General features: G+C 42.9%; 2 protein-coding genes across 7 annotated transcripts; one reads left to right on the forward strand and one right to left on the reverse strand.

The window, feature by feature from the left end:
• Positions 1-10403: 10403 nt before the first annotated feature.
• LOC125443180 (solute carrier family 4 member 1 adaptor protein) lies at positions 10404-35989 on the reverse strand. 3 transcript variants are annotated; one of them, XM_048515334.1, is made up of 14 exons: positions 35353-35989; positions 33601-33793; positions 31433-31555; positions 29463-29523; positions 28300-28439; positions 27577-27737; positions 26486-26555; positions 21374-21563; positions 20792-20903; positions 20162-20381; positions 17654-17742; positions 15323-15388; positions 11585-11654; positions 10404-10728 (listed from the first exon to the last, which is right to left on the reverse strand). In XM_048515334.1, exons 1-14 carry the CDS (start codon positions 35905-35907, stop codon positions 10679-10681), a joined length of 2100 nt encoding a protein of 699 aa, XP_048371291.1. In that variant the 5' UTR covers positions 35908-35989; the 3' UTR covers positions 10404-10678. The 3 variants fall into 3 exon arrangements, with proteins under 3 accessions (XP_048371291.1, XP_048371125.1, XP_048371212.1); XM_048515168.1 differs by having other exon boundaries at positions 15323-15378; positions 17653-17742; positions 35353-35938; XM_048515255.1 differs by lacking the exons at positions 10404-10728; positions 11585-11654 and adding an exon at positions 12789-13421 and having other exon boundaries at positions 15323-15378; positions 17653-17742; positions 35353-35939.
• On the forward strand, positions 35888-52295 carry SUPT7L (SPT7 like, STAGA complex subunit gamma). Of its 4 annotated transcripts, none has more exons than XM_048515541.1 (6): positions 35888-36021; positions 37300-37444; positions 40096-40604; positions 46789-47113; positions 48332-48569; positions 51142-52295. In XM_048515541.1, exons 3-6 carry the CDS (start codon positions 40192-40194, stop codon positions 51405-51407), a joined length of 1242 nt encoding a protein of 413 aa, XP_048371498.1. In that variant the 5' UTR covers positions 35888-36021; positions 37300-37444; positions 40096-40191; the 3' UTR covers positions 51408-52295. The 4 variants fall into 4 exon arrangements, with proteins under 4 accessions (XP_048371498.1, XP_048371664.1, XP_048371410.1 ...); XM_048515453.1 differs by having other exon boundaries at positions 35996-36210; XM_048515620.1 differs by lacking the exon at positions 35888-36021 and adding an exon at positions 36216-36354.
• The last annotated feature ends 91884 nt before the right edge of the window (positions 52296-144179 follow it).

The raw sequence follows: 144179 nt of genomic DNA on the forward strand, positions 1-144179 counted from the left end.
GCTATTTATCTTCTCATGTCTTGAGAAGTCTGAGCTGTCCATTTCCATGAAGTCTCTGTTAAAATGGACAGGAAATTTTTCTCCATGCGTGTTGGCAGTCCTAGTGGTAAACCCTTGTTTAAGCTATATTCCTTCCAATTGCAGACACACATCACTTGTTTGAATTGTTCTTCGTACAAAAAGTGGAGGGGACTGTTTCCCTTCACATGGAAAACTACATGCCAGGGAAAGGCCTTTACCTTTAAATTTAGTTTTATTTTGTAGGGATGGAACATTGTTGCTTGGAGGAGCCCTTCTCACAGACTGAAGTAACTCAGTCTGGACATACATTTACCAACTCAGTGAGAACCAGACCCCTGACAGACTTCCTGGGGATAAAAGCTGCTCTGTCATCATGTGCTGTTAGATGGGGCTAACCATTGTTTCGAAGAATCTGTTTCACATGGACCAGATGTTAAAGTAATCTTCCGCGCTTGCTCCCTCACCCCAGTTTTTAATTGATCTCACCAATTGCTTGAGCTCCCCATGAAAAGACTGGAGAGCTTTCCTCTTATTAATGAATCCCAGAGCAGTCCTCTCATTCTTACAGCTGGAGATCATTACCAAATACTATGGTTTCTTAATCATCAAAACTCCCTCGTCCCATCTCCCTCACATCTCATGGGGGACACACAGTGTTTCAGCTTTGCCTTTGTCTCTTTGCCTTTTTGTGACCCCACACAAACTTTTGTGTTTTTTTCTCTGCCTGACCTGAGACTGAACAGCACTCCTATTCCACATCTGTGCTTGTATCAGCTTACCTTAAATATGAAAAGAAGGAAAACAAGTTATCAGACCAAATACTTGGAGAAGTGGGCTGGTGTGCTCTTGTAATTAGGTTCATACATTCTAATTTCTTCTTTTTAATTTTTGGTTTGTTTTTTTCTAACTGCAGTTTGTTTACATATTCACGGAGCCATTACATAGCCCAAGCTGTTAAACTGGATGAAATTCATTCTAGTAAAAAAAAAAAAAAGAAAATTTGGCTGGTCCTATGAACTGCCCATGTAAAGAATTTATAGAAGAAAAACGAATTCTTAGGATTAGGGGATCCTCATGGTCACTGTACCACATGGTATGCATGGGGGAGAAAGTTGCGGTAAGGACTGCATGACATTGCCTCTTCCTTTTTGTGCAGGGATAGCATTACCAAATACTATGGTTTCTTAATCATCAGAACTCCCTTGTCCCATCTCCCTCACATCTCATGGGGGACACACACACATTTAACTTACATGGAAATTTCTTGGTCCGTCACTGCCTTATAAGGCTACTTGTGGCCAAGAATAAGAGAGCCACAGCAACTCTGCCCAAGCCTCTGGGGCCACTTGGCTCAGAACCCCCATTAGCAATGGCAGTTGGTGTCAGTTCACCCATTGTTTCTGACTTTGCTTCCAGTTTGGGAGAAAATGCAATTCATGAACAAATCCCCATTGTTGGTCCTACTTAATGCTGGCTTGTAGCACCACGGGAGCTATTCAACTTGACTCGCTTTGGGACTGTTTTCACTTCCCAGGCTGCTCTTGGTTTTGTGCAAGCAGAGGTCTTGCTCTGCTGGGCCTCTTCTATTAGCACAAGAGGGAGGGGGGAATTTGTCCCAATTACCTCTATTTACTGCAGCACCTTTTGTCTCTGACAGTTGTCTGATCTGCACCTTTTCAGTGGTCCCATAGAGTTGCTGAATGAAGGTGGGGAAGACCTGTCTCTGCAGACTCACTTTTGTAATATCTAGCCCCATTGGAGGACACCTTTACAATATTGCTCCTTTTATGCTAATGTCTGAGTATGGTTTTATTGTTTTTTACTGTATGTATTTTAGACTTTTATGGTTTTTACTCTTTTGTTCACCGCCCTGAGCCCTTTGGGGGAGGGCGGTTTATAGGTTAAATAAAATAACAACAACAACTTGACAATTTGCAGTTTTCCACAATGTCACTAATAAAAGAATTCACTTTTTTTGTTCCGTCATGTTTTGGGTCCCACAAGGTTATAATATGCTGCTTTATTTTGTATGGTCTTGGATGAGTTTTCTGCAAATGTTGATCAATTAGTTGTTTGCCATAGAAAATCCTGGGGCTCAATGAAAAACCCAGCTAGCTGCTCTGAGCAGCAGGCAGGACACCTGCTTAGTCTGTGCATGTGTCACTGTTCTGGTCTTCCCTCCACTAGAAGTGGGTTAAATTGCTTTCAGGCGCCCAAATGATACTAGCCTTTGATACTAGGGGAAAAGAGCAGAGGTGGGATCCAGCAGGTTCTCACAGGTTCCCGGGAGTAGGTTACTAATTATTTGTGTGTGCCGAGAGGGGGTTACTAATTGGTGATTTTGCCACGTGATTTTTGCCTTAGTTACGCCCCTCCTCTCAGCAGTAGCCCGCAGAATTTGAAGCAGTCTAGCAGGAGGTGCACCAGCATGCGTGGCAGCCTGCACCTGCGTGCATTCATTTCTCGCCCAAGGACCTGCGCAGCGACTGCATCCTTGCCACAGCCCCGCTCAGGAATGCCCCGCCCCCGGAATGTCTGGCCACGCCCCCGTCGTGCCCAGCCCAGCCCCATTGGCGCTACGCCACAGTTTGAATCCCACCACCATGGGAACCTGTTACTAAAAATTTTGGATCCCACCACTGGAAAAGAGCTATCTTGTAGTGAATCGATCATTAATTTGTGAAGATCAGTATTCTCTGCTCAGACTATCAGCAGTCCTCTCTAGGTTCTGAAAAGAAGTCTTTTAGATCACCTGTTACTTGATCCTTTTAAATGGAGATGTTGCAAATTGAGCCTGGGATCTTCTGCATGCAAACAGATTCTCTAGCACCGAGCCACAGAACAGTAGGAGATCTTTAAAGGAACTGTCTGTGGGCTAGATATTTTTTCTTCTCCCCTTCCTTCTCTTGGCTACCCAATATCAGCAGTTAACTGATAAAAGTCTGCTGCCCTCTCTTGGACTGCTGTCTCTTGCCCTGCCCTCCTCTCTATCTCGCCTTCCAGCTTTTAAATGAATCAAAGTTATTTAACTGAACTTTATTTTTAAGAGTTCAGATTAAAGAATGTGCAATTAACACTGAACAGAAACGGTGCTATAAAGTTTCAAACTTTGGGCATCCCATCACAGAGAAAGAGCAGAATTATGTATCTCAGAAAAGGCAAACCCAGAACTGCGACTCATGCAGAAACAGGTTGGATTCCCCTGACAGTAGATCAATCCTGGTTTTACACATTTTGAAAGTGACCCTCTGAGGTGTAAGAGTAGGCATACATACATTTTAGTTCATACAAAATTGTGCCTTGGCTATAATTTTTGTAAAAAATATTTTATTTATGTTATTTATTGTCTGTCTTTCTTATTGAGACTCAAGGTGAATTACACAGTATAAGTCAAAGCAATATGATAAGCAAAGTAGCAAAATTAGAATTTCAGAAATCTAGATAAAGCATAACTATTAGACATGGTGTGTTAATGATGTCAAAAATGGAATTACATATTAGAGGTTGGGCTAGTCAGGAATGGATGATATTTCAGTCTGGATCAGACTGGGTTTGCAGAATGTTTGATGGAGGATGTGACCTGGATTTTCCAGAGAGTTGGTGGAAGATTGGAGCTGTGCTGTGTGGAGCAGGTGGAGTAGTTGACAGACATTTTTCTGAAGGCAAATGTAACATTTGCAGAATAACAAAGAAGAAAAATGCTTAAAACCTTATCAACAGTTGGAATCAGAGGATACACTTCGCACATGTTTAAGGAGCATTATCGGACATGGCTCTTTGGTCCAGCAAACTGCCTAGAAACTTATTTTAAATTAAATATTTTTAAAATTAGACTAGATAGTTCCCATCATAATAAAATCTATCAGGAAAGTGTTAACAGAGTTTGCAAAGCGCAGATACTTTGGGTGCAGGTGTTAAGATGTATGTAGAATTTCCACAAAAGCCCAAGGCTGTATAAAGGATGCTGTTGACTCTTTTTTTCTGGTCTCTATACAATCCCCAGGAATCTCTTCCTTGCTCTGCTTCTTCAGGGTATTTTCTGCCAGTAAGACTTAACAGGCATGGACCAAGAAGATTCATCACCATGAAAGGCAAACATCCCAAAGTATCACTTGGTTGTAAAAGTCAGTGAAACAGAGTATTCCAAGGCTAAGCCCATATGTGGAATTTAGTACTGGAAGTCTCGAAGTCTTACTTAGCATTCAATCACTGCTCATTGGGAACTGGACCAGATTTCTAACTCTTATGGCCTGAATATGTATGAACAATATGTGATAAAATCTTGGAAGCCAGAACAGGTGTTTAGGACTTCCAATAGTCAGGATGGGAGGTAAAAGTGGGGAGCTGCTTGTTCCTGGAGGGGGTGGCAGGGTGGCCGGGAGATTCACACACACAGATACAAAAGTACATGTCTTAGAATTTTTCTCTTTCCCCCCTCAAATTCATATCTCTGAATCCTTGGAAAAGTCCTTGTTGAGTCATTGATGTGTTTATTTCATTAGTAGCAGCATTCAAATATACAGCAAATGATCCAAATGTAGAAGGGACTTTTTCTTTGACTATATAGAATAGAATCATAGAACTGGAAGGGGCCATACAGATCATCCAGTCCAACCCCATGCTCAGTGCATGATCACATGTTTGTCCAGCAGCTGCTTGAAGACATATGTAAAATGGCAATTGCCCTTGTAGCCATACAATGCACAATGCACAGTCTTTGCTCCTATCTGGTTACTACCATTCAGCTGCTCAGCTGACAGTTGGGTTGCCTGATTTTAACTGCTCTTAACAATAATAGTTTAGTCTAGACTATAGCAATTTAAGTAACGTAATTTGCAGAACGTAGCAAACTGCAGCACAGATGTATTGCTCTACTGCAGCACAGATGTATTGGTGTCTCAGAATAAAGAAGCTCAAATGCTTCAACATAAGAACCAGGCAAAAGTTTGCATGATGGCTATTTTGGACACTGGTGGTTTTATTCAGTAAATAGAAGAACAACCTTTAAATCCCTATATGGCTTGGGACCAACATACCTGGCAGGACCACCTAAACTTTTATGAATGTACCTGACCATTGTGGTCATGTTCTGAGGCCCTGCTTTGGGTGTCCTAGTCTTCTAGATTAGGCAGCTGACAAGCTGGGACAGGGTCTTCTTGGTCATGGCACCAGAATTCTATCCCAGGAAGAGTGGTCTGTGGTAGCAGGCATAGTTGCTAAGGGAAGCATGTACTCCTTGATCACATTCTCTCTCAAAGTACACGTTCAACTGGTCTCACTCAGCACAAGTATACATCATGAGACTGGAAGAAATATCTGGTACGTTTTAATCCCATTCTTCCTGCTAAGAATACAGGCCAGCATGTGGTTCTCTCTCCTGCAGAGTGGGGAATTGAATCTGGTTTTTGAAGATCCTCATCTAATGTGAACAACTGCTTAAGTATCTCAGAAAACCAGGTACACTGAACATGGACTTTGGAAGAAAATGTGATCAAAAAGTACATGCTTCCTTTCGGAACTATGTACTAACACAGAGAATATGCATCATATTTTGAATACCCTGAATTTAGCAGAATTTGCATCAAACTGTACACTAACCCAACGATACCAATCTGAAGCTCAGATCCCAGTCTGATAAAAGATTTGATCAGTATACAATGACATTCTAACTCTTCCAGTGTTGTTGCACAAACTTTGCTCTCTGCATCTTGAACTGGTTTCTGTAATTCATACTGCTTGGTTGCCCACTTGAAATGTCCAAACCCAGTTTTACAAAAACAGCAATTTCAAAATTAATTTCCTTCTGGGTTAGGGGGGATGCGTTTTCAGTGAAAGATGAATTCTTCATAGTTTGCAGATAGGTCAAAGTAATAAAACCAAATTGTTTTTAAGAAAAACATATTTTATTAACAGAGGGAGATGAAAATTTATGAGAGTAAAATTTGCACTGGTTATTTAAAAGATTTTTAAATAACAGCTTCCCACCCACTCACATGGGAGAGAAAAAGCAGCTTTGAAAGAAGAGATACATTTTGGAGCTTCAGAAGATTTTAAAGTTTGTGTGCAAAAGGACAAGTGAGGATCATGTAATCAGAGTTTAACAGACCTTGGTTTAGTGCCAATATCAGACCAATATTTTAAAGATGGGAATCATTATGCCAAAAAGATGATTAAATGATGATGACATATTCAGGCACCTCCAAATCATAAATTAGCTTGCCCTTTTCTGTTGTCTCAAGCTGTTTTGCATTGCTTTTTGCTATCTGGCTTTAATATTTCAATCTTTCCAGTTCTTAACAAGTAATCTGTGTGTGTGCAGATGCACAAATAATATAAACAAGAACCCTTCCCAAAGCTCTTGCTAATCTATCATTTTCTTACTAGACAATACTTTATAAACATTTATGTCATTAAAATCTGGAGTGGATGATCATGGAGTACACTTAGGCCCTATGATTTTTATAACTTCAACTCTCTAAGCATTTTCAAGCTAGGCCTTTTACCATGCTCACTTTCAATCACTGTTACATACTCAACTATTTTTTGCTACTCAGTTTTATTTACTTCAGGGATCCAGCTGGTTCTTATTTCTTTTCTGATGTGTCAGAGGCTGCTGAGTAAAATTAGGATGGACTCATTTTCATTTAACCCTGGGAATGTTTTCTCATATATTATTTAACCCCAATAGGAATAAAGCGGGCTAGTTGAAAGACAATTCATGAAATTAAGTTAGTGGCCCTTCCTGTGACTTGGAAGATATATAAATATATCATAGGTGGAGCTCAAGCTCTTTTGGGCAAGGAAACCCAAAGGTTTCAGGGTTCTACTATACCGTTTTTGCTATGGTCTAGAATTATAAGCCTATTGATATGGAAACAATGGGCTGAATAAGGAATCACTGTTTTGAAATTAGGAAAGTGAAGCAGGAGAGAATACAATGGGCGACTAGCTTTACAAAATCCAAGGCTGAAGACTCCAGATTCCTGGACCTTACAGTTTAGCTTTCTTATTTACTGTTACAATTCCGAAGATTAGTGGAAGGTGTCCTGTTAATACTACACACCTATTAATTTTTTAATTTCATTTTAGACTTCTAGGCCGCCCATCTCAAAAGGGCTCAGGATAGGCGGTACTTGTAAATACCAAATAGAAAAATAAGCAGAGAAAGGGGGCAAGATTAGAGGATGGATAGGGAACTTATGGATGAAATGATGGATAGGGAACTTATGGATGAAAATAATGAATTTTGAAAACCTCTTCCAGTCCTCAAAAGAAGCTGGGAAAGAAGTCCATCCACATGTGTTGCACTCAAGCTCATGCTGAAATACTGTAGTAGCGATGAGCATCCAGGCAGAAGCTTGCAACCAGTTGGACCTGGACATATACGCACATTAAACCATTTATAATTCCTAATAAATCATATATATCTTTCAGCACAATTATCATTTTAATAGGACAGGCAGCAGTACATGGATTGCCTATTAAGAAAGCTGACTGATCAGATGGTAAACAAGATTGGTACACTAACATTTGGTATACTAAACATGCCTCTCACCCCATTCACCTTAACGCAGTGGTTCTCAACCTGGGGGTCGGGACCCCTTTGGGGGGTCGAACGACCCTTTCGCAGGGGTTGCCTAAGACTCTCTGCATCAGTGTTCTCCATCTGTAAAATGGATAAATGTTAGGGTTGGGGGTCACCTCAACATGAGGAACTGTATTAAAGGGTCGCGGCATTAGGAAGGTTGAGAACCACTGCCTTAATGGATCCCATTTGTTTCTTCCTGCTTTGACTCGATTGAAAATTTGCCATTCATAATTATGGGGCAATTCTGACTTAAAGAGTGTAGCGATATAGTGGTTAAGAGCAGGTGGACTCTAATCTGGAAAACCAGGTTTGATTCCCCACTCCTACACATGAACAGTGAACTCTTACTTGGTGAACCAGATTTGTTTTCCCCCTCCTACATTCCTGCTGGGTGACCTTGGGCTAGTCACAATTCTTTGGAACTCTCTTAGCCCCACTTAACCTTATAAGGTGTCTGTTGTGGAGAAAGGAAGGGAAAAGAGTTTGTAAGCCACTTTGAATCTTTAAAAGGGGGAGTATAAATCCAAACTCTTCTTCATAGAAGAACTCTTCTTCAATATAAAAAATGCAACAAAAGACTGGTCAAATTAACTTTCCATAACCAATACCTGTATATGTATCTTCTAATTATTATTTTAAGAAATGCCAAAATTTTACATCTAGTCATTGGCTTTTAGTGAAAAATTGTATTTTAATTTTAAACAGCTGTAAAGTATTTAAGCACATGAAAGAAATAAAAAGTTCCTCAGACTAAGTTAGACCACTGAGACATTCCAGATCATCACTGTCTATTCCCAACAGCCAGCAGTCTTCAGGCAGATGTCTTGCTAAGACCTGCTATCAGAGATTCTTTTACGGAACGGGATGGGGGTGGGGTAGACACCTAAGTACAAAGTATGTGTTCCACAACTGAGTTAGAGGCCCTCCCTTACACAGTCAAAATTGTTAGCCTTCAATTTCTTTGCACCAAAAAGCGCAGTTTCCTGGTTCTAGACAGTAAAGTAACTCCTAATGAAGAGGATAAAACTAAAATTACACAGCTGAGCTTGATTAGCTCCATCTAGGGGTTACTGTCTGTAGTTCATGAGTCTGATGAAACGGGTTATGGCTCACAAATGCCTATTACACCTTAAGGTATTGCAATAGTAATTTTGCCTGCAATAATATTTTTGAAGGAATCAGACACAGTGAGCAATATGGTAAAAGTCTCTTTAGACCGTTCCTTGTGAGACCAAGACCATATGATCTGCGTATAGCAAGGTTGAAATTTTCTATTTTCCTAAAGAGGGAGTAACAAATTCAGAGCCAGAAAGTCTAGGAATTATATTGTTGATATACAGGTTGAATAATGTGGGGGCAAGTAAACAGGGCAAGTAAACAGCTCTGCCGAGCTAAGAAAACACAGAAGGAAATAGTAGGATTGAAATTTGTATTAGTCATGTCTGATTTTAAGCCCTGTTGTATTAGAAGGGAAAATGGTGAAGGTCTAAGGGTTTATAAGATTTTATATGGTAAAACTTTTATTGTATGTTATGTCAACTTCATGTTTTAAAATTGTAATGGCCTATGGCTCTACAGTAAAGCTCTTCTACTACTATTATGGTAGAAGAAACAGAATGAAGAGTTCCTGTAATCTATATATATAAAAAGCTAACAGTGTTTTTGTTAGTGGTAGTATAACTCAGTAACTGCTGGGCCAATTCCTCTAAAAATTCCCAGCCACTGTAGTCAGCCAGTTGAGAGTGTTTTTAGATGTTCACATACCTGAAATTTCACACCTGGTCCAGGTAAAATGCCTTTTTCCTGGCGCTCCATGGTGAAGGACATGCAGCTGCCTGTGTGTAACTGTCACCTTTAGAATGTTCATGCAGCTTTGAATGTTTGCTCAGATGGCCAGATATGAGCAGTGAAAACAGTACATAGGCCATACCTCGAGTGGAAGTGAAACACATACACACACATACACACGAGGGAGAGGGAAGGGAGGGGTGGCATGCAAGGGAAGAGGGGGGGAGAGGAAAGGGATGGAGGGGGAGGCATGCAAGGGAAGATAAGTGAGAGGGGAGAGAGTGAGGGGTGGTATGCAAGGGAGAGGAGGCAGGGGGCCTAGCATCTTGATATGACCCACCCACCCTAGCGGAGGAAAAGGGAAGGGAAGAGAGTGAGGGGCGACATGCAAGGGACGGGAGGGAGGGGCCAGGCACCCTACATTCCCTGAATACTGTGGTTACAGTTAAGAAAACCAGGCACGCATGACTCAGGAGTAAGCTCGGTACAGCAACTGTGACATACTTTGAATGGCTGCATCGCGCCCCTCAGAGGGTTTCCTCAGAAGCGACACCCATTGCCACCAACCAAATGTACTCCCAGATAAAGGATCATGACCAGTCAGCCTAGATGTGTGTGTGTGTGTGTGGGGGGGGGGTGCCTTTCCATCCTCCCCCAAGGAATGTGGGCACACACATCAATGACATTGCACAGTATCAGGCTGCGTGTTTGCATGAGCACGTATTGCTGGCCTCTGCAATTGATTTGCTGCTACCATTACTTTTCTATTTCACCACAATAAGCCACAGCAACGTGTGGCTGGGCCCCGCTAGTGTTATGTAAAAGTACCAAACATACATATGTCTGTAAAATTGTCCCAGAGGACAAATGTCTGTAAAATTGTCCCAGAGGACAAATGACTCGTTTCACATGAGATGCCCTCCATCATTTGCCATGAAACCAACAATGTGCGTGCGGAACACCGCATAGGTTCTCTTTTTAAAATATCTTTGATGAAAAACACATCCAACTTCTTGGTATTTTATTGTAGAAATCCACCCCGCTGTACATATTAGTCAAAACATTGCTTCCACATCTACATACAAAGCAAACACAAGTTTTATATACTTTCACACACACACTATATGAACTCAATAAACGAAGAGTACGTAGGCAACTTTAAGGAATCACAAAAAAGTTTTAAAATAATGAGCAAGGTCTTGTTGGTTGGTTTTTCACAATACAGTTGTCCACTGAATGTTGTGCCACAGTCCTTTCTGTCCCAAAGCTACCATCTGATGATCAATATCCATATTTTGCATTCAGATGAGTTCTACCATCACCACTCTGACCTGTTTAAAAAAAGTGGGGGAAAGTAATTTTGTATTTCTGTTCACACTGAAGAATGAAAACTTTATGAGCAGAATTCAGCCTCTGCGTTGCTACGAGATGCAACTGTACCTATAAAAGGGTGACTTAGTCTCAATGAGGAGAATGGGGTTAAAGGGGAGTTAGGCATAAATGGGCCTCTGTGAATATAACAGCCATGGTTAATACAGAGAGTGGAGCCCAGTGCTAGGAGGAAACAGCAGGGAAGGCTTTGAGCTCTGTGCCTTGCTTGCTGGCCCTCCAGAAAACTGCACCATGAAAGAGGATGGACTAGATGGACCACTGGACTGATCCAGCAGGACTCCTTTTACGTTGTTACACTGTGGGCACTTTAACACACTGCATGGGTTTGTCTGAATACAATTAAACATTTACCAGTTTAGAATGCAACTGCTTGCTTCTTGGAGGGGATGAGTGCATACAATCCATGCTGAAAGAATCACACTGGTTCTTCCCAAGGTTGTTAAGAGGGGAAGAAATGGGATAACCTCACCTAAGTATGCTACTTGGATAAATAGGATATACATAAGAGGAATTATTAAACCTGTTGAGAACCTTACTTCAGTCTCTTTATCAGAAGAATGAAGCATAGATGAGCATGGATTTTTTTTTAAAACTGCTCTCTTATTTGGATGTTCTGCTCTCAGGAAGGTCCTCAAATCTGTCCTAACTTTTGAAGAAACAGGGAAACAACTGTTTCGTAAGTAAGGCTGTCACTTTAATGGCTGACTGCTATTATCTGTTGTTGCGGCACTATAGAATATTCAGACCACAGGAACATCAGTTAACTTTTGATAAAGAAAGAAGACTACACATTACCTTCAGGTGGCATCCACACGCAGTAGTCTGGGTCATTTTCTGGATATTGTGAGAGCATTGTGTGTTGAACCTGCAGGAAAGAATGTGAATTGTTTAATGACTGTTAACACTGTTTCTAAGGTACACTGAGTGGTAATACATAACTTTAAGGCTGCAGTACAGGTAGAAGAGAATGGATCTCACAGAAGGAACAGAGGTGGAAGAATTCTGAGGTCAAATCTACCAAATATACAACAAAGTAATAATCTACAAGATGCCCAAAACTTATTAATGTTATGAGCAACTTTAGCTAGTATATGAACAAGAGAGCTCCAAGAAATATCAGGATAATCTGAAGGCAGGTAACGGCAGACCACATCTGAACATCTCTTACCTTGAAAACCCTATAGGGTCAGCAATGACTTGATGTCTCTTTCTGTCTCACTAAAATAAATTACCCATCTTGGATTTTGACTTGAGGGATTTTACTAACAGAAATGGGTTAGGGTAGATCTCTTAGGATAATAAGCTCAGTTTGTTTAAAAAACTTTACTGAGTTACGGTATGACATTGTGGTGGAATTCTGAACAGGAATAAAAGACAAAACAATCAAGCTCCCCCCCCCCCCGCCCATTTTGTTTATGGCCACGTGTCATGATGGTGCCGTGGGGGGGGGGGGATTTGCTTTCGCTTTAGCAGGTGCTGTGTTATCACTTCTAGCTGTGGCCTTGGAGTTCTGTGGCTGGGAAAAGACTCCAGGCCAGACGATGCAAACTGTTTGCTTCTCAGATGGGCGTGGAGACCTCACACTCATATTCTCAAGAGTTTGGCGTGGTTTTTTCCCAGAACTCTCTTTCTAGGTTCTGACATGTCTACAATAAAAGCCTTGAACCAATCAAGTAATTTATTGTCTGAACAGGGAATCTGACATTAAGAGAATTCTGCTTTGTGCATGTTGCCAACTTTATGCTTTGATCACTGGCTGAAGTTGCAAACATCTTATCGGTGATTATGTTCTATGGATGAGGGGAACCGCATCTTCACTTTGTGGGGGATGGGGCAAACTTGTCTCTTGCAGAAGTAGTAACACGTTTTATGCAGCAGCCCCATGATGTGGTAGAGGTTGCGATGGGACTCTGACGTTTGCGCATCGGCAGCATTCAGGGTCTAGCTGACAACTGGATTTATCAAGGATTTGAGCTGGGGTTCACCTCCAAGTCTGATCCACCACTAGTGAAGTTAGGCGGAGCATGGAGGTGACCCAGATCTGTGGATTCTCTTCGGGACTAACTTCTGAGGAACTGTATTACCCTGAGAAGGAGCCTTTGGAACCACGCTCTGAGCACGGGAAAAGCGTGGCGTGGAGGAAAAGAAAAAAATTGGAACTGGCTGATGATTACTACTCAGACTCTGACCCCTCGAGAGCCACGGGTATCTCGAGGCAGGAGGCTGACCAGTGGAACCAGGAGAAGAAGGAATACCAGGCTGTGATTCGTCAGCTCCATCAAGAAGTGGAGTCGCTGCAGGCCCGGGCTGGAGCAGCTGAATAGGTTAGAAGTCGGGCTGCAGAGAGCAACCCCATTGGTCCCGCTCAGTTCCAGCTTGGGACTGAGACCTGAAGGTTCAATCTGATGGCACCCCTGATTGTTTGCCCTATTTCCTGGTCCAAGTTGATGCTTATAAGCAGGACCATGGGGGTAACTACGCTAGTGAGGCAGAGAGGGTTCATGAAGTGAGTGCTCTATTAGATGGGCCGGCGGCCGACTGGTATTTAGGATTTTTCCACTGGCATGCTCCCGAACTTCGATCACTCCCTCACTTTCTGATGGCTTTGCGGGGACATTTTGAAAACTTGTTTCTGAGGGAGAAAGCAAAAAAGGACATTTTGCAAATGCACCAAGGCAATGCATCCTTGATAGAGTTTTCAGAGGAGTTTCGAGTGGTGGCAAGTAAAATTCCTGATTGGTCAGAACAGATATTCGTCCATGCAAAGGTACACTCAACTCACAATTACGCCAGTGGGCTTTGATGTCTGGCAACCCAGAAACCCTAATGGAGTGGATTATTCTAGCTGGAGAAGATGAAATTTGGATGATGGAAGTCCATAACTTTGAGAACAAGATGCACTACGACCACCGTCAGGGGCAAGCGGCTCTGACAGGACCCCGTAAACCAATTGGGAAAATGACTCGTGCACCTGAGGAGACCCCTTATGCTTGCTAGAGCTGCTGGGGTCTCTGTCTTTACTGTGGAGAGAGTGAACACATGGCTGCCTCCTGCTCCACAAAACCCCCAGCCAAAGGGCCAACTCCATCATGAGTAAACAAGTCTAGTGCCACCAAACCTAGGAAAGGATAATCAAAAGCAGTTTTGGGACCAATTCCATCCTCCTCTGAGTCTGATGGAGAAGCACAGGGATCTGGGTGTCTTGGTGTGGTTCATGATCCAGACCCACCGGCAAAAGCTTCAGAATGGGCGAGTGAAGATAAAAGACGCATAGTTCTACCCATGATTATGTCCAACTCCCCCAAAGGGACCCGAATGATGGTTCAAGCGTTAGTGGATTCCAGGTGTTCCCACTGCTTAATGCATCCTAGTGTAGTGGAAGGGTTGGGTTTAACTTCAAAACCCCTCCACAGACCCATTCAATTTACCCAGATCAGGGGTAGGGAACCTGCGGCTCTCCAGATGTCAGGAACTACAATTCCCATCAGCCTCTGTCAGCATGGCCAATTGGCCATGCTGGTAGGGGCTGATGGGAATTGTAGTTCCTGAACATCTGGAGAGCCGCAGGTTCCCTACCCCTGACCCAGATGGATGGCCACCCCAATCTGACATCACGCTTGTAAATGCTCATATTTTTAATTCTGTATGCAGTAAATTATCTCAGACTCTTTCACTAATTCTCTTTGCGACAGCTGCAAAACTGTTTACTTAATGAAATATTTAATGCTAAGAAGGTTAGGGCAAGGCTCCAATCCATTTCCTCTGATTTTGGAAAAAAGGAAAGAGGCAAATGCCAAATAAAATGTACTGCTGCCTTGAAATAGTGGCAAATAAGCCTATTTGCCTCTTCAGTTGTCCCTCACAGATGGGACAGTTGAACAACATTTCTTTATCATCAGTAAAATCTTAGCTGAAAAACTTAAAAACAGGCTATTGTTGCAGGTTCCTTCACAACCAATCTGTCTGGTTTAGAACTAAACGTCTAAGCTTCTTGCAGCTTTTTATGAGCAGTTCTTAAATATAAGCAAATGGCTCCTTTTAAGTGAACTGAACTCTCATTTCATGGTAGCGCCTGTGTTTAGTTGTTTGTATCTTAATATACAAATCATAGTCTGCAACTGGCCAGCAAATGAGACTCACAATTTGCAATGGGTTTCCAAACTATGATTAGTAATAATTACTGCTTAGCATGGAGCTATAGTTATAGCACTTGTTTGGGAACACTGAAAGACTGGAGTTTATGAGAGAACCTGAAAGCACGCACGTCAACCTGATGCAGTTTGCTTGTATAATTTAAAAGTTCAAACCTTAACCTGGATTCTCACCTATTGTTAGCACAAACTGCGATTTGTTATTGTGAAGTCTGCATTGATTCCACAGGATCAGCTTGATGAAACAAAGTTACTCAGAAATGGCAATACACAGTATTCTTGTTTGGTTTTTGGTAATATCCACATTACACAACAGCCTAAAATGCAGGCTCTTGGGATGACTTCAACCTGTTTATAAGTTTTAGTTGTTCCAATGACTTACCCTACTGGCGGCATCAGCTTTCTTATTCTTGGGCTTTTCTGCAAGCTTCTCAGATCCTAGGGGAACAAATGAAAATAAAAAGTGGGTTACCACTATTCCTAACACTTAATTGCTTAAGAAAACTGGACAAATTTGAATGTTTTTTTGAAAAGCAAAAAAAGAAAATATTCAACTATATACCAGATAGATAACATATTAACTTATTTTTCAGCATCTGGGAATTATTTTTAGAAATTCATGTTTAGATTTATGACAGTTTCCCTTAAGAAGAAGAGGAGGAGTTTGGGTTTATATCCCCCCTTTCTCTCCTGTAGGAGACTCAAAGGGGCTTACAATCTCCTTGCCCTTCCCCCCTCACAACAAACACCCTGTGAGGTGGGTGGGGCTGAGAGAGCTCCGAAAAGCTGTGAGTAGCCCAAGGTCACCCAGCTGGTGTGTGTGGGAGTGCACAGGCTAATCTGAATTACCCAGATTTAAGTTTATTATTGTATCACCATTAATTCTCTAGGATTGTTCAACATTATTTCTGTTATCAAGTATCATATAGTGATTTTAATGAGTGTGTGACTTACACTGAGAGCTGAACTAGAGAAAGAGGATGAGAGGGGGATGAAAGTGCGGTATTATTGGCCGATTCGAGCGTGTGCATGTGAGAGGGCTGGACTGGTAGAAGGTGACAAGGTTTCAGTGTGAAAAGACTTAAGAATGTCAAAATGCTAGTCAGAGAAAGTTAAAGCTCTGAGTGAGCATGGCAGAATGTGTTAGGGTTTCTGAGTGACAATCATAGAGCATCAAAGTTTTGCGAGAGCTAGAAAGTCAGAGGGTATACAGAGAAAGTCAGAGCCTCAATAAACTGTTAGACAAAATAAAGACAGAGTCTGAGAGAACTGAGAGAGAAGCTGTCAGAAAGTATCAGAGTGAATTTATGTTGAGTAAAGTCCTCAAAGTATTTGTTGCCTCAGTTTGATTTTACTTTGCAAATATATTGCTTGAAACCTTGAAGTTACCTATCAGTTATAAATAAAATCTTACTTTGAAGAAACACTGGAATCCCACCCTATTTTCCTTAAGACCACACAAGTCATCCGCTTTGCCTCATAAGCTTGTACACACTACCAAAAGGAGATAAAGGGTTGTGTTTTTTTTTAATTCCTGATGGCAGTTACCATATAGGGAAGAATCAAGGGAACAAATATTAGTTGGCACTTATATATTTATTTAAAAAAGAAAAAAGAGTGGACGCATTTGGTGACTGCGGGTGGAAGGGTCACCACAAATATATTATCATAGAGCGTCAAAACTTTGTGAGAGCTAGAAAGTCAATTACCATATAGTATATCATGGAATGGGTATGCTTGGGGTGGGGGTGGGAGAGGGGAAGGGCTTTGCCAGACCCATGAAGCAGTGAGCACCAAGGCGCCTCTGCTTCACCAGGCCCTTTTGAATGTGACCACGCATCCTCAGGGCTGTGCAGGGACTCTCCTGTGCATCCATTGGCTGAGGGTTTGTCATCGAAACATTAAGCAATTATATAGAATAAGATATATAGCATGACTTACTATATTTTCTCTTATTCTTTTCCCTTCCTTTGAAAAAATGGACTAGGTTTTTCGTTTCTATTTTGTACCTTCCCTTTTTAAAATCAAATTAAAAAAATATTTGTCCAGTGAATTCTAAATAAAATATACTCCCTGCAAAAATAATATAGCCCAGAAAAGTATTAATAGGAGCACAGTGCGTCTCCTGTTGCCAGCTATATGAAATGTTCCTGCCAAGGTGAACTCATGCCAAAAATTTAACTTGAATCAGAAACAGAAGTGCCACACTACCATCTGCCAATTTTTTTTTCACGAGACAACTGTGAATTAGGCAAAAAAATGACAGGGCAACTGTGAACTAGGCACCTATTTTTTTCCCTTCTGAAAAAATCAGAATTTCTAAGGAAGTACTCACCAATTACAAGGACGCTATTAAAGGATTAAATTACGTACTGCATCTAATCCCCTGCTTTTACCATCATTTGTCTTTAAGAGAAAATATTTACAATGTAAATAGGATTTAAACAACATCTTATTTAAAAACTTTCTACCCTAGCAATCTAAGTATATACACCATTTTAAAGTGTTGCTTCCAAACTTGTAATGTTTTGAAAGCTAAAGCTTATTTATTCTTTTTAAATTATGCAGACAGCAGAAAAGGATTTCAGCTTTCAATGTTCCTCGTTTTGGTCTAGCACTCTCTCATCTCCTCCCACCTTCCCCCATGCTGACCTATACAATGTCCTGGGACAAGGCTGCTTGGAAGATAAGCAGTGGCATTCTACTACTTACTTTGTGACTTCTTTTGCAATTCATCATTTGGAGAGTTGTTCTCTGATACTTTTCCATCTTCACTCACAAGCTCAGACAGAGGACTTACTCCTGTAAAACAGAACCCCAGAGATTTAGCTAACCCAGTCACTTAATAAGCATGGGACTAATTCTTTATTCTGATCAAGCCAAGAAAAAAAAGCCTTGCCTTTGTATAAAGCAAAATAATTTTATAAATCAAGGTGGTTTTAAAATCAATGAAATCAGCTTTTAAAACAGTAGTTTAACAGCAGCTTTTTCACACAGTACACCTGTAATGCTAAACATGTCATAGGAGATCAGAAAGCTAGAACTTCACTTTTGTGTGAGTCAGAAAGGAGAGAACACAGGCTTAGTAAACTTCAGTGTACTGAAGACACAGCCCCTACAAAAAGGGGACAGATGAAGAACCCTTAAATGGCCAGTCTTCTGCATGCTAGAACTGTGCTCAGAGACTTCGATCAAATCCAGTGTAACTATTTTCTAGGAAGCTTTACTTTGAAGTCAATTAGTTTCTTTGCTTAAACCAAAGATGCTGCAATATATATGTATAAAGATTACGGCCTGGGGCCCTCATACCTGCGAGACCGCCTTACCCCTTATGTCCCGAGTCGCTCTCTCCGTTCGGCAGAGGCGAATTTACTGGTGGTCTCTTGTCCCTCTATGATGTGGCTAGCCTCCACCCGGGCCAGGGCTTTTACAGCCCTGGCCCCTGCCTGGTGGAACGCTCTTCCTCCAGCTGTTAGGGCCTTGCGGGATCTTCGGGAGTTCCGCAGGGCCTGTAAAACCAAGCTGTTCCACCAGGCTTTTGGGGAGGCTGGCCGCTGAGCTGGCCCTCTCTGTTGCCCTATGTGTCATTGGCTTATCTGAAAATCCGCCAGTCCCCTCCCAGGGTATTACCGGACGTCATCCACCTAATTTATTAATTATGGAAAGGTTATTGCTGCTACTGCTTTTATTGTATTTATTGTTTTAAGTGGGATTATTCGATTGTTTTAGTTGCAATGTATTGTGTTTGGTTGCCTGTAAACCGCCCTGAGCCCTTCGGGGGTAGGGCGGTCTAATAAATCGAATAAATACGAATAATAATTTGGGTGCTGTGTGGTTTCCGGGCTGTATGGCCGTGTTCTAGCAGCATTTTCTCCTGACGTTTCGCCTGCATCTGTGGCTGGCATCTTCAGAGGATCTGATGTTGGGAAAGCAAGTGGAGTATATATATCTGTTGGAGTGTCCAGGGTGGGTGAAGAAACATTGTCTGTGAGTAACAAAGAAGGCAACCAGGTCAATAGTTGAGGGCATCTGAATAGAAGTATGAGTAACAATGAAGTATGAGTAACAATGGACACTCCAACAGATATATATACTCCACTTGCTTTCCCAACATCAGATCCTCTGAAGATGCCAGCCACAGTGCAGGCGAAACGTCAGGAGAGAATGCTGCTAGAACACGGCCATACAGCCCGGAAACCACACAGCACCCAAGTGATTCCGGCCGTGAAAGCCTTCGACAATACTAATAATAATGTCCAGAACTGCCCCCCCCAACCTCGCCCCCAACTTGGAGACTTAAAGCTTTCTCTGACCTCTTGCAGGAAAAATAGGGTAAGGGTCAAATAAACTAAAAAAGACTTTACATGAAATATTCCTGTTCACAATGAATACAATTACCCTCCCCTCTCAGTGTTTCATAGTTTATAAACCAACAGAGTTATTTGGGGAGCCAAAAACAGCAAGGATTAGTACAGATTTCCTAAGCATTCTGAAATTATACAGGGTTAGTCAGCACCTCAAAGCATTTCACAGCTAGTTCACATAATGAACTCTCTCACGAGTTGAGATTAGTATATTTATGCTGTGTATTGCCCACAAAGAAGAAACAGATGGTTCTTAGGCTGAAAGAAGAGAAATATAGGAGAATCTCCCTCTCTTCCAAGAACAACTCAGCAGTTTTCGAGATCATGTGCCTCTCTAAACAAAGGTTTGAAGTGCTGTTAAAACATAAATTTTGGCTAGGATGAAAAAATTAGTAGCACTAAACCCAAAAATATACTGAGAGAACAAGCCCCGCTCAATGTTCTCCTACTGCCTGAGATGGGGTTGCTGCTTACAAGTGATAGGATCTTTAACAGTGCTGGGATAATAAAACTAGGGAATATTGCCTTACTTCAACTTTAGATGCCTGTACAAGACTGTTGCCATTCTGAGGACGTTTGCTATTTGAGAAGTACCTCTACCTGTGGGTTTCCCCCCCCCCCTTTTCCTTACTGCTCAATTTACAGTGTACTCGTAGGCAGTTACTCCAGTCTAAGCTCATTGAAATCAATGGGCTTACACTGGGGTAACTTCTCTTAGGACTGTACTGTTTTGTACTGTTAGCCACCTTGGCGAGTGTGTTTCTAACAAAAACACACAAAGCAAGGAAAAAAGATCTTATTAGCCCATTTAACTTCATTAAAATTATGGGAAAATGGAACATGTAAGAACAATTCACCCTCAGGAATTAACTGTGCATCTTTGCTGCTGTGTGAGTAAGAACCAGGTGGGAGACTTTCTGGCTGAAGCGTTGGTTGTACTGCAGTCCGTGATTTTTGTGCGACTTGTTTTGATGCCTTTATTTCTGCTTCTTCTTCTTCTTCCTCCTCCTCCTCTGGCCCCTCATCCTTCATATTTAATAGGTTTACAGGAATATCTGGACGCTTCACAGGTAGCTTCTGTGAGGCAAACAGAAATAAAAATGAACCTGATTTTTTTATAGGAGCTATCTGTCATACATAAATCAGGAACAGAATATTCCACACTGTGACACTTCAATGGTGGAACATGGATAAATTCTTGTTGGACCAATACATCAACAACATAAATAGGCTCTCTATACAAAAGAAAAATTACGTGTCTAGTCAAAGAAGGACTGTTCCCTAGTCAAAGAGGGACTGTTCCTTAAGGAAATATACTTATTTATTTGATTAAATTTATGTCCCACCCTATCCCCCTATGATTGACAGGAATAATGTAATGAAGCAAACTCTGAATTCCCAGATCCATGGAACTAAATATAGCTAAGTGTTTCAAGAGTGATTCTGCAATGCTGAAAGTCTTACAAATCATTCAACTTTCAACTTACCCCAACAGTCCCAGTTTTCAGTCTGAATTTGCTTCCCCCTTTCATTGCGCCAAATAGGGGTAAAGTTAGCTTTCTGGGCTTGTTTTCAGTTACCAAATCTTGACTCCCAGTTCTACAGAAGATGGGGAAAGGTGAAAGAAAAGCACACAAAAAGCTTCAGTATCAAGCCTTGGGAGGCAGCAGTAGTTCATGACTGGATCATCCTTCAGGAAACTCAAATTCTTGTTCAACTTTGAAATTCATGGGAAAGACACACTTTCATGAGGCTGGTGCAAATGTCTTGGGGCCACACAACTATGTACTCCCTCCCTAAACCATGAATCCCTCCAATTTCATCTTAATCCTGGTTAGGTAATGCACTACCATTACACAAAGGCATCCAGGGTTCTTTCTTAACTAGGATTTCAAACTCATCCATTGGAAGTAGCTACATTCTAACATCATGAGATTATAGCAAATATCTGTTGTCATTCTCATGTTCTGTTCCATGTTTTTTTCGTACTGAAAATGTCAAAGAGGGCTACAGTTAAAGAAAACAATACATAGATAACCTTATTATAGTACGGTAAAATCAAGACTCACTGAGATTTCAGCTCAGGCAACGATGCAGGAGTAACAATCTTAATTAAACCTTTCAAACGCTGCTGTTCTTTCTTCAGCTCGAAGGTCCGCAAGTGAAGTTTTTTACGTGCCACACTGTCTAGGGCACCTCCTGATTTTATTTCAGTCATAAATTCATCCAAAGAATCCTGAGCTGCTGACTGGGATTGCACTATAAGAAATATATGTGTATATTTATATATATATATATATAAGTGCATGAGTGGCCCACATTTTAGTAACCAACAATGAACAGTGAGTGAATGCCCAAGGCAAAAATTCTGCACTACAATATCTTTTTTAAAATGTTAATGTTTGTCTCAATTTCATAGTGATCACAGGTTTCTGAAACTTAAACCATCCTTACATAAATTATCCCGCAGCTTCTTCAATGTACTTTTTCTTCCTTTAAAAACTGGAAATATACTAGGATTCCTTTAGACTCCCATTTGATTTAATAATGGGAATTTGTAATATTGTAAGGCTCTGTTACTCCAGTTGATAATTGAGACTCTAGAAAGGGTTTAAGAGCTTTAATGAGTTGATGCAGAAAGCCAGAGCTGGGGAGCCTGGCTTTTGCAGTTAAGTTTATCTCTGGTTTTCCCACTTTTCCAAACTCCCCCCTCCCTTCGTTCCCATAACAAACGAAGGCTAGAAGAACAAGGTGAAGAACAAGGTGAAGTCAGCATTGTTATGTGCCTCAGCTTCTCAAGGACAGCGATAGACTCATCCCGGCCACGGGGGGCCGAGGGAGGCCAACTTCACTAAGTTACCATGCACAGCAATTTAGGAAAGAAAGGCCCATTAACATACACAGATAACAGCAAGTACAGGTGACGCCACCCCACTGATGCCAGGCAAGGCGGGAGCCAGGCCTGACAAATATGTAGGTTCAAGTTTTGGGGGGAAGACTTAACAGAAAAAGGTCTAATCTTGTTGATCCTTTACGCACATTATGAGTGCTGCTCTCCATTCACAGAGAGACTGCCAACAGGCCCCATGCAGAAGTGGGAAAGAAAGATAAGATGGGCAACTGGATCATGTCAAAATGTGTGTTATCAGATGGGTAAGTTTATGTATGTTTACACGAAATGTATGTTTTACCCACTAAACATAATATGGACAATCATTATTTTTAAAAACAGAAATGAACCTGAAGGAGTTTTGTTCAGAGGAAGAAATAATGCCTTTTAATATTGCAGTGTATTTATTCTAAGAGATCACCAAAGGTACAAAAATATTGTGTCCCTAGCATTTTACTTAGCCTTCTTTCTACCAGAAACGTTAACTTTGCATAATTCTGGACACTTCCTGCCCCCCTCCCTGCCACAGGACCCAGACCATACAGTAGCTACATTTAATAGCCAGACAGAACAGAAACTCATGGCTGAAACTGGATCTATTGGCACCTCTGTTAGATAAGCTTTAGCTACAGCACTGTTAAGACTGCCAAACTGGGCTGTGTCTACAATTCTTTCAATCGTGTTCCAGTAGTATTTTCTCCTGACATTTCGCCTGCATCTGTGGCTGGCAATTTCAGAGGATCCAGAAAACCTACAACATCCTAGTGATTCTGGCTGTGAAAGCATTCAACAACACATGATTCCTTTGTTTGGACAAGTATTTATTTAAGGTCTTGGAATGCATAACTTGATCATTCAGAATAAAGTGTAGCTGTAAATTAAAGCTAACAAAATGCTGTATTACAAATACCTACTGTAAGTAGGTAGATTAAGTGCATTTAATCATTTACATGCTCCAAGCATAGGCAACTCGCTCTACAAATGCAATGTAAAAAAAAAATGACTTTTTCTTGCTCTCTATATAAAGTGGATCTACATTTGCACTGATCCAGTGAATAAGTCATGTGCAACTTGGTATTTTTCTAGAGACGAAGGTGCGCAAAGGTATGCTCAGTGGACAGCTGTGTGTGTTTCCCTTATGCATGTGCACAAGCATATCTTTAGGGGCAGCAGAAGGGAGAACTATTTGGGCCCTTATAAAGTAGCACGCTGCAGTAAAGATGTGTATGGAATGGGAGCCACAAATGATGGCCATTTTCCACATAAGCCCCACTTTGGGCACAAGAAGTTCTCAGTTGTGGTCAAATACTCTTTTCCTGCCTCATTAAGAGACCATAGCTATCCTGAACTGGTATCGCTATTGCAGTAATACAGCAAATTCAGTGCAAGATAAAGATTATCAATAGGGGGTAATCTGCTTCTTCAGAATACATAGGCAATGTCAAGTTGGCCCGCACAAGCTTGACTGTCAAACAAAACATAAAAAAGACATTTTTATACAACTGCAGAAAAGTGGAAGGCTTTATACAGCTGTTCCATCAGTAATCTGTTTAGAAGGATTTAAGAAGCTGTCTGCAAACTGTCTCAACTCCAACATCTACTTAGTATCTAGGGATAAATGGTGAAAAACAGTTTTTCAGCCTGTCACTCCTTCAGCTTTCCTGACCCACAACTGTTCTTTAGAGTTGAGAAGTTAAGCAGTCAGCGAAAGGCAGGGCTTGAAAACCATTACAGAAGCTTTCAGGCAACAGAAGTGAAAAGACTGTCAAATGCTATAACAGCAGCAGTTTATCACTGGCATTTGTGTCACAGTGATCTCTTACCTGCCAGAATGATGAACATGATACACCAATTTAAGAAAAGTTAAAAACTCGGTCCCGAGGGTTGGCCTAACTCTAAGAGGACTACATTTCTATGTTTTACTACTGGAAAGCTGAAAGTTTGAATTACCCTAAGTTCTCCTTTAAACCATTAATCAATTACTTCAAATTTTTATCCTGAAGTACAGGGATGCTCATTTTAGGACACAACATAAAGGTGGGGAAGGAAGAAACAGAGAGCATGAATATCACAGTAACTGCAGCAGCTGTAATAAATGAGGTTCGTTAGATTCCAGAGGAAAGGTTAGGGTCACTAAACCAGAATCCTTACAAGACCCTGAAGCTTTTTTAACGACATTCTCTTACCCAGCAGCTGGAGATCTAAGTAGTATCTAATGCACCTTTTTTCTTTAAATTGTCTCCCCTCCCTCTTCTTTGTAGAATGGAACAAGGCCAGCCTCAAACAGAAATAGCACTGGATCGACAACAGATGAGATTTATTTCATTTATACTAATGACCAACTCGCTCGATATGCTCCAAACTACTTCAAATTCTGTCAGAGAACTTATTAAATGGGCATTTCTATCCATCAGAGAATCACTTATACTCCTCTCTTCTAACCATTCAATGCTGAACCCTGTGGACAACGGCTGGGAGGAGATTGTCAGGCATTTGATACCAGCAAAGTATCTCAGACCCACACTGGAGGAACTACTGACATTGTGAGGCTGTAAAATGTGCAACTTTAGTGCATGCGGCCAAGAAGGCTGCAAGTGTAAACATAACTATAAAAATATTATGTATCAAATTGCTTTGTGTACGACAATTGTACATTTTGATTAAGATTAAGAGTTTAACCAGTAAGTAATCATTATTTTATTTATTTATTTTATCCAACTTACAGGCTGCCCTTCCTCATATGGGTTCAGGACACCTTCCAACATCAATTAATAAACAATAAAATCAATAAAACACTCTCGTCTACATCCCAGCACCATTAATCTCCACTGAATATCAAAATGGCAAACAAGCAATTTAATATTTCATTTACTATTTTTAAGGCAGCAGAATAAATAATTTTCTATACTTTTAGGATTTGTCACTAACAATTTTCCTGCTACATTTTATCCCAATATTACAAACTTTCTTTTAAAAGTTGCTCTAGATTTATCACCCCTCCCCCAAATACTACAAACCTTAAAAATAACATTTTACTTTGTTTTTTTTACAAGAAAAGAAACAGTATACCAGCTTTACTGCCCCCACAAACAAGTGTGAAGATGGTTCGCTATCTTGCAAAACGGGGCTACAGGAATAATGGCTTTCTCTAGAACTGACATAATATTGTATTTGGCTTTGCTGATCTCAGAAATATGTATTTTGACACCAAGGTGAACATCATACATGAATTTTGAATACTGAAATAACCATATCTACCATTTTGGAAAGATCCAGGACTAAAAGCATCATGAAGAGCTCTGAGGCCATTACAACCAGGCCAACTGGTGAAACAGTAGAGCATCTGAAGACAGTTATCTTTCTTACACCATCAGCATCAACTAGCTGTTTGGATACCCTTGCCTTAATTAAAGTAATAATCTTTTGGAGGTCCAGCATCCATTGACTGAACATACAAAGCTGCTATACGAAGTCAGACCACTGGTCTATCAAGATCTTTCAACTGATTCTTTTAACTAGAAATTATGAGTATTGAACCTTGGGCCTTCTGCATGCAAAGCAGATGCTCTACCACTGAACAACAGTCCCTCCCTAAGGCAACTAATGTACTGCCTCTTTCCTGAGGAAGACCATCAGGGCTGCCTCATTTTATTGTTATTCATTCCAGGTATTCAAAGACAACAGCAGCTTTGAACAGGAGGTGAGAGGACTAGAATTGTGGAAGCTTGGCTGCTATCCCAGGTCTCAAAAAGAGCCCCTTGGGGATTGGGCGGTCTATAAATTTAAATAATAAATAAAATAAAATAAATAAATAAAAAGAGGCTGGAGCTCCCCTTCCCCCATATTGTGTAAAAAACCCAAGGAACTGACCAATTGACCTGAATTTAAAAATATCCAGAAGGTTGGCCAAACAAGCTAGGGCAACAGCACCTCAAGACAGACAAAAACAAACATACATACAAGAGAAAGCAGTAAACATGCCTCCCCTCCTGACACTTGAGCCTCACACTGTGGTGGAATTTAATTGTAAGAGGAATATTTTAAAAATTGTAATGGTTAGACATTCTAATTATTAAGTCCAAAATGTTTAGTCCATGTCTAAGCCTTGCCTCTAAGTATAGATAAGACATGTAGATACATTATGGGTAGAATTCAGACAGCCTCCTGTATGGACACAAAATGAAGAGGATCCCTGCCAATGCCCAGTTGTTCTACTTGCAATTCTTTTGACCCCATTTTGTGCTTTTCCCCTTGCTATTCTCCTCAAGTTCTTTTTAAAAATTGGCCTTACCTGTCCTTGCTGATTTCAGCTTTTCTGCTATCTCAGAGAGCTCTCTCTCAGTTGCACTTAATTTTGAAACCTACATGAAGAGACAGGAAGTGGGAAGAATAAGCACATTTATTATGGTTTTAAAAATCTTTAAGATGAAGCAATCCTTTTTGTCCCAAAATTCAACATTAAAGTGAAAGGAAGAACATGTGACATTCTTATTAATATGTGAGTTTTCTTGGCCTTTTGACTCAACAAAACTTCTCCCTTTTACTCAACCATTTCAGTACAACACTTTGTCCTATACATTAAGAGGGTTTTAGCTCATAAAAGGACATTTGTTCATCTTACATTTGGCCCAATAGAGGAGGCGGGGCAGAGAGACTTGGGGAATCAGTGCAGGCACGATCTGACCTGGGTACCCACCTAGCTGTCACAAGTGGCAAATGCGTAGGCTGGGGGGCAGAGAGTGTGTCAGGAGGCACCACACACAGCTTGGCAGTGCCCAACCTGGAAGCAGGCTGAGGCCTCAGAGCTCTGCCAGCCTAAAGCTGGCCATCAACATAGCTAGGGGTAGGCTCGACTGGTGTTGGCTTCCACAGGGTGTAGCCCTCGGATTTATGCCACCCAAAAGGCTGGTTTAAGTCCATTTGGACTATGGGGGCTTTTGAAGCTGCTGGGATTTTCAAGATACTCACTGTCTTGCTGTGCCACCTGGAAGCCCTTAGAGGGTGGTGTAGCGGCACCATCCCCCATTGCCCTAATCCTGTGGATTGGGCTGTAAGTCTTTTACATATGACAAAGTTTTGTTTGTGGTACAATAAAATAAAAACAGCAACTCCTCAGAAACATATCACTGAACAGATGACTTGTCGTGGAAAGGAAATTTCCCTGACAGCTGATTGCTTATTTTAGTATGCAAGAAAATGCATACCCTGTTTTTGACTTTACAAGTAAAAGCAAGTAAAAAAATTTAAAACTCAAACCATTAATACACACGAAAACCTACAATAAAAGCAGAAGTAGTTCTAGAACAGATCCAGAATACAAAAGAGTTAAGTAGCTCATCCTTAATTCCAAATTCACTTTGGGATAGCTGAAGTTACACTTACCAAAGAATCATATGTTTCTGGTTTCTCATCTATCTTCCCTGCTTTCTTCATTCGGTTTAGTCTTTTCTGCTCAATAACTCCTGTCCGATCAAGGAATGTGTCATCATCGCTATCATAGAAGTCTTCTTCTTCCCAATTCTTTGCTTTTCTTTTCCGTGACACTATGGAGAGTCAGACGACAAAAAAGGGTATGGCAGCAAAAAAAGTGGAATAATATCCTGAAGCCGACAATCTTTCTGTATTCCTGGTTAATTAAGTGACTGTCTTAACTTGCTTATGACTATTCCTAAAACAGCTGAACACGCGCCCAATGCACAAGGATGATGTTACCACAGGGGATGTTGACAGAATAAAACATGACAGTCCCTGTACTAACTGTTACTATGAGATTCTTGGAGAAAGGATGATGTACACATGTGACAAAGATCTGTGGGCAGTTGTGAATTTGCTGACATTCCCTTATTGTATGACACATAGTCCCTTCAGGTAAAAACCTTTGCTTTAGTTTCACTTTTCACCTGAATTGTTGATTGTTGGCTCTGGGTTATGACCTAGCAGGATTCAGACCAGGCCTTGCTTATGTTTTAATAAAGTTCTGTTTTGGTTTTGGGTGCTGTGGATTTATTAGGACAAACATTTAGATTTATCCTGCAATGTCAAAGGTTAAGACTCCAAAATCTCCTGAGGCCTAGAAGACCAAAATATTTGTCCAATTCAACCTACCTGCCTCTTGCCGCAGCACACCCCTAGCATCTAGTATCCTGCAAGCTTCCAATGAACACTGGATCATTGCTTCTTTTTTCTTTCCAGAATGAATAGCCTCTGCCACAAGTTGCTTCCCTGAAACATCATCTATGGGTAGCCTGTTCAATTTATAAGGTTACAGTATAAAAACAAAGTCAATAATGGCCTGAAATTTCTGCTTACTTTATGCATACTGAGAACTACTCTTCCAAACTGTCTCACGCTCATTAGTTACAAAGCATTTCAGTATTCGTTTGTATAAGATTGGTAAAGAAAATATTTATTTATTTATATTTATGCCCTGCCCTTTCCATTAGGGCTCAGGGCGGCGAACAGCAATAAAAGATTACAAAATTAGTACAACAATAAAACACCAATCAAGCATTAAAACAATTGACAGATGGTGCTAAAAAACCCACCCCACAACTACACCCATGGGTGGTCAGTGATGATAATGGTCAGGCCGGCTGGCTAGATGGAAATGCCTGGCAAAAAAGCTCCGTCTTACAGTCCCTGCAGGGCTCATTCAAGTCCCACAGGGCCCTGATCTCACTGGGGAGCTTATTCCACCAAGTAGGGGCCAGGGCTGAAAATGTACAAATGAGGTTAAATAAATAAATTAAATAAACCCATTCTAACCATTACACCATGCCAGCAGGAAAGGTATGTTTTGTGAATGGCTTCTGTTGATAGTTCACAAGATCCAACCCATACTTTTTTAAAAATGGCCTAAACCCCCCCCCCAACTTCAGTAGAAATGTCTGCATTTGAAGTTGTTTTGCAAGTTGAAAACAAAACTCCCCAAAATTTAAGATATATATATCTTTGTTACAAATACTGTTCATTTTATTGTTACAAATGCTGTTTATTTTGAAGACATTTTACCTTTACTTATATTGTTTGTAGGAGCATCTTAAATGTGTAACTCCAGAACCACCTCGAATTTTGACATTACAAGTTCTGCTCTAGTAAACTGTTCTTAAACTAATCTAGAATTCATTTTAAGCACTGCACCTGATGTACAAGTACAACGTACAAGTACTGATCACAGCCTCATAGCACTTTCTCCAGCCTCGTTAACTAACAGACAAACGTGTAACTGTACAACACTGTTTCACAGAAAAGTATAGACACATACATACTTTACCCTACACAGCCAGGTGCCAGTTCCTTGGGCATCAAATTCATATTCAAGTTCTTCACCTAGGCAGAAAATGGGATGAGAGAGTAATGTTAGAATACTGGCACACACTGGACTGAATCTCATAAAGCATGAAAGCAACCCAATTCATGCACTGCATTTCTCCCTCTTCCCTTGCAGCCACCAAAACCCACTTCTTAAGGTAATTTGGGAGATGGAAGAAACTGCAGAAGGGAGGAAGGAAAATTCATTATGTAAACTTATTTTATTTATGGATGGTTACTACACTTACTTGAAAGAAAGACAACCCTAAATGTAAGACAACGCCCTTAAAATGTTATACAGGGAAAAAACTGAGTATAACTTCAACCTGCATGCAAATGTAAACTGGATCCTTCTTTTTTGATAGCATACTTAGGAAAAAACCTAGCCTCATATTTGAATTCTCTAATATAATGGACAATTAGTTTACTAATTTAATAAGCACTGCCCAGAGCCCTTTGGGGGAGGGGCGGTATATAAAATTGATAATAAAATAAATAAACTATAGCTTGAATTTCCTATTAAATCTTTCTGAAACGTGAGGATTCAACATAATGAGGATTCAGTGAGGATTCAACATAGTTAGCTACTGACTGACGTCATTCCTAAACAACTCATTACTACTATTATATGTTAATCCGTCAGTAACAATGATCACCATAGACACCAGAAACGTTTCTAGATGTTATCCTGAAATAATTTGGACAGTTTCCCTTGGGACCCACTTGAACAAATCCAAGCTAATACATAAATGCAGGATCAAACCTTTACAGATATCTCAGTTACTTCTAAGGACCTAGTGAAGTGAAACTTGATTTCCATAATCAAGTTTAACTAAACTACTGATTTAAGCTGACTTTTTCAGCACATTTTTAATGCTGAAAAAACCTCCCTCGGCGTATATTCGAGTATATACAGTAATTCCAAGATGGCGGCCAGAGCTGGGGTTGCTGTGGGGATCCGGTAAGCATGTTGCTGCTTTTTTTCTAACTCACCAGAGAGCCATAAAAACAAGCTGTAAGGACAGCCTGCATAGCATTACAACTAGGTTGTTTGTGTGTGTGTTAAAAGAAACCGAGGCATTTCTCTCCAAAGGGTTATTGGTGTGTTGCATTCTAGATGAATACAATTCTTCATACAGTAGTTTACTGCCAAATACTGATGTTGCTGAACACAAAGACTTTCTTTGGAGCAAAGTTTAGGCTGGCATGGCTATGAATCCCAGAATTATTCTACATTTGGAGGAAAACAGTGGTTCATTTGTGTTCCTAGAGTGCTGGAAAGCTGCTCATCCCTAATGCAAACTCTGTTAAGCAACTCTATCTCACCTTGCTCCCAAGTCTTCTGTTTTAGCTGTTACTGAAGGCTTATACTCGAGTCAATAAGTTTCCCAGTTTTTTGTGGTAAAATTAGGTGCCTCGGCTTATATTCAGGTCGGCTTATACTCAAGTATATACGGTACTGAAGTTATTAAACACAATATATATGCACCACTGACAAGATGACAGATATTTGTTATTTATTTCTATGTATTTTTATCTCACCCCATACCCTGATGTCTCAGGGCAGTTTACAACATAAAAATCATAAAATGCAATTCAAGGAAAAACAACCTATTAATTAATAAAATGTTTTAAAAATTCATGAAATTATCAAAAGGGAAAGTAGGTGTGTCTTTACCAATTTTCTAAATGCATATAAAGAAGATGCTTGATGTGCCTCAGCAGAGAGATTGTTCCACAATGTTGGTGTCATTACTGAAAAAGCCCTATCTTGGGTCTCCACCTTTTTTACCAATGAAGGTGGTGGAACCACCAGAAGGACATCATCTGCTGATCTTATGGCATGGGTAGGATGATATGGGAGAAGGCCTTACTTTAGATATTTGGGGCCCAAGCCATTTAGGGCTTTATAAGTCAAAGTACATACCTTCTCTGTCAAAAAAACCTTGCAATGCCTTCTTAGGGTCTTTCAAATAAAAGGCTTCTTGGTCTTCCTGAAACTCAACTGCAATTGGATTTTCTTCACCCTCTTCTTCCTCTGCATCTTCCCCTGGAGGATATGTTTAGGTAAAATTAGGAATAAGAACTGGAATAGGAAGCAGTCTGATGCAACCTCTTTTTAAAGAAAAACGTATTTTAATAATATCATTTTAATTTGAAACTACACAGACATTCATCAGTAATATTTCAGTTGCACATTCAATGCATGATCAATCCACAAAGGCCTGAAGAAGAGAGGGCGACTGCTGAAAATATATACAGGTGGCACATACCATTAAAAGCAATGGCTGGCATGCTGTGATATGCATAAGCTTGGAAGGAACTGGGCACTACATAGGGGCAGATCTGGGCCTACATATCATGCCGTTATTATTTCACCAAAGTAAACAATTATAAGTACGTAAAGCACATGGCCTTAGGAAGATATGAAGGAAATTTAGGACAGTTTTACAATAGTTCCGATTCTTCTTTGTCTACCACCTATTCAAGATTCAGTTAGACAGGCGGTTCGGCACTACTGGTGTTATTAGATCTCATCGTAGCATTCAACATGGTAGATCATGACCTTTTGGTCCACTGCTTCACCGACATCGGGGTACGGGGGACAGCCTTGTGCTGGATGAACTTGTTTCTCCTAGATTGGGGACAGCGGGTGATGTTGGGGGAGGAGAGTTCCAGGTGGTATCCCATTGAATGTGGAGGCCAAGGGCATGCTGGGTTCATGGACAATGGACTCCACCCAGACACAGGGTTTGCATTTACTAGGACTGTTGTTGCTGTAGGCAATGCAAATGTGAATCACTCCCTGGACTGAAAAACCCACCCACATTACAGTACAGTCAACCACACCTTTGCATAGCAAGTTCCACCCAAACACTTACTGACTGGTTCCCCAAACTGGGACATGGACAATATATACCCCACTAAACTTCCCCTTCTCACTGGACCCAGTGTATAACAGACTTCTCTCCGTGATACACCTCTGAAGATGCCAGTCACAGATGCAGGAAAAACGTTAGGAACAAGATCTACCAGACACGGCCACACAGCCCGGAAAACTCACAACAACCAACAGAATTCATTGCTCATTCCACTGTAGTTAAAAAAAAAATTGTCCGGGAGCGGGGTCCACCCCCTCCCCGGACTTGCCGGCAGCGTCCTGCCCTCATGACGGTTGCACCCATGGGCCCCACCCCAGCCATCCAGCTGGCAGCTGGAAGACGCTGGGGCAAGGCGTGGAGGCACGGTTGGAGGCCCTGTCGATGCCTCAACTCCCAACCCCCCTCCCCTTTGCCAGCAGAGAACTCCAGCAGAGACCGGCGGGGGTGGGGCATGCCGGCGGGGAGATCCGGCGGAGACTGGCGGCAGCAGAGCAGGATGCAGACGCTCGCACTTGCGCATGGACCGGAAGGAGGGCGAAAGCGTGGCAGAGAGGCGGGATCTTTGAAGGCGTGGGGAACAGAGGAGGGCATAAAAGATAGGAACAGGGAAGAGGGAAGGGGGCAGATGGAAGGCAGGCAGGGGGTGTGTACAGTGGAGGAGGAAGGGTGGTGAGAGAGAGGGGGGAAGAAGCAGAGAGAGAGGATGGAAAGAAGAGACAGGATAGTGAGGGTGGAAAGAAGAGACAGTTGAGTGTAGAGAGAAGAGAGAACACTTGAAGTTAAAAAGCAAAGAGAGAGAAACCGAAGAGTGGAAGGTTGAAGGGACTGAGGGAAGGACAGAGAAAGCAAACAGTGGTCCAGAGACTGACAGAGAAGTCCCTGGTGGATTTTTCCCAGTCTTCTTACAGTCTCTCGTGAATTATTGGACGTCTTAGGCAACTTGTGGCTGCAAAGGCTGTCCCCCTTAGTCCACTCCCTGGAGAACGGGAGTGAGGCTGGGGTTTCCAACACCCGGTCAGGGAAAGGAGGGCTGGTAACAGGGTCCACATCAGGGACCCTACCAGGGGGGCGGGACAGAAATGAATGCAGAACAAGCCCAGTTAACTTCTACCACAAAAGTTTCAGTGGCAGAGGCTACAGTATAGATCAATCCCCCGAAATACCTGAAGAGTTTAACAATTTCTCCAAGCCCTCTGAAATATACTCTCCTTACCCATTCCCCAGGAGCAACTCAAATCATTACTCCAACTGTTTTCACTTCTCTTTTCATCCTTCTCTTTTTTATCTTCTTCATCAGAATCATCACCCAGCATCGTTTTCTCTAGTGTTGCCTGTTGCTGCTTGCGAAGTTCTTTTATCTGGGTTACAGTAAGTTCTGATTCAGGCTCTTGATCCTCCTCTGGGCCCTGCAGATAAAAAACAGAAATTATTTGCCTAGGAATCGTAAACATGTTTACTCAGAAGTACGGTAAATCCTATCTATTCTATAGATGTATTTAGGATTACACTTGGTGTTCCTTAAAACTGTAGATACTATATGTGCTATGTACATAGACCAGATGTTAGATATAAACTAATTCCACTTCCTTCAGTTTAATTTGGTTGCAGTACAATAGAAAGCACTCTTTAATGCTTAACTAAAAAAAAATTAAGTTATATCTAATGCTACATTCCTCTATCTGCATTTTAAAAACATAAACAAGGAAGCTGCCAGATAATTGTAGTAGGTATATGATATAATTATGATACAATGAAACTGAAATGTGAAATACAACTCGAGACCTGTGCAGGATTACAAGGCTCACTAATGCCTGATATTTCTGATACTAAAGACCTATACATTTTGTTTTCTGTCTACTTCCTTTTATCATTATAATGGTGTGAATAGGTTGAGAATAGAAGAGGTCCTTGTTGTGCACATAAGTTACATCTAAAAGATTAATTACTCTTTTTTCTTCCCTTCTACTTGTATGTATGATCCAGTTCTCTTAAATGTCAAGACAACAACCACAGATTGCATTGTTATGGGGAAATATACAGTCATACTCAACCTTCTTGGACCACCACAATTGCTTTAATTAGCAGTCAAAATATAAAAGCAGTCAAACACCTTTTTCAAGACATCTGCCTCTTGTAGTGTACTTGAGCCATCTCGGACTTGTGTGGGGATAACAACTGTTAATTTTTAAACTTAAACTATAACCCACCTTTTTCACTGACACTCAAAACAACAGAAAGCTATTCAGTCAACACAACATATTCAGTAAAAGAAATAAAATTAGGACTACAAAAATTAAGAAACACAGATCAAACACTGTCTAAGAGGCATAACAAGCCTTAGTGCTGAAACTGCACTAAAAAGGACAGAGCAGTAAAACCAAAATTACAAAAGTCTACCACTGCATTCTCTTATAACAGAATCCTCTAAGATTGTGCCATTAAACCGCAATCCTGATGCCTTTACTTGCTTTGCACATTCCACAGAATGAGAGAGGTCCTGGATCCTTCCTTTCCTTCTCAGTAAGTTGTTTCATGTGCCTGGAGCCAACACAGAGAATGCACAAGCACAGGCAGCTGCCTACCTTACTTATTTGCAGGGTAGAATGTTCAGAAGGCTTTGCTCAGCTGAGCGAAACTATCATGGCTGAGTGCAGCAGAAGAGGTGCTGCTGCAGGTATGTGTAACCAAAACCATTAAGGGTTTTGTCAAAGTCATTACATACATACAGGTGACAGCTAATACCTTGATACTGGGCCATGCCTGGTAACTGATCTGTAAACACTGGAGTGACTGCAGCATGAGTATGATACGAGTGCTCCCATAAACTGCTATGAATCTGTCACATCGTGCTATCTTCCTACAGACAATCCCAAGTCAAAGTAAACCTCCCACGTCGACGCTGCCATAGCCGATCGAAATACGTTGGCGCGACGGTAAAAGCCCAGCACATGAGTCGTAACCTGACCTGCAACACGAAGAGGCGGCTGCTTCCCCCAAACCGCAGGACGTGGCCCACCCGGACGCGGCAGTAGGTCCTGGGCGGGATGCGGGCCTTGTTTAGGAAGGTCCCGTGAGCGCTGTCCAAGTCGTAGGCGTAGAGCCCGGGCTCGGGGCCTTCTGGTGGTGGTTCCTCCCCGTGGGTGGGAGGCGGCGGCGGGCGGCGCTGGAGTACAGCATGGTGCCGCGACACCGACGGATGCGCCAGGGACAGGTCGCAGCTGGGAACCCGGCCTACCAACAGCCAGCTTCGGCCGCCCAGTCCCAGGCTGCCCAGCACCGCGCCGTCCTTCACCGTCTCCAGACTGTAGACCGAAGAGTCCTCTTCTGCCGGGTAACCTCCCCAGGGAGGCTCCTGGTACCGAAGGGGCAGCGGAGGCGGAGAGGGGCCCGAGGTAGGCCCTTGTGGGGGCCGAAGCGCTGCCTCCGTCGCCTCCTTCTCTCGAGCAGGGAAAAGACGGGGGAGAGTCGGCTTCTTGAAATCTTCACACCCGCTCCCCTGCTTCTCCGGTGCGTCCGCCATTTTTAAGCTTCCGTTCTTCAAATTGACCCCCGGGAAGCCACTTCCGTGGTAGCGCAGTTCCGGGAAGGGTGCAACGCCGTGAAGGGCTCGGTGTCGTTCTTGGCCCGTGCAGAGGTAAAGGAGTCGGGTGCTGTAGTGGTCCCAGGTGGGACGGTCTTTGCAGAATGTGCCCCCCGAGAAAGGCAGGGAGAAGACGAGATGCCGCTGGAAAAGGGCTACTTCTATAACGAGGTTAAGGGCCCGCTATGCATATCCAGGGAGCCTTCCTTGTTGCCTCGTTGAAGCAAAGCCTTTTGTTCTAGGGTGGGTACAGCCGCTACCAAATATTTTTTCTTTCAAACCGGTTGTTCTTGAGTAGTTCCTACCGTTGCAGAAACTTTGCTTGTAGTGGTTTCGTACCGCCTCTTCAACCCTAAATTTAAAATTTTTTTTTTAAAAAAACTGGAGGTAAGTTCCATTGAGTTCACTTGGAAGTTCACCTCCCAAGTAAGAGTGCAACAGACCCTGGAGTGATTAACGGAGCAGTGATCTGGGAGTAAATCCCGTTGAGTGAATCTGAATAGATTACTCTGTCGATCCACTTTTCAGCGTGTGTTTGTTTTGGATATGCTTTTCAGTGTGGGAGAGCACTTAAATGGTGCAGGAGAACCCCAAAAAGGTCACCTGCTGTTGAATTTGGGTATCATGCAGCGGTCCTATTTACAGCTATTCTGTTACTTGAATTATAGCACAATCCTAAAGAGAGTTACTCCTTGATATCAATGGATTTTCCCTGGTCCTACTCAAATCTGTACTTTGTGAAGTTGAGGCAGAGACAGGAATTTTTTCTACAGTAGTGGTGGCTTGTTTCTAAAATGCGCTTCCCCTTGAGATTTGCTTTTTGTCAAAATATTTCTCTTCATCTTTTAATTGAAATATCTTACCTTATAAAATCTGGCTTTATGGCTTGCTTTGAGCTTGATGGCTGTTCTATGAACACTACTTAGTGTTCCCTGATAAACTTACATTTTTGATGCCGCAGGTGGGTATTTTATACCATTGCTTTCCTAGTTTTCTTACTGGTATTGATTATCAACTTCTTAAGATTACTGTTGGGTTAACTTGTCATAACTACCTTTATATTAGCAGCCAAGAGCAAGATTCAAGTCTGGTAGCACTTTAAAGACCAACAAGATTTCCAGGGTACCCTCTTTTGGGAGACTTTAAAACTTATATCCTGGGAATCTTGTGGGTCTTTAAGGTGCTATTGGCCTTGAATCTTGCTCTTTTACTGCAGACCCATATGGCTCTCCACCTTAAACTATGGGCGCCTTTAGCTAAGAAATAAGTGCCTGAACTGGTATACTTTGATGTTCTGTTGCCTATTCATAGTTTAACTATCTTTCAATTCAGAGCTGAGGATCCGATGAGCTGTGGGCGAATACATAGAGAGGGAAGAATGGACGAAATCTCTCAACCATGCTAATTATACTTCTGCGGAAATGGAATGGCAAGACTGACAATTGTTTATTATGGTATTCCTAGATCTTTTGTGAAGGTAATCTTGGAAACTCCCCCCCCCCCCCCATACTGTCTGTGTATCGCCTCATGGAATAGAGAGTTGGACTTGAATTTAATATGCTGCATTCAGGTCCTGTCTTTGCCATTGATTAATTGTGTGATTTGGGGCACTACTTAGTAGGCTCAGCATCTCTTCTGTAAAACTGAAAATAATTGTGACTTACTTCAAATGGTTGTTGTGAAGGCAAGCGCGATAAAGATTGTAAAACATAGTATAAATTAGAAGTTATACGGACATATGATATCAACAGGGTGGGTCAAGATCCAGCAGAATTACTTGCCCACAACAGAATAGTTTGCTATAGATGGAAAATGCAGCTGCAATTTCCAGGTCCCCCCTCCCCCATAGTTTTCCTTGAGGCAGTGACAATGTATTTGACTCACAAAGATGTTAGTTAGTTAATTTTACATTACTCGGTAAGGCCTGAGGTGTGAACTGTTCTTCCTATCTACCAAGCAAGTTCAAGAGAGAGTTAAGTTGGGACTGCTGCTGGTGTACTGCTCACCTCTCTATCCAGCTGCATCCCTGCCTGAGCTGGCGGAGGCAGTCTCAGAGGGGGTGGTAGAGGCTCCCAGTACAGTGATTCTGGGGGATTTCAGTCTCCATGTCGAGGATACCTCTAAGGAACCAGCTCAGAACCTCATGGCTGCCATAGCAAACATGGGATTGTCTCAGTTTGTTTCTGACTTGGCACACTTAGGTGGGTGTGCTCTTGACCTGGTCTTTGCAGCAGGGGCAGGTTGAAGATGATATGTTAGTTGGGGGACTTAAAATCTGTCCCTTGTCATGGATGGATCATTACCTGATGAAGTTTGGTCTTCAGATGTCATTTCTCCAATACAGGGGTGGGAGGCCAATTAAGATGGTCTGCCCCTGGCAGATGTTGGAATCCCAAAGATTCATGAGAGCTCTGGGGGATTTTCCAGGCAACACAGCCAGCATTCCTGTTGAAACTTTGGTCTCACTTTGGAATAGTGAGATCAGGAGGGCCATCGACATCATAGCTGCTGAGTATCCTCCCCCCACTGCAGTGCGCTTTAAGCCTCATGGTATACTGGAAATCTGAGGGCAATGAAGCAGGAGGAATGACAGCTTGAGAGCAGATGGTAGAAATCGCATTGCAGGTCTGCCCATTATCAGGTCTACAAGTGGCATTGGCAGCAAAGAATGTGTATTTCTTTGCCCTCATTGCATTTTCAAGTAGCCAACCAACAGAGTTGTTCAGGATGGTTAACGGCTTGCTGTCCTTCACTGGAAGGACTGTGACTAGGGTTCCCCATGGTATCTGCAGTGATGATGTTACTGCACAAATTTGGGATAAAGTTGCTCAGATGCTCATGGGATTGAACCCATTTCAGTTTTTGCCATCCAAGGATGTGGACAAGTTGCTTGCAGGGATGTAGCTACTACTAGTTCCCTGGACCCTTGTCCATCTTGAATGATAAAAGCTTGCTAGGGTGGAATTGGCCCACTAGGTTCAGGAGGTGGCAAACACCTCTTTGATGGAGGGAGTAGTGTTAGCACTTTTGAATCTAGTTCTGGATGGAGTTGTATTGCCCCAGAAGGATCAGGTGTAAGATCTGGGGTGCTCCTGGATTCATTGCTGTCCTTTGAGGTTCAGGTGCCTTCCAGCAGCTCCGTCTGGCTTGCCAACTCCACCCATTTTTGGAGAAAGGGGACCTGACCATACAGTATTACATGCTCTGGCAACCTCTTTACTGGACCACTGTAATGCACTCCATGTGGAACTGCCCTTGAAGACAGTCTGGAAATGGGAGTTGGTGCAGCAAGTGGCAGCTGGGCTGTGAGCTGGTACATCTGGCCAGATACACATCACAACAGTCCTTAAGGAACTACACTGGCTCCCAATTCATTCCCAGGCCCAATTCAAGCTGTTGACATTGACATATAAAGCCTTAAACAGTGTGAACCCTGCGTACCTGAAGGAGTGCCTATTCCTGGCTGGGCACTGAGGTCACCCCGCTGAGGGATGGGTACAAACAGGAGGGCTTTCTCCATGATTGCCGCCAGCTTCTGGAATAGCCTCCCTTTGGGGAGTTGCCTTGCACCTGCATTTTTTGAGTTTAGGTTCATAGTGAAGACCTTTTTCTTCACCCAGGCTTTTGACTAGCCTCCCTTCGCGGTGTCATGGTTAAGAGCAGGTAGACTAATCTGGAGAACTAGGTTTGATTCCCCACTCCTCCATGTGAGTGGTGGAATCTTATCTGGTGAACCAGATGTATTTCCCTACTCCTACATTCCTGCTGGATGACCTTGGGCTAGTCACAGTTAATTCAGAACTCTCTCAGTCCCACCTTCCTCACAAGGTGTCTGTTGTGGGGAGAGGAAGGGGAGGAGTTTTCAAGCCATCTTGAGTCACCTTACAGCAGAGAAAGCTGCGGGTATAAATCTGAACTCTTCTTCTTGTTCTTCTTCCTCCTCTGCAGCTGCTGATCTGGAGGGGGGCGGGGTCTGGGGGAGTGGGATCTGGGGTGAATTTTATGTGGTTTTTATTCTTTTGTCAAAGTTATGATATTTTATTGTGATCTTTCATTGTGTAAACCATTTAGAGACTTGGTATAAGGCAAGGTATACATATTTTAAAATTTGAAAAAAATCTCTTTCAGTGGCAAGGATGCTGCAGTGAGAGAGATTCTTTGTGACTCTGCTTTAGTGTACCCACCTAATCTGAAGTGCTTTAGTGTACCCACTTAAAAAAAAAGATGCTGCGTTATTGGGGTGAGATCCCAGTTTCCTCCAGTCAAGCCAATCGCAGCTCCTTTGACTTGCTTCAGCGAGAATTTCGCACTGTGGAGGTCCAGGATCCACCATTACATCAGCCTTCAGCCAACAAGCCCAGGCCTACCACCATGTTGGACATCCCTTCGGAGCCTTGTAGCGTCACCATTCACACTATCCAGCTCATCCAGCACAACAGAAGGCTGCGCAACCTCATTGCCACAGCTCAGGCACAGAACCAGCAGCAAGTAGAAGGCATAAAGATGGAAGAAAATGAGCCATTGCCATCCTGTCCTGCCTCCCCTCCCCTCCCTGATGACTTGCTTCCCTTGGATAGCAAAATACCCAAAATGCCATTTCAAATGAGGCATAGTGACCCAGAAAGTGACTTTTACAGGTGAGTGATGGGGCCGAGTGGTCTGCTGTGCTTAGCTTGACCTATGCAAGGGAGGGGGTTTCTGACTTGGTCCTAAACAAACTTACTCAAAAGTAAATGCCACATAATTTCTAGGGCGTAGACATTTTAAAAGTCAGCAGCCACATTTTGAGAAGTTTGTGGTAATGTTGCCTCTCACACAAATGGTTTGTATAGTCCTAAATTTCCAATTTTATTTTTAGAAATGACCCTTCCTTTACCTACCTTGGCATTTTAGGCACAACATAGATGAGTGATGAATGGGGTGCTGAGACCTGAGTGTCAGGTTCCCTTGGCAACATTGCATAAGATGTGAAGTATAAGCTCTTGGATCATCCAGTGACACTTTTTGTTTTGTTGTATGTAAGAATCGACAGGGCTACCCACTGATCCCATGCTGCCCTGATTTCAGTAATGCTAACTTTAAAAAATACATGCTGATACAGTTCTTCTGTGCTAGGTAAAGCCAGACATGAAGTGCTCACTCAGATCTATTCAAAGTTGTAACATAGCTCTTTCAAAGCTATCTTCTGTTTTATTCTCCTTGTATGTGATGGATAGAAGCAGAGTGTATAATATATTTTGATAGCATAAGTAGACCTTACTTTTGTTGCTATTTTTATAAGCTAGAAGTCTCCAAGCAAAGATGGGGGAATTGGAGTGCTTGGTATTCACTAACCATTTAGATATGCTGGATGTCTCAAAAATATGATAGCATGTGGAAAATCAGTGCACTATAGTCATCTGTGGGTATAAGCTCTCTAGGTAAGACAGGGAGGAATGGGCTGGAAGAGGTGTTGTGTTGTACATCAAAGAGGATATGGAATCAAAAGTTAGAAAACATCAGGGGAATGAACTCATCAACAAAAGTAACATGGGTAGATATACTGAACTCTCAAAATTATTTAAAAGTGGGGGTGTACTATCATGCACCTGATCAACCGTTGAGGCTCATTATGAGATGGAGAAGGAAGTAAGGAAGAGGACTAAAGTAGGTAATGTTGTGACAATGAGAGACTTCAAGTACCCTCACTTAGACTGTGTGAATATGTGCTCAAGCTGTGCTGTAGAAATGAGATTCGTAGACATCATAAATGATTGTGCAGTGGAACATTTGGTTGCAAAACCAATCAGAAGAGTAGTGATCTTGAACTTGTTTCTGTGTGGGGCTCAAGAGATGTAGCGGTTATTCCACTAGTCAGGAACAGTGACCACAAGGGTACTAAATTCAACATTCATGTCTGTGGAAAATTATCCCCAAAGTCCAAAGCTGTAACATTTGATTTCAAAAGAGGGAACTTTACAAAAATGAGGGGAATAGTTAAAAAGTAACTAAAAGGGAAACACAGAGAATCAAATTCCTAGAGGATGCTTGGAAGGTATTTAAAGCCAGACCAATTTAAGTAAACATAGAATGCATCCCCCAGGTTAGGAACGGCACTGCCAAGTCTAAAAGAATGCCTGCAGAGTTATCAACATAAGTAAATTGAACTATAAAATGGAAAAAAAAGCTTCTTTTAAAAAGTAGAAAGTCCACCCCAATCAGTTGAACAGAAGGGATCAGAGGTATTAGCCAAAGAAATGTTAGATAATAATCAAGCATGCAAAGGAGAATTTGAGGAGAAGACTGCTAAAAACTTAAAGACAAATAATAAACAAATAATAAGTTCTTTAAATGTGGCCAAAACATCCAAAGAGGCAATTGGGCCTTTGGATAACTGAGGAACAAAGGGATAGCTAAAGAAAGATAGGGAAATGGCTGGGAATGAATTTTGTTCACTGTGGAATGTATGGGGCATATACCACTTCACAGTCACTATTATAGGAATAAAGTTTGGAGAACTGATTCACATTGAGGTGATGTGAGATGATGTTCTAGAGTAGACTATATAAACTGAAAAGTCTCCAAGTCTGTTGATGAACCGCTGAATGTTCTTAGGGAACTCAAATGTGAAATAGTTGATCCACTAACACGTATATGTCACCTATCACTACATTCAGCCACTGTATCAGAAGATTGGGGAGTAGCAAAATTTACATGGATTCTAAAAAGGGCTCCAGAGGGGAACCAGGAAATTACATGCCATTCAGTCTAACATCTGTACTAGGCAAATCAGTGGAAATTGTGATCAAAGATACAATTATTAGGTACATAGAGGAACAAAACTTGTTGAGAGAAAATCAGCTGTAAAACAAGTCTCACCTCACCAACCCTTTGAAGTTCTTTGAGAAAGTGAACAAGCATGTACACAACGGTGACCTGGTAGACATTATACGCTTGGGCTTTCCAAAGACTTTTGATAAAGACTCCTGAGTAAACTTAGAAGTCATGGGATAAGAGAACAGGTTCCCTTATGGATTAATGGTTAAGAGATCTGTGAAGAGCTCCAGGAGGATCTCCACAAATAAGGTGAGTGGGCAACAATGTGGCAAATGAAGTGTTGGTACCAACTGAAGTGCTGATAAGTATACTTCAGTGTAAACTCAGTGTGCTGCAGCAATGAAAAAGGCCAGCTGTCTGTTATGGATTATTGGGGAAGGGACTGAAAATAAAACAGCCAGTATTCAAGATCAATGGTACAGCCTCATTTGGAATATTGTGTGCAGATCTAGTCACTGTGCCTCAAAAGGACACTACAGAGCTGGAACAAGTACAGAAGAGGGCAACCAAGATGACTAGGGAATTGAAGCGAAGGCTGAAGAGTCTGGCACTTTTCAGTTCAGAAAAGAGGAGGACATGATGAATGTTTATGAAAGTATTCACAGGGTAGAGATGGCTGGCCTTTACCTGGGTTGCACCAGGCTAGCCTGATCTTGTCAGATGTCAGAAGCTAAGCAAGATCAGCTCTGGCTAGTATTTGGATGGGATACCTCCAAGGAGCACCAGGGTTGTGATGCAGAGGTAGGCAATAGTAAACCACATCAGTTCATCTCATGCCTTGAAAGCCCTACCAGGTCACTATAAGTCTTCTGTGACTTGATGGTGAAGAAAGAGAAAGTTGACAAAGAACTTTTTCTTCCTCTCCATAAATATTAGAACTTGCGGACATCCAATGAAACTTCTGTGTAGAAGATTCAGGACAGACAAAAAGAAATACTTTTTTGCACAGCAAGTAATTGAAGTGTGGAATTCACTGGCAGAGGTTGTAGTGATGGCCATAGGCATAGACAGCTTTAAAAGGAGATTGGACAGATTCATGGAGGATACGTCTATCAGTGGCTGTTGGCCATGATGACTAAAGGGAACATTCATTCTCTGAGGTAGTAAACCTCTGAATGGTAGTGCCAGGAATCAACATTGGCCTCTATGCCCTGTTGTTGGATCTCCATAGGAATTGGTTGGCCACTGTATGAGACACGATATTGGACAAGATGGACCACTGGTCTGATCCAGCATACCTTCTTATATTTTTAGTAAATTGAAGTTATTCTGAAATAACATACTGAAATAACGTAATGATTTCATGTGTCAAGAGGCAGGCATAAGGGAAAGTTCCTTTTCTGTGAAGAGTTGTGTAAAATTGGGTAGTTAACTGGGATGCTTCAGAGAAAGATATACTGCTGCATTTTTTAAGCCTGTAATAGGCTGCACCAGCAGGAAAAAAATTGCAAAATGCAGAAGCAGCACAGAGAGTCTTGATTGCAAAATAATAATAGGGTGACCCAGATGCATTTTGTGTTGAGGCACATTCTCAGGGGATCAGATTTTACCAGATCCTGAAGTGTTGTTGATGTTAAAGTTCAATCCTCTGAAGAAGCACCTTGATGTCAGGATCATCTTTTATTTACCGTAAATTACATTCGAGATTCAATTTTGCATTTTGTAATTGTTTTCAATTCTTTTAAGCCAATAGGGAGGCAGTCTGCCACGGAAAGTCTTGAATTCTGGCTTAGGAGTTATGTTTTGCCATCACTTCTTGATGATGTTTGGCTTGTCCGCAACAAATGTTAAAATATAAACAGGCAAGGATCACTTGTTGGTTCCCTGTATTGTGAGCTTGTTCACCTGTTTCCAAGTTTTTGTTTTTCTGGGGATTTCTAACCACAAAACAGCAAAGGTGTATCTAAGGGCAGGCCAGGGCTTGCTGCTTGAGAGGAGTTACCAGTTAGCTCAGGCCCCCAACCCCACCTCAGAAGCCCTGCCTCCCCCACCATTGAACTGCACCCCTGCCTTCAAACAACATGTGTACAGTTCAAGGCTTGGCTCAGGTCCAGCATTCAACTGTGTCCCACACCTAAACTCCACGTGAAGTTTGCTGGTGAGGGTGGGGAACACAGTGCAAAGGTGTAGTTGGCCAGATCTAGCTTTAAACTATTGGCTCTGCCTTGAAGCCTGTATTTAGGACCAGGACAGGCAGAGACCAGACTTGAACTGCTGGCTCTGCTCTGGCTGGGTCCAGCTTTATACCACTGGATCTGCTCTGAAGTCCAGGTCAGAGCCCACAGTTCAAAGCTGGATTCAGAAAGGAGGGAAGACAAGACCAAGTAAGCTTTAGTTGCCTTGCCTGTTGCTACATCAGCAGATTTAAAGTTGCTTTGACCTAGATCTTAAGGATCTCTTCTGCCAATGATTGGGCTTTCCTTCCCATTTGCTGACACAAGGGGCAGTCTCCTTGCACTGGAGTAAGCACCATAGTTAACAGAATGGGTCCATGGGATCCAACCCTGTTTTAGTTGTCTGGGTTGCAAAATAACGATGTATATTGCAAGGCTGGCTCAAACTTGTGTTAGCAAATGTCCATTTGACAGAGATATTCTAATGTTACATTGATGACTGCTTTAAGTGACTGCTGAAAGAAAATGTATGTGTGGGTGTTAGGATGCTGGCAGGCCATATACAGAAAGGAAAGACAGCTTCCCTACTTATTAATTTACCAGTCCTATCCTTTATCATGTTTGAAAAAGAAAAATTGTCAAATGAGACAATTTTGATTCATTTTATTTGCTAGAGAATACTGCCCAGCAGTGAGACCTTTCACAAAATTAAAGAATTTGTGAGAAGGCAATCTTGGCTTCTTTAGACCTACTGCTGGCACCCTGCTCACTTATCCTTTCAATCCATTATTTTACTTGAGTGAGCCTCAGCTGTTTCTGCACGTATGAAATAGACTCAAATTCTTTCGCTTTAACTTGCTGCTTAAACAGGAAATGGGCCTTGAGATTTTCCTACTTAAATGGGAAAGGCCTTGCTTTGTGTCAAAGAGTCCTTCTCATCGCTTCAGCTTGGAGTGTTTGACAGGTAGCAGCCTGTCATTTTAAGTGACCAAAACAGAAAACGTCCCAGTTTATGAAGCCTGAAACCCCATTAACCTCAAAGGCCAAGTTTGATTTATCTGACTTGACAGATGTGTACTCTGCTCAGAGAGAAGGTCTGTCCATTTCATACCCAGCAGGCAGATGGGAGAAATCAGCATTCCACTTTACATTACTAATATCACTGACTAGCAGAGCACCAGCTTTCTGAAGTTTCTTTTTCTGCTGGTTATTGTAACCCTCTCTACATTGCAATTTTGTTGATTAAAATCCAGATGCTTGAGTTGGAACCCAGGGCTGTCAATTACTAACCTGCGGTTAAAATATTTTCTGGAACTGCATATAGTTCTGAAGTCAACAACAGTGAAACCTCTTTTACTGTTCCACTACTATATTACCAGGTATTTTTAAATACAGAAATGTAGTTATAGTAATTTTGAATTCTTTCTTATAGAATTTAGTTTAAATGCTTAACTTAGGAGGACCCTGCTACTTAGTTTAATTTTCAGTAGAATGCATTTTCTTATACTTCCAATGCAGACGTGTGTTTGTTCTTGTTCAGGCAAATGTAGCTGTACACAAGGCGCTGAGTCCCTGCAAAGTTTCATGGAAAGGTTTTTGCCTTGCCAGCATCATGTTTAAGTCTGATCAAAATGTATTAGCTTTAGGTCAAGTTGCAGCTGCTACACAAGGAACTTTAAAGCAAAACCTTTGTTTTGAACACTGAATTTTTTAAAACCATCTTTGCTATGTTTTCTTACTTTAAAAAAAAGCTATCTTTGCAGGAGGTGTGAGTAGCTCTCTCAAATTAGCTAGGATAATAGGCATGCCTGAAACATTTGTTGGAGTCAATAGCACCTTCCCCAGTTTTCACTCAAGTCTTTGCATGCTCTTTTTTTTTTTTTGCTTGAAGAGGCAAAGGAGAACCAGTAACTGAGCTGAGCTGGACCTCTTGTCGTCAACTTCTCCACCAGTCCATAGCCACTATTTTGGCCCATGCGGGCTTTGAGAGTGCCAATGAGAGCGTCTTAGAGACATTGACGGACATTGCTCATGAGTACTGCCTGAAGTTCACCAAGCTTTTGCGTTTTGCTGTGGACCGGGAAGCTCGGCTTGGGCAGACACCCTTCCCAGATGTCATGGAGCAGGTGTTCCACGAAGTGGGTATTGATGGTGTGCTTTCCCTGCAGAAGTTCTGGCAACACCGTATTAAAGATTATCATAGCTATATGCTACAGGTAAGAAGAGAAGAATGCTCAGATTGTGAGGTGATTGCCATAGTGCTAACGGGAAATGGAATCTTGGTCTGCTTTGTGAATTTAAAACTGTTCAGGTGAGTTTGTGGCTGAAGGCTGTTCAGATTTATGTACTCCAACTTCTACTTGCTTATTGGGCATATTTCCCAATGGCTAAGTTTCTCTGTTCTTAATCTGAAACTTTAACCCTTTCACTACAATGGCTCTGGCTGCCAGCTTTGAGGGGACTGAGTTAAAGTAGCTTCTGCCTCTTCCTGCTGAAACCCTTCTTTTTAGTTGACTTTTGTTACTATCACTCTACTGTTTCCAAATGATACCATAGAATATGCTTAAAGAATAGTCTAGAAAGAAGGTGAATAAATGAGAGGGTGACTAGGTGAGAAAGAAAACTGCAAAATGGTCTTGAAAGTGCTTTAGATAGAGTCAGGCCATTGCTCTGTCTGGCAGTGGCTTTCCAGGGTTTCAGGCAATCTGCTCCCTCTCCCCCTTTCACCCAGCATGTCAAAGATTGAACCTGGAGCCTTTCCCCTGCAAACTATTGTGTTATGACCCCTTCCTTCTGATTAGTCAGCAATCCATGGGAAACTCCATCTTGGAGCTAAACAATGTGTCTAAATGGAAAGTAAGCTCGGAGTGCCTATAATTGCCAGTTTGAGCTCATTGGACAAAGGGGAAAATGAAGCAAATATTCTACATACATTTTCTGTAAATAGTATAGTTTTCTACTGTTGAAGAAGAAGAGTTTGGATTTATATCCCCCCTTTCTCTCCTGCAGGAGACTCAAAGGGGCTTACAATCTCCTTGCCCTTCCCCCCTCACAACAAACACCCTGTGAGGTAGGTGCGGCTGAGAGAGCTCTGAAAAGCTGTGACTAGCCCAAGGTCACCCAGCTGGCATGTGTACAGGCTAATCTGAATTCCCCAGATAAGCCTCCACAGCTCAGGCGGCAGAGCTGGGAATCAAACCCGGTTCCTCCAGATTAGATACACGAGCTCTTAACCTCCTACGCCACTGCTGCTCCTTGAGAGCTTTTTCCACAAGACCAGTTTTGTCATTCCATGTATCTATTCTCATATTTAACATAATATGATGTGTTTATCTTCCCGCTTGGTTCTTCCATGGCTTGACACTGCCATACTTTTCCACTGTCCTTTTGCATGAGATGGCTGATCATTCTCTCTTTCAAATGGTTACCAACAGGTCAGCAAGCAGCTGTCTGAGGAATATGAGAAGCTCGTCAATCCTGAAAAGGCAGCCGAAGACACCAAACCTGTCAAGATCAAAGAAGAGCCAGTCAGTGACATCACATTTCCCATGAGTGAGGAGCTGGAGGGGGATCTAGCGTCCGGGGACCAGTCTTTACCTGTGGGGGTGCTTGGAGCTCAGAGTGAGCGTTTTTCGGCCAATCTGGAAGCAGAAGCCTCTCCACAAACTTCAGGTATGTACTGCCTTGGGATGGCAGGCACCTTTGATCACAGAGGAAAACCAGAATTGCTGTGACATCCAATGGGGTGTTAATGGTTAGAAGGTTGGGCTGGGACTGGACTGGGTTCAAATGCCATGAAGCTCACTGGGTGACCTTGGGCCGGTGACTTTCTAACCTGCTTCCCTTGTCGTTGGAATTTTTCAGTTGGGCATTTTTATAACGGGCATAGGGTTCTAGTTTTTAATGTCTGGAAAACTGATGGCAGTTTTTATTGTATCGGTGGCATGTATTATACTATTTTTATCACTTAAAAACTGTAATCTTCCTTAAGTCTTGACAAGAAAGGCTGACTACAAGTGCAGTAAAGTAACTAAATAAGGATAAAATGAACTAAATAAGGATAATATGAGGATGAGAGAACATGTACACTGTCTTATGCTCCTCAGAGGAAGTGTGAGAAAAAAAACATGTAATAGATAAACAGACATGCTTACAGGAGCTGTGTGGGAACAACCTTTGGAGTAGAAAGCATTCAGTGACATGCCTGTCTTTCCCAAAGGTGAAGGCCATGCCCAAGCAAGAGTTCTGGGATTTAGTGGGGATTGTGTAATAATCATTGACAATTTACAATTTGTCACATTTATAGTCATCTACTGAACCTTTGGGTAGATTTCTTGTTATTTTTTGTTAATATGAGATGATGGGGATTAAGGGGAAAAACAGCAATTCCAATGATTTAACTGGGTGGAAAAAACGTACCTGACCGGGGAATTCTGGATAACATGGGTGATTTGTGCTCCTGAAGTTTGTCACTGTCCTTTAAAAATATAGGAATTTGCGATACCCTTTTTAGCATAAAGATGAGAGTACGGTCGTAGTGATGCAGCAGGAAGTTAGTGCTTCTGCTTTGTCAAAAGTAGTCATCCTGCAGCCCTCCCTCCTCCCTGAACACAAAGCTGCTTTTGCCATCCCACCCAGGGCCCCTCAGCTCACACAACTGCTCCCCGACGGCCCCCAGAACAGCCGAGGGAGTCCCGACCTTCCAAGGCTGCAACAACTCGACCTGGTGGCTCACGGAGCAGCCGAGATAATCCTGAGCTGACCAATGCTGCAATGTGTTGACTTGGCGGCTCCTAGTGCAAAAGGGAATACCCTGGGACCTTATTACCTTGCTCTGGAGGTTTTCAGGGAGGCCCTGAGGACACGGTAACATGTTACAGAAACCTGCAGAGCGACAGAAGAAGCCCCACACCACCCGGGGCCCCAGCAATGCCAACCAGCCCACACTTTTGCCACCCCTGCCCTTCCGACTGCTCATCCCCCCATCTCATTTACCACCACCACTGCTTTTGCCACCCTCAAGCCCCCTTTATATACTGCCTCTCCCTATACAGGCTCACGGATCCTTCCTCTGCTTATTCAGTCAACATGTGGAGGGATTATGCTTAGAGGGCTTTTGTTGTTCAGAGTAGTAGAAAGTTGTTATCATACAGAAAGTGTTCAGTTGTTACATGAACAAGGTTGTTGTCCTCTGTTACCTGTTTTTACATCTGTATTGGAACCAGAATATTTGTCCATTTCAAGACCTGGAGCTGGAATGCTTCCTGTATCCAAAAGCTCTTCATTCTAACTGAAGCATAATGGGGAGCATGGGACAAAACATGTCTGTATTGTAAGAATTTCCATCTTTTCCCCAGGTGTTTTAGTCAATAGGGCTTCCAAGCATAGTGCTTTTATGGTGTCCGTCTTCCTGGGAAAAGATTCTTAAGATATTCTTTTGAACATATTAACACATATTACTGTATGTTGTAGTTAAATAAAAAAAGGAAAAGGAAAACAAACAAAAATACACTTCAACATCCTTCTGTTAGCCTTAATCTGAGCTGTTGTATATTGAAGGGAGTCTGAATCACAAGCTATGTGAATTTGGGGCACTGAAAACAACCCATTTAATGTTTTGCTGGAGCTCTTTGTTTTTTTTCTACAGTGCCTCTGAAACATGCTGTTACTTGTGGGTGGGGAGGATGCAGTGTACTATTCCTGGATTCTTTGGGGACCCAAGTGATTCATCTCAAAGACTTGGTATTAGTGTTTACTGTAGGAGACTGAGAGGCTAAGATGCTGGCATTATTGGTTCTTTTCTGTTACTGTTTTAAGAATGCAGAGGTTTTGTTTTTCCTTGCCAATCCATGTTTTCTTTGCAGTGGGCTCCATATGCCTACAACCAGGTTGCTGAAGAGTGTCCCACTGGATGCTTTTAGACAGTGCATGAAACTACAAGAACGAAGTGGAGCAGTCATAAAATTGCTTTGAAGAATATCCCCTCTGTTTCATTTGCTTCTTTTTATTCAGTACTGGATTTCTGTGGTTCACCATTCTCTTTAACTTGTTTTGCTGATTAAGGAATTTATTCACACTTCTAAAAGCTTCTGCACAATGGCTTTCGGAGATTGTAAAAAGGTCTTCTATGCCATTTGTCTATTCCACATATTCTGAATTAGTCACACTGCTCTCCTCACTGTGTCTTTTTCATGTTTGTTGCTTCATGACTCTCATGAAGCTCACTCTCTTTCTGTCCTTCCAGGTGGTGAAGTGAATACTTCACCTTTGTGGAACTTGGCGCCTGTGAAAATGGAACCACAGGAAAGTGAGGAGGCCAACGTCCATGGGCACCATGGGGTCCTGGGCAGCGATGTGTTCGAGGAGCCCATGTCAGGCATGAGTGAGGCAGGCATACCGCAGAGCCCAAATGGTTCCGAGAGCAGTTATGGCTCCCATTCTCCTGATAGTTTAATGGGATCCTCACCAGTCTTCAACCAACGCAGCAAAAAAAAGATGAAGAAGATGTGAATTTGGTGGGCAACAGCCTTCACTGGCTCAACAAAGAACTCAAAGCTGGATAGGACTTTGCTCTGAACTGGATACTTTTGTGTGTGTGTGTGTGCAGTTCTTTGTCTTGATGGTTTCTCCCACTGGCTACCTGCACTCTGCTCTGAATGTGCTCTGCACACCCTTGCCATCTTGATAGATGACCAGGCAGCTTCAAATGAAACTGGCTCTTAACTCACTCCTGCCACAATATAATTGAAAGGTTTGCTTAACTGAGACTCTGTTCGAGTAAAGAATGGCTATTCTTGCCTAAAGCTCTCTGGGGTAGTAATGTTTACTTCAGCTTGTTGGAATTACATATGGCAATGTGACCCATGAGCTTTTTTAGAAACCAGATTAGCTTCTGTTAATGTGCCTGATTTCTTTGCAGTATAAGAATGACAATTATGTATTGTTGAAGGCTTTCATGGCCGGAATCACTGGGGTGCTGTGTGGTTTCCGGTCTGTATGGCTGTGTTCTAGCAGCATTCTCTCCTGATGTTTCGCCACAGATGCAGGCGAAACATTAGGAGAGAATGCTGCTAGAACACGGCCATACAGCCTGGAAACCACACAGCACCCCAATGACAATTATATTTGACCATTACACAATTCTGCAATTTAATACCTGATGGAGTATTTTTAAAAGTTGAATAAAAAACTACAAGGAACAGACATCCAGTTTGAATCTGTACTAGAACTCACAACGTGCCAAAAAAGTGGAATTTGAATGTCAAGCTCCAGGCATACTATTTCTGTTTGCCAATACAATGGTCTCATTATTTTTTTTGTTCCTAATCATAGGCTACCAAATAAGTTTTGTCTGTATAGTTCCATGAAAAACATAACCTAGTAAACCAAGAAAAAATAGATTTTGTGACAGATATTAATTCAACAAATGTGTTTATTTTGTACCTGCTAGTCAAGAGGAAGTACCAGAAGAGAACTGCAGACTTTCTACAACTATTAACAATCTTACTTGCTTTTAAGATTTCATTAGGAAAGCTTGAATTAAAAAATATTTTTGCAGTCATATACCATATATACTCGCATATAAGACGACCGCGTATAAGTCGAGGCACCTAATTCTACCACAAAAAACTGGGAAAACTTATTAACTCGTGTATAAGTCGAGGGTGGGAAATGCAGCAGCTTCTGGTAAATTTAAAAATAAATACCAATAAAATTACATTAATTGAGGCACCAGTAGGTTAAATGGTTTTGAATATTTCAAAGAAAAACAGTAAACTAGCTCTGTAAGTGGAAAAGAGGTATCAACAGTAACTTTAAAAGTACAAAAACAGCTCAATCAGCAACCAAGCTAATACCCAAGAGTTAAAATCCTTCAAAACTGGATTCCTCCTCATCTGTATATCCAAATGTAACCCAACTCAGATTTTAAGAGGGATATTATCAGACATGTTAAAGGAATTCAAGTCTTTGACAATGTGATCCCATCTTGGGACCCTTAACATTCACCAGACTTACAACAAAAGAAACTATAAATCTGTTTTCTGTTTCATGTGCAGTATAACAATGAAATATGGCAAACCAATACAGAAACAATAATAGTTCTGGCCTGCTATGCAAAACAGACCAGCAGGGTCTCAGTCCTGTAGTTCTCTCTAGCTGTGTCCAAAACCAAAATACAAACTAATAGTCAATCAATATAAACACAATATCCCCTTATCAACAATTAATACAAACATTCTTATACTTGAAATATGTAAATACAGTTCATAACAACTGAACTCTGTGAAGTTGAGGCCTGTTAGCAGTTATGAAGCCTATTCTTCCTTAAATGGAGCCTTCCTCCTTATATGGAAAATCTGAGCTCTTTAGCTCCCCCTAATGGACCCTGGGTCACACAAACAGAGCTTAAGCCATAGAGAACAATGGAATAGAATTACTGTATTTCCCACAGTATGACCCGCATATAAGTCAAGGGAGGCATTTTCAGCCTAAAAAAGGGCTGAAAAACTCGACTTATATGTGAGTATATACGGTAGTTTATTTCTAAAAAAGGTATTCTGAGTTTGCATGTATGGTGGTAAAAGTACTGGCAAGCCACAATTGGCTTATGGCAACCCCATAGACTTCTCAAGGCAAAGGATGTTTGAAAGTGGGCTGAGGGAGTTCTGAGATAACTGTGACTGGTCCAAAATCACCCAGCAGGTGTCATGTGGAGGAGTGGGGAATCAAATCTGGTTCTCCAGATTAGAGTCTGCTGCTCTTACCCACTACACCACTCTTAACCACTATTTTTACACAAATGTTCTAATAGAATACAAGACGGGTGGAGCAGATGTTGTCTTGAAATTTCTTTGATATATTACAAACATTTTCCTTCTGCAATAAATCTGTTAGCTTATAAGGAGTGAGGAACAGAAACTTGAGCTTTACCCTGAAAGCTAGGCTAAGGTCTAGATTCCCTCAAATCAATCATGTACAGGCAGCATGTACTGTGTAAACTTCATTGGGCTGCAGCTCAGATTAAATCAGTGGTGTGTACCTTGTTAACTGCTAAAAAGGTACAATGAAAGGTCTATAGAAACATTGCATTTTATGGAACTGAAATCACTTAATTACATCTGCCAGTTTCTGAAGCCTATTAAATAAAAGTTGTGGAGATTGATGAGCTTCAGAGAGTAGCTTGAGGATTTCATAGCTACGGGCTTACCTACTTGTGATTTAAACCATGTTTGATAGCGAAAGACAGCACTGGAAAGTGGAGATCTTGTATCCTAGTTATGTGAATTTTCAATGTGGAAAACTCTTAGTCTATAAAAGCAGTAAATATGCACAGAAAGCTTTAAGGCCACATTCCAGTGCATAATTGGGAATAAACTCCACCTAACAAAATGGAAGTTACTTTCATGTAGGGAGATGTGCATTCCTCCATACCCCACTACCGTATCTCAAAATCTTTTTAAAAACTTTCTCATGGTGATTAACGCTCCCCTCATACCTCAAAAAAATTACCCCTCCTAGGAAATAATGAAAGTGGGAATAGGCCAATTGTGTTCTGCCAACACCAATAAGTACATGCCATATTATTTTGATATTCAAGACTTTCAGAATTCAATAAGGGGATGTACTCAAGGACATAGGTAAGGGGGGGGGGTTCTCGGGTTCAACCCCCCCATTGCATGTCCGAAGCTCCGCCCACCATTTGTGGGTTTTTTGTATTTTAAAGTGTTTTTTGGCTAGCGGCACCAAAATTTCAGGCTGTCGTCAGGAGAGTCTTCTGTTGACACCAGCCAAGTTTGGTGAAGTTTGGCTCAGGGAGTACAAAGTTATGGACTCCCAAAAGGGGTGCCCCATCCCCCATTGTTTCCAATAGGAGCTAATAGAAGATGGGGGCTACACCTTTGAAGGTCCATAACTTTGGACCCCCTGAACCAAACTTCACCAAACCTGGATGGTATCATCAGGAGAGTCTCCTAAAGATACCCTGAAAGTTTGGTGCTTGCACCCCTGACAGCAGGAAAAGTGACCCCCAGAATTCCCCAGATTCTCCTTTTGAATCCAACCCCTTCGGCATGGATTTAAAGGGAGAATCTGAGGTCCCCAGATTAAACCTTGAAAGTGATGCTGTTTCAGGGTGGGGGATAATCCACCCCAAAACAGTATCACTTTCAATGTTGTTTTAACTAGGGACCCCAGATTCTCACTTTAAGATGGATTTAAAGGGAGAATCTGGGCTCCCTAATTTAAACCCCATTGAAAGTGATACTGGTAATAATAATAAATATATATTAAGAAGGTTACTTCAGGGAACAAGCCCTAATATTACATCATCAGTTGCAAGATTTTGTGTTTACTTGTGTAAATTTAAGAATTTTGAAGAACAATGAAAAATAGGGTGAAGTGACTTTTTAAATAGATACTGAGAAACACCATTATAAGTTTTGGTCATTTTGGCTGCTGAGATATGCAGGAGTATTACTTTAATTGTTATTTTATATTGGCTAAGAAGGTTCTAACATGGTTTATTTTAAATTGTATTGTAAATGCTTTGGTCAAAGACCGTAAATAAATCTTACCACACACCCCTGACAGCAGGAAAATTGACCCCCCAGATTTCCCCAGAATCTCCTTTTGAATTCAACCCCTTCGGCATGGATTTAAAGGGAGAATCTGAGGTCCCCAGATTAAACCTTGAAAGTGATGCTGTTTCAGGGTGGGGGATAATCCAATGTTGTTTTAACTGGGGACCCCAGATTCTCCCTTTAAGATGGATTTAAAAGGAGAATCTGGGCTCCCTAATTTAAACACCATTGAAAGTGATACTTTTGGGGGGTGAATTTCAGCATCACAGCAGCCACCCATGGGGGGGGGAGCGCAAACCTCAGGTTTTGCACCAGGCTCCATTTTCCCTAGCTACCCCTCTACCTGGAGGGGAGGGAGAAGGGACTGCCGCTACCAGCTGGGAGCCCAGCTGGTGGGGGGCGGGACAGGCAGGGCAGGGGAGTCTGCCATCTCTGGCCTTGGAGAGCTGCTTTTATAAGCACTGAGGCCAGGGACGGGGCTTGGGGAGGTATGGCCACACCCCCAGGGGTGGGTGGGGGCGTGGCCTTGCTCCCACCCCATAAAAAATCTATACCTACATCACTGGATGTACTGTGTGTTCATGGTACCTCAGGGTGATATTTACATACATAGGAAGCAAGATCTTAACTTACTTTTCATTGGATCTCTTGCCTTTTGTTTATTTGGCTCCATAACCCCCAGTTTTCTATGGCCTGCTCCTCAACAGCCTGGCCGAGGTCACTGATACAACTGCTGGTTTTGCATGGGTTCCTTAAAAAGCTCTTATGTGTGCTAGGCTTCTCTGCTGTCGTGCACATTGAAGAGTTCCAAGGCTAGTAAACAGCTATACTGCAAACATCAAGGAGTTCTAGGAATTGTAGTTTTGCAAGGTTTTTCTTTTCTTGTTTCTTACCTTTCCTTTGCAGAACTATACTTCACATGGTTCACTGGGGAAAAAACATACTTTCTTCAGTTGTGTTTAGCTTTCGCCATCTTGCATACTTGTGCAGTCAACACTGGCAACATGCCGTGCTGTCGTACTTAATGTTTACAGTTAAATACAGTAGAAAAGTCAATGTCTGTTGATTTGATGATACAGATACATTGTAAATGGGAGATGCAATATCTCTTTTTCAGATAGCTGTTTATGCAGAAAAATTTGAAATGCATCAAGCTAGCCTGTATTTTGTTCTTAAATGAACAATGAAATATTTGCCTTTTCTGTTCCCCGTGTGCTCCCCTTTATATGCTTGCTGCTGACTTCCTTTTGTTTTGTTTTTGTACATGAAGACTTTTAAATTCCATACAATGTTTCATGCATTTCCAGTGACATTTATCATAAGCAAAGGTGACATTTCAAGTCTGATTTAGCAACTCATTTGTGTGTGTGTGTGTGTGTGTGTGAGGTGATCTTTAGGAACAGAATTAAAATGTGCTTAGTTGATCACATAGCAGTTGAGAAAGGTGGTTCCTATATAATACATTTACAGGCATTCAGTCTGAGTTATATGTCCAGGAAAGCACTGAGGGATGTGGGGTCTCCAAGTTCTCTGTCCTTTGTAGGTGCTTAACCTCATAAAGACCAAATCTTAAAAAGCTGTTCAAGGGTTTTTTTCAAAGCATTTTTTTGTGGTAAATTAGGGCAGAAAACATCGCCAGTCCTACTGCTGCTACAATCGACACCCACACATCAACACCTGTGTTGAACAAAACCATTTACTTACAGAGGTGAAAAAGTAATTAAAGTACCTTAATAATCTAGAACAGTATAAACACAAAACCTTCCACTATACAACAGATATAAATTCAAACAATTCCCTTAGTAACAGTCTTGGCTGTATTATAGGGAATTAAAGTGATGCTGCACTTCTTTGGAATGCAAAATGTTCAGCAGAAGACCATTCTATCTATAACGCCGTTCGCAATAGCAAAGCGTTTTCATAGGTTACTTCCTCAGTAGATGTCAACAATCCTCTGCGAATGGATCAACAATCTTCTATCTCATTAACCCTACCCTGTGCCAAGTCTAGGTGGTTTAAGCATTTTTCTTCCTTCCTTGGAAACCAGTTAGGCAGGGAAAAAATTGCTAAAATAAATGAAGTATGTTACAGTAAAGCACAGGATATTCTTGTTTGAAGATCTCAGAACAGAGGAAGAATTTGTGCACCAATTCAATTCTCCCTGTTCGATGTGAAACAGATAACTTTACTACTGAAATGGAATCATTTTTCCTGTATGGCTGAAATTTAGCAGTAACTATTGAGTGTGGGTTACAAACCCTAACGATTTCACTTCGTGTGGGTATAAAACAAGAAATTTTACGGACAGAAATGTGTGTTTCCCAGTGAAGCCAGTAGAATTAGAAAGAAACAGTAGAACAAAGAAAGAAAATAAACACCAATCATAACAACAACAACAAAAATTAGAGATCAAAGCTAATCCCAATTGCCCTTGGCATTTTATTTTTGCACCTATCTTTTTCAGGATATCATAATGATCCTGCCCAACAGAGTTTAGTTGAATGTAGCATAAATATTTTGAAACCTGAAGTCACTGAACTGTTGTCATATTCCAGTGTGGAGTTACGTAAATGTAAGTTCCATTTAAATCAGCATAGAATTGGAGAAAGTAAGATGGCCCCTATAAGTTCTTGTGATCTAATTTCTTGAACGGATGTATTTCCTGGAGCTCCACTTACACTTTTCACTCTTTTCGCGGCAACATAATCACTTATAGCATGATTTAAATCTTGCTTCATTTCCAGAGTGGAACAGATTTGCCAGAGGGCACAGCTTTGCCCTGGACCTCTTCCCTCTACCCATGCCCAGCCTTCCCACTTCCTCACAGCACTTTGTATACTTTCCCCCTCACCCCTCTTCATGCTGTCAATGCCTTCCTGCTTCCCTAGGTGCACTGATCAAGAGATCGCTAGATCAAATTCTCATATGTATAGTGGGGAGGGGGGGCATCATATCTGTCTAAGGGAGTGAAGGAGAGAACATCAGCTGGGGTTTTTTGTGTCTTTAAGGGTGGAATTAAGAGAACCAGGAGAAGCTGAGACCCAGCAGAGTTCAACAGACAAACTGTGCTGCAGGCTGTGGGCTGTCTCCTCTTGTGTAAACAGAGAAATGCAAGTAGAGTCCACTGGGAGCCCACTGCACAGAGAACAGGCTGGACTTAAGTGTTCTGTGTGTAATGGGCCTGTGGGAAGGGACTGATTTGTCTCTGCAGGCTAAGCTGTGATTTATGTGGTGCATTCCTTTTAGGGGATGACTGGCCCTTTCCCTCCTTGTCCTTTTAAACACTGTCTGAAAGTTCCATTTCCACCTCTAGACAGCAACATGGAAAATGCAGTAATGTATTAGTGTGAAAGAGAAATGCAATACTGACAGTTTTATTTGTTATTCCTGCCCCAGGAAGAGGAAACACACATACTTAAAGGTCACAAAAGAGACTAAACATGGTGTAGTGGTGTTGGACTAGGAGAACCAGATTTGAATCCCCACTCTACCATGGATGTTTGCTAGGTGACTTTAGGCCTGTCACACATACTCAGCCTAACCTACTTCATAGGGTTGTTGTGAGGACAAAATGGAGGTGAGCAGAGCATTGTAAGCAGCTATTCGGAGTCCCCACTGGGGTGAAAGGTAAAACATAATTGAAGAAAACAAAGAATCAACCAGAAGGATTTATGTGACTGGAAGAGGTAGTGTAATGTGTGTGTAACATAGTGCAAAAAAACAGAAATAATATAAACCTGTTTAAAATGTGCTGTGTATGGCTCATTAACATTCTTGCTGCCAACTAATAACCTGACACCTGCACACTCATGTTTCTCACGGCAATCAGAAGAACTACAGATGCAATCACAGATGGTATTGCATTTTGCTGGTGGCTACGATTTATGATTTGAGTGTTGTGATGTCCATTGTGAGGTTTGGGCACCTACCAGTAAACAGTACATGTAATTTATTGCATGATCGTCTTGAAAGGTTCTTGATCTTGTCAGGCTGTGGGAAGTGGCCTATGATCTTAGATCAAGGGATCTAGAAAAAAATCCCGAAGTCTGCTTAGACACTTTTGAGCTGACATTCTTGAATCAAGTATGAATCTATCCATTTTGGCCACACAGTGGTGCTAGATTCACAGATTTGAGCAAGTGAGAGCCAGCATTCATAACAGGTATTTCAATGAGTATATGTGTTTGTTCTGATTTTTTAATTACAAAGAAGTCATTTTGAATGGGACTTTAAATTGGAGTTCCATTTGCTGCTATGGAAACATCCTATAGAACAAGAAAGTGATTATATTATTATCCATATTGATGAAGTCTCCTCAATAGCCTTCTCAGCATGGATTGTTATCATTGCTGTTGAAGAGGAGGAGGCACAATCTATTGGAGGCTTCATGGTGGGGTCAATTCATAGTGTGGTTGCACAGAGAAGCCATTGTGAGAAGTCTTTTTTTTGGCACGGTGACCAATCTAATCAACAGAGTGAGATTGCAACACACGCCAGCCCTTGACTCAAGCTGCATCTTCAACACTTCTGCAGACATTGACAGCCATGACTTTGATGCACCACATCATACAGCAGGGGTGTCTAGTTGGATATGAGCTAATTAGAGGACTGAATGGCCCCAAGAGAAAGAATCACAAGCAGTAAGAATGGAGCTTGACTTTTTTTTGCAGGATAAAACACAAAAATCATGCTTTTTAAGAAGACAGGTTTTCCAGAATACTGATTTTTCTATCTACCCATTATTCTTTTTTTGTGATTGTGTGGTAAAACTGCCACATTTATATATATATATATATATATAAAACATGTGTATAATCATGTGTAATCTATGTACTAATATTTCTTGCTACAATTCACAGTATGCAACTGGAGGTTTTGCACAATCTGGACCTGCAGTTCAGGATTTCAGTGGGAGCATTCTGATGTATGCTATCAGTGCGATTCTACGCAAATTTATTCCAGTGAAATTAGAATGGAATAACTCTGCATTGAAGTGTACTTGAGTGGCATAGATTGGGAGGGCTAAGATTATGTGTTGCCTGTCTATCACACAGAAGTGTACACAATTACTATAGCTCTCTTCAGTGCAAGTGTTGAGCATGACGACATGTCAGCAGGCATGTAATGATAAATTAAGGGTCAAACTAAACATGATTGTGTCCATGGTCGGGTATCACTACCATTTTAAAGATACTTTTAAATGCCACAAAAACCTGATCCTGATCAGGCTTGCTGTGTGGTGAGCTGAGACACACACCCCCCACCCACCCCCCTGCCACACAAATCTTTTCTAGGGCTGGAACAACCGCTGGGGGTTGTGGTAATGTGGCTATTTTGGCACTTTAAAAGGTATGTATGGGGGGGGGGAATAAGAGCACCATTTAAAAATCTCTTTGATATAGCTGTGTCCATGGGTCCAGCCTGTCTAGTTTGGTCCTCAGATATTTGCTTGTCCTGTTGTGTGACACACAGTTGCAACACCAGTAGGGGTTGTTTCTTAGCTCTCTTCTATTGGACCCCACCTTCTCTCACATCTTTGATTCTTTCTAACCCTGGATTCTGGCATATACCCTGTTTCTCCGAAAATAAGACATCCCCTGAGAATAAGACGTAGTGGAGGTTTTGCTGAAGTGCGAAATATAAAACATCCCCTGAAAGTAAGACGTAGCAAAGTTTTTGTTTGGAAGCATGCCAGTCAAACAGAACAAAAACAAGAGATCCCCTGAAAATAAGACACAGCGCATCTTTGGGAGCAAAAATTAATATAAGACACTGTCTTATTTTTGGAGAAACACGGTATTTCCATTTTGCCAGAGCAACAGGTTAACTCAGTGCTTTTAAGCCTTGATTCTGAAAACCACAGTGGCAAAATTGGCTCCACTGAAAAGTCACTAGTCTCTTGCATAAGATTTACAGTGCCAACCTGTGCAGATGCTCCTTGATGTCAATGGATTTTGAAGAGTGTAACGTTACTTATGATTGCACTGCAAATTAAGTAGAATAAGAGATGAGGAAAAGTGCATGGATCTATCCAGTCATTTGATTTTGTGATCAAATACACAAAGCTGAAACAAACACTGCAGTTAAATTCTGAATGGTGCCATGGCGATTAGCTAACCTTTATTACTAGGCTAATGGATCAGAATGGTTGGGTGATGTTTCCTCGGTGGATACAAATTGTTAAGAGAGAATCTCCTGATATCTCAGAAATACCAATTAGAATTTGGAGGAAGTAGCTTCTCCCAGCTGAAGGATGGGACATAATGCCATACAATATATCTTCCAAAGTGGCCATTTGCTCAAGGTGAACTGATTTCTGTTGCCTGGAGATCAGTTGTAATACTGGGAGACCTCCAGTCACCACCTGGAGGTTGGCAACCCTATTGAGGAAGGGTGTGTGTGTGTGTGTGTGTGTGTGTGTGTGTGTGTGTGTGTGTATGTACCAGCCAGCTGTGCAAAACCTTTCTTGAGCCTGAATGCTCATTTGATGTCTCCTGATATTGATTCTGTTGACTTTCACTGTGCTTACTAGATGTTTTTGTATGGACTGTAATCAATTGACACTCTGTAATCCACCTGAACTGGCTACTCCCTGGTTCTGGGAACTATATGAAGGTGCAGTGCCTGGTTGACATCTAACTGGTTGCTGTCTGAGGGTGGATCTCTTTTGTGCAAGGACCTTTATAAAATAACACACACTACTCCATTGCTGGGGTAATAAATTGGCCATAGCCATTTTATTGAACAGAAGCGTGAGGCTAAGCATCGGTCTGGATCTGGTCATACGGCTACCGCTCAGCAGGGCGGGTGCCCCGTCCCGAGCTTTGTTCTACTGTGCGGCTCTACTGGGCAGACGCTCCTGGCCAGAGATGTTCCCCTTCGGCCCAATTCGGCAGGGGCGGTTGCCTCTTGCCGCTGTTGCTGTTCCCGAGGGGAAGGCATAGCTCTAACTATTCACTGATGTCCTATGCAGCATAGTTGTTCTTGAGGTCCTAGGTTGCAAAGCATAAGAAAAGTTATCTTTGGCAGCAAGAAAAGGTGGGGAGGGTAAAAAGGGAATGCCTACTTGTCACATTGATGAGTCTTTATGGAAAATGCTGGCCATAGTCTGGTGACTCCCGTTAACCACTCCTGGGGCTGGCCTGATCAAATCTTTCAGGCTCGGAGTGAACTGTCCCCTCCCAACTTGAGTTAGTGATGCTCCCACCTAGCCAATTGCTTCCTAGCAGCACTGAATGTTCTTAATCAGAGTTGGTCTGGGAACTGAAGAAAAGCAGTTGCTTCCTGAGGACGGTACCACTCCTTCTCAGAGCCCTTTGACCCAATAATCACACAACGCTCGTGGCTGGAAAAAATTACTTGGCCATAGCCAACCATGGGATTCTGATCTGATTTGTAACACTGGGCACCTCCCCAGGAGTGCCTCCAGGGCAAGCTGCTCTTCCCGTCGCCCTGCTGGCTGACGGATGCCCTTGCTGCTCCCATGGAACTCCAGTCAGCCTCTAACTGGAGCTTCGTAGCGATGCTAAGCTGGGCAGTCGGCCTCTTGCCATAGCATTCCATACTATGGGGGGGGGGGAGGTAGCTCTCTACCTTCCCTCCCCCAGCCCCTCAGATCAATTCCCATGTGCCAAACTGCCGAATGGCTATGACAAAGCAGTATGCATTAACACATCACCAAAATATGAAAAGGGGAGAGGTTGATGGAGAAGCTGTTGGCCAGCCAGGGCACATGGTCTGAACACAAAAAACGGCTCAGCCTTATGTAAGCTCTGGCCGGCCTCTCCTAGTGACGTTGCCCTGCCCACATGGGGCATGGCTGAGAGGCCCCCATCCGCCCTTATTAGGCTGTGGTGATTCATGGCCGCTCTTTTACCAAAAAACATCTTGCACCTGGCTGAACTTTTAGCTAGCTAAAACCAGAAGCTTCTCTAAAGATGGATTCTTTCTTGACAGTTGAGAGAGTTGATCTTTTCTGTTTGTTTACTTAAATTGTGCTTTATTTGGACTGTGTGCTGTTTTTTGCAATTTTCATAAGCTGCTTTAGGTCCAGTGCATCATATTGGATAAGAGCAACAGACCCTAATCTGGAGAACTGGGATTGATTCCTCACTCTTCCACATGAAACCTGCTAGTTGGCTTTGAACTAGTCATGGTTCTCCCAGAACCTTCTCAACCCCACCTGCCTCACAAGGAATCTGTTATTAGGAGGGGCAAACGATTGTAAGCTGCTCCGAGACTAATGAACAGAAGAGAAAAAGTGGAATATAAAAACAACTCTTCTTTCCACAGAGGCAAAAATAAAAAAATTGTGTAGAAGGTGTGCAGCTCTTTGCCTCCTCCCATGCTTTATTTATATATTTGTCAATAAAGCAACCAGAACTGCAATGCCAAAATTCAGCAGTGTTCTCTCCTCCAGAGGAAACCAATTGTATTTTCTCATGAGCACTCCAAAATCGATAATTCAAAGTTCATAACAATGAATGTAAACACAATGAATGTAAATAGCATCAGTTTGAAAAATGACACTCTTGTGGAGGTTCATTTCTATTGTAACACAAATACTGACTTTAATTGTAACTTCTTTTTAGCAGAGTCACAGCTGAATTCAGTTTGAATCTGTGGATGAAAAGTTTGGCTTTGAGGGTGAAAGCCTATTCTGATACCTGAGCGCAAGTTCAAGTGCTTCATTTCATTGCTCGCATGCTTCTGTGCTTCTGTAACTTCTGTGCTTACTTAAACGGAGTAACATTGGCGGTTACTTGGTGGAGCCATCCAAAGAGGGAACAGAGTGATCAGCTTGCAGAGTTGTTTATTTGAATCCTGAATTGGCTCCCTCTACAGAAGGGGAAGAGGGCTGGACCCTTGCAATTCTGGGGCCATGACTCAAGGTACAGAACACAGTTTGCATGTAGAAAGTACCAAGTTTGGTCCCTAGGATCTTAGTTTAAAGAGTCTCATGTAGCAGGTGTTAGGAAAGACTATTCTGTACTTGAGATCATGGAAATCACACAACATAGCATTCCAACTTTCATGAGCAATGACTTCATGAATCTTGGACTGACATATTGCGTTTTTTCCATTCTCTTAAAAGAATAAGTGGATAATTCAGTATTGAATCTGATCGGGGTGAGTTTTCATGAAATGTAATTTCATCTGCCAAGCACCACCTCAGGTTTTTCCCGTTTCCTGCCTTCCTCACTGCTCTGGGGATTCCAGCAGGAAATAATATTCAAAGACTTTTATTAATGTATTCTTAGCAAATACATTAAATAAAACAAACTCTTCTGCACATAGAAAACTAGATGTCAGGCAGCTTATTTTTTCCCCCTGGCATGCTAGTTTTCTATGCAAACTTCTCTGCACAGATCTTGGTGTTGTGTTATGTCCCCCTGAGGTCAAATAAAGCTGTGAGGGGACAAGCTGAAAGACTTTTGAGAAAAAACTGACTTCAACCTCCAGCTGTGTCAAAACATGTGCGATGCTTAGATATGTGTTTACATTTCATTACTTGTCCCCTAGAAGCCATAATGTGATCAGAAACTTGGTGGTTTGACTTTTCAGAAGCTATAAAATAATGCTATAAAGAACAGTTAACTTATTATTAGTTGTGTCTTGTTGAATTTATATCAACTGCACAACAATTTGAAACTCGGAAATCCCTGTATGTATTTTTATGTATTAAATTTGGGGATATTGTGGTATGCTACTGCTTAGTATAGCAGACTAGGACTGGGAAGATGGTGTTGCCAACTGCCTTGAGAAAAATGTTTTGTCCCCTCAATAGTGGCTTAATTTACCTCTTTACCTTTGAGCCATTAAAAGCTTCAGTAACTCATTTCTACACATGATATTCTGGACAGGACACACAAATATATCAGTCAACAAGTATCAAGTATGTCCAGGATTTTTGCTGAAACCATCTGATAACCCTAAAAGTGATAGGGAAATGCACAAGTGCTCACAAATCTCAAGTCCCAGCCAGAGATGTGGCAAAGCAGGGTGAGATGTTTGTCATGCCCCCACAGAAGCCTTTATTATTTTCATTGTTAAGTATCAGTTTCCCATAGATAGCATGGGTTTAGTCCTCTGTATAGTCTCCAAAGGGAGGGAATTTTAGTTAGCCCCTGTCCCTTTAAGAAATCTCCCAAGAGGCAGTCTTTCTGTTATCTCCCAGCAATGCCCCTGTTTAACTCAGTTCAGTTCAATACAGGTGCCCAAGGAGTTAGAAAGCATTAGTATTTTGCCACATCAAAGGTGTACAGAGAGCACGAAGTTGATGTTTACAGAGAATAGTAGCCTGATAGAGTCTCAATGAACTTAAGAACTTAAGCAGTCAGAGAAAGAACAAAAGTCTATAGCTACTACTGTCCAAACAAGCAAGTACTTTATTTTAGACAGACCCAGGGAGGAGTTAGGGTCTCTTGGGGAACAGAACAATGTTTTTTTGCTCTGCAGCACTAGCCTGTTCTGTATGCTGGACTTACCCTGAGGCTGTCAGCTCCACAGTCAGTTTTCCCCACATTTCTTCATCTGCATCTGAGGAAGTGACCCACTGATTCCTCCCTAACAAGTGCCAGCATTTTGCCTACCCCCTGCTTCTGGGTTGTTCCTCCAGATGTTGCCTGATGCCTTTCTTTGGGGGCGGGAGTATTTCAAAGCTTGTTTTAATGTTCATTTCTTTGCTAACACATTTCTCCCCCCACACTCCTTGCCAGAAAAGTTGCTGCCCGAGGGTGCAAGGCCCGTTATAATGACACACATCACACTGTTGCTGGAGTAATAAATTGGCCATAGCCATTTTCTTGAGCAGAAGCATGAGGCTAAGCATGGGTCTGGATCTGGTCATGCGGGTACATGCTACAGCTCAGCAGGGTGGGTGCCCGGTCCCGAGCTTCGATCTACTGTGGGGCTCTGCCGGGCGGCTGCTCCTGGCCAGAGATGTTCCCCTTCAGCCCGGTTCGACAGGGCGGTCGCCTCTTGTCGCTGTTGCTGTTCCCGAGGGAAAGGCGTAGCTCCCTTGCCCCCTTGCCCTTCCAGAGCCATACCCATGCGCCAAACCGCCGCAAACTAGGCTATGACATAATAAGCATGCATTAGCATATGTTGAGGTGGGTGGGCAAATCGTTGGCCAGTGAGCACATGGCCTGAACAAAGGAGGGCAAGCCCCTTTAAAACCTCGGCTCACTCCTCCTTTCTTCCGGTGATGCTGTCCCTTCCCAAAGTGGCTCCCTTTCCATTTCCGCCCTTGTCTGGGCAGTGTCAGCTGGGCTCGTTTCACCCCCACCCTGATCAGCAACTCCACCTCGTGGTAATACACATGAGCCTTTTATCTTTCCACTCTTGGCTCCTGCTGCCTGCCAAGCATTCCTCTGTCCTTCCCTTTCCATAGATGCAGGCACTCAGGTGGGCTCCCCTAGCATAAAACACCCTGACCCTGCCAAGATCTAAAAGCAGGGAGAGAGGGGAAACACTTGGGCAGGTGTGAGGCAGGTTCAGCCTGCACAAATTGTGTGGGTGGATTGAATGTCACTTTTAAAGGCTGTGACCCTCAGCTCCCAAGCCAGGGCTTGCCTTGAAGGAAGGAGATGAGTGGTACTGTTTTTCCCCTAGTCCCCTTCCCGTGTGTTTGCTTGGACTCTGGGCTGCTCAGAGAAGTGCTCCTGAACCTGCTCCCAAGCCTCCTCTGCTTAAGTGCCTGGGAGCTGCCCATGAGCTTCAGATTGCCACCGAAATGATGGGAAGGGAATCAATTAGTGGCTTGCCCCCTCTTGAAGTGGGGTGACTTTTCTGACAGAGCTGACAGAGCCCATGGATGGCTCTGCTTATTTTAATGTTCCATTGCTCCTAAAAATTAAAAAGCAGCCCCACTGGCACCCAGAAATGCCTGCCAAGGAGTGGGCGGGACTGTTCCTGAGTGGGTGAGAGAAGGCAGGGAGAAGCAGAAGACCCAAAGAAAGCTTGACAGATCCTGCTGCTCAGCGCAGGCAGGGAAAGAATCATACTTTGCTCACTTTTGCAAAACACGGGGCTTATGGGATTTGCAGTGCAGTGAGTTCAGGAGTGGGGGAAAGGTGTCTGCAAGCAAACTTCGGCCCAAAGGGAATTTGTGTTCCCTGCAAGGCAGATCATAGGTGTATAACAGGCCATTATTTTAGGATTCCCAAACTCCTACTGGGCACACTATGGAGCCTATTCAGTGGGGATGTTAGGAAGGCAGAGGTCATGACCACAGCCCTTGATATTTCATTGCCTGGGCCTTAGGACATTATCCCCACTGTAATGAAAGAAAACGAACAAATTGCTTTTCAACCAAATAAGCAGGATAGAAGACATTGCATCTGAACTCAAGGTTAGTCAAAATCCCAGAGGGAGTGGGAAAAGGGGATCGGAAGCTTTTGTTTCCTGCTGCTCTAATTATTAAATGCTTTTTTTCCCCAAGGGAAACTTGCTGTGGAGAAAATACTCCTCATTTATGGTGGTTTTCTTTAGGATAACTATGGAAACAAGCACTATGTTTTGTTGTTGTTGCAATATCAAATGAGTGCCTCTCCTCCTCCCACCCCCCAAATTATCTTTGGCTGCAACTTGCAAGAGATTTTTTTAAATGGCAGGAGGTGGTTATATTTCTGTTGTTACTTCATACATTTCTAATTTGTTGTTGTTCTGGCAGGTTTACACCATATATCTTACCCCAGTGTTCCCTCCTCTAGCATGTTCTTATTCTCTAATCAGAATCAAAGAACTTCCTGGATCACTAGGTAAAATTCACAATGAGCGCATACATATTGTGAAAGCTGAGTCATTTGTGAAATTAATTTCTCCATGACGTGTTTCAGCTTTCTAGATTTAAACATCTGAAAAGGAATATAATATATCCCAAGGCTATGGCCTCTTAGCTAAGACAATTTAGAGAATTTTACATGTTTTCATTTCAAAATAAACTAATTATTGCATCAAAGGTGATAAGAAGCTCTGTATTGTACCCCAATGCTTGCAGGAAAGAGTGCTTGATCCTCAGCCTGATGGCATGTACTCTAGACATGTGAATACAGTCCTACTTCTTTCTTTCTTTCTTTCTTTCTTTCTTTCTTTCTTTCTTTCTTTCTTTCTTTCTTTCTTTCTTTCTTTCTTTCTATTATTTTTATATTTATTCCCCACCCTACTCCCAGGGCTCAGGGCGGCTTACAATGGCATAAAGCCTAAAATCATACATAAAATTCCTATAAATAACAATCAATAAAAGCAAACAATAAAACCATTGAAAACAATTCAAGCCAGTATGGCCTGAGACATATTATTATTTCTCCACACGAGAGAGAAGCTCAGGGGAGATATCGTAATCTTGAACAGGTTGTGTTGATGACACTGTCTTCCGAAACCCAATGTGAAAAACCTCTCCTCTGCAGTAATCAAATCTTAGTGACAAGAGCTTTGCTGATTTGGATTTTTATCATCTTCATTCGGCTGAGAAGTAAAAGGTATCAGGAAGCTGCACTCTCATGTGGTTTCCCAGGTCCAGCAACCCTAAAAAGAACCATTCAAAGCAATGGCCCATAAGACAGCAATATTGTCCTTGGGCCAAGAGCCAGTAATTGATATACCATATCAGGTAAGGCAGCAAAACTTATTTGTTTTTCTGAATGTATGTGTAGTTGTTGGGCAAGCAGGTGGGGCACTGAAAGAAGAGATTATTTTGTTTCCTTGCTTGGGAACAAAGGGAGGAGAGGTGAGTGCTAGTTGTGTACCCAAACTATGTAAAATAACAGATGGTTTTGGGACTCAGAAGTCAATTCAGGGGGTTTATGGAGATTCGGACAGTCCAAATCCGAATTTTTACCGAATCTGCACGGATTCGGACGGATTCGGAAGAGCAGGGGCCGAATCTGAGCTGTCCGAATCCTAACAGATCCGAATCCATGGGATTCGGATTACCAGCCGAATTGCGTTTTTATTTTTTGGTGTTTTTTTCACATTTCGGCCTGCAGGGGAGACATTTTTAAACATATCAGCACCAAATTTTCAGGGTATCATCAGGAGACTGTCCTGATGATACCCTCCAAGTTTGGTGCATTTTGGTTTAGGGAGGCAAAATTTATGGCCCCCAAAAGGTGCTGCCCCTACCCCCCATTCTTTCCAGTGGGAACTAAGGAGATGAGGGCTACCCTTTTTGAGGGGTCGCATGGCTTTGGCCCCCCTGAATTTCAAACTGCACCAAACGGAGGGTATCATCAGGACAGTCTCCTGATATTACACCGAAATATTAATACTGATACATCTACAAATGCACCCCCCTGCAGGCACCCCTATAAATTTTGCACAAAGATTCTTTTGTTCTGCAGTGACTTAGCTGCATTGCTGTCAATAAAGCCGAGAATTTCTGAGGGGCTGTGGAGTGCACATTTTTCATGGTAAACCCACCAAAACTTTCAGAGGTATCTTCAGGAGAGTCTCTGGATGACACCATCCCAGGTTTGAGGAAGAACTTTACTTCAGGGGGAAGTGGGAGATGGGCCCTACCCTTTTTTGGGTCCCATAGAATTAAAGCCCTGAGCAAAATTCCCCAGAACCTGGATGGGTGACATCATCAGTCTCCTGAAGATACCCTGAAAGGATTTTGTGACCACTACCTTCAGAAATGTGCACCTCACATTCCCTCTACCGAAAAGAAATTCCCCATTGACCGTACAGCTAAGTCACTGCAGATCAAAGAATCTTGAACAAATGAGAACCTGCAGGGGACGCGATTTTGAGGATGTATTGGCGCAAATTATCAGGGGTATCATCGGGTGACTGTCGCTTATGTTGCCCACACCAGAGTTTTGGTGCAGTTTGGTTCAGGTATGGACCACTCCAAGAGGGAAGTGCAACTATCCCCCCATTGTTTCCAATGGGGCTGATAGGGGATGGGGGGCTACACCTTTGAGGAAGTTCATAACTTTGGCTCCCCTGAACCAAGCTGCACCAAACTTTGAAGGAGCTATCATCAAAGGACAGTCTCCTGATGTTACCCTGAAAGTTTAATTGTCACTAGCTTTAAAAATGCTTCGGTTTGCGTGTTTCACCGCTCACTCACTCCAGCAGGCTTCATGTGCAGGGCTGATTGAAACATGAGAAACCGGAATTTTTTTTTAAAAGCTAGTGGCACCAAATTTCCAGGGTATCATCAGGAGACTGTCCTGATGACACCCCCCAAGTTTGGTGCAGTTTGAGTTCAAGGGGACCAAAGTTATGGACCCTCAAAGGGGGGCCTCTATCCCCATTGTTTAATACAATGACAGCTAAGGAGATGGTGGCTACCATTTTGAGGGTCCATAACTTTGGCCCCCCAAGCCAAACTGCACTGCAAGCATGGGGGTGTCATGGGACAGTCTCCTGATGATACCCTAATATTTTGGTGAACTGATATATTCTAAAATGTGCCCTGCAAATCCCCAAAAATTTGCCCAAGTTTCTTTTTTTTCTGCAGTGACTTCTGCATTGCTGTCAATGTTAAGGAATTTCTGGTGGAGGGCTGTGGGGTGCACACATTTATCAAGGTACAGTCACAAAATGTTCAGGGAAGTATCTTCAGGAGAGTCTTTTGGATGACACCATCCAGGTTTTTGAGGAACTTTGCTTATGGGGCAGTGGGAGATGGACCCACCTACCGCATAACATTGAACCCCTTCTTTCTTTCTTTCTTTCTTTCTTTCTTTCTTTCTTTCTTTCTTTCTATTATTTTTATATTTATACCCCACCCTACTCCCAGGGCTCAGGGCGGCTTACAATGGCATAAAGCCTAAAATCATACATAAAATTCCTATAAATAACAATCAATAAAAGCAAACAATAAAACCATTGAAAACAATTCAGCCAGATGGCGAGACATATTGTTTCTCCCACGGGAAGCTCAGGGGAGATATCGTAATCTTGAACAGGTTGTGTTGATGACACTGTCTTCCGAAACCCAATGTGAAAAACCTCTCCTCTGCAGTAATCAAATCTTAGTGACAGAGCTGCTGATTTGGATTTTATCATCGGCTGAAGTAAAAGGTATCAGGAAGCTGCACTCTCATGTGGTTTCCCAGGTCCAGCAACCCTAAAAAGAACCATTCAAAGCAATGGCCCATAAGACAGCAATATTGCCCTTGGGCCAAGAGCCAGTAATTGATATACCATATCAGGTAAGGCAGCAAAACTTATTTGTTTTTCTGAATGTATGTGTAGTTGTTGGGCAAGCAGGTGGGGCACTGAAAGAAGAGATTATTTTGTTTCCTTGCTTGGGAACAAAGGGAGGAGAGGTGAGTGCTAGTTGTGTACCCAAACTATGTAAAATAACAGATGGTTTTGGGACTCAGAAGTCAATTCAGGGGGTTTAGGAACTGACAGGCTCCAAATGTGGGCATGGCTTCTATGTGAGGTAATGAGTATGACAATGGCCGATAATGGATGGGGGAGCTTACCTGCTCTTTGCCTGCTGCAGCATCAGGCACGCACCTGAAGTGCTCTTGCTTTCCACAAGGAAAGCCGAAAGCAAGAGCAGTAGGCACATGGCAACTTCCCTGTATGTTAGTACAAGGAAGTTTGCCACGCTGGGATTCAGTTGCCAGGGTGCTGTAATTGGCCTCTGTATAATCAGACATTGACAGTTAAATAATTTCAGATGAAGTAAATCATGCAAGTTGCATGCCAGGAAGTCCTGATGAATCCTCCCTCAAAATCCAAAACAAACCAGGAAACAGCCCTCCCCTCATCTGCCTTTAACTGACAGGATCCAAGGCTTGACAGCTGGAAATACTGTTGTGGTTGCCTAGCAATGGCCACTGAAGGCATTAGCTACAGGTGCTGCTTCTATCATTTTGGAATGCTTTAACCTTCCAATGTATCTTTTCTTGCAGACCTGGGTTTTTTTCTCAGGTTTGTAGAAAGATCTATCCTATCTGTCCACTTCTCTACCCTCTGCATTTAAGAATCCACAGATGAGGCCATCTTGAGGATTAGATATATTGATGGTGTTCATGACACAAAATGCTTGGTTAGAAGAGGGATATCCTGGTTATTGTAGTAGCCCAAAAAGCGCAGAGTTTGGAAGCTAAGCAGTCAGTACTTAGATAGAAACCCACTAAAGAAGACTGGGGGGACAGCAGAGAGGAATGCAACGGCAAACCACTTCTGCTCATCTGCTCAGTCTTAAAAACCCTGTAACGTGGCATTTCATGGGGAAATCATGAATGAGTTGCTAACACCTTGCATTCCAACTATCTCTTAGTGACATTTTGCATGGCTGTCTGGACTACCAGGTCAGTCTTGGCTCCTGGAATCTTGTACATCATCCCACGCACTGACATGCTTATGGTAGTTCTGTTTGTAGAGGTTGGTATTTCTTGTGTGTGGGAGAGATGGCAAGGACAGCAAAACTACCTGGCATGGGATGCTGCAAAGTTAGTAGCAGAGAAACACACTTCAGTACTTTAAAGTCATCCCTTTTGGACAAAGAAGTTGGATAACTGTAGAAAAGACTTATCTTCTTCAAACTTCTCTTGCTTTTCCCCTTTGTAAGCTACAACAATATCTATTTCATAGAAACTCATTTAAGTTCACATTTTATGTATTCTATGAAATGACACTGCATATTTGATGAAATGACAGGATATTCCATCAGGGTGGGGGCCACAACAGATGCTGCTCAGGTGTGATACTTGTTGCTACTGCTGTTGATTCTTCTGCTTCTCACTGGATGCTGATACTTGGAAATACAGATAAAGTTCCCTACTCAGTAGCCGCTAGAAATAAAACTGTAGTGCCTGAGGAACCTAGTTCATGTCCTGCCTATGATTTTACAGCAAATGAAATATATGCCAAATCTAATTTGTGGGAAACCTCTTTGTGTGGATCAGCTGGAGCTTCTGGGTCAGGATCAAGGGCAGCTTTGTGTAGAATGAGAAGATATGGAGGTGCCATTACATGGATCAATGTAGCAAAGGTAAAGTGGGACAAATAAAGCACCCATTGACTGACCAGTCAAAGTCAGCTTACATTAGTGAGAAAGGGAAGCATCCAGAATCACACATAGGCCCTTGTCTGATGGCTAGGTGCCAATTTCACACTGTCCAGAGCTGGGAGCTAGTACCAGTTTCAGACCCTTCCCTGCTAAGCCACAGGACAACCCGGTTGAATCAGCTGGGCCTGAGGGTGCATATAGATGTTAAATAGCATAGGGGAAAGACTTGCTTCTTGAGGAATGACAAGATTTTGTCAGCAGAAAAGCTTGCAACGGCCTCACAGCTAATAGCTAAATTTCTAATATTTGAGAACTCCTCAAATATTAAAGCCTGTAAAGCCCTCATATCGGGGAAACTGCATCTTCCCATATTGCTTGTGGATAACACTTCAATCCGCTGATAAAAAATTTACTGACGATCTCTGGTACCAAGGATGTACAATTGGCTTCAACCAGAGCCTAGGCCTGTGGTGGCAAACCTATGGCACTCCAGATGTTCGTGGACTACAATTCCCATCAGCCCCTGCCACCACGGGCCTAAACTTTCTCTGCCCAGGCTCCAGCCTGGTGGAACTTTCTTTCAGTGGACACCAGGGCTCTGCAGGGCCTTAAACAGTTCTGCAGGACCTGCAAGACAGAGATGATCCACTGGGCCTTTGGTTGAGGCCACACATCTATTCCAGTTCTATCTGCCAGCCTCCTGATAGCTAACCACCAATGTGTTATGTCATCTGGCATGCCCCCCACCCCCCACCCCAGTTTCTTTTTTGCCTCATGCTCAGACAATGGGATCTGGGTCAAAATGAGTTGGCTGGCTATCATAGGTTTAAGTCGTTGCTTTGCCATCTGATATTTAGCTAGGTATTGATGAACAGATTTTATATATCATTTTTATGGAATCAAATTGTTTTTATGTATTGTTGAAGGCTTTCATGGCTGGAAACACTAGGGTGTTGAGGGTTTTCCAGGTTGTATGGCTGTGCTCCATAGTATTTTCTCCTGATGTTTCGCATACATCTGTAGCTGGCATCTTCAGAGGATCTGAATTGTTCTAATTATTTGGGTGCTGTGTGGTTTCCGGGCTGTATGGCCGTGTTCTAGCAGCATTCTTTCCTGACGTTTCGCCTGCATCTGTGGCTGGCATCTTCAGAGGATCTGATGTTGGGAAAGCAAGTGGAGTATATATATCTGTTGGAGTGTCCAGGGTGGGTGGAGAAACATTGTTTGTGAGTAACAAAGAAGGCAACCAGGTCAACAGTTGAGGGCATCTGAATAGAAGTATGAGTAACAATGAAGACTATAGCCTGGGAGTAACAATGGAGATAGCAAGGTCACTGGTGGGAGCATCTGAATAGAAGTATCCTGGCCTTTGTTTCTTTTGTCTAAGGTCATCCTGTGTTTGTGTGGAGCTGGTTAGACACTGTCTTGACTCTAGTATTTTTCAACACTGGCAGCCAAGTTCTGTTCATTTTCATAGTTTCTTCCTTTCTGTTAAAAATTGGTCCATGTGCTTAAGTGATTTTCAGTAAATTGCTTCTCTGTGTAGTCTTCGACATAGTGGCTTCTTTCGCTAGAGTGGTCCAGAATTGCTTTTTCAAATAATATTCTGTGTCCAGGTTGGATTTAGTCAGTGTGTTCTGCTATTAAGCTGATTTTTTGTGGCTGAAATAGTCTGCAGTGCCTTTCGTGAAATCTTTGATAACACGGTTCATGTTACCGCCGCCAGCTTTGGTGGTTCCTATGTAGACTTGTCCACAGCTGCATGGTATGCGATAGACTCCTGCAGTAGCTAAAGGATCCCTCTTATCCTTTGCTGAACGTAGCATCTGTTGAATTTTCTTAGTGGGTCTGTAGATTATTTGTAGGTTGTGCTTCTTCATCAGTTTTAAATATGTTCTAATTATGTTTGTATGCTGCCCTGAGGGGAAGCCGTGGCAGGGAAGGGAGGAATATAAATCTAAACAAATAAAATAAGAAATAAAATAAACTAAAGATTTGGGACTCTAATACCTTTGGGACCACCTCTCTTATTACACTCCCGTGCTCCCTTACGTCATCCTCTGGGGGCCTCTAGCAGGTTCCTGGTCCTAGGATGGCTCAGCTGCTGCTAGGAGAAGGGCTTCTCAGTTGTGGCCCCTAAACTGCAGAATGCATTCTCAGATGACACTCATGCTGTGCTGGAATTGTAAAGTTATATTAAAGGCTCCACTTTCTGCCTCACAAGTTCCCTAAGCCTTGTTTTGTTCTACCTTTACACTGTATAATATAGGTAGTCTGGTAGGTTTCACTAGTTGTCCTCACAGAAAGTTTACTGCCACACAGCAAAAAGAAAGCAATAGTGGCTAGAAAAGTGAACCACCCATCTGTTTGTGTGTTAAGTGTCATCAAGCTGCTTCTGTCTCAAGGCAGTCAGATGAATCGATTTCTTCCCAGATATCGTCTTGTTTGTTCAGCTTGCTCAGGTCTTTCACATTGAGGGTTGTGGCTTCCTTTATAGACTCAATCTGTAGATGAGTCTCCCGCTTTCCTTGCTGCCTTCAACTTTTCCTAGCGTTGTTGTTTTGTCCAGTGAGACAATAGGAAGTTTTTAATATTACTGAATATCCCAGGATTTTCATAAATGAATGTAAGCCACTTAAACTATAGCCCTCATCTACTTCTCAGTGTCCCACAAACATAAGCTTCACCTTCGTTATTCCCAGCTTTCTATGATATTGCTTTTCACACAGGAATGAACTGTGACTTTATTTTACTAAGCTCATCAGCTGGGCTGGGGGCAAAATGAAATTAAGATCTCAAGACTGGCAGCAAAGACGCTGCTCTACTTCATTTAAATCCATATGCCAGTTCCCATCATACGCAAGGACTCTGGCTAAGGCAGCTACCCCCAACTTTCTTCAAATTAGCTTCCCTTCCTGGAGTTTAAATGAAAAGAGACATCTAATTTGTGAGTGAAAAGGTCTGTCATTTGTTAGGGGGATCCAGCCATGCAAAATACAATTAACATCTCCTAAGAACATTTTGCAGAGGTGCAGCAGCGACTGACAGGGAAAATGAAATTAAAATAAATAAAAACCAGTTGTTCCAATACTGATACTCAAATAGCAAGTGTAATCTTCTCCTTTATCTGGGGCTGGAATTGCTTTTTTGCAACAGCTTTCATTATGAAAATGTGGCACTTCTCAGCAATTGGAATGTTAAGGAAACAGATGCCCACAGGGGTCTGGATCACCTTAACTAGAAACAAAAAATGCAGAATGCCTTTTCTATGTGTCTCCCCCTTAAACGAACATCTGCTTTTATAGCAAATAAACAATTGTAATGAAAAGTATCACAGGCTCTTGACTCTTTGGAAAGGAGGTGCTCATGGTAGCCATTAGAAGTCAACAAAAGGAGCAGAAAAATCATGTTGTTTCATGGCCTCTACTTCTCGGAGCCCTAGGACTCTTCAAGAGGTCAGTCTTTAATAAGGAGGTCAGTCTTTCCTTGTGAGGAAACAGATGGACTTTTGACTTATTGGAATATAGTACTGAAAGTACTGGAGATATAGATGGACTTTTGAAATATGTGTTTATTTGCAAATATACAAGCTGAGCATAGAACAGGCAAGAACCCAGGCAAGAACAGTTTATCCTGTGACTTATACTTTTGTGTCACAATCTTTGTCTGATGCTTATAGTACTCTGTGAGTAGAGAGAGTTATACCCATAACTATAAACAACAGAAGGGGAAGGGGAATTAATACAAGGGTTGGTCAGAAAGTCCCATTTTCCAAGACAAGTGTTATATTACGTTGCAGAAAAACAACAGGTAGTCATAAGAGGACTGGACTCTCTCCTGCATGTTGATGAACTGGGAAAGTAGGATGAATTTAATATACATAAACCTATAGTAGGAAAAATAACTTTTTGGAGCATAACCATTCAAAGACTTGAGTCTGATAATATCAAATCAACATATGAATTCCAGGTAGCTTCATAGTGGAGTCTCCCTTTGAAATTTTGATGTGGGAGTACTACAGACTTTATTGGTTAATGTCCAGGGAAATTTAAATGTCCCCCCACTGGTTTTTGAGTTTTCATTTTTAATATCTAATTAAATGGTGGAAGGGAGTTTTGGGCACATCATGTGCAGGTAAAAGAGCCTTTTAGGATACAGCTAATGTTATTGGGGCACATGATAGTGTCACTTGGGTGAGAACAGAGTAGGCACCAGGGTTTGTTAGAATCGTAGATTTGGAATGGGCCATACAATGCATGTTCAATGCAGGATCAGCCTAGAGCATTCTTGAGAAGGGTTTGTCTAGCCACTGCTTTAAGACTGCCAGTGAGGGGGAGCTCACCACCTTCACTGTTGAATAATTCTTATTCTTTTTTCCCCTGATATTCAACTGGTACCATTTCACTCATAATTGCTAGTCCTATCATCTGCTGCCAGGAAAAGCTACCTGCCCTCCTCTAAGCGACAGTCCTTTAAATACCTAAAGAAAGCAATTATGTCCCCCCTCAACCTCCTCTTTTCCAGATTGAACCTGCCGAAGTCCCTCAGCCTTTCCTCATAGGGTTTCGTCTTCAGACACCAGATCATCCTCACTGTTCTCCTCTGCATCCACTCCTTTTCAAAGAGAGGATTCCAGAACTGTGAACAATATACCGGATGCGATCTTACCTGACCAAAGCAGTGTACAGTGGGCCTATGACATCCTTTGATTTCTCTGTTACTCCTCTGTTGATACACCCCCAAGACCACATTAACCAATTTGTCGCTGCATCACACTGGCTACTCATATTTAACCTACAATCCCCCTGTATTCCAAGATCTTGTTCACACACACTGTTACACACAGGTGGATCCCCCATCCAGTATGTATGTTCCTTATTTTTGTTACCAAGATGTAGAATGCGGCACATTTCCTTGTTGAATTGCATCTTGTTCACATCCGCCCACTTTTCCAGTGTGTTCAAATCTTGTTGAATTTTATCTCTATCTCCTGGAATGTTCACTGCTCCTCCCAATTTGGCATTTGCAAATGTAATGACTAGTCCCTCCAATCCCCACCAGCTCATTTATTTAAAAAATTGAAACCAAGATCCAGAACCGAGTCTTGTGACACCCCACTGGGCAACTCCCTCCATTCAGATATTGCAGGGCTGATCCCTGAATGTGTATTGCCACTGGGTGGTTGCTAGTCAGAAGTTGTTTCAGGTCGGAGAAAATGTCTGCAAGAAAAACCTTGCTTACTTCCCATGGCTTACTTCTCAAGGCCTGTGAGAAGGGATGCAACAAAAAAGATTTTCTCTTTATACTTGATGGGGAGCCTACAACATATTGATAAAGACTGAACCTATATGCATCCTGCACACTTCGACCGGAATACTATCACCTTGCAAATATCGCTTGCTGGACTCCTTTGATTTCAGAGGAGGTTTGCTTCAATTGCCTTGATGGTTGTCAGAGTTTGTTACAGGCAGATGCAACCAATGCGGCCTTCCATCACCCTCAAGAACTGAAGCACAATTTTTAAAAATGATTTTTAAGCATATAGCAAAGATGATTAATGAAAGATAAGGGGCAATGACAGGGAAAGCAGAATGTTTTCTAATGTAGCCAGTTCCAGGCATTATACTGCTCCTTCTGCCTTGTTTTTATTTGCAACAAGAGAGGTGGGCTTCAAAGTTAATAAATAAATAATGCCCCCTTAACTTTCCCATATATATAACTTAACTTTCCTATACGTTCTATAGCTGAATGTTTTGTATATCTTTTGTTTGTTTGTTTTGCTTGTTCTTTATATTGTGCTTTATTTAAATGTAGCTAAATTGTATTTTTAACTTTTTGTAAGCTACTTTGGGTCTCTGCTGGGGAGAAAGTAGAAGGAGAAATCAACTAAACAAATAGGTAATCTTTTTAATGTGAAAAATGTTTTTTCAAATTAGCACAAAGATCCCCACCCCCTTCCCATTTTTCACTACTACAAACTTTGGAGCCATTGCAACTAATGCCATTTTGGTATTTGTGTTTTGGTTGGATCTGTACAGTACTATATTTTTGGAATGTATTTTTGTATTCTGGTTAATCTGTTCTATTTATTGATGTTTTGACGTGTTTGCACGGTAAGAATTGATTTGCTGTTCATTGCTGCTGTTGCTGATGTTATGATTATCATCTTTGTTATTGTTATATATATTGTATTATTATATTGTTAGCACTCAACCCTGAACCCTTCGCAGGAGGGCGGTATAGAAATGAAACATTCAATTCCATTCCATCCTAGGGTCCAGGAACAAGAGCTCAATGAGCATGTGCAGTTGGTAAACTTGCTTACATAGTACCAACCAGTGGTGGGATCCAAAAATTTTAGTAACAGGTTCCCATGGTGGTTGGATTCAAACTGTGGCATAGCGCCAATGGGGCTGGGCGGGGCATGACGGGGACATGACCGGGCATTCCGGGCGGCATTCCGCGGGCTGGGCTGTGGCAGACAATGTCAGCTGCTGCGCTTCGGGTCCCAAATGGAAATCTTAATGTGCATCGCAGGCGCAGGCTGCCACGCACGCTGGTGCACCTCCTGCTAGACTGCTTCAAGTTCTGCGCGGTACAGCTGAGAGGAGGGGCGTAACTAAGGCAAAAATCATGTGGCAAAATCACCAATTAGTAACCCCCTCTCGGCACACACAAATAATTAGTAACCTACTCTCGGGAACCTGTGAGAACCTGCTGGATCCCACCTCTGGTACCAACTGCAAGAACCCAACCCTCCTCAATTGAGCCAGCCTGCAACAGGAGAAGGAAGGCTCGTGGCTAGATTGAGGGAATTGCTTTTTTTGTTTTTACAGGGCCACGTGGAAGAGAGACCATCAGCAGCTACAACCTATGCTGAGGAACAGATGAGATAAAGAAGCCTTGCATTATTAATTGTTTGGAGTTTCTCTTTATTTATTGGGCATTGTTGAAGTCGACCCACGTGGTCAGCGCAAGAACGAGACGAGACGCGGAGATAACATCTGGTGGAGATCGCCAGCAGCGGGAGCACGCGAGTGTCCGGTGGTTCCTAGCTGAAGTCTCCCCGCGTTGGTTCCGGCTAACCTTTTATTGCAGATTCCTATCGGGCTTGTAGAAGGGAGTGAACGGAGGGAGTTCCTGAGATGGAGGTCGGGAGATCATCATGTGATGCATGATCTCACCTGGCTACGTATGGAGTGAGCTGCAGCTGCCTGGGAGCCTTAATCCTCACCTAGTAAAGACCACGTCCCTGCTACCGTGACTGGAGCCAGACAGTTCATGACCCGACTCATAGGGATGAGGAGTAAAGGTGCGACCAGGAAGGTCATAGGAGCAGCAGGGTGTTCCAGCGCCGACTAATGCGCTGCTGGGTCAGCGCATTACTACATCTCTCCTTTTACATTTTGTGAAGCGAGGCCTAAATGCTGAGGCTGCATTTAGGACGCTGTCTCCTCCGCTTGTTTGGTCGAAGTTGACTGAAAGGCCGTGCAATATTAGAACTTTGCTGCGGGGCAAAAGCTCCGGTGGGGCTTGCCTACACACGCTGCTGGGTGCGGCAATATTAGATACACACGTTGAACTAAACAAGACCACTTCCAAGAGTGAGGCATACAATCAAACCAAATGCAGAGCTGTACTACATAGTATTTAATCATCCTTCCTGCAGCTAGCTCCAGGAGGGCCATTACCACCAATGGGGCAATACATCATAATTTTAGACTGGATACAACTCTGCAATTCACGCACTTCTTCATGCAGAATCAAATTGGGAGTTACTGCAGAGAGATTAAACAACAACATATTATGTAAGACTTCACAACCTTGCGATGATAATAACAACCGCTAATCAATAGCGCACTTATTTATCTAGGTCGCTTTGACGAATTCCTGCTTGCCTGGAGGCTAGGGGCATCCAGAGCGGAGGTGAGAATTCGATGGACTTCGCGAAGGGCACAGGCTGCCAGCCAGCCAATAGTCTTAGCATTGTAAGAGGCGAGTTCAGGGATCTCCCACCGTAGGTGTCCGCGAGGGAGGCGCATTTCGCTGTGGAGAGGGCGCAACCGCCGCCCAAGCAGCAGTGAGGATCGAAGCGCAGAAGCCGGAGCCGGGCGGGCTTAGCAAAGTGCCCGGCTCCTGGGCGGAGCCCGGAGTGGTGAATAATGGTGAGTAGGGTTGAGTAAGAGCAGCAGGGTCCCGGTAGAGAGCCGGGCGGGATGTAGTTGAAAGTTCTTCCCCGGCAGGTCCAGAACCAGCCCTTAGGGGAGCAGGATGTTCTTAAGCACGGGGAACGTCCTCCATGTAGCAGAGACAGTTCCAGCTGGCCGAAAGCCGACGAATGGGCCCTGGGCTCGGTTCTCATTGGCCACGCCGACGATGCGAAAGAGCGGTTGGACTCCGTGGATTAGCTTAATAAAGTCTTGGTGATAAGGAGAGAGCCGAGTGGGATTTCCGGACGACGGGTCCCCCCCAGTCAGCCATGGAATACCCTGATGGATGAGGCATTCATGAATGATTCTAAACCAGACTGGTAAGGCAAAGTTCCAGGGGCTTTGGGTAAACGCAGAGCAAGTGCAGGAGGCTTAGCAACCTCCTAATTCTGTAGGTACTGGCCCAGGCAGAAAGATGAGACGCTGGCAGCGCAGCAAACTGCTCCCAGATGTTGGTCTGGTGAAAGCTCGGTTAGTGCCGATTGCCATCGGCAGGAGGCAGCAGAGCAGGCAAGGATGGTGGCCGCCGAAGTTACGGTGATGATCGCGTAAAGAGGAGCGCATACAGGAAATCTCGGGTGTCTCGGGTGGCCTTTGCCATGAAAGCAGCTCTTGAGCTTGGTCGGGCGGTTGCTTTCGACAGCTGCAGGTCATCCGGGTCTGTGGGACCGCTCAGCGCCGGGCGCCGGCGCTGCCCTGCTGAGGCCGCTGGGCTGCAGATCCTTCAGAGAGATGTGTTCCATCTCGAGGTTGGTTTCCTCCTCTGGCGCCATTCCATGGGCTGGCCCGCCATGGCGAAGTCGGAACTGCAGGGAGCCTGTAGGAATATGACTGAAACACACCCCCCTTCCCCAGGCGTTATAGGAGGGGTCAACCCGCCCAGGCTCGGTTCTAGAGCGGTGGGGCGGGATCAAGGACGGTGATCGAGCTTTTGGATTCGAAAGTTAGAGTTTAAATGTGTGAGCTATTTTGCAGACTGGCGCAGTAGTTGAAGGTTGCTTTAATGCATTCCTGCATAGTCAGCCTTATCCCTCTTCTGTAAAAACGTATTTGACAGGGAGGGCAGGGGTGGGCGGACCCTGGGGGGAATTGTGGGTATGCATGCTTAATCAGTAGTAACGAAGCGGGGCTTCTTGGAGCTCTTTGGGGGGGGGATGGGTGCGTTAGGGGTACAAGGCTATCTGTATGGCGAAGCGCGCAAGGAGAATCTACATGCAGAGGGGGGGCCTTTCCCCGTAAGGAAATGCACTTACCGTGACCTTGGTGGCCAACGTTCTGAGGGCTTTGATAAGCGTACCTTTTGTGGATCAATTTATCTTGTGAGATACTACCAAAACCAATTCTTTTGGGAGGGGCGTTTCAGGCTTAATGGTCTTAGAAGTGACATGGTGTTATAATACCATGACCACTGGAGGCTTCAAACTGGCTTCAGAGTGACTTGGTGCTGTAGCCTCCTTAGTAAACTGGGGCCCGTCCGGGCAGTGCTGCGGTATCAGGGACGTGGCTCCAGATTTCAATCCAGGGAGGGCCAGTCAGCCACTGGCCCTCCCGCTTCTGCTGTAAGCTGAAAGATAGAGGGAAAAGAAAAGGAGAGAAAGGGGGTAGTTTCCTCGGCGAAGTTCTAAGGCAATTCGGAGTGCAATAACGGGATTATGATCCGCGGATGATTTATCCATCCCAGACTAAGGTCGTTTTGACCTGGCTCATGAGGTCTCTTCCCCAGAGATTAACATGGATGTCCAAGACGGCGCGGCTGCATCGCGAGCCGTCGCCCAGTCCTGGGTTGTGGATCAGGAGCTGGCGGATGCTCCCGCCTCAGCCGGTTTGTTTCCCCCACCTCCCCAGATGCTGGTAGCCTTCCGGTCGGTTAATGGTCAGGCCACTCGGCTGTCCCGATGATAGCCTGCCATCAGCGCCGTGTGTCTGCTTCAGGCCCTTAAACATGCATCCTCTATAGCAAGCTTCCAGGTAATGGCGGAGCTTCCGATGGGTGTTTCCACCGCCAAGCGATGAGTGGTGTTGGTTGCTTTACGTTATTGCCGGGCTTAATGCCTTTATTGGGTCGGCAGCTGGCAGCGATGGGCAGGAGGATCAAAGCGCAGTTGGTTCCCGGGTGGCCAACTCCCGCGGGATGTTCACCCAGATCTGAGGTGGATGGGTCCCTGCGTGCGGGGAGCTCGACACCAGAATGATGAACACTCCCCTGCTCAGCCAGGCGGAGGTGCTCAGTGGCAGCACCAGCCCAATAGTCCTGTAGGGATGTGGGGTCATGAGACTAAAGTTGTTGGGGCGACAAGGACCCTCGTGTGGGGGGAACTTGAAGGAGATGGGCTGCGCACGCGGAGCCGGTGATGCCAACGAAAGGGGCGCGGTTTCTGGGGCATGTGGGCCTTTGCGTCTGGGTTTGTTCTAATATTCTCCTCCTGGTCCTGGCAGGTTGGGAGACGCCCGCTGAAGTCCGGACGGGCAGTCGCTTCTCCAATGGAAGCCTTCTGGCATCATCGCGGGCACCGGGTCTTTGGGCTGCCTTCTCCTCTTGGGGAGGACCTTCCTCCATCGGGGATATTATAGGCCCCCCCACCGGCTGCCTACATTCCCTTCGAAGTGTCCGGGTTCTGCCGCGAAAGTTAAAGCAATCATCATTCCGGAGGCTGTTCCCCATGGCGGTGGAGAGTGCCAGCGCGAGGAGGCTGTGTTTGGTGGGCGGAAGATCCGGGATGTCCTGCGTTTCAAGCGCTTAAGCATGTCGGCCAGTTCTAGGGTCTTTGCCCAGGGCCCGGATTTGCTCTGGCGGCACTCCGTGGAGGCCGTTTCTCCCAGTTTAGCGCGATGAGGAGCCTGCTTTTGGGCCTTTTCGCTATCTACTCCGCTCTCTTGAGCCTTCCTGGAGCCTACAGTTCACAAACTCGAAGCAGGGCTCTGGGGCTTTGCCAGCATGGCTGAGAAGCCTCTGTGTGGGCTGGCTATGAATTGTGGGGACCTTACAAACGCCTTGTGCGCTTACTCCAGAGGCGAGATCAGAAGCGGATGGCCTTGCGTGTGCAGATAATCTGGATTGCTTGGGGTTACTGAAGGCATCGAAGGCCGTAAAGCCAAGCGGGCGTGTAGGCGCCGCCGAGTGAGGTCTGCCTTCGGTTGAAGGAATTGCTGGCTATGAACTGGCTTTCTCCCAGGATCACAAATTGTGCAGGGCTCAGGAGCATGCGGAAGCGTGGTCTTCCAGTCAGCCCGTGGAACCATTGGGCGATTCCTCGCGACCGCCTTTAGCATGCCTCTCACGTAGGGGCTAGCGGATCTCTACATTCCGCAGATCGCTTATGGAGCTCAGTGAGATGATGGCGCAGCCATAAGGGCGTACTCGGCTAAACCCGCCGAACAATGCCATCCCCCCCCCTCGTATCTGTGAAATGGATTTCGGGCACAATACGCAGAATATCGGCATCGCTCTCCGGTCAGGGTTTCTTCTGCAGATCACACACGCCAATGCTTCTGCGAGAGCGAAAGTTCCGCCGCCATTACGCTGGCGCTGGACTCGAGTGCTGTGGCTCTCGGAAAATGGTGCGCAAGCGCGGAGCAGGAGGGGCGGCTGAGCCGCCGGAGAATTTGGAAATGGGCGGAGGAGCAAGGGGCAGAAGACAGGCGGCCCAATTTAATGGATAGAGAAAATTCGTGGGCTGAAATTCTTGAAGGTGAAAGATCGAAGGAGGAAGCGCCTTACTAAGCAAGGAGCCATAGGGTCTGTGCAGGCTGGATGGCTACATAAATGCATTGTTCCCCACCAGTAGCAGTGACATCTACGCCGGAGGCTCTGCGCGAAGAGTGCCTCGGGATGTTTTCCCCAGTTCCTTAAGATTCAATGTCCCCTTCTGGGTACCATGGACATTGAGCTTCAATCTCAAGAACCACCGCGCAGCTTCCTCTCTTTATGGAGACTTTGCCGCGATTTCGCTAACGCTTTTAGTTCGTTAACGCGTTTGTCATAAGCTCCTGCTTTTGGTAAGCTCCCCTGTCAACGGTGTTCCGTCGGGACTGGAGAGCGTCTCAGGACGCTGAAATTCTGGATGCTCGGATCCAGAGGACAGGCGAGCATCAAACGGTGGTCCCTGGATACCGATCCAGCTGATCTTCGCACCGCTGCCCTTCCCAGGCGACGGTGAGCAGGGTGGAGGTTCCAGGATTCCCGGAGCCTCGCACCAGCTTGAAGCTTAACGACGTGAAGTCAGCCGCAAAGAACGAGACGGTGACGCCGAGATAACATCTGCGTGGAGATCGCCAGCAGCTGGAGCGCCGGAGTCCGTGTTCTTGAAGCGAAGCCTCCCGCCAAGTGCTGGTTCCTGGCACCTTTATTGTGACTTACCGGGCGCGGTAGAAGGGAGGTTCAGGAGGGAGTTCCCGGGAGAGCTGGGAGGTCGGGAGATCACCGGCATGTGATGCATGATCTCACCTACACGCCGGGCGGAGAGCTGAGCGTAGTAGCCTGAGCCTAATCCTCTCACCTGGGGCAAGACCATTGTCCCTATACCGTGACTGAGCTTCGTGACAGAGGTTCATGACCCGCGGACTCATAGGGGGATGAGGGGAGTGGCGGTGCGCGCACCAGAAGCGCTCTGAGCCGCAGGTGTTCCAGCCGCCGACCACGGTGCTGCTGGGTCAGCGGTGCATTACTACACATTGTTAGCAATTGTAACTGTTCTGAGTGCTTTTCTTGAAAGGCACTGAAGATTTTGTATAATTGAGTTGTGTGCTCTCCCTCCCCTTCTCTCTCTCTCTCTCTCTCTGTATATATCATTTATCTCTCAATGATATAAAGTTGTTGTGTTTAAATTAAAAGTTTGTTAATTTGTTGAAGCAATTTCATATTTGTTTGACAAGCCACAGCGTGCTGTCATTTGATTAAATTTTAAATTTTCCTAGGTCTCCAATGGAGATTGATGAAGCCAAGGATGAGTTGGTTACACCATGTTTACAATTGTTTGGCCTTTTTGTATTTCCAGGACTCTGTAACAGCCAATCAGGAATTACACTGTGAATGGGATGACATCATGGTGCCATTTAGCCAGCTGGATCTGGCTACATGACTTCAGTAACAGCCAAGAAAGCCAATTGCTTTGTCTGGGAAAGAGAATGTGTAATGGATTGACAGGCTCTACTTTGCCATGCTGTGCCGTGCTGTGGCACTTTCAGGATAGAATATAAAACAGGTTACCCCAGCAATAAGGACACACTGAATTTCTAGCCCTTTTGAACAAATCACCTGCAAAATCATTGGAAGAGAGGGGTGCTTTTAAGGGGGTATAATCATGTTTGCAAAAGCTGGCTATTTGTTTCAGCACAGCTCCAATTATTAAAAGGTCAGCTCATGGAAACATTTTTTAGAGCTAACTAGAAATCCATATTTTGCCTCCATTTGTGTGTTTTTAAAGGACACTCCACACCATTATATTTGTTTATTACTCTATCTAATAATTGTCCATAGGCAAGGTAGATTCTCTGCCTCCTCAGGGGACTCCCCGGACATGCAGAAAAAAAATGATTTGTAGTGCAGTCCTAAACAGAGTTACATCTAAGTCCACTAAGGCCAATGAGATAACAAAGGAGTAACTCTGATTAAGATAGCACTGTTAGCAGATTAACTAGAAGAAAAAGCAGAAACCTTTCAAATAAGAATTAAAGTGCTTGTTGACATTCAAACTTTGTCATCTGGGGAGGCTTGCCTGTTTTGTCTCTTGGTAATGATACTTATTGTTCCTTTAGTCTCATATGCAAGACTGAGGTAAACACAAACTCGTTATTACAGTAAACTACAAAAACAAAAGCTACTCAATACTGTTTATTAAGACCACCCAAAGTAACACAGTATCAAGCTTTTGAGTTCTCCACAGTTCTTCATCAGGATGAATATTTAAAAACAAAAAGGGGTAGTGTTTAAAATAAAGTTTTCTCAGACCATGAACTTTAGGTCTTTACAGCCCCATACAAAAGCCTGGGTGGTCAGACATGGCATCGCAGCCATGCCACCCACCATTTCCAAGGCGGCTTTCCAGTGGTGTAGGGAGCCAAAAAGGCAACCCCCCCCAAAACCCCTCTCCCTTTTGCCTTTAACAAAAAAGCAAATAATTTAACAACTGGTTATTTACAAGTACCATTTTAACAACTGGTTCTACTGAAGTAGTGTGAACGTGCTGAATCCCACCACTGGCTTTAGAACTTTCTGTTTTCTTTACTTCAGTTCTTTGATTTCCCTACAGTATTTTATTAAAGTTTATTAAAATGGTTTTTAAATATATATATCTGGTTGGTATATATACCGTGTTTCTCCGAAAATAAGACAGTGTCTTATATTAATTTTTGCTCCCAAAGATGCACTATGTCTTATTTTCAGGGGATGTCTTATTTTTCTGCTCCACAGCTGCATGCTCTGGTGTTCTGATTGATGCCATGCTTCCAAACAAAAACTTTGCTACGTCTTACTTTCTGAGGATATTTTATATTTAGCACTTCAGCAAAACCTCTACTACGTCTTATTCTCAGGGGATGTCTTATTTTTGGGGAAACAGGGTATATCTGTGTGTGTGTGTATGCTCCCAAAGATGCACTATGTCTTATTCTCAGGGGATGTCTTATTTTTCCGCTCCACAGCTGCATGCTCTGGTGTTCTGTGTATATATACTTTTTCTGGTCTGGCTGTGGGTGGGGTAGGCAAGCTCAAAAGCCTTACAAGGCCTAAAGGACTTTAGATGACTTCTGTTTGGTTCTGTGGTTCTGTGGGTCCTTTTGCTATTGTGTTGTGAAGTAGTTTTTTGAACTTTTTTTTTGGCCTAATACCCCCATTTCCCCTCCATTTGGGACCTATACAATTTGGGACCCCCAATTTGGGACCTATACAATTTGGGAGACCTATACAATTTGGGACCCCCAACCCAATCGTTACCAAACTTGGTTCCTGTAACGAGAGCCACCAGCATCTATTCTGAAAATCTGGTGCCTCTACCTTAAAAGACAGCTCCCCCCACACCCAGTGCCCCAGAAAGATTCCCAATAGACTGAAATAGAGATGATTTGGGGAGGGATTCCTAAAAAAATACCCATACTAGTATGGGCAATCAGGAAAATTTGGGAGTCCCAAAAATGTTTGGGTCCAATATACCTGAGTCCTAATTTTGCTTTTCTTTTTTCTTTTGTACATCCCTAGTAAACCCCCATGGAAGGAAGAAGACTTTTCTCATTGAAGCTCTCTATTTGACTACTTCTGTATCAGTTCGCATAGCAGCATTTCTTGTCGGGATTTCCAGATCCAGCTTGGGAAATTACTGGAAATTTAAGGAAAGGGTCTGAGTAGGGTAGAGTTTGGGAGGGGAAGAAGGGGAAAGAACTCCGTGAGGACGTGATTCCAAATCTTCCATGCTCTGAAGCAATTTCTTCCAGGGGAACTAATCTCTGTAGTTTGGAGATACTATTGCAATTCTGGGAGAGTTCCAGAGCCAACCTTGGAGGCTGGTAACCCAGGCTGTAATATCTGGGATTCCATCTGTGGCTTCTATGCAGCTTGTGAAATTCTGTTTCATTTGGGGTAGTATGAACATAAGGCTAATGTGATAAACAAGACAGCATCTTCCTTTTTGCATAGGAAGACCTTTCTCTTTATATTTTATAGAAACAGCACTTGAAAAGCCACCTTCTATTGGCACTATTTTTTCTTATATAACTCTTCACACCAGAATCACCTTTCAGACCATCTAATTCAACAACTTAACCAGCATTTCAATTTATTTTAACGACTTAAAGAAAGGGGAGAAATCCATTTTCCTCTGTGGCTATAACTTCTTTTCTGTAGTCTAAGTTTGAGTCTGACACTGAAGTTTCTATTGTTAGATGTATCTGGAGGGGATGGGAGTATGAAAATGGTAAGGTTTCCAATTACAAATGTAATGACCTCCATAGAACAGAAAGCAATATCTGTCTGTAAGGCAGACAGGGTGAAAAAGATGTAGAGGAGGAATAATGGAAAGGAGAGGATGACACACGCACACAGAGAAACATCTGACATCTATCCCCAAAAGATGGTCTGTCATTATTTTCTGAAAAACTCAATTTATGTGTTTGGAAGGGAAAAAAATGAAATAAAGAAGGAATGGAGAAAAATCCTTGGAGGAAGGGTGGGTGAAAATATTCTGTCTCAATATTCTACCTCAAATGTTGATATCTTTAGACAATAGGGCACCTTGTAAAAGTTTAAGACTTCTTTTAAAATAGATTTTCTATCAGGAGTACTTCCCTGGAGATATTGAATTCTGATTTCAGCTGCATTGGCAAATACATGTGAGTTGCTCCCAAACTCATATATGGAAACAGAGATTTCAGTAATACATTTCATGAGAATCAGAGGTTCCAGCTGAATTTCCTTCATATTTTCTGCCTTGCACTAAAAGCCTAAACTCTCAATGCAATTCTTGCCTTGGAAGCTATTAGGTTGTGCCAAGGATGCTTTTCTCTTGTACTGGCTGTTATTCCGCAAAACTATGCAGTTCTGTGCAGTGGCATATTTGCCTAGGGATGAGGGGTAACCTCTGTCCCCGGGCACCACTAATCTACTCACATGGGGGTGCAGAATCCCTCCCTATAGGACCAGGAAGACGGCAAGGCAGCAGGAAATTCTGCTGCCTTGTCGTTTTCAGGCGCCCTTGACCCCATCCATGTTGTTATCAACATGGGTGGGGTCAAGGAAGCCTGAGGACACCCCCCTCCAGCCAGCAGTCCCTTCTGCCCTCCCCCATCCTTCGAGAGCTGCTTTTATAAGTACTGAGGCTGGGATGGGGCTTGGGGGCATGGCCACGCTCCCAGGGGTGGGGCATGGTATGGCCCTGCCCCCCTGAGCCCTGTCCCCCGGCCTCAATGTTTATAAAAGCAGCTGATGGGGGACGGCAGTCACTTCTGCTCTCCCCAGAGGGGAGGACAGAAGGGACTGCCAGCTGCCGGTTGGAAGCTGGGAGCCAGGAGGGGGGCGGCAGCCAGGCTGCGGGGGAGGGGGGAGCCCCGCTCTGCCCTCAGTCACAGTTTGTCTCCGGGCACAATTTCCGCTCGATACGCCTCTGGTTCTGTGGTCCAAAGATATATAGATTGTTAACCAATATCCCTACCTGCTACCCTTATCTTACTGGGTGTGGCGATCCCCCTCCCCCTCCTGCGGGTGGGGCTGACAAGCCGTCCCACCTTCCCTATCTGAGGGGTTGGTCTCCTCGTCTGAATCCCTGGTCTTTGGGGTTTGTAGTGTTGTCAGCCGCTTGAGCCACAGGATGCTCACCAGGGGGGGCCAACAGGAGGGTAAGAGCCCTCTCCCCTACTCTACCCGAGTCGCGCCCAGCCGTAGTTGTGGTCCCCCAGCCCTCCCCCTGGGAAAGGTGCCGGGGCTCCCCTGACGGCTGGCGCTCTGACTGTGAGCGCCTTCCTGGCTTTGCTCCCCTTCCGTCCCCCCTCTTCGCTCCCTGCCTCCTTTGCTTCCCCTGGTCCCGTCCTGTCTCCCTTCTCCGTTGTCTCTCTTCCCTCTTTCACTTCCCTCTCTTCCACACCTCTCCCTCGTTGCTCCTTCGCCTCCCCTTCCTACTCTCCTTTCCTCCTCGTCCTCCGCTCCATCCTCCCAGCCTCCCAGCTTCCGCAACCCCCTCCCATGACCCGTTGCGAACAGCCTCCTCCCCCGCCCGCCTGACCCTGCCTTATAAGCCCTCGGCCGGGCTCCTGGGGCGTTCCCTGCTCCTGCCTTGGCCGATGGGTCGATCGGCGGCAGCTGCGCCCCGCCTCCGCACTCGGCCGATGGGCCAATCGGCGGCAGCTGCGCCCGCTCACCGCCGCCTCCTCGTCCCCGGCCGGGGCTTCCCCGATGGGGCTGGTCCTCCTCGGGGGCGGGCCTGCCTCCGGCCGCGGCCGCGGCCTCGCCGCCAGCTGCAGCTGTCGGCCCGAGGCTGGCCCCACCCCCTGCACTGTCGAGTCCGGGGCGAGCCGATGCGGCGACCCCCGGACACTGGGTATTCATCACCTTAAAGTAGTACACTGAACCATAGCCTGTGTTTTATGATAAGCAGGTCAAACAATCACCTTTCAATGCACTGAGTTAAATGCAGACTGATAACGCAAAAAACTAATCATGGGTATAAAGCTATGGTTCTCCCAACATGGTGTAGTGGCTAAGAGCGGTAGCCTCTAATATGGAGAACTAGGTTTGTTTCCCCTTCTTCACATGAAGTTTGCTAGGTGACCTTGAGCTTGTCATAGTTCTCTGAGGATTCTGTCAGCTCCATCTACTTCACAGGGTGTCTGTTGTGGGGAGAAGAATGGAAGGAGTTTGTAAGCTGCTCTGAGACTCCATACAGGAGTGAAAGGCAGGATATAAATCCAGTCTCTTCAAATTCTTCTGCTTTTTGAAGTGGGGTTTCAGTTTTAAACTTGCACTACTTTTAGAAATTCACTTGCAAAGTAAATCCTGTTGCTTTCCACCATTTAATCATAAAATACAAGAATTTTAAATCATTTACCCTGTTTCCCCAAAAATAAGACAGTGGCCCTTTCCCCACTTACCCTTTGCTGCACGCTACTCTTCCCAAATAGCGCGGGGTCCAGCGGCGCTCCCCACGAGTCCGACGGCGACAACGCAGCCGCCCCGACTCTGCCGCTCTCGTGTCCCCTCAGCGCGCATCATTTCTGGCGCTGAAAAAACAGCACCTTTTGATGACCCCCGCGCAGAGTGCGGGGCAGTGGGGAACACGACCCTGCGCCAGAAATGACTCACGCTGATAGTAGCGTGCCGCAAACGGTAAGTGGGGAAAGGGCCAGCGTCTTATATTAATTTTTTCTCCCCAAGATGCGCTATGTCTTATTTTCAGGGGATGTCTTATTTTTCCGCTCCACAGTTGCATGCTCTGGTGTTCTGTTCAACGGGCATGCTTCCAAACAAAAACTTTGCTACGTCTTACTTTCGGGGGATGCTTTATATTTAGCACTTCAGCAAAACCTCTACTACGTCTTATTCTCAGGGGATGTCTTATTTTTGGGGAAACAGCGTAGTACTGAACCAATTTATAGTTTCCATTTTGTGTAGTTTTACTTTATGTATTTCTAAATATACAGCATTCTTGAACAAAAGGCTGTATTTCATGGCTCTTTCATATTTCATGAAAAACAAGTCCAAATTTGCTACAAATCACCACTCCCAGCTCTCTATTTTTAACCTACCCTCATTGGTCTCTCAACCCACCAGTAAGACAGTAACAAGACTGGCCTGATTGTATAGGGCATCAGATTTTGAAGGATGCTTAGAGATGAAAGGAGACTCTTCTTTTCTGTGTGCCTTTTTCCTGGAGGGACATTTTCCCCCACCTGCTATCCTTCTTGCCCTTCCTTGCTCTAGCCCTGGCAAAGTTTCAACTGCCTCATAAGAACAAAAGGACATAAGAACTAGCCTGCTGGATCAGACCAGAGTCCATCTAGTCCAGCACTCTGCTACTCGCAGTGGCCCACCAGGTGCCTTTGGGAGCTCACATGTAGGCTGTGAAAGCAACAGCCTTCTGCTGCTGCTGCTCCTGAGCACCTGGTCTGCTAAGGCATTTGCAATCTGAGATCAAGGAGGATCAAGATTGGTAGCCAGAGATCGACTTCTCCTCCATAAATCTGTCCAAGCCCCCTTTTAAAGCCATCACCACCTCCTGTGGCAGCATATTCCAAACACCAATCATACATTGCGTGAAGAAGTGTTTCCTTTTATTAGTCCTAATTCTCCCCCCCAGCATTTTCAATGAATGCCCCCTGGTTCTAGTATTGTGAGAAAGAGAGAAAAATTTCTCTCTGTCAACATTTTCTACCTCCATCATTGCTGCTTTACTGGTAAGGAAGCCAGCCTCCAGATGGGACTTGGGAATCCCCAAAATTACAGCTCACCTCCGTACGACAGAAATCAGTTCCCCTGGAGAAAATGGCTGCTTTGGAGGATAGAGTGTGTGGCATTACATTATGGTGAGCTCCCTCCTTCCTCCCCTAGACTCCATCCTCAAATCTCCAGGAATTTTCCACATGGGAGTTGGCAACCCTAGTTTAAGAATTGTTGGGCTCTAGAACACACAGCTATAGTTAATGAGAAATTAAGCTGCTGACATAAAAAGGGAATGGTGTGTCAAGCACCCCTGATGTACTCTGCAACTTAATTGAGGTGGCCACTGATGGAACTAAAAATGCATGACATTTCCCTTACCACCTCCATGCACATGCAAAATCAATCACATTCAGGCCAACCCATGCTCATACAACTGTAAAGGAGCATTAAAATTGCATTTTAGCAGTGTACTGAAAATATCTGTGATGTACATTCACAAAAATAAGGTGATGCATCTTTGTGATCTTTGCCTTGAGAGACTTTGTATAATAGAATTAGCTTTCCTCCATGTGGAATCCCTCAGTTATTAATTCACGTAGTTCCCCTGCATCCAGCTACCTGTTCAAGACTCCTTCCTACCCCTGCTCACCAAATCTAAGAACAAAGCAACAATATTTCCAAATGGATAGACAGAGGCACATCTTTCCCCACTTCTAAAAGCCAACGTGACTCAAGCATCTATAAATGTTTCGGCTCCTCATGTGCCTCTGTGGGCAAGATGCTGCTGAGCCAGAACAAAAGTAATACAATGAACAGAGATAAAAATAACATGCTGGTCTTGTCACATAGCCTTATAGAAAAATGATGTCCACTTAAAAGCTCTTTCCCCTGATGCTGGTGCCTTGGGGCCTATTTTTACATTCTTCTGAACTGTCATGTGCCAATGCTTTGATCTAGATTCTTCAAAAGGGGAGGAATTTCTACATGCCAGTTGAAGAGTCTATTTCCATAAGTGATATGGTGAGCTGTGCTGTACTACTCTATACATAGAATGGTGCAGGGGGGGAAAGGGGGGGAAATCCTCTAGGCAGAAACTAGCTTTTGCTGACAGGCCCTTAAAATGACACACCATTCCCCAACCCCTTTCCAAGCAATGAAGCATCTGACCTTATAAGCAATTCCAGATAGTTTAATCCTTGCACAAATGGATCTTGTCGACAGGGACCTGCTAACAGATACTAAGGCAAAATTCCTTTTCATGTCCATTTGAAGTCCTGATATAGCAGGACAGCATTAATCAGTGTCTATCAGGCCTTATCAGGCCCCAGCCACTGAGCCTGCATCTCGAGCCACTTGCCTCTGCTGGAGACTGAGATGCTGCTTACAGTTTTATCCTCTTGTGTTTGGAAATAAGAACTTTGACATCTTGTCGTTCTTCTGTTCAGAGCCAAAGGCGGCCATTACAGCCTCAGATTCTTCTCTGGATTGACAGAGAGCTCCACTTTCTCTCTTATCTAAGTTATGAAGATACTATGTGTCAAGCAAATTCTATTTTTTCTTTTTGCTTCCTAAAGGTTTTTTCTGTTTGTTCCTTCAAAACTGCAATCCTGCGTAATATTTTTTTATTTCCTGATCTTTTACTTAATTGTATTTCTAAATCCCTTAGTTCATTTCATTGTTGAAATTTTCTTGTTTCTCTTTTATGATGCATCTCCTGATTTATTAGGAACCCTCTCATATGTATGCTTTATTTGTGTCCCAAATTAAGTTGAGATCTTCAGATGATTTCTCATTTAATGCATAAAATTGTTTACATTCTAGTTCACATGTTTGTTTTACTATCTGTTTATCAGTCAGTCTTTGAGTTTCCAATTAATTTCCTTCCTTTTAATTTTTAACGTCCATTGTAATGGATTGTGATCAGAAATTATCCTGGGTAATATCTTAATTGATTTAGTCCTTATCAATAACATCTTTGAGGCCCATGTCATATCAATTCTAGTGTGGCATCTATGTCTGCCTGAACAGTAAGTGTATTCTCTAGCTGTTCCCTCCTTTTCCCTCCATATGTCTAACAATTTCAGTATTTCTGTAAAAAAAAATGTTGGTAATTTATTATTGTTAGTCTTTTCTTTTATAGATTTATCCTTAGTGGGGTCAATTATTCCATTGTAATCACCAATTTAAACTATGTTTTCATACTTGGATCGTGAAGTTTCCCTCAGAAAGTTACTATAAAATATTGCCTTCCTTTCATTTGGAGCTTATATACCTATTAACAATATTTTTATATTATCAATATGAATTTCTACTCCTACATATCTTCCTCCTGTATCTTCTACAATCAGCACCTGACCCCTTTTTAAAGGCAGATGCCAGGTATTGAATCACAGACCTTCTATAAGCAATGCAGATATTGTAACCCTGATCATCATGTCCATATGGAGAAGGTTCTCCAAAGGACACAACAGAACCCTATTTCTCTTTACCATACTAACACAAGCATCAGAGCATGCTGTGAGCATGCTGGGGGATTTGGCAGAATGGGAGGGCTCCATGCATCCTTCACATCACCACCCAGCTCTCCCCATTGCTCTTTTGAGCACATCTTAACTTACCAACTTCCAGTTGGCTGGAGATCTTTTGCTTTGAATTCCAGGCAATAGAGATCAGTTGCCCTGGAGAAAATGGCTACTTTGGAGAGTGGACTCTATGAAATGTCACCCTGCTAGAGTACTGCCCCTTCCCCAAACCTGTCCTCTCCAGATCCATCCCAAAATCTCCAGATATTTCTCCGCCCAGAGTTGGTGATCTTAACTCCATCATCTCATTCCCAGTTTCAGGGTTAGCAAAAATATCTAAAGGGATGAGGCAAAGTCTTCCAGGTTTTATGTAAGAAAATGCATGACCTTTATTAGCAGAAAGGAACTGCAGCAAAAAATTTAGTAGGGTTTGCACACGCTTAAGGCTCTAATGAAAAGAGGGTATCTGAACATATACAGATGGCTTCTGTCTTAAGGGATCAGATCTAATACTTTTGAACATGTATGAAGTTCTCCTCTCTGAAGGGTATCAATTATAGGGGGTTTTTTTTGACAAAAAACAAATACCCAGTGTTAAAATTGTGAAAAGAAGAATGAAAACATCAGACTTTTGTGGCTAGAATGTGCGGCCTGAATTCTAATTCCCCAGTCATCCATGACAGGCTTTTGCTCAGTGGCAGAGCATGTGCTTTGTATGAGAAGCTGCTAGGTTCACATTTCTGGATGGCCAACAACTTGATTCAGTATAAAAGAGCTTCATTTGAGCTTACTGGATGTCCTTGGACAAGGTAATACCTACTGCTTCACAATATTAGAGGATAAAATGGGCTAAGCACATATATGTTATTTTAAGCTGTTTGGGGGAAGAGTGGGCTACAAATATTGCAAATACATTCTCAAAAAGATTTTTGTTCCCCGTTTTTCAGCCTTCTGTGCCATTGACTGGTTGGTCTGATGATATTTCAGTTTATTAAAATTGTGCTTGCAGTGTGCCCTCTGCATGGCAAGGGTAGGAGGGGAAAGAAGGAATGGGAAGTGACACAGCATTAGTGACACAACAAGGCTTCAGTTTCTTCAAGTTTTCTCAGTGCATACCTGAGCATTGCTGTCAGTTCATCTGTGAGTAATGCCATCTCAGACCCTACAGGGAAAAGCTGGAAGGGGACAGAAGATTTGAAATGGTGACTGACTTGGACCAAGGGAGACTCACCGGTTTTGGGGATCCCTCCTTTCTGGGAAGGTACTGACATTGCTAATGATATGATGTCACTTCTGGCATGACTGACAATGTTGTCATTGCATGGCAGGACCCTATTCCCTTCCCCTTTTTAAAAACTACCCAGATGCCCAGTGGTAGGAATGGCTGACAGGATTTGAGAAGTCAGCAGAAGACCTGGCCTCCCTTCTATCAACATTATGGTGTGATTGGTGGATCAGCACACAAATTGGACTGTCATGGTGGATGCCCAGAACCTAGGTCATGGAGGGAGCTGACTCCATTCCCCCACAATAGGGTTTTCTGCCTGCTGATCCTAACACCCAAGCCAGTTTTGATATAAATAATAGCAACATTTAAGATCCTGGTTCGTTAGTAACCATATTGTGAAAGCAACTCTGGAGGTTTAACAAATTTCCCATAAGACCAAAGATAAGATGGAGTGTGTGTGTGTGTGTGGGGGGTGGGGGGGGGGAGGTGAAAGACAGATTAGTGTTTGTGCATATATTCCCTTATATCTCAGATTGTTGACACAGTGATGACTCACAAAATCACATTCCACTCACTACAACTGTAACACTACTTTGAGAAATCAGAATCCGAAAGGGATAGTGAAAGTTTAATTCTCATCGGTATGGTCTCGGGATGACTGTTGTTATTCCAGTCTGCTTTGACGTACAATGAAATAGTATTTATTCTCTAAAGTAATCCAAATGCTTCTTCAGAATTCATGAGGTTTCAGACCAAATAATTACATTTATTGATCGTTACTGTGTGAAGAAAATTTTTAATCTGATAGAGACTTGTTTGGTGTTACCACTCAAATTAGGCCATGTCAGGAGTTGCTCTCCTCCTAGAATCCTTTTTTTTTTTTAAAAAATTCTTAGTGTGACATGAGATTATTTTACGTACTATTAAAAATAATCAGATCTGTCAGTTCTGTGATAGGTTCTGAGTTTTGGCCTGGTATATTTGGGAATTCAAGTAGTGGGGGTCTTTAATAATTCATACTTCTGTCTTTTTATTCTCAGCTGTTCAATAATATCTTGCTTCCTCTATATATTTTTATCATTCCAGAACAGCCTGATCTTTGTTGTAGTACTTTGTTTACTCAGAAGTAAGTTCTACTGATTGCAGGGGGATTTGTTGCCAAGTAAGGATTACTTTGTATTTGGTTTGCAGCCTGAATCCGCAGGTGTGAACATTTCATCACCCAAGTTGAGGCCAAATGAGTACTGGATTAAACAGTATGAGCTGTTACTTATGGTGAATTACATGTGCACATGTGTAATAAAACTTAATGTGCCATTTCTGGGCATATGTGCCTGGGAAGGGATGGTTTATTGCTGAGAAAATTGATTGTGTGTGTGGGAGTGTGTGTGTGTGTAAAGGCACAACACTTTGCTGTTTTCTCCGCTACTCCTATTCCACAAACTTCAGTATATTGTCCTGTATCCACCCCAGAACTGCCTCCAGGCACTGGTTCAGGGTTCTGCAGCTTCCCTGGGATCCAGTAGGAACATGATAAAACGGAATGTCACTTGCATATTGATGGGACAGAAAGGTGCTAAGTGACATCACCTGATAATACTCCTTTTAGCTTCTATTAAAGGAGAAGGAAGTTTCTGTCCTTGAAGCAACTGGTAAATCTACGAAAAACCTAGAAATGAAGGAAAACAGGGGAAGGGTGAACATGGATCAACCACTGGTGCCTAATCAAGTTAGTAATGTGTCAAATCCAAACTTTTGGAATGTGCCTCATTCATGACCTGTTATTTCAATGCAATGAGAGGTCAGGACTGAATTTATCAATAGAGCTGCAGTGGAAAAATGGAATAACATTTTCCTCAACATTATTCCTCCCACTCCAACACCTATTTTTGTGAGCACCAAATTTCTGCAGGTTGTTAATCCAAGAGAAGTGAGCAGAACTCACTTGCACTTCTTTGTTCCCTTCCCCCCAACTACAACAGCATGTACAAATAACTAAATGTAACAACCTCTACAAAAGTAATTACAATACATTCCTTGTTAAACGCACTCATTAAACCCTATAACCGCACTACTCAAGGGACCAAGTGTGGGGAGGGTGGATAGAGCAATCAGATCAACTCTGATATGAAACTTGTTCCTGGTGACAGCTTAGTGTGAATATGAATATAAATATGTAGCAGCTGAATCAGAAGTGTTTTCCTCCAAGGATTGTATGCAAGGACAAGAATAGACTTAACAAAGAGACTTAACAAAGAGTTGAGTACCTTCTTTGCAACACCCCCCCCTCCGTTACCTGAATAGTTCTGGCCTGTTCTCTTTTAGGATGGGGGGAATATCTGGGAACAGATCTGCAATGCAAAAGGTGGGCAAGGGGGGTCTCCACCATGTACCCCAAACAAATTTACTCAAAACCAAGATTGAAAGGAGAGCAGTTACAATTTTATTAAGATATTTTAAAATAATAAAAATACACTTGCAAACTGGCAAACACATACATAGAATGTTAAGGATCCTATGAAAATACAGAGATGAACGATAGCAGGGATAGATCAGGGTATTGGGAAGGTAATATGTATCATTCCAGAAATGAAGAGGTCCAAGGAGAGCAAGAGAAATGGGCCAGCATTTCTTGCAGATGCAAGGAAGAATTCCAGGTGGGATTTGCCAAGGATTTTGGGGGTCTAGTTAAAGAAAAAAATTAACCCTCTGGCAATGATAAGAGGAGCAATCTTCCTAGAACAAAGCAAAGTTCTGGGTACTTACCAGGACACGGAGGACTCTGAGGCAGAACCTGAGAACACAGTGCAGCCAGAGGAGGCTGCTCCCAAGGAAGACCAGGCAGCAGAGACAATGCCCAGTTCTTCCCTGCCTGTTGACATACAGGTGGAAGAGCCTGCAGATCCTCCTAGGGAACCCATTGATGAGCCAGCTGTGCAAAGGAGGCAAAAGCAGAGGCTGCTACTGCAGAAGCACAAAAGGAGTGCTTGTTTGGCAGCAAGATATGGGAGATTAGAAGTCTCTGCATCTGATGATGATTAACTCCTTGCAGAATCCCAACTCCTTGAACAAGGCTCCCTATATAAGTTTTCATTTCCAGGAGGATCCTCCTCTCCAACTTACTTGATGCAATCCCCAAGCGGCTCAGAGGGGGTGGAAACCTGTTCCACCGGCATCCCCCCAAGTTTGTTCAAAGTGACAAAGTCCAAGGAAAACAGCAGGAGCTGTGGCAGCAGCCTGAAGGCTTTTTGCCCTTCCAGAGCTTTGTGTGGACTCGGGTAGAGACCTCCGCCTCCTTCCCGGCCTCCGCAGCCAGCTGCACACTTCCTCAATGGCCGGGCTGCCGGCACAGACTGCCCAGGGACAAGCTCGCAAGCCGGGGGCCCCAGCAGAGTGCAGCAGAGTACACTCACCGCTCGCTTGGAGGGGGAGAGTGGTAGTCTGGTTCCCTGCATTCCTTGAGCTTGTGGGCGGCGCCAGCAGGCAGGGGAAGTGTAACTCAGCCAGCAGGCTGCTCAGCCGGCCAGAGTGGGTGGGAGTGGGCGGGGCCGCTCAGAAATTGTGTCGCCCATCACGTGACGCACAATTTCTACGCCCAAGGCAGCTGCCCATTCTGCCCAATGGGCGGTCCGCCTCTGCTTCTGTGTGCTTGGGTCTACTGCTGATCTCCTGTGCTGTGACCTGTTGGACTGACACATGACTACGCCTATGCCTGCCGCCTGCCTTGACCCATTGGACTGCCTTCTGACTACGCGTTTGTCTGCCGCCTGTTCTGTCCAGCAAGACTGGACCTGACTTTACCCTGCCTACCTGCAGAATAGTTCCATTTCCAGGCACAGACAATGCAATGGTCATACAATGACAGGTAGCTTCTCCCAGTGGAGGACAGGGTCGAAGGAAGGGAAATAAAGCATCTCTTGCCTGCCCATTCACTTGGGAGCAGCTCCAACCTGGTTTTTTTTTTTTTTCAAAAGAATCGCTTGTTTAGCAATTTTCAAAAAAATGAGCTGGGGGAAATAAAATGGGGCAGACTTGTTTTGGGGGTGGGACTTGTGCGAAGTCCCCCCCCCCAAAATGCATGATATAGTGTCCTTCACTCATGTTTCTTGGCCCATACAGAATTGGGTTTAGAACATCTGAAGGTAGCTGGTTTACCACATGATCTTCATTTTTTGAGAACTGATAGTGAAGAATGCAGAATTTCCTAAATGAGGAGCGTGACCTGTGAATAATCGATGATAGTCAGCAAAAGAACCATACTGGAGTATCCTACCTTTGAATCATAGCTATGTAAATATGCTGTGTACAAGGGGGTAGGTGGGACAAACTCAGAAGCAAAAATGGACCAGGGAAGGGTCAGCCCCCAAGCCCACCCCTCAATTGGGAGGGTAGTGCAAGTGCCCTACCACAAGTGAACTGGCTAGCAAGGCCAGGGGAGCTCATGAAAGTGAATGGTACATGGAGTGTTTGGGATTGGGATGGTCCTGGCAAAAATCCTTGTGATCCTTAATTGAAAATTGCTTGACTTACCAACACAGCTGAAACTTGTCTTCGTTCTAGACAGTGATTACTACAAGAGGGAGGTTTGGATGGTATCCTAACATCTGCTTTTCTTTTGATTGACAGGCAGCATGTTGGGAATGTATAGGCTTGTCCATTACAAGGACAGCTGTGCAAGGTATATACAGTGCCTCAAGCTAAAGAAAGTGAAGGGGACTTGTTGAAATGTTTCCTGTAACAGCCAGTGACAGCTGGATCAACTGTATGTTTTTTGCCTTTGTCTGCCAAGCTCTGTTCAGCATTCAGCTGTTGTCTTGACAGGCAGTTCTGCATCTCTGCCCAAGCTGATCAAATGGGGGAAACCCTCCCCTCATAGGACTGTACAAACTGCTGTTTCTCATGAGTCTCTGTCCCTGAACACCAGGCTTGATGTTGTGTGTGCTTGGGATATATCATGCATATTTACTCCTTGATTTATTTTTGTGTGATGTATTCTGATTGCAAAACTCATGCTTCTGCAATATTCAAGGAGTGAAGTGGTTTAGCCAGAGCTTAATTTGCCCAACTGTCATCCCAAAAATCTGTTAATGCAGTGTCTGAGTTCAGATGTAGAAATATGAAGTCTTTTAATTTCCCAGTAGGTCACATTAAAATGGAAAAAATTTAAAAAGTAGGGTTATGTCCCCAATAGGGCTTCTAGGTTTCCAGTTTTACTTATTCATTTGGATAATGTCTATGCTACCTCTACAGTGAACCTGCTCAAGACAGTTTACAAAATAAAGCAATAAAAATAAAAACTAATAAAAGTTGTGAACAATTAAAAAGTCAGAATTAATTGGCTGACAATTTTCTAATGGTATTCCAGGATCTTTAACATGGCATAGAAATCCAGTCTTGAACTAGAACCAGTGGTGGCAAACCTATGGCACTCCAGATACAATTCCCATCAGCCCCTGCCAGCTTGGCCAATTGGCCATGCTGGCAGGGGCTGATGGGAATTGTAGTCCATGAAGATCTGGAGTGCTATAAGTTTGCCACCATGGAACTAGACGTTTGAATGAGTGGTAGCTGGACAGCGTCAAGGATTCCTAAATGAAGTAGATTGTTCTGGATCCTTTCCAGTATTTCCAGGATAGGCATAGAATCATAGAGTTGGAAGAGACCACAAGGGCCATCAAGTCCAACCCCCTGCCATGCAGTAATAGCCAAAATACCCCTGACAAATGGCCACCCAGCCTCTGTTTACAAACCTCCAAAGAAGGGGACTCCACCACACTCTGAGGCAGTGTATTCTTCTGTCGAACAGCCCTTACCATCAGGAAGTTCTTCCTGTTTAGATAGAATCTCTTTTTCTGTACTTTGAATTCATTACCCCTTGTCCCAGTTCCTGGAGCAGCAGAAAAAACGTGCTCCATCTTCAACATGACATCCCTTCAAATATATAAAATATTCAAATATCTATCATGTCACCATTCTCCAGTCTGCTGGGACATCCTGTTCTCCATGAATTCTCAAAGATTATTGTAGGTGGTTCTGAGATTACCTCAGCCAGTTCTTTTAATGCCCTGTGATATAGTTCATCAGGCCCTGGATATTTGAATTCATTTAAAGCAGCTAGGTATTCCCGTACTACCTCTTTATTCTGCACTGAATTTCCCCTATTGTAGCTTCTGTTCCATTTTCCCTTGGTTGAACTATGTTTTCTTTTTGGGAGAAGACTGAGGCAAAGAAATTCTGCCTTTCCTCCATTAGCATTTTGCGATCTCCACACAGTGACCCCACCATATCCTTTTTCTTCCTTTTGCTATGGATATAACAAAAAAGTATTTTTATTTTTTAAACCTTTCTAGCAAGTTTGAGCTCATTCTGTGCTTTTACTTTTCTGACTTTCTCCCTACATGTCCTCGTTATTTGTTTGAGTTCCTCTTTGGTGATTTCCCCTTTTTCCATTTCTTGTACATGTTCCTGTTAAATCTTAGCTCAGTTGAAAGTTCTATAGACATCCTGGTTTACTTAGACAACTCCCATTTTTCCTCCTCATTGGAACTGTTTGAAATTGTGCCTTCAGGATCTTACTTTTCAGAAACTCCCAACCATCATGGACTCCCTTCTCTTTTAGTAGTTTCCTAAGTTTACTAAAATCAGCTTTCTTAAAGTCAGGAATGTGTGTCTGACTATGGTTGGCATCCCCTTTCGCTATATAACAAATTCCAGGAGAACATGGTCACTCCCACCTAAGGATCCTACCACTTCCACCCCATTAACCAGCCATCATTGTTGGTAAAGAGCAGATCTAAAATAGCCAATCCTCTTGTTGCTTCTTGCACCCTGTGGACCATAAAACTGTCTGCAAGGCAAGTGAAGAATTTATTGGACCTTATAGTCTTGGCAGAGTTTGACTTCCAACAAATAACAGAATAATTGAAATCTGCCATTACTACTACTTCTCTCTTTTCTGAGAGTTTGGTCATCTGTTCCAGGAAGGCATCATCCAACTCTTCAGTGTGGCTTGGGGCCTGTAATAGACTCCCACAATAAGTTTCTATCCCCTTTAATTTTTACCCAGATGCTCACAACATGGCTTCCAGGATTTAAATCATGGACCTGTTCACAGATGTAATCATCCCTGACATTCCTTCTCTTTTCCTAGTTGGTCTATTTCTCTGAAATAGTTTATACCCCTCAATTATTGCATTTCAATCATGAGACTTATCCCACCAGGTTTCAGTGATGCCTATAATACCATATTTGCTTTGCTGTGTTAAGAGTTTAAGTTTGTTTTGTCAGGCCTGAAAATCACTGTTTCTGTTCCCCTCAGCAGGGAATCCCTAGCACCACAACACATCTCCTCTGGGGACTGGAAGGTGCCATTCCATGGGCTGAACCTGCTGCTACTTGCACATTCTCCAAGGGCTGTTGCTGTTGCTGATGTGCTGTTCCTTATCATCACTGACTAGGGAGAGATTCTTCAAATCGATTCTGTAGCTTCAAACTCATAGAATGTTCCCTTGACCTTCTACTTCTAAGTGTCACGTTCTACCAAATGCTCACCTCCTGTGCTTGAGAGCTACCCTCCTCCTCAGAAAGATCCCTGGTGTGTTCCCCACCCAGTACCTTCTGCTCCACTCTATGAAATCCCCATTCTTTTGTTAATGTGCTTAAGAATAGATACTTGTGCCCAAAGCTGATGAACCTTCTCTTCCAAGAAAGCAACCAACTTGCACTTGCTGCATATGTAGCTACCTACATCTTCCAGCAAACAAACAAATATACCACAGCTATTACAGGTGACTGCAGCAACTACCTGTCCATCCATATTTAGTAATTTTAAATAGTACAGAAACAGACCATTGGGCTTTCCTTTCAATAAGTTCCCCACTAAACACCTCCACTAAATAAGTGTTAGCCTTGCCTGTTAGCTAAGCTGCTAATCTCCAGGGATTGGTGCCTAGGCTGAATACCCACTGAGAAATTAAATGCAGATACATCCAGGTTTCAAAAGAATCTTCACCTTTTCATCATGGATTCTCCCTCCCCACTGCAGCATGTTTCTAGTGAAGACATCTATGTCTATTGCGGATTCAAACAATGTTACACTCCCCACAAACAAGCGATTGGTTTGGTGGGTCTATCCTGATTGGCTGTTGTGCCGGGTTAGGGGCGGGAACTTTTTTGCACGAAAAAACGTGCTACTGTGCTAACAGCACATAAGCGCATATGCACAGTATCCCCACCTATACAGCTTTCTTCTGAGTGGCTACCATTCTCTCGTGCACACGGTTCAGAGGTGCCCATTCTCTCGTGCACACGGTTCAACATTAGCCTCAGCCAGTGCGAAACAAAAAAAGCTCTGATGGGCCAGAAGCCCCGCGTCACTCTCTATGGTGGGAAAATTGAATCTACATTCGACCCCCGATCCTCCCCACCGATCTGGATTGGAGATGTGTTTTTTTTAAAGGTGCACATCCATGCAGGTGCTTAAAAATTACTTGATAAGGATTAGAGGAAGCGCCAGAACCGGCATGAATCTGTGTGCAGCTGTGGGGAGTTCATCGTGAAATCTGGTTATTTCCTGTGAGTATCACACAATTAATCAGCAGTGGGGATTCCACCCTAGTGGCTAAAACCTCTGCCCCCAACCAAATCTCTAACACACTTTCTACTCTCTCTTGAAAGGTTGGTTTTTACTGATAAAACTGCTGGTTGTCCAAGACTGTTCAAAAATCTGGATGGTACTTAAATAGAGCTAGTGACTCACCAGAAACTCTGCCTCTTGGAAGCCTGAGGGCAAGCACACAGCCAAAAACAAGCAAAACCCCCCATACAATGACCTCCCAAGCCCTTGAAAAACAAGTAAAAAATATATATAAGCCCTCAAAAACACACAAACACAGTTAAATGATTTAGATTCAAGGACACCTCCCCCAAAAAAGCAGAGCTCACCTTTTCCTCTGTTCAGCTAACTTCCACTGGCTCTCAGAGCAGAAAGTGGCCTTGATTACTCTAGTGAATGACTTACTCAGTGAGATGGATAGAAGCGGTGCAACCTTATTGGTTCTCCAAGACCTTTCAGTGGCTTTAGATGTCACTGATTATGGTATTCCTCTGGATAACCTTTCAGGTTTGGACTACCTAGGAGGCAAGGTTCTGTGGTGGTTTCAGTTTTACCTTCCTGGATAAATTTCAGAATATATTGCTTGAGGACTGCCAGTAGGCCTCTTGGTCTTTTGCCTATGGTGTCCTGCAAGGTATATTGCCCACCCTCAGTAGTTTCAAACATCTGCTTGAGTCTGCTGGGTGAGGCTATCCAAAGATCTGGTCTCACTTGTCACTAATAGGTCGATGATAATTAGCTTTATTTTGCTCTTCCAGTAGATCCAAAAGCAATTATGGAAACCTTCAACCAATGACTGTTAAAACCAAGATAGAATCAGACCATGTAAAAAGTGCAAGACCAGGTGATCTTATTTCTCCACCCTGCACCTTTTCAAATGGTGAAACAGTTGGCAGGTCGTGAGGGGGGGGGGAGTTCAGCACTTGAAAAGGTGCGGGGATGTTTGTGTGTGAAACAAGATCCCCTGGCAGCACCATGGATACTCACAGCATTTTAAATGGCTCAAGTTTAACTCGAAAGTGGTGGTTGCAGCCAAGGATCTGATCCATGGACACAGCAATGCCTAATTTGGCCTGAGTTTTCACAATCCAGCATGGACCATTTGGAATGACATTTTCCTGTAGAACAACAGAGACTGCAAGATCTGTGACAGAAAGTCCAATACCAAATCAACTGACTACTAGAGATATATTCTGATTGATCTTAAAATTATAAGACTTACATGTATAACCTGCTTCTAAACATCTGGATAGTAACATGAAAAGCAGTCCTTAGCCCAGGGGTCTGTAACCTACAGCTCTCCAGATTGGCCATGCTGGCAGGGACTGATAGGATTTGTAGTCTATGAACATCTGGAGAGCCGCAGGTTGCAGACCCCTGTCTTAGCCCAAGGTGCAACATCCTTGTAGGAGGTTATGCCATTTGCCAAAAGGATTTTAACAAAAGTTATACCATTCTGGGTTCTGACCAAATGGACTGGAACTAAGTCATATAACATACACAAAAAAGTTAATGTTCCTTAAATGGTGTTGATGTATCCTCACTGTGGGATAGTTCTTAGGACAGAGAGTCTATAAATGGTTCTGCTGAAGCACCCACTAGAGATTGGAGACCTATCCCAGCTGAAAGGAGAGGGCAGGCATGTGTATGTGAGTGATGTGTAAGAAAAAAACCCTGCAGTTTTAAATCTATAATGGAGAGAGAATTAGACAGACAACCATGATCAGCTAAAGCACCATGGGGGTATGAGATTGTCTCTGGCACTGGGAGATTGAATGTGGAATAGAATCTCTGTTTGTCTTCACCTCTGTTCCCTTTGTATTTTGTAATGAAAACAAATCATACTAACATGTCGTTAGGTTTAAAGTGCCCTCTCTTCCAAAGGGAATGAACTCATGCAAGGCTGCCCTGGGAACTTCTCATTGCTGAAGAAAGAGGGATATAGCAGCATTTTCCAGGGAAATATAACAATTATCGCTTGATAGCTGGATGTTTGGAACTGCTGTCTTGGGAGCAATTATTAAAGCCCAAATAGGGCCACTAGAGTAAGTTTCTGTGTTGTACGTTTTAAAAAGATTTGTGCCTCCTGTGTGCTCCTGCAGACTCCTATCAAAATAATATACAACGCTTATCTTCAAACAAGATGAATAAAGACCAAATTGATGTTCTGTTCATAACTTAACAGGAAGCCAAATAATGATCTTAAAGCGTCCTTAGGCCCTAACAATCCAAACCATAATACATGTTTCTCAGCTCAGGGTGTCCACATAGTGAATTTAGAAAACTGCCTTGCAACAAACAATTGTATATGTTACAACACAATCCCAAGATTATATGGTAGATGGTAAAGTCTGAGGGTTACTGTTGCAATTTCTTCAACTATCTGGTTTTTCTTAAAAGAAACAAGAGTTTGGTCTAGAAAGATTAGGAAGGAGTTGGGGTTTGGAGAACAGTAATGCTGTTCATTTACTACATAGATTGAACTATTGCCTAGGTTCAGGAAGAACAAAAGAAGCCCTGAATATAATTTTCAATTTCTTCCCACGATCCAAATAACAACTTGTCTTGGGATCCACAGTTAGTTCAAATTTAATCTTTACTGGTCTGCTTACCCATGACCCTTGTTTGACATCTTTGAGAGAGCTGAGACCTGAGCTCTCATCCCTTCTTAAGTGCCGGAGAAAAACTTCAACATTCTTCCAGTTTCAAAATTAACATTCAGGCGCTTGTTACTGTTTCTCTGGCACTTTCTGTTAATGATGAAGAATTACCTATTACACTAGCAATAGGCTAGTTTGACAATTCCATTACATATTACTAATAGTGCTATTAATGCCTTGCTAGCTTGTCATTACAATAGGATGTATGCATGTGTCCAAATACTGAGGGAGTCTGGCATCAGTAAGTACATGTTTGTGTTTGCAAAAGACAACAGCCCTCTCATTTCAACATTTCTTACCACTTGACAGCAAAACTGAATTGACATGGGATACAGCTAGGTGGAGTCAGAGGCTGCAGGCTATTGATTTTCTCCAGAGAGCTGAATTGGTAGATTAGGAAAAAGCAGCAGATTGAGAACATTGAAGTTGATTTGGTTTTTAAAAAATTATTTATGAGATGTCTTTTGGGAGAAAGCTCCTCGGGAGGTCACTGATAGTGCACACTGTGAGATTAAGAACATTGATTATCATCATCTCTTCTACCTGATGCATCATTTTTCTTTTTCTTAACAATCCTTCCAAGTAGATTTTTGGCTGAAAAAGAATATAATATAGATTTCTCTTAGACTTTACATCCATAGGTTCATGAAGCCTGAATTTGTCATTGGTCTTGCTACTTCTTCAAGACCACAACATAAAATAAGTAGCCCAATTTTAACATTTGATGGTCTAATGAGACAATATCTATTTCAACATCACACAAACATATTAAGTCATGAAGAGGTTAAGATAAAAAAGGAATTTGTGGATTCTGATTGTGTGGGGCACACCAAACAATGAAGGGATCATAGTAGGATCTATTGACCATATGTATCTACAACATCAATGTAAGAGCAGAAGTGAGGTGCTCGAGTAGCTCCATGCATGGATGCCAAGTACAAGGATCACTGAGGTAACAAGGAAGCCAAGTGGAACAGAAGAAAAGCCAGAAGATAAATAGTAAGGCAGAAGCTGAAGAAAGTCTTCCTGATTAGTAACTGGGAACAAAAGTGGATGAAGGTTGGGGATGAGACTATGTAATGAGTTCTTCTCTCACCTTTGCGTTTGTCTATCCACTAATTTGAATCCTTATTGCCATTTCTGGTGTGCCCTAGCCCAGTGCTGTGCCTTCCCCTTCTTTGTGAGGCCAAATATTTACATGATTAAGTTATAGGCAATTTAATTTTTTGACAATTTTTAACAATTTAATTACTACTGTGAGAGTGAAGGTGGGAGAGATGACCTCGTGGTTGACTCAAGACCAATCTACACTATCCACAAACCTGCTTAAAGACTGTAGAAGGAGCTTTATGAGTCATTTGCTGTGCTGTGTATAGAATGACCGATGCAAAGGCTGGCCAATCAATGCTGTGTACTCTTTGAGCAGGCTCAAACCAATAAAAGCTTTGGCTCAAACCAATAAAACCAATAAAAGTTTCCACCTTAGCCTGAGGTGCAGCATGTATTACAATGCCATTAGCACATTTTCAAAGCAGCCTTCCACCTAAAATGTGCACAGGTTATTAGGTTATATAGATGGATGCCATCATACATGTATTTTATGATGCTGATTTTAATTGTTTAATTTTATCGATGTTCACCACTCTGTGCCTGTCTGACAGGGAAAGCATATTTACAGACTTATATTCAGCTTTTCTTATTCAGAAAAGATATTTTCTGCTAATTACTACTCAAGTATAAGAATCAATGCGTCTGGAACTGAGATGATTTGACAGTAAGGAATCTTTTGATTTTTGGGGCTAAAGTAATATAAGATGTAACTACCCCTTCCACTATCCTTTTACAAGGACTGTAAGGGTACGTATTTTTTTCGAAGAGTTCTCCAAAACAAATGCCATGCAAAACAAAAATCTGATAGCCCATTGCTGTAACGTTTACCAAATTGTGATTTAAGCAGAGTGGATTAAGTAGTTTGGGAGCTGTACTGCTTTTTCTATTTACTTTGTATTGATTTTTGACCATCTAATTACAAATATATTCTGATATAGACAGTAATTGGATTTAGTGGATAGCTCTGTTTCCTGATAGTTTATAAATCATATGTGCTTTGAGCAAATAGTGCTGGTGGTAAACCTGCATTTAGGGAAGCGTGTCAGTTAAGGCTTCACTTGAATGTTCCAGACAGACAGACCGACAGACAGACAGACAGACATAAAATTAGCATGCCAGGGGATGGTTGAAGAGTCACAGCCTTGATATAGGTTTACGAGCTCAATGAAAGCCAGGCCCTAGATGCACAGGATAACTGGGTTCGATGATTTCCAGGTGTGTGTGAGTGTGGGTGTGGGGGATAGGTTAGCAGCTTCCCAGAATTACAACTCATCTTCAAACTACAGAAGTCAGTTCCCCTGAAGAAAACCTGGAAGTGATATCACACCTTTACAGGAATCTAGGATTTCTAGATCAGACTGGTGTCAGTTTCAGGTTTTTCATGGAAATGAGGCCACAGTGTTGCCAGATAGATTTTTCTACATTATTTTTCACCTGCCTGACTGCAGGAATGGCACCAAGGAACAGGAACCATAGGTGAGGTATCCCTGCCCAGGGAGAAACTGGAAAGCCTATGATGATCAGATACCAGAGATACATTATGAGAAACAGAAAGCTCTCTAGTTACTCTTTAGGTAAAGGAAAAGGTAATCTTCTATGCAAGCATGAGGTAATTACTGATGCATGGGGTGATGTCACATTACTACATTTACTATGCAGACTATGTTTATGGGGTGGTTTACCATTGCTTTCCCCAGTGGTCTACACTTCCCCCCAGCAAGTTGAGTACTCATTTTACCAACATCAGAAGGATGGAAGGCTCAGCCAACCTTGAGTTGGTTACCTGAAGCTGACTTCCATCAGGATCAAACTCAGGTTGTAAGCAGAGACTGGTTGTGAGACTGAAGTACTGAAGCTTACCATTCTGTGCCACAAGTCTCTAGTCACTCTTTAGTTGCAGATTTATATGCCACATTTCAATCAAATGACCCTAACATTTAAAAATGACAGATTAAATATAATTTAAAAGGCCACCCATAAATCTCTGGTCAGTCACAGTGTCTGAATTCAGAGTGCCCTTCCTGTTGTGGCAACTAACTGGTGAGGAGACTGTTCTTTTTAGAAGGAGATAAAAAAATAAGCTCCATGTAGTTGCTCCTTCTCTGGCCAGTGTTTGAGTTTGGGATGTCCTTACTAAGATTTAAGTTTCCTTAAATCAACCCAATACTCTAGCTACTATACTACGCTGATGGAATAGTTTGAGCAAGAAAGAATGGTATTGACATCACCTTGATAAATGTAGCATTGTGAGGGAGGGTTTTTTTTTGCATGCATATAAGTTGTTATTTGTTCTCTTCGCTTCCAATCAACTTGACCTTTATGGATCCATTAGGTGTCAACTCCTGAAAAATCATGCACTTTTTTCTCTTCAACAACATTTGTATCTGTCCCTATGTAAGGCCACTGGAAATCATCTACCTTCTTTCTCCAAACCCTTACTTGTTGCAAATGCAAGTCATCTAGCAAAAGAAATAATAAAACTGTGATATGTGATCTTTTTAAAAAAGGCCTCCCCAAAATGATAAACACGAGGAATATTTCTTGGCATATTACAAAAAGGCAAGTGTAAAAGCAATCAAGCGAAATTTTGGATTTGTATTCTGGATGCATTTCCTTTTTGTCAATCTATTTACAGAATTCCTTCAGTGTTACTTAGAGAGAGAAAAATTAATAATAATCTAAGCAGTGTCCCAGGTGGCAGTTGGCCATGAGAATGAATTGGAAGGACAATTTATCTCCTCAGCCACTTTGAAGCCTTTTAGCCTGGGGGAGATCCCTTGTCTAATGAAATTAATTGAATGCATCTATACTCCAGGTTCTTCAGCTGAAGTTCAGGGCTTTTTCTTATTTAGAAGTTGCAATGAATCCACTTATCATCCAAACCACCAAACGCCAATGAATAATAAATACTTCACAAAATGGCATATACCCCTGTTGAATGGAATTGCATAGCTTTGCTAAGAAATAGGATGCTTTAGTAGGTGACCACTTTATTGTGTCAGCCCAAACATAAAGTTATATCTGTTGTTTCTGGAATATGTGGAATCACTGTCCAGAGTTTAGGTAGAAAGATAATACTTTGATTTATCTCACTTCTACAAGTATGAGTTGTGTCAGTGTAACCTATAGTACTAAACTAACTTCGGGCAGCATCCTTATTGTTTTTAAGCAACAAAAAAATAAGGGAGCAATTCTAAACAGGTGTAATCAGGCCTATTCAGTGGGGTCTACTATCTGGAAAGTATTCTTAGGATGGCACTGTATAAGCCTCCCATGGTTCTTTTTCCTCCTAGGGAGTATCTGTTTGACAACGGGCAATTTCCCACTTAAAAAAAAATGCTGAGGCCGTTTCCGCACGGCCTCCCTGTCGCCTCCACGCCGGCAAGAATTCCGCCGGCGTGGAGGCGAAGGCCGTTCACATGCACGCATGCGGGCGGCCTCAGCAGAGGCCGGCAAACGGCAGGCGGCTCCGCACGGAGCCGCCTCTTCCCCCTGCCCCATCCCACTCACCTTGTCCCCGTCGTTGCCTGCTGGCCGTCGAAGCCCCGCCCACGCTGCCCTCCGACCTCCAGGGGTCGGAGGACAGCGTGGGTGGGGCTTCGCACGCAGGCGACGACGGGGACAAGGTGAGTGGGACGGGGCAGGGAGACAGCGTGTTCCCGGCGGTGCCATTCGCACCGCGCCGCCGGGAAGACGCTTTCCCCCCAACAACAACCCTTTAAAGGGTTGTTGTTTAGGGCGGCCTGATGCCGCCCTGGGGGAGGGGGAGCGCAGTCAGGTCGGCGCCAGGTCGGCGCCTGTGCGGAAAGGGCCTGAGGCAAACCGGTCTCATATGAATCGCAGCTTTTGAGCACACAGCAGTTCTCCCCACTTCAGCTTGTACTGTAGGAAAGCTTCACTGTCTGCTGCAGCTGCAGAGAAGCAGCACTCACCACATCCGCGCGTTCGCTGGTGATCGGCAGGGCGGGTCTTTGTTCTGATTGGCTGGAGCGCAGCTCTGGAGGCTGAACTTTCCGGGCTTCCTCATTGCCCCAAGCAACATCCAAAAGGCGCTGTTCTGAACAGCGCCAGAAATGACGCGCGCTGAGGGGGCGCGAGAGCGGCAGAGTCAGGGCAGCTTCGTTGTCACCACCCTGTAGTGGGGAGGGCCACTGGATCCCACGTTACTTGGGGAAAGTAGCGCGCAACAAATGGTGAGTGGGGAAACGGCCAACAGGAACAATCTAGACCCACTAAAACTCAATTTGCCAAGTGTTTAGGAACGTAAGAAGGACCCTGATGGGCTAGATAAATGGCTGTTCTAGTCCAGGATTCTTTTTTACCCAGTGATTATCCAGAGACCTCCAACAGGTCTAATACGAAGTCTCCTAAACCATCACTACATCTTGTAGCAGTGAACTGCATATATTTATTATGCATGGTGTGAAGTAGTACTTTTTGTCTGTACTGAATCTACTGACTATTGTATTTTTCAAGAGAGAGGGAAAAATTCCTTCTATGCTCTTTTACCGCACCATGTATAAATTGACAAGCCTTTATTATGTTTCTCTGTGGTCATTTCTTTCCTAATAGCCTCTAATTTTTAGTTTTTTCTCATAAGGAAAATACTTCTGCTACATGGTAATTTTGGTTAGATTTTTCTACAACTTTACCAGTGTGTCATTAATTATACCATTGATTGTGTGTGTGCGCATTAAATGCCATTAAGTCACTTGTGACTCATGGTGACCCTATGAATCAATGTCCTCCAAAATATCTTCTCATTAACAGCCTTGCTTAGGTCTTGCAAACTGAGAGCTGTGACTTCCTTCCATCTCATATTGGGTCAACCTCTTTTCCTACTGTCTTCTACCTTTCCCACCTTTGATTTAGCAATACATATTTCTGGAAATTATTTTATTCTCATGTTGCTCTCTCCATCTGTAGGAGATGTCCTTGTATTTTTAATGTTATTAAAATATCTATTTTGGCATTTTGTGTTTCACAGTGTGGGAGAACACAAGTGTTGTCAGCCAAAATTGATCTTTCCCCTGCCTGCTGCATGGAGCTCTAGTCAATTTCACAGTGGTGCCCTCTATTTTGTGTGCTGCAGCAGATTCTCCAGGAAGATTCCTCATAAAAGTTTCCTCTGCTTGCAGCTCATCTGTTTGCTATTTCACTGTAAAAAGTAGATGAATAAAGTTTGTTTTGCTTCGCAATCCCATGCATGTGACATTTTTCCTTTTGTTTTGAGGGGGATATCTGTGAAACTACGGCTACACAAATATGTGCATATTGCAGCTTCTCTAATCATGCTGCCTTAGCTTTACAGATAATTTTTAACTGGGATTAAATTTGTCATCCCAGTTTGTTTGGACGTTTGTATTTCGGACATCACAGTGAGTTTGTATTTCGGACATCACAGTGAGTTGTTTTGAGTCAAAGAATCTAAACCTAGAACCTTTAAATTGTTTTCAGGCCACAAATACAGGGGTGGGGCAGTGGAGAAGGATGGCTTTTATGCTAGGGATGTCCATAATGGAACTCCTGAGCTGAAAATATGTACAAAATTGCTGTTTCAGGTCATTACTTTGATTTCGGGGAATGGTATTAGGAATCTAGGGTTCTTACTGAAACAAAATTACCCTCCCCCCAAGCCCCTGCTATTTTGAGTTTGGACGCTTACCAAGCCTGCAGAAACATGCATGTGCACTCATCATATTGTTCTTTGATTCTACTTGTTTTCCTGGACAACAGTATTCTTTCAATCAATTGGATTCTGGTACAAGTCTAGTAGCAGAGAGGGAATACACTATGTGTACACAGAAATGAGCAACTTTTGGGAGGCCAGGTAAAACAGAACTGCTTTGCTGCATATGGCTAAGATTCGGGGGCTTTGTTGAGGAGAGGAAGGACTTCATTCTTCACAATGTTGGTGTTGTTATGTACCCTGACTGCTGCAAGGGAGATTCCCAAATTGTCTGTTCCTTGAAAAGAACGGTGTCTGCAGTGAGAGTACATCGAAAATGCTCCTGAAATTCTAGAACATGAAAGCATGGTACAGATTTAAATTCAAACCAGTAACACCCTATCTTAAATTAAGCAAACATGGTAAATTTTTGCTTCCGGAAGCCCAGAGCTGAAACTGATAATTTTTTTCCTTGGGACATACATAATTCTGCAATGCAGACTTGACCTCTGCCCATTGGCTTCCCAAATGATACATGGTACTTTGCTCACAGATATACATTCTGAAATCTCCACAGACTTCATTAACATATGTCTTTCTCCCAGCTACTGTACACAATATACTTTAAATGACACAGGATATTCTACTATAAAATATGGACAGAAAATCTGTCCAATCTAACTCACCTGGGACATAGGAAATTAATATAGTGGTAAACTTTCCATTGAGTTTTGGATTGTGTGTGTAGATAGGCTTGTAAAGGCTGGTTGGAAGGCACCCTTATCCTATCAGACTGTTTTATGATCATTACTTCTTTAGGATTCACACAGGTTTTGGTTGGCCACTATATATATATTCTAATATATTCTAATATATATTCTAATAGATATATATATATTCTAATAGCCACTATATATATATTCTAATATATTCTAATATATATATTCTAATAGCAGCACTATAATCATAAAGAGCCCTGTCATACTATAATCATAAAGAGCCCCTTGCCCAAATGGTGTCCTGAGCTCCTTTGGCTTTCATACCCATCATCAAATACACCAGCATAGTAGTGATGGTATTTATTTTTCTTCTTGCTGGTCTTGTGAATGTTCTCAAAACAATGATGTTTTTGTTTTTTTGTTTCCACAGGTAGTAATGACTACTCTGCAGTAACTGGAATCAATATTGCTAGTGGTATAAACAACCAGTGGCAATTAAGTTCTGCTGGCTCTGTATGTCTTGTGCTCCTGAAGAGGAAGGTGTAATATAAATGTAATTCATTGTCACTTCCAGGAGCTTTTGCAAACAGTGTGGGTGAAGGCAGAGTAAAGATGAGAGGCTCGCAGGAAGGAAGCAAATGGCTATTATTGGATTGTTAGAACCAGCCCTTTGCTTAACTTTCATCTGTTATAAGGTACACTACAATGCTGCAGTGACTATGCTTGTGGCAGAATAAAGCAATCTTTTTTGTACTCCTCTAAATATTTCTTCAGTAATCCCCTGTTCTTTTTTTCTTCTTCACCTTGAAATAACCCTGCAACCTCTAGCCTGACAAACACCACTAGTAAAATCAATTAAAACACAGCTCCATTCCCTTTCTGTATTTGGGAGTGTTAGGGTTCTTAATCATACAGCAAATCAATACAGATGCAAGTTCAGCCTGCCTTGCTCAGCTGGGGTGAAAAGGCTTCTGGCAAAGATGGGGATTAAAGAGGCTTCTTCTGTGTGTAATTTGGGGAGGTGGGGCTGTTAGGTAAACTCACAATGAAAACACTGAAGTAAAGCTTTGCAGTACTTGGAAAAGAATAGGCAAGTATTTTTCTTTTCTCCTTCCTCCTGAAACAAACCAAATTCAGGAAGCAGGGAAAAAACAAGACCCATGAGCAGGGATGTTTTTTAAAAGCTGGGAGCTAGTATGGCTAATAGAATGAGCTGTGATCTGGAAGGTTTCAGTTTCAAATTGCTTCTCTGCTATGAATTCATGAAGCGGCTTAAACAGCCCATTCTTTCCAAATTTCTGCTTGGGTGGACTGGCCCTTTAACTTACTGGAAATGCTGGCTGGCCACCAGGATGGGATTTAAGCAGAAACTAAGTAAGCTACATTTTAGGACAGGGGTTTCCAACATGGTGCCTATGGGACCATGGTGTCCATTGACACCTTTTATGGAGCCTACCAAGTTTTTAAGGAAGTGGGCAGGGCCAGGTAGGGTTTTTGCCCAGAAAGTTTCTGATTGGCTTTGCAGATTTAAAAAATGTTGCTTTGGCAGTAGCTGCCATCAAAGCAGAAGGATCTGCGCTGTGTTGTTGAGGTTAAGTTGTAGCAATCATTTTGTGGTTGGCTTCACCTCCTACAGTAGCTATTTTGTGGCAGCAATTGTGTTGTTGGGCCCAGCATACTGTGTCAAAGTTCCAAATGTTCCCGCAGGCTCAAAAACCTTTGACTATTGTTTTTGGGAATCCAGGTTAGAAGGATAAGATGTCCCTTTTTATTTGTTTTAAATTGCCTCAAATAGTAAGTTGATACATTAGAAAAGGTTTAAGAAAAAAGAGAAACCTAGGTTGGGTTTGAGGTTTAATAAGCAATGAAACAATGTTATGGATAAGATTGACAGCAGGATAAGGACGAAAAGTCAGTTAGTTATATGTATATATTGTTTATGTAGTACAAACCTTTGTTGTATAAGTAGAATAGGGTGACTGGATCACCTTTGTTTTCCCCCTCCTATGTTAGTTTTGTTGCAGTTGTAAAAAGACCAATAAAGTTGTAAAAAGACCAATAAAAAAGACCAAAAAAGACCAATAAAAGTGATTTTTTAAAATCTTGCTGGCTTCTAAGTAGGGTTCCCAATTGCCCAACAACTGCCCACCAATACTCAGCTGGTGGGCCAGAGGAAGAGAGGGGAAGCAGTCATTGTCATCTATACAATGACATCCCTTCTGGTTTATGTGGAAATGTTGACATTGCACCAGGGAAATATGCACTCAAGAGGTTTTTTTTAAAAATGAATGCTAGTGCCAGCATTCAGCACAATGCCAGCACTTCTGCATAAACCAGAAGAGATATCATCACTAACCCCTGACCTTTTCTTCCTGTCAGCTTTCTTCACTGTCCAACTTTCACACCCAGATGCAGTAATGGGGAATACTTTGGCATGAATTATGTTATCTTGGTAGCCAGCAACAGCAACAAATCCTTACACTAGTGATGATACTACATAAATGCTAAGTCTTATTAAGAACATGGTGGAGAATGTCTCCAGAACTAACAGCCAGATGTAGTTCAGTTGCTGACAATAAAGTTGCCAACTCTGGATTGGGAAATTCCTGGAGATTTGGGAGTGCAGCTCAGGGAAGGTAGGGATTGGGAAGGAAAACATAATTTCACAGAGCCTATTCTCCAAAGCACCCATTTTTCTCCAGGGGAACTGACTTGGAGATTGCCAACCCTAGTTGAATCCCAGCAAGGCTTGATATTGAGAGAAATATAGTCAGAAAACATCAAGGGAACTTTCCAACTAAAGCAATATGGGTAGAAATACTGGGCCCGAAGAGTTACTTAAAAGCAGGGGCATACTATTACTCACCAGATCAAACCCTCAAGTCATGCGGTAGAAATGAGATTCTTTGTTTCTGTCTTCTATTGTCTTGTTGATTGACTGAGAGTGTCTGAGCCTACTTTGCAAGTGGAGAGGGATGATGCTCATACCGCATTTTATTTTTAAAATTGATTTAATATTTTTGTTCGCTTAGAAGGTGAATTTAAGGTGCATTTAAGGCATTAATGGTGATCAACACAGTCTTCATCCTATTCTTATTATTCTAGTGCTGCACCCTAATGTAGTTTATCTTCTTTATCTGGTGCACCTTTATTTTTTCCTCTCTTTTTGGGGGGGTGTGTGAGTTTTCTTTTGAGTTAGAAAGAGCTCTTTTATGTAGTTCTTTTTTAAATTCTTTAGTTTGTTCTCCATGGATAATTCTTTTGCAAGTTGCTTACTTGTTCCACTTCAGTGATTAGTCTTTTGTCTTTGGGTAATACAATGTCTATAAAAAATGGAAATCTCCAAAGATATTTGTTTCCTTTGTAGAAATTGTCTTAAGAAATCAAAATCCCTCCCCCCCCCCAAAAACACTAGAAAGTAAATCCTGGAAAATCTGCACTTTCCCCCCTTCCACTTTAACAGCCCAATCCAGGGTGGGGAGGGCAAACACATAAAAGGAGTGGCAGAGGGCAGCACCAACATGTTTTCCCACACTGCTGGCACAAGGGGCACCCCCGTCAGTGAAGGGGGCAAGGTGCTACTGGCTGGCCACCCTCACCTCCTCTTCTGATTATTTAATTTTTATTGTGTTCTTTGTTCTGATTGCTTGATTTGATTTGTTACAGTCTGAATTTTCTGTATCAGTACTTCTGAAAATGTATTCATTCCCTCATCATCATCATCCTTTAATCTCTTAATTTTTTATTGTCTGTGATACCATTATCATTTTTCTATTCTCTTTTTTGTTAATATATTATATACAATCTTTCCATTTGCTATCTCATAGACTATACATCCTAACACATAATTGACTAAGGGATGGAATGAGTTGACAACTCATTCCTAATGAAAGGGTATGCAGGACTCAGTAAGCATGTCCCTCACATTCCATTCAGTCCCTCGCCCGCCTTCCTTTGACTTCCTTTCCCCAGAGCAAGTTGGCCCCGGTGGCGAGGACAAGAAGCTGTCCTTCCTGCCTGGCCCACCAGCACCCTTCCCATTGCCCCTCCCAAACAACAAGCTGGGCTTGGTTGGGAGGGGAACTTTCCTCCCTGTTAGGCCCACCACAAGCCTCCCCCTTCCCCTATACACCCTCTCCCACCCCCCAAAACCAATCCAGGACAGACTAAGTAACTTATCAACAGTGACAAAGCAAAAGGTGAATTGGAGAAGGGGAAACAGCAGCAGAAGCAACTGGGGGTGAAGGTGGGAGAAGGCGGGCAGGCAAGAAAAGCTGCATGACTTCCCCCATCTCTTTAGTATATGGTCAGTCTGCCCCAGCCCTCAGACTTCTGCCATCCTTTTGGGTGGTGTAGGTCCACTGAGTTCAATGGATATCTTTCTGGTGGTTTTTCCTCACTTCCTACATTGCCAGAAAGGCCTTTGGGGTGGCAGGGTGGCTCCACAGTGGCACTATCCCTGGGCACCCAGCTTTCTGGATTGGGTTGTCCATTGCAGCTCAAGATTTATGAACTGGATACAGAGTATTTATATCATAGACCAGGCACAGTCTGGAGTTCTTTTGGAGTTACAACTAATCACCAGAGGAAACAGCAGGTCTTCTGGAATAAATAGTTTCTGATATACCACAGAGTCTAGGGCCGCTTCCGCACGGGCATTTTATGGCGGCCTGGGGACCGCCCTACCAATGCGAAGCCGGCGTTTCCCAACCTCGCTTCCCCAGTGTCTCCAAGGCGCCTTCCCCCCTCCCACCCTGCACTTACCTTGTCTCCGGCCGTCCGGCGTGTCGCCGAGGCCTGGGGACATGCCCCCCTGCCCTGCGACGCTAGAGCAGTCGCGCAGGGCCGGGGGGGCAGCGTCTCCAGGCCTCGGCGACACGACGGAGGGCCAGCGACACGCCGGGTCAGCCGGGCGACGGCGCTCCGCGGCGCCATCTTCCCGGCTCTTTCTGGGACTGTTCGTGCGAACGGTCCCAGCGGTGTCGGGTCGGCATGGAGTACACCGACCCAAGCCCTTCCGCCTCTGTGCGGAAGCAGCTTAGGAGAAATGGAAATCCTAGTGTTGCAGCACATTCTCTTTTTTAATTTTATTTTATTACAGATTAGAATCAAATTTATACAATAAAGATAAGATTTACAATTGTCTCACTAAATTTCTTACAAAGAAATTTCCAGGACTTTATATTCATAAAGTCTAGATGTACATGTCCAAAACGTTTCATCAATTACATAATGTTATCTTTTATATAATTAGTAAATAGCCCGTTAGATTTGTGAGACAAAAAAGAAAAGAAAATTCCCCCCTCCGCATATTTGAGACTATAGGAGGAAGATTGAGCATAAGCAGGTAGAGAGGAGGAAAAAAGAGAAAGCATGGGCTAGCAAGGGACATCAGAAGGTAGTAGAATAGAAAAGAAAGAGACAATAAACAAGAAAGAAGATAGAAGAGAAGAGAAGAAAAAAAAGAATTTGGACTTCCTCTTTGCTTTAATTATACGTATATCAACCATATCTTCTTAATTACAGTTCAATCTATTTGTGTGTTTATCAGCATTGCAGGTATAAAGATAGTTTATTATATTCTTTGTTTATTTGCAAAAATTTTACTAATGGTTGCCATATATCCAAAAAACTTTCTACTGTATTGTAATGTAATAAACTTGAAAGTTTATCATAAGCCGCAAATTCAATTAGTTGTGTCATCCAGTCTTCTTCGGAGGGAATTGTAGATGTCTTCCATTTTTTGGCAAATTGTATTCTTGCCGCCACTATCATGTACAAAAGTAAATTTTCCGTTTTTTTTTTCTATTTTAAACTCTATTATACTTAACAAAAATAGTTCTGGCTTAAACATAAATTCTATATCTAGAATTTTCCCCATAAGACAATATATATTGTGCCAAAAGTTTTGACTAACTTTACATTGCCACCAGAGATGAATAAAGGTCCCAGTTTGGACTTGGCATTTCCAACATTTATCCGATTGGTTTTGGTACATTTTGGCTAATTTACTTGGGTATAAGTACCATCTGTGTAGCATTTTATAATAGTTTTCCTTCAATCGTATTGATTTTATAAGCTTTAGTTTTTTTACCCATACTTTTTCCCATGTTTCCAAACTGATTTCTCTATTCAAGTCTTGGGCCCATTTAATCATACAATGTTTTACTTGCTCGTCAGTGTTGCAGCACATTCTCAATGAACTCCCTCCCCAAATTCTGCCCTCCTAAATCCTCAGCACTCCTAAATCCTCAGGAATTTCCCCAGCTAGATTTGGCAACTCTTTAACTTGAAGTTGAGTTGCTATGGTCCACGTGTCGTGTGGACAAATACTTAATTAGCAAAGTTAATGCAATAATGAGGCAGACACAGTTGCTTTACTGAAATGTATATAGTTTACTTACTAACAGGGAAAAGGGTAACTTGGAAGAAAACAAGAAACATCTTTCTAACTAGCTAGCACCAACAGCCAGCTTGCTGCTTAGACTATTACATGGAGCAGCAGTGACGTAGTGGCTAAGAGCAGTGGCTAAGAGCAGGTGCACTCTGATCTGGAGGAACCAGGTTTGATTCCCAGCTCTGCCGCTTGAGTTGTGGAGGCTTATCTGGGGAATTCAGATTAGCCTGTGCACTCCCACACATGCCAGCTGGGTGACCTTGGGCTAGTCACAGCTTTGCAGAGCTCTCTCAGCCCCACCCACCTCACAGGGTGTTTGTTGTGAGGGGGAAAGGGCAAGGTGATTGTAAGCCCCATTGAGTCTCCTACAGGAGAGAAAGGGTGGATATAAATCCAAACTCTTCTTCTTCTTCTTCTTCTACTACTACTACTACTGAGCAACAGATCACGTGCAGAGTGCAACACAAAGAACATATATCTAAAACCTACGTGCAGACCTGCATGCAGCCCACCCAACCAATAGGTATCAATTACCTGGTCACTGACTTCTGACCTCACTAACTAATTAGCATGCAACAATTAACTCCTTCATTACTGGATTGTGTGACTGGCACTTGCCAAATCCCATCACCATGTTTACCAGTCTAGCTGCTGGAGTACTAGTAGAAAGTTGCCATTGTGGTTTTGAAACAGTTGCCATGGTTTGGTGATATACTTTATAATTGGCAGTCTTCTGTGGAACTACACAGGGAGAAATTCCTGTGCAAGCTTTGGAGTAGGTTTGTAGAGAGTACTTAGCAGTCAAGTCATATGCACTGAAATTTGTTTTACCTCTCCCTTGCTCTTTAACAAAATAGAGCTTCCTAAGCGTGTAGCTCCCTTAATGAAAGGCACGCAGTCATTGCCCTTTCCTTGGAAACTGATGAAAAAAGTGTGTGCATTTTGCATCTAATTTAAAGCAATCACAGTGTTCTGGAATCCTCATTTGCATTTCTTTCTGTGCGCATCCTGGTCTCTTGCTCCCATGGTCTCCTCCCCATACGTGCTTTGCCTGCTGTGCTTCCCTTTCAAGGCAATGCTTCTGATGTCTTCACCAACTAATTAGGAAAACAACTGAAAGAGATGCCATCAGCTTGTGCTACAGCTGTGTAAATTTATCTTGACATTCAGATGGCCTTGATCGCTCCCTGATCTGGTGAGCAGGCGAGTCCAGGGAGAAGGAATTATGTGTGTTGTTCAGCAACAATAGTGAATGTGAGTGGGCTGGGAGATGAAAACAGAGGTGGAGAAATGCCTTGTGAGGGAAACTCTCTAGAGGGAGCAGAGGCAAATGAAGTCTTTCTGAAATATTTGCATACCACACTCCCATTTTTGAAAAAAAATCTATGGCTGTCTGGCTGACTATTAAAAATCTATGGCTGTCTGGCTCACTCTGAGTGTTTTGGGATGATCAGCTGCAAAAGGGCTTTGGGATATTTGTACCAAAATTGTACATCATTGTGTGGAAAATGGAAATGTGGTAGATTTCAGGGTATAAAAATCAAACTGTGCTCCAAAGTAACTTTCCGCTGTGGTGATTCCATGAATAACTATAAAAACAGAAACGAATGTAAGAAGTCTTTTGTTGTCGTGGCTTTTTGTCCCTTATTTGGTGTCACCTGCCCCATTTCCACAACTTCTCAAGACTGCATTTTGGAATGGGAAGGATCAGTGGGCTGGGGGCCACACATAGGGTGGCCTATGAATCTTGGATTCTAAGCTGGGTCGGCCCTGGACAGTTTTTGGTTATGAGACCACCGAGGAAATTCAGAGTTGCTGCTCAGAGGTAGGCAATGGCAAAACACCTCTTTCCAACTCTTGCCTTGAAAACTCTGTGAGGACAAGCCTTTGGAGGCTTCAAGACATCCACAAAGAAAAGCAGACCCAATGACCTTTTCATAAGTGTCCCTGTATCATGCATCTTATTCTGTTTGTAGTTTGCTTTTCTAGTGTATTTTGTAGTAGTGCCTTCCAATAAACTGCTTAATTCACATCAGTAACATTTGAGAGTCTGCATCTCCTTGATGGAAGGGTGAAATCGAGATGTACTATGTAATTTCCTTGCCCTAAGAAATTGACAGTTTAACTCAAATGTTTTTTTAATCAGACGATACCATTTAGAACCTCTAGCACTCCAACCATTTCAGAGCTTGCCCATAACACCACTATTGAAACTTTACTGCAAGTTTCTAGCAACCTGAAGATTCTAAAGCATATGCCTAGATTCAGAGAGCCACTGGAACAACCACTCAGCATGAATGCACTCATTCAGTAACATTTTCTGTCCTCATTAGATGTAGGCCATGTTTTGGATGAAGAAGAGTGCTTAATGAGAAGAGACCAGGCTTAGAGATTCTGTGACAATTCATTTTGCTGACAAAGACAGTAACAAGAACTGAAAATGACACAGCCCTTATCTGTCCCTCTAACAACATTAAAAGAGTGAAATGAGAACAGACAATTGAACAGCTCTTTTCTTTTGTGTTTGTAAAACTGCAGGCTCGCATTCTTTCTTATGAGCAATGCAAAAGACGGAGAGCTAATAAACCAACAGCCAACCTCCAGAATATTTATTCTGTCTTCCATCCTGCTATGAGATATACTATTTTCACATGACTAGCATGCTGTGGACTGTTGGAATAGCAGAAACCAGCAATCCCATTAAAATTCCACAAAAAATGGGAACATGAAATTCTACAGTTTTACTTTTAGACTTGCAAGGCTACTAACAATCTCCTATTTCAAGATGACAAGTTGTAAACTTAATGAGAACTGTATTTGCACAAGGTATGTGTGCCACCAACTGCTTAGTTCACTATAGAAAACAAGAGTATACTAAAGGGCATGAACTTCAGTGGAGCAGCAGGGCTGAAGCCTACAGTAGAATTTCCTGGGGTGGGCAGTGCCCCTCTGGGCTGACAGGTAACATAATGAAGCTGCCCAGGATGTCGTATTCAATTCAGTCCAAGTTCAATGTACTTCTTACCCTATGGTTGTTTGGTTCCCAGCGGGGATTTATCTTGTTTTTGTTGTTGTTTGTTTGCACAGGGACTCTCCTGTGAAGTGTCCCTAGCCATGATGAATCACCATTTTGCTCACCTTCACCACTCTGCTTCCTTGTTGTTTTCATGCAACCTCCATTTGGGGAGGTTGCCTGGTGCTTTTTTCTTTTGTCATCTTTGGTCTAGCTTAAGTTTGCTAGACCATGTTAATTTATTGTTAACTAGCAGGGCCCAGCCACGAGTTGCTGTGGCAATTGTCCTTCTCATCACAGTCCGCAACCCACACAGATGTCCATGCAGGTCCAATGATCCACAGCATAGCCTTTTGGGGTGGTCAAATGGAATCCCTCTTTCCCTTTTCAATTCACATTGTTATATGGTGGTGCCTTGTGTTTTTAGTAAAAGGTAACCCTTTCCATTCCACAACGGAACTGTCCAGAGTTTGAATCCCGCTGTCCATGAGGCTGTTTGACACGCACAGTCCTGGCTTGGGTAAGGCAGAACTGGAGCAAGGAGGCTATCCCAGTCAGGCAGCAGAGGCAGGGTGGTGAGGCACTCAGATCGAGTCCAGCTCCCTGGGTTCTTAAAGGGCCATGTGCAAAAGAAGCAGTCAGTAGTATTGGTTCGCCCCCTCCCCGTGGATTTTCTTAGAAGAAAAAGGCAAACTCCAGCTCGCTTTTAGTAAAAGAGGGATGTGGTGAATATGGGTGAGGAAGTGGGTAAGTGGCGGTTGGATGTGAGGGAGGGCAGAGTGAGGTGTGTGAGGATGAGCTGGATGTGTATTGTGTGGTAGCAGTGGGTGAAGCACAGAGAGTGAAAGTTACCTGCGTGTGAGGGGGGGAACCCCACCTGACGTCTCACACGGCAAAGTGTGTATGTGTTTCACTTCCACTTGTATTACCTAACAGTGTTACCTATTTACTGTTTTCACTGCTCATCTCTGCCCATCTGCGCAAACATTCTAAGCCCTCATCCCAAGCCCTCAGGCCACAGACAGACAGGCTGCACGAACATTCTAAGGGTGACAGTTAAATACAGCCAGCTTCATGGCCTGGTGCACCAGGAAAAAGATGTTTTACCTGGTTCAGGTATGGACTTTTGGTGATTTGAAGGTCCGATTACCTGCCCGCAACAGGGAGGAACGTCATGTGAAAATTTGGGGGTGACCTGTCCAGCCGTTTCAGCATTAGGGAGTGACTAACAAAGTCACTGTTTGCTTTTTATATATATAGATTTCAATGTGGAAAAAAAGAAAGCCTTTCTAATCCTTCTGAAATGGTGGTCTGAAGAGTGGGAGGAACTGCTGTGGTGTGAGCAGGGAGAAACATGAAAGCTAAATGCATTGTGATTTCCTTAGCTTTCCCTGCAAAGGAAGAGGGAAAGTCGCACTTTCAGAGCATTTGAAAACCATGGGGATTCTCTGATCTGAAGGTGGAATTACTGCTGAAGAGAGGGAAATATCGAACTCAAAGGGAATGTACACTCAGTATGATGTAAATCACAAGTATGTAAATGGCCTTTTTTTGTCTTTGGAGCAATTTTGCAAGTTCATAGGAGGTACAGGGCTGATTTTGTTTTGTTTGAAGGTAAAGTGGGAGGGGAACTTCAGAGGATAATACTGTTGTGAAGAAACAGAGAGAGAGCTTGGATGGGAGAGGATGGAAAAATTAATAGAACAGATGGAATCCATCAAACAATCAGAAGGCCTCAGTGGTGAGACTGAAGAATGTATTTCCTGTTCCTTGCAACATAAACTCTGATTAAAGTAACTGATCAAGAGAATTGTGGTTAGCTTTCACAAACGGGATACTAATAATTACAATATTACTGGTAGTGGTGGAACAAAGAAATGGCCCCATCTCAATTTTGTCTTTAACTTTGGGTAGGGAAGTGCTCAAGTCATGCTGTAGAAATGAGATTGCTAGACATCATAAATGACAGTGCACTGGAACAGTTGGTCGCAGAGCCAATCAGTAGGATAGTAATCTTGAACTTGGTTCTGGGTAGGGCTAACACTTGTTCTACCAGTCAGAAAGAGTGACCACAATGCTATTAGGTTCAGCATTCATGTCTACAAGATGACGTAATAAAAAATGTAGAAAAGATATAGAATTTTTAAAAAATTAAATTATACAGCTGATTGCAACATTTTGGAACCTGGATAAGCAATCAACTCTGTCTTTGGCTTACGTGCCAGCTAACCTCATAACACGTTAGGACTCATTTTGGGGTATAAACCTTAATCCTTTGGCCATGTGTATGCACGTTTGTCGATGAATTCACTCCCACTTGTGTGTGGGCCTTTCCCTTTTTGATCTGGGAAATGCTGACTATTTCTCATTCTTTTTAGCACTGCCTTTGCTGGACTTCTAGATTAGTAAATATCACCCATCCCTGCAATCTATATCCATTTTCCTCCCTTTGCCTCTTGTTAGCTTTTGAGCATATCGTGTGCATGTGTAAATAATCAAACATGCATCATTTGGCTTTTATCTTATTTTATTAATGACACCTCTTATTACAACTGTCTCTTTTGGGAGAGTTTCCATCAGGACCATTCTGGTATACACATCTCGGTTATCCACCTCAGAGACCCCCTCTCACTATGGTCTCCAGCTAACTTCCCTCTCAGCAGGATCTCAGCAGTTGCTTGCCTTATCTCATTTGTCAATGTTAATATCCCAGTTGACACACCAGTTTCTGGGCTCCTTCATCTGAAATCACAGATTGTCCCAATCAACATCACGCAAGATAAGATCAAAATCCAGAAACCCATGCTTCTTCTCACCCTACAATATCATGTAGAGTCAAACAGAATTGAGGTCATCTGGTGAGAGAGGTTTTCTGTTATAAAAGTATTAGGCAAGTTGCACTCATTCCCTGAATGAATGTGTTCTCTCAATACTACAAGATGCTTTCCCAATATTTAGAGCTACTTGCAGTTAGACATTCCTCATGGAATGCATAATAATCACTTGGTGCTGTATCATTGCAGTCTCAGCAGAAGCTACACTTTCTGATAGTAAACTACAGAGAGACAAGGTCTGAATTCCATTTTAGTCAAAGATGGCAGTTGCAAATAGGTCAGTACAGAGCCAAAAAAGTACAAGATTAAGAGCCCAATCAAGATTGAGTAGGCGGGCAGGGACGGCACCACCTCCCTGCCCACCCCAAAGGGTTTCCCCATGGTTCAGGATGCTCCCCCAGCAAATAAAAACTCCCAATGAGCATCCCTCATAGGGGATGCTGGAGATATGCCACAGCAAAATGTGGTGCATCTCTGAGGCAGAGTCTTGTAGTGCCCACCCACCTGATTAAGTCACTCCCTCCACCAGCACATTTGACCCTTCTGCCAGCAGGGTGGGTACCTGTGCTGGTGCAGGGCTGTGCTAGCTTCAGAGGTGGGTCCAACCCCCTCTTCTGGATTGGGCTGCCCTGTTGTAAAGTTACTTGAGGCAGCAACTTTTATATATATAGTGCCCCCTGCTCACTTGATTCATTCTGCAAACCCTTTTTAAAAACACATTTAAAGCCTATGCCACAGTACTGCTGTTTTCAGATAGGATAGGATCCTGAAAGATGGATCACAGCTGGCATGTCCCTGAAGACAGATTCCCATTGACCAAACTTGTGAGAGCTACAGATGTTATGCCAACTGCAGGGCAAAAATTGCCCTTGGCAAAATCACTGATTTGTAACTGACTCATAAGGAAATGTTCCCTGCAGCACCTGGGTTTGGATAGTAGTCATTCATCACAGCACTGCATCAAGCAGAAAGTTCTGAAATCTATCTGGTTTATTAGATTGGTGAGAAAACAGAGCAAAGTAGGCTATGCTGTCTCCTTAAAGCTGGGGAAAAGAGGATTAGATTAGAGATAGCAACATTTCACTATGGAGTAGAGAAAAATAGTAATTCTAGTGCTCTGGTTGGAAGAGTGCCACATTTCTTTTACAGTTATCTCTTCTAACCTTGAAAGATTGTGAGAGGAAGCTGTAATAACACCAAATAACACCAAATGTAATAACACTAAATCTGCATAGAAACATATTGCAATGGAGAATGAAACATATATTGCAACAGAGTAAGGAAAGACTAGCTCTAGGGCAGTAGTCTTCAAACTATGGTTTGGGGAACCCCAGATTTCTATCAAAACTTTGGACTGGTGAAGATCATTCATACCAGAGAAACTTTCCGGAAACACTTGGCATAATCTACTACTTACTTTTCTTTGAAATGTTCAGGTCAGGAAAGTATTGGTGTGCTCTAGAGAGCACTCTTAGTTCATGTGCTGTAGTGATGAGGCCCAAGTGGTCAGTTTCATATGAACTGACTGTGACTTAAAATATTCCACAGGACTGTCTACATTACAGACAGCTTCTATGGCCAACGCTCCAGGGTTTGTAGACAGAGAAGTCAGTTTGCAAATAGTCCACAGTGGTATCCTAGACTTGAATGATATAAAAAGCCATCACAATACTGTCCAAATGGTTTTTAGAGTGCTGTTTCTGAAACAGCACTGTGAATTCCTGGATTCAAATGGACATAAGCACTCAGTGCAAGTTTTGAAAATGTTTTTCCTCTTGGTAGCAAAGAAGCAGGAGGGGAGAATTCAATTCTATTGCTCTCTAGCCTCACCTCGACCACTCTTTTAGACATGCTAATAGGTCCAGCTAGAGACAATGGCCTTTTGCACACATTTGCTCTCTTCAGATCAAGCGCACATCACCTTTGGATCAAATTCTCAATTGAGCACATGTTTGCCCCTCTTCAAAACTGACCACGCTGCAGATCAGAGAAGCTCCATGGTTTCTAGAAGTGGGCAAAGTGAAATTTTCTCCCTACTTGTACAAAAAAAGTGGAACGGAGCAGTATGCATTTTGCTTCCTTCAGCGTTTGCACTTCTTCCTGTCTTCACCCATCCACACAAGAGCAGTTCTACCAGCATTTCCAGGGAGATCAATAGGGCCACCCTTAAAAAAAATTTAAGCACTTTTGGTTCATCCTAGGAGCAATAGATAAAAGGGCCAGGTTTTTTTTCAAAATAAGGAACAGGCAGAAAACAATCACCCAAAGCAGGAAAAATGGGGCAGGCAAAATGGCAGTTGGGTTTGGGGAAAGCAGTGGGCCACCTCCTAGTGCATGAACAAGCAAACGTGGGGAGATCCCATTGCAAAATATGCAGCCATGTGGAAAATCATGTCTACTCTCTCAGTGACTCACAAGGCAGTAAGCTCTCCCTGTGATAACCAGATGCTAGATAACAAGAAATGCAGAGACAGTGCCTCAAAACTTGAAAGGAAGTTAGGAGTCATAGCCCTCCCAATGGGCAATTCCTACAAAAGCCAAGTAGCAGCAGTAGTTGATCAGAGAGGGGGGGGGGGCCTCCAGATCCTGGGAAAACTTTGGAAAGCACAATGGAATAGAGCCTGCAGGCAGAAGTGTATGGGGTCCAAGCGGCCCCACCCCACATGTCCCTGCTGCTGGCTCCTGCTGGAGCCTGGCTGCAGGGAGCCTGGGATGCCCCCCAGGATGCCCCCACCTACCTGTGGAGTGTGCAGAGTTGGGCTTCCCTCAGCCTCGCGCCCTTGTCTGCATGGAGATTAGGGACGTGGGCCCGTCCCTCTACTTTTGTCGGGCCCAGTCCTGCCTTGGACTATCTTTTCAAGTTATGGGGAACATTTCAACAACATATCCATGAGCCTTTGCTAAATATGCAAATTGAAATGCTCACCATAACTTGAAAAGATTGTTCAAGGCAGGACTGGGCCTGCTAAAACCAGGGGGATGGACCCATATTCCTGATCTCCAAGGTAATTTACATATTTGGTAATTGGTATTTTGCATATTGCATTTGCATTTGGTAATTGGTAATTTGCATATTTAGCAAAGGTTCATGGGTATGTTGTTGAAATGATCACCATAACTTGAAAATATAGTCCAAGGTACTGACCCACCCCAACTTACTTTTATTCAGCCAACAGCTGACTGAAAAAGTAGCCTCCCCAGCTAGTCAGCTGTTTCGGCTCTGAGCGTTATCAGAATTGCCTCCCTCTGAGAGGCTGACGCTCTGGTCATGTGGGGGGGGGGGGTTTCGATTTTGTGTCCCCCAGTGACTAGATGGTGTGCGCCCAGAGACATGGGCTACGCCATGTCTCTGGGCAGACACGCTACTGCCTGCAGGTCAAAACAGGACCACATACATAATGCATTCTTCCTGTGAAATGTGTTTGGCAAGAGGGACCAGCCTATTCCAGTGTGGAAAAACTTTGCATCCGCATCACAGAGAGCACTTCTGTTAGGATTTCACAGAGTTAAAAACCAAACTCTAGGTAGCAGTCCCAGGACAGGATAGTCCAATGTTTCACACTTCTGCGTATTGTGTTAGATCTTCCAGGACATATTTATTACTCATTCTGAGAAGGGAAATGAACAAATGCCGGAGATGCAAATTCATCTGATTTATATTCTGATGCAATCAGCCACAATCATGAAATCCACTTAGCCGGGTGAAGACTCCAGCTACTTTGCTTCAATTACACAATTATCATATTCTATTTAATCCCCAAATCAATTCCTGTATTTAGAATTAAGACGCTGTGGCAATTATACCCAATTAAGTTCTATCAGTAAAGTAAATAAACATTGCAATATGCCAGTCAGAGTTATATGATAGCAGAAGAAGCAAAAGAAGCCTGGCATTTCCTGCTTTTGTCAAGAAGTGGGTATGTGGGTCTTCCAAAGAGGCTGGCATTGTTTTAGTGTGACGTGCGAACACAGACCCAAAGCATCAACTTGTACTGCAGCTTCCTTTTGTGCAATTTCAGCATGATGGTGTTTGGTGTAGATGCATCAGAGTAAGAAGAATGATCGAACAAGCAGGGAGTGAGACGATAGGCATTAGTGCTGAGTTGTTTTTGTTTTGCTACAGATCACCACTTAATAGTTGAAAAGCATTTAACAGCCCAGTCTTCTTTTTGCCTGTACTGTACAGGGTGGTGTTGGTACACTGCTATTGTCTGACAATCTTTGCATGGATCTGTGCATAGACAACAACCCTTTTCACACTTTCAAATATAGGAAGGGGAATCACAGCAGCATGCTTCCCAACCTATATGCACTGATTGGAATGTGTGCATCAAACACATGTACATCTAGACCTATTTATATATTATTTACCTCTCCCAGCTCTATGAGGAAAGAATCCTTTTTTTTAGAGTTCATGATAGTGTGGGAGATAGTGTGGGAGAGTTTGGCCCAAGGTTGAGAAATGTACAGTCCCCCTTATGATGAATGGTGACAACTCTGATGCTAAAACAATAAATGTTATTTGCTGGAATGGGTAATCAGATTGTAGCTGCACAGCAGGCCATCTGGGAAGACATTTTGAAGTATCTCCAGCTGTCATCTCTAACCCACTGGAAGATACTGCTTTCGCCTCTAAGGTGCCAAGAGCCCCAACTGCCCTACATTAAGCTTGAGCTGATGGGGTAGCCAGAAAACCTCTGCTTTATAACTGGGAATATTATCAGTGAAGGGTTTGGGGGTGGAAATTGAGAGTAAGCCTTGAAGCTGTCATTGGTTCAAACAAGGGGGAAACTCCACTAGTCCATAATCAAGTAAAAAGAGAAATGCAGCCATGTACTCTTTGTCAGTCAGGTGCTGGAATATTCCATGGAATGAGTGTTCATAAGCTTATCCAGCGGAAGGCAGGGGCTGGCCCATCTCTCATTCGAAGAGGGCAGAAATGTTTAGCAGAGTATAAGTCAATTCTAGCAACCATGGTCATCTGTCAGGAGTGCTTTGATTATGAGTTCCTGCATTGCAGGAAGTTGGACTTGATGGCCCTTGGGGTCTTTTCCAACTCTGTGATTCTATGAACCATTATTTATATTTGTTTTCTCAGCAGGATTTGCTATATTTCTTTTTGCTGCAAATGCTTTTTAACTATCTGCACTTTCTGCTTAATTAGAAATTTAGTGGAATAAAGCTTTTTTAAAAACTGCCTGATCATTAGGGCAGAGGGATCCTTTAGATAAAAGACTTAAATAAACTTGTGCACCAAGACAGCTGTAGTTATGTGGGAGTCCTGAAAGGCAACTCCATCTCAGATTGGGAGGGAATCCCATAGGAAGGGGAGGGTAGTAACAAGCCAGGCAAGAGGATCCTGCCATACTCTTTCATACACAAGTACATACTCTTGTGGACCAAAGTCCATTTCTTACATTATTTTATTGGGAAACCCAGTAACTGGAACTTCTTTTTTGGTGGTACACTACCTGATTTTGGTTCAAAATGGATTTAAGTCCAAACTAATTAGTCTTCCCTGAAAATCCTACCTTCTCAGTAGATTAGACAAGTCAGCTAGCTGAGCAGTGGCCAGTGAAAGGGAATGAGCTGAGTGAAAAGGAGATGTGGATCAAGACGTATCTCATATCTATAAAATTCCTTTTAAAGAATTCTGTCCACTTCTGCATAGTTCTTTAGGGTAATGAACAAGTCCTGGGCAACCTGGAATCAAATTCTTAGCCATAAGCTCATGGAGCAACTTCATCTTCCTCAGGATTCTTGTGAGGATACAATAGATTTAACCAACATCATTTTGAGATCTTTGTAGGGAGGACAGGGTTCAAATGTGGCAACAGGTTTGGTTCTAAGCATAAGAAAATACTGGTTTTAACTTATGAAGGCCTAAAGAGTATGGGACCAGCATGTCTAAAGAATTCCTTCCATATGAATTGTTCAGTTAGTAAGATCTTTGCTGGAGACACAAATCCTTGTACCATACCTTTGGAGCTATGACAGGCTAATAATATTTTCTATGGTGCTGCCTCAACTGTGAAATTCCCTTCCCATATTTTTTTAGACTGGAACCTACACTAAGGTAAATTATGTTTGAGCTGAAAATGGTTTTGTTTTCATCAGGCTTTTAATGGTCTTTCTATGTTTGCCTGAATGGTTTTCAGCTGTTGCATCATTTGCTGCAGGTATTGTATTATTGTTTTATCCCTGAAATCCATTCTAAAATGTATCGAAAGCAGTTTTGAAAAGTGGGATATTGATAGTTGAGATAAACATAATCAATGAATGGGGAAGGATTAAAATAATTCAATCATTTTATGTTTAATCAAGTGGTTATGTGTAGTCTAGAGAAAAGTGACTATAAACCAGAAGAACTATGAGTTGAAACTAGAGATATTATGAGGGAAGAATGTGCAAAAATTATTCCTGTAGCCAAAAGAAATGGAAAGCCTCAATGAATGAATGACTGAGGAAATTCTTAAAATTGCTAAGGATAGATGAGAAGCAAAAGTGAAAGGTGACAGAAGCAGAATCAAAAGTCTAAGTGCAGCAGGGAACTGTTATAACTAGTATAAAGAAAAAGAAAACAACAAGAAGGGAACAAAGAATTTGTTCCACAAGATTCAAGAAATCAAAGGGAAATATAAAGCATGGCTAGGCATGCTGAAAGATCAACATGGAAATTAATTAACTAGACAGAATAAAATAAAGAAAAGGTGGGAAAAATACACTGAAGCTATTCCAAGCTACAAACATGGAGTTTATCAAAATCTTGATAAGAGTATTCCAACAAATATGGAAAACAACAATGGCTCACAGACTGGAAATGGTCAATTTACATTTCAGTTCCCCAAAAATTCTCACATGATTAAAGTGCTCTTCAGCATCACTGCTAATCATCTTACAACAAAGACTGTTATCATATATGGAACTAGAAATGCCTGATATTCAAGCTGGATTCAAAAAAGGAAGAGACACAGGAGATCATATTGCAAATTTATGCTGGTTACTGGAGCATATGAGAGGATTTCAGAAGAAAAGCAGCTTGTTTTTCATAGAATACAGCAAAGCTTTTGACTGTGTGGATCATGAAAAAGTATGACTGGTTTTAAAGTAAATGGGTGTGCTACAGCATCTGATTGTTTTGATGCACATCTTGCACTCTAGACAAAATATTTATGGTTATGGCTTGTTCTTAGTTTTGTTTATGGCTTGATCATGGTTTCTTGGTATGTTTTATATGACAATAAAGGTTTCATGTCTGTCTGTCTGTCTGTCTGTCTGTCTCTCAAAACAAGAGACTACAGTTAGGACAGAATATGGAGAAATAGAGTGGTTTCCAATTGGCAAAGATGTTGGACGAGGATGTATTTTATCTCCTGTTTCTTCAATCTGTGTGCAGAACATATCATAACGAAAGCTGGATTAGGTTTAGATGAAAGTGGAGTGAAAATTGGTGGGAGGAATATTAACAATTTGAGATATGCTGATGATATTATATTACTGGCAGAAAATAGCAAAATGGTTATTGCTGAAAGTTAAAATAAGTGCCAAAAAGGACTACAGCTGAACATAAAAAAGACAAAAGTAATGGCTATTTGAGAGATACTCAGCTTTAGTGTGGATAATGAGGAAATTCAAATTGTTGAAAACTTTCTGAACCTTGGCTCCATCATCAAATGAAAGAGAGACTTCAGCTAAGAAATCAGAAAGAGATTGAAACTAGAAAGGCAGCCATGTAGGAGCAAGAAGAGATTCTTAAGTGTCAGGATTTGTCACTAGCTACCAAGATTAAGTTAATTCATGCCATAGCATTCTCCATTACTATGTGTGGGTGTGAAAGCTGGACAATGAAGAAAGCTGACAGGAAGAAAGTAGATTCCTGAGAAATGTGGTGTTGGAAGTGAGTGTTATGGATACAGCAGACTGTCAAACTAAAAATAAGTGGGTTCTAAATCAGATCAAGTCTAAACTGTCCCAAGAAGCTAAAATGACTAAATAGAGGCTATCATAATTTGGTCACATTATGAGAAGACAAGAGTCACTGGAAAAGACAATACAGCTATTCCAAGTCACATAAGCCTGTCTTAATGCTAGGACAATTTGCTAGGACAATTTGATGGCAGCAGGAAGACCCAATGCTAGGACAATGCTAGGACAATTTGATGCTAATGCTAGGACAATTTGATGGCAGCAGGAAGACCCAACATGAGATGGATTGACTCTATAAAGGAAGCCACAGCCCACACTTTGCAAGACCTGAGCAAGGCCGTTAACATTCAGACGTTCTGAAGGACGCTGATTCATAGGGTCACCATGAGTCAAAAACACCTTGATGTCACTTAACATGCACATGCAGAGAAAAGGGCACATGCTATCAGTTTTTGAGCATCTTAAAGAATTTTAGAAAGAAGAGGGTTTTCTATAGAAATATTCTAGCACCTATAGACAGAACAATGGTTTTAAACAACAGGAAGGTGTATATAAAACAAAACACTTCAAAACAATTATAGCTGTTCAATATGGATGGGGGTTATGGAATGAGATATGCTTCAGTAGTTTAGTTCAATGATTGGCATTTGTTTGTGTTTTAGAGATCTTTTAAACCACAAGCCAATGATGTAAATATAGATTTTTTATGGGGTGGGTTCATGGGCAGGGCTCAGGGGGTGGAGCCATTCCCCCACCTGCCCCTGGGACCATGGCCACATCTCCCCAAGCTCCGCCCCCACCTCAGTGCTTATAAAAGCAGCTCTCTGAGACTGGGGATGGAAATCTCTTCTGCCCTGCCCCCCTCCCCCTGCCCCCCCGCCCCCACCAGCTGAGCCAGCAGCAGCAGTCCCTTCTGTCCTCCCCTCCGTGGAGACCACAAGAGACTGCTGTCCCCTGCCTTGGAGACCTGCTTTTATAAGCACTGAGGCTAGGGGTGGGACTTGGGGAGGCATGGCTTGTAGTCTCCCCGGAGGGGAGGACAGAAGGGACTGCTGGGGGGGGGAGACCCATCTGCAGGTGGGGGCAAAGCCCTGCCCTTCAGGGGGCACGGGGTGCTCAAGCAAGCCAGACATGTAATGGGGGGTTGAACCCATGAACCCTCCATACGTCCTTGCCACAAGCTGAAATTGTAGTAGATAATCATGCTCACCCATAGGAAACCAAAAAAGGCTGAGAAAACCCAAAATTAACAACATTCAAAAGTTGTTACAGAAAGTGAAAAACTCATTCAATTTTTTCAATAGAACAATAACATCATAGGTTAAAACATTGGCTATTTATATATGTAAGTATGATGCCTCCTTGTGTAGTACAAATAATGAACAAGATACTAACAATATTACAAGGATGTCATACAAATCACTTTCAGCTGACCAGACAAAACTCTATAATCAGGAGTTTTGGCTATTAAAGCTGTTCATTTATTGTGTGTGTGTAAAGTGTTGTCAAGTTGTAGCTGACTTACAGTGACCCCTGGTGGGGTTTTCAAGGCAAGTGATTGAGCAAAGATGGTTTGCCATTGCCTTCCCTGCAGAGTCTTCATTGGAGGTCTCTCTTCAAAGTGCCAACTGAGTTAGCTTAGGAGATCTGTCAAGACTGGTTTATACTATACCATTTCACCTCCCTTTATCTATTTATTACATAACAAAAAAAAGAGTTGACCTGGAACAGAATTAATTAAAATTATCTGTCTCTCTCTCCCTCCGTATCTGCATATCTAAATGCATCTACCTACATACCTACCTAACCTAATTCATTTAGGAATGGATCCTTTCCCCTTAATTTTTCATACTCACCAATAGACAAACCTTTTTGTTGGTACTACAATTGCTGGCTGACTGCTCCTTTGTTACTCAGAAACTTTAGAATGGTTGGCTGATGATTTATCAAGAGATATTAACTTCTAGAAGATTTATTTATAAGTATTTATACTCTGCCTCTCTCTAGGCGGCTTACATGAGTTAAAAACAATAAAAAACCCACAATAAAAACATCTTCAATAAAATGTAACAATTAAAACTATAACAAGACCCTTAAAATACCCTGTTTCCCCAAATATAAGACATCCCCAGAAAATAAGACGTAGTAGAGGTTTTGCTGAAGTGCGAAATATAAGGCATCCCTCAAAAGTAAGACGTAGCAAAGTTTTTGTTTGGAAGCATGCCTGATGAACAGAATACAGAAATATAAGACATCCCCTGAAAATAAGACATAGCGCATATTTGGGAGCAAAAATTAATATAAGACACTGTCTTATATTCGGGGAAACACGGTAGCCCCACCCCTACTAGGTTTGTTAAGCAGGAACTTAGGAAAAAAGTGACCCAGTTATATCTGAATTTTAGAGGGGGAGGTAGGCAGGCAGGCAGGCAGGCAGAGATTGTTATGAACTGTACTCTAATGGTAAAATAAACAAGTATTACGTAAAAGGCATAAGGCTTTAGAGCTCTGGTAGCCAAAAGCCATGTCCATAAAACCTTAAAAAGGAAACATACTTTTGAAAATGGAGTGATCTTCTAACAGCTGATATAGCAGCTGGAATGACTCAGTGGCTTGAACAATAAGAAAAATTGGAAAGGAACAACAGCAGACAGAGGGGCAAATCAAACATCATTTTTCATTAAGAAGTTAAACAGTGTTGGAGCTCAAAAATATAAAACAGTTGAAAAAGAATAATTCAAACTGAAAAAAAATTAAGAAATTGGGATGAAAGAATATCAACTCAACAAACTTAAAAGATCTCTAGATGAACCAAAAAAATGTAGCAATAGAAGCATTCCAATGTAGAATATGCCTCACTGGAGTTTTTTTAAAAATAGAAAAAATGTGTGCTCATGGGACAGAGGTGGGAAGCTGACATGAGCTGTCTACAATAGAGGAGGATTTGGACTGCATAATGTATTTATTCTCTTCCAATAAGTAGGGGCATTGCATTTTTCATAGGCATTGCATTCTATAGGCATTGCATTTTGTGGCCAAAAAATGTATTTAGAACGCCACAGCTGAAAAGGTTCCATTTTGGATGAGAATTATATTTAGTTCTTGTACTTTTGTTGTTAATAGCGCTGTAAAAAGTAATGATGAAAAATTACTAATAAAAATGTTGTTATAAAAAAGAAATACATCATTTACTTGCTACATTGGCAGTGGCACGGTTATTAAAATTTAGCCCAAATGATCTTAATAGAAGTGCAAATATTTCTGATTAATTATGTTGTACCATTAATAAAACATCAATAACAAGTTGGATGACTTCTTATGTACCGAGCAGCCATTGAGTGTCAACAAACTAATGAGTTCTATTTATATCTCCACACAGTAATGTTTAGTGATGAGTTTGCGGAAAACAAGGAAGTGTCGGTATTTTATAATGAAATTCATTGGAATTTATGAGCTGGAACATAGTCCTGTGTTAAATAGAATTGTTTTACCCCCACACTGCAAGCTTGGATTATATGCAGCTTGGTCCCACACATGTACTTAGAATGATTGAGCTCAATGGGTTTACTCTGTAATAGGGATGCCAGCTTTGAAGATTCCTTGGAATTATAGTTCATCTCCAGACCACAGAGATCAGTTCCCCTGGCGAAAATGGATGCTTTGGGGGACGGACTGTGTGGCATTGTACCCCACTGTCATCCTCCATCCCCAAATCTCCAAGAGTTTCCCAACCTGGCAACCCTACCCCACCCCCTCCACTTGTGGCCAAGGGGCCCTGGCAAACTCTTAACTATACTAAGTGTGCTTATTGATTTAGGGCATTTTAATCCTGCAAGGTTCTCAGGCCCATGTGCATGATTAGCCCCTCCTCTAGTTTTTTTCCTCATAAAAAAGGAGGTTAGGCCCAGAGGGAGGAAGGAAATGGCCCAAGATTACTGTGTAACTTTGCAAGCAAGTTAGGATATGATACCACACTAATTAAAGCTTTTATTGCACTCAGTGGGACTTTCCATCCCAGTCTGAAACATTTGTACTGGTGTATCTGCAACACTGACCTAGGGCTAGTTCATACATAGAGGCAGACAGATCATGTAAATAATTTACCAGCATGGAGAAAGAGCAGCTCTTTACTTTGTGCTGTGTGCATTATGCACGCTCAGATTACCAATTCTTAGGGGCAAAATAATGGGAAATATTGTGTGAATTGGGCATTTCTGCATAACACTTACCTCAGAATTTATCTAAGTATATCTGAGTGAGAGCAGGATCCTCATCTAGATGCTTACTTTTGTTATTATTATGTCCATCCAAAATGGAGGCATAGGCCGTTTCCGCATGGCAGCGGAAACGGCTGGGTCGGCGCTTCTCGCGCCGACCCGAAGACGCTGGGACCATCCGCACGGACGGTCCCGGGAAGAGGCGGGCAGCCGGCGCCGCGGAGTGCCGGCGCCCGCACGACCCGGCTTGTCCCTGGGCCTCCGGCGCGTCGCGGAGGCCTGGGGACACGCCCCCCTGGCCCTGCGCGCCTGCTCGAGCAGGGCAGGGGGGCGTGTCCCCAGGCCTCCGCGACGCGCCGGAGGCCCAGGGGCAAGTTGAATGCCGGGTGGGGGAGTCGAAGTGAAGCCGCTGCCGTTCGCTCGGCAGCGGCTTCACTGCGGCGTTTCCCCAAAAAGAGCACTAGGAAGCGTTCTGGGGAAACGCTGGCTCCAGGCCGGCTGGGCGGCGCGAGGGCGGCGCGGCTGCGCTGCAGCTGCGCCCCTCGTGCGAATGGCGGCCTGGAGACGGTGTTTTTACCGTCTCCAGGCCGTCATTTTCTGCCCGTGCGGAAACGGCCATAGACATGACAAAGCCAAGCTATAAATCATGCTGCAATTTAATTTAATTTAAATTGGAACTGATTGGATTGGGTGCGGGGATCTCAAGTAGATTCCCCCCCAAACATTCATTTCCTGAATACAGCTATTGTTGGATTTAAGATGATTTGGAGAAAAGGAGTAATCATTTGGTACTTAACATTGTTGCCTTAAAATTAACCAAGGTTTAAGATGTATTCCCCTTCTCCCCCATGAAATGTGCATCCCTGTCCACAGGGCTATATGCCAAAAGTACTAGTGACCTCTACTAGGAAATCACAATGTCATGTCTTTAATTTAGCTATGGGGGTAAAAGTAGGAACCTGTATTACAGAAGCCAAATGAAACCATTTTATCTAATCCTAGTGTGTAACTGTTATTTCAAGATAAGTTTCCAATTGAAGTTGGCTTATTTCTTCTCAAGCAGAATGCTTCAAATGCTTCAGAATGCACCTTTCCCCCCTAAGCCACCTGCACAATGTCTCCTGCCTGGCTGTGCAGAATGCAGAGCTCAGGAAACATCTTATGTTTCCTGCCCAACCATCTTGCTCTCCATTCAGTTTCACCCTTAGCCTGTGCTGGCATTTTGTGTGCAGCTGAAGGGATTTTTCCTGCCATTTGACAACATGTTCTGGCAACATATAATTTTTTTTGTAATTTTTAAAAAAGATTTTTTTCAAGGAGCTATTTTCACAGCTATGCAGATACCCATAAGAGAAGCTTATCTACTTGGAAGATGGGTCTGCCATCCACTGAAAAACATTAGGTTGACCTGCACTCTGCTGGCTGACTTATTTTTTTTGTTGTCATCTGGTGGAGGGCAGGTCAACAGTTGGCAGACCTGTCTTTGAAGAGGCTAAGATTCTCTTATGTGTGTTTGCATGGCTACAAAGATAGCTCCTCAAAAAGAAAAGGAAAAGTACATATTGCCAGAATTGGCAAGGCTAGATGAGTTCAACTATGTACTTTTTGGCTGAAAGGGCACCCAGGATCACAGTCTGCAGAACAAATGTCCTGGGGCAACCTTCAGCAAATGGTGGCAGGGAGAATCTTTTCAGCTGCACACAAAATGTTGGGTGCAAGCTGAGGGTGAAACTGACCAGGGCGCAAAACGGTCAGTCAGGAAACAGCCTCTTTTCCCCTCTGATGTCTTTGCTGTCTGGAAAGCACCCAGAAGCTGCCTCTTTTTAAGACGTCCCCTGGATGTCTTATTTGGGGGTGTGAAGTGAAAAGAGGCAATTGTCTCTTTTTAAGGTGTCCCACAGATGTCTCTTTTGTGTTGTGAGGAATGGACCAATATGTGTTTCCTCTCACTCTGTCTTCCTAAGGTCAAAAAATCTAGAGGTACTATCTTCCCAAGTTCCTGATGTTTTAACGTTCAGCGATCTGATGTAAAATTTTGCCCCATACCTTCAGTTTTGTATGGTCAGAGTATCCTTTTAAGGGTGCATCCATAACTGATATTATATGGGTTGTTAGATCAAGGTAACAACTTAAAAATTGCTCATCCTTTAGTATGATGGATATTTAAATGATTTCACAAATTACACAAAATCAGCTTTTCTTTGTGCAGATCCTCCTGTTGCTCACACAGATGGACAACATACATTTGTTCAAGAACAAAAGGCATTTGTGGAGCACAACTACCACTGCAAAGCTCATGTGGCCTGAACTGAGTCCATGGCCCCTTCCGCGCACACAAAATAATGTGTTTTCAAACCACTTTCACAACTGTTTGCAAGTGGATTTTGCTATTCCGTACAGCTTCAAAGAGCACTGAAAGCAGTTTGAAAGTGCATTATTCTGCATGTGCGGAATGAGCTCATTCTTCTTCACCCATTAGTAAGGGGGCCAGTGGTGTTGTACTGTCTTTATAACCTGGGTCATTCCATATCTACATTTCCAGGGAACATTTCTCATGTTGCTTGTTTAGCAACTTGAGTGAGAAAATTTCATGTTCAGATTTCACTACATTCTGAAGGATGTGTTTCTGTGATAGTTGGAATTTTGCAAGGTTGTCTAATGCCACCTTTAGTCACTTGGGTCAACAAAATGGTACTTGGCTGTTGACTAGTCAATAATGGAATGAATGAAAAAGCTCAAAAAGCTCATGGTTTATTTGCCATGTACTAGATATGTATTAAAATGGAAGCAATTAGAGAAGCAATCTGGGAGGGGTGTCTCTTTTCCTCAGATAATTGACTATATATTCTTGGAGTACAACCCCATATCCACTATTCTGCCACTATGTACTGAAAAAGATATTTTCCTAATAGGTATGTTCTGCTTGCAAAAGATGTATGAGATCTGTTCCCTGCACTAATATTTGACCTTTATGTCTACGTAAATGATTGGGGTATTTATTACAGCTTCCTCTATTCCTTATTCATCTTGATAAAAAATAATGGGGGCTCTCTAGTCACAGGTATTTTTTATTGTTCTTTGCATCCACAAATGATTAACACCACCAAGTTGCTGAATTAAGCATTTTGTCAGAGTGGTATTCAGAAATAATTGAGGTTTCTAATGATAGCACCATGATAAATGAAGGAATTAATGTATCCTGATGGTACCCAGAAAGTGCAGATAAAAAGACCAAGCTGTATCCAGGATTTCCTCCTTATTACCTCTGTCTTGTCTCCTTTCTATCTTTTAGTGATCAGACCTCCAAGCCAAAACAGCAGAGAACTTTTGCAAACAGATCCGTACCAGTTCAATTTACAGCCCAATCCAGATGGGAGAGGCTGAATGCTCACAGGGAGCAGTGAAGTGTTGTGACAGAGCATTTGCCACCTCTGCCAGTGCAAGGGGCACCCCTGCTGGCAGAGGGGGAAGAGGCGCCAATGCCCATCCCCCCTCAGCTCTGCAGTGGTGGGCTGGGGCATTCCTGGGTGTGGAATATATATTCCAACTTGTTCTAAGAACAATAAGATTACAAAAACCCAGCAGAGTAGGGTTGGGAAATACCTGGATATTTTAGGGTGGAGCCTGAGGAAGGTGGGGTTTGTGGAGGAGTTTGTGTGGGGTTTGTGGTGGGGTTTGTGGAGGAGTAAGGTAGGAGCAGCAGTGGCGTAGGAGGTTAAGAGCTCATGTATCTAATCTGGAGGA

Source organism: Sphaerodactylus townsendi, linkage group LG01 (assembly GCF_021028975.2).
Source record: "Sphaerodactylus townsendi isolate TG3544 linkage group LG01, MPM_Stown_v2.3, whole genome shotgun sequence".
Classification (NCBI taxonomy): Eukaryota; Metazoa; Chordata; class Lepidosauria; order Squamata; family Sphaerodactylidae; genus Sphaerodactylus; species Sphaerodactylus townsendi.

What these genes read in the sequence shown, in the direction of transcription:
- LOC125443180 (XM_048515334.1), bottom strand. Translation starts at nt 35,907, where the DNA reads ATGGCGGACGCACCGGAGAAGCAGGGGAGCGGGTGTGAAGATTTCAAG. An exon ending in GAGTTGCTCCTGGGGAATGG is followed by an intron (nt 31,556 to 33,600) that starts GTAAGGAGAGTA and finishes CATATCCTCCAG; the next exon opens with GGGAAGATGCAGAGGAAGAA. An exon ending in AATTGCAAAAGAAGTCACAA is followed by an intron (nt 15,389 to 17,653) that starts AGTAAGTAGTAG and finishes TTATTTTCATTT; the next exon opens with GTTCCCCTAGGATCTGAGAA.
- SUPT7L (XM_048515541.1), top strand. Translation starts at nt 40,192, where the DNA reads ATGCTGCGTTATTGGGGTGAGATCCCAGTTTCCTCCAGTCAAGCCAAT. An exon ending in CCAGAAAGTGACTTTTACAG is followed by an intron (nt 40,605 to 46,788) that starts GTGAGTGATGGG and finishes TTTTGCTTGAAG; the next exon opens with AGGCAAAGGAGAACCAGTAA. An exon ending in ATCATAGCTATATGCTACAG is followed by an intron (nt 47,114 to 48,331) that starts GTAAGAAGAGAA and finishes GGTTACCAACAG; the next exon opens with GTCAGCAAGCAGCTGTCTGA.